The 144,179-nt window shown below is 46.5% G+C and overlaps 1 long non-coding RNA gene across 1 annotated transcript; it reads left to right on the forward strand.

The window, feature by feature from the left end:
- The first annotated feature begins 1,488 nt into the window (after positions 1-1,488).
- On the forward strand, positions 1,489-85,034 carry LOC144755672 (uncharacterized). Its single transcript, XR_013594948.1, has 2 exons — positions 1,489-2,288; positions 83,978-85,034. It is a non-coding gene; the product is annotated as an uncharacterized LOC144755672 (long non-coding RNA).
- Positions 85,035-144,179: the final 59,145 nt, after the last annotated feature.

Here is a 144,179-nt window from a genome sequence, read left to right on the forward strand (position 1 = left end):
GAGGAGGGCCTGTATTTCTTCCTCTGCAAGGTAGCAGGGCTGCCTGTAAGGGCGCAGGTGTCTCAGGGGTAGCGGGAATCGGTGGAGAAGGGGCTTGGAGTAGGATGTGGGGGGTAGAGCTCTGTGAGAGCCTGATCTTTGAGAGAGTGAGCTCGGAGAGGAGCAGGAGTTTTTTGAGGTCCGTGAAGGACTTGTGAAGGACTTGTGGATGCTCAAGGTTAATTCAGTGGCTCTCGGTGGAGAGTGTCCAAATCCCTAAAAGAGGGGTAGTCTTGCGGGCAGGGGGTCGGCGGTGAGGGGACGGACTTGGTGGAGAGTGCAGTGGGCTTAATAGTGTGGTGAAGACGACCAGAGTCATGAGTTCCAATATCCCAGCGGAAGGGAGGATTTAAGGTAGAGGGTTTAGGGAGGCTACTGATGGCTTGTGTAGGTGGGCACGTAGACAGGCTAGGATGTCTAGAGGATTGGACCAAGTGCGTGGTGTCAGAATCCGTAGGAGAGGGATGGGCATGTGGAATGGAGGTAGGGGGTAAGGGCTCTGTCAGTCTGTGTTGGGAGCCCTGTCGTGGGTGGCTGGAGAGAGGGCAAGTTCCCTTGGAGGTTTTGGAGGGGGAAGGCGCATGGGGAGCGAGGATGAAGGGGGTATTGTACATGTTTTTTAAGGAGAGGGAAGAGGTCTGCAAATTTGTTGAGGTCTTTTGGTGGAGCTTGGATCAGGATGAAACCGTTTTTGTATAGGGTAATGGTGAGGTCAGCACGCAGGTTTGCGGAAGGTGGGATCGTGAGCTTGCTGCCTTGTGGAAAGTTCCTGGAATTATGTACGTTGAGGAGGTTCGAGAGTGCATTGCGCCAGACGGACGTTGTCCTGGAGTAGAAGGTAAGGTAATTGATGATTGGGCCCTTGTCCGCGGTGGATCGATGGTCAGAGACTAGGGTCTCTGGGTGCCTTTTCAGGATGGAGTGTTTAAAAGATTTAGCGGTGGTTTTTTTGAGGTTGGGAGGGTAGATAACAGTGTAGGAGCTGTCGCCTGTGGAGGTCAGACCAGGCCCAGCCATGTTGGGAGAGAGGTAGGTCGAAGTCCCCAATAGGTCTGTCCTATGCACAAGGATTGTCTAGTGTGCAATAATGCCAAGAAGTGTTGGCCCCTCTAAAGGGTGCAAAATGTAGTAAAGGTCCACAGAGACAGGCAACAACAAAAAAAATTGTTTTTTCCTTTTCTTCCTTCTCCCCTCTCTCCCTTTCCCTTCTTTCCTTCCTTCTCCTCCTCCCTTCTGTTCTTCTCTCTCCTTCCCTCTCTTTCCTTCCTCTTTCTTCTCTTCCAAGATGGCATCTACTAAGGATCCTAGAGTCCTCTTTCTTAGGCCCAGGTACACTTTGAGCAGTCCTCTTTTTCTTTCCCTGAGATATGAGAGGACAGAGAGATTGTTCAGTCCTCTTTCTATTCCACTGTGTGCTAGGAGCAGTCTGCTTTCCCTTATTATGAGGAGGGTCATGCAGAGACAATTACAGGCTCCCCGGAGAGTGTGGAGTTAATAATACAGCATTGAGGGACTCTTAATTAAGATGGCTGACCCGGACTGGCTCAGGGCCACCATGTTGGGGCCAGGCACCACGCTACTGATGGTAGAGGGAAAATGTTGAGTTGAAAGCTATTCTTCAGCCGCAAGGAGACCGGAAAGAGAACACACAACGGTGGTCGGGACGCCAGCCGGCATCTGCGGGAAGAGGACCGCAGCGTGTTGAAGTGTCCCCAGCGCAGAAATCATTAAGTGGCAGCACGCACCTCGGAAACGAGTCAGAGATGCCTCGAGGTGTGCGACACAGAGTCTGGGCCCCAGGGGGATCTGGGCGCTAGCAAGCATCAAGGGGGTGAGGTCATCTCCTGCAATGGTGGGCTCGACCGGGTCGGGGGAGTACAGTAATGGTCGGCTCCACGGTCACAGCGTCACTCAGATCGGCGCTGCACCACCACGCATTCACGGTTCACCAGCCTACCAGGACAACGTAGGGCGAGGCGGGATCGGCTGCAGCACAGCCGGGTGGTCAGCGTGATAATCTGCAGAGGCACTCACTTGGTATGACCCGTGACCGCAGCGCCACTCTAGCGCAGCTCCAGCTCTCCCAGGCCCTGCTGCAGCGAGCACGAACGACCAGCCCCAGCAGGGTGTCTCACAGTCTCAACGTCCATAGGAGACTCCTTCTGACCCAGTGAGAGCAACAGTTGTCCCCCGAAAAGCGGATGCAGCGCCGTCCAACGTCGGGCCCCGATGTCAGTAAGAACCCAAAGGTAAGGCACGAGTAGTAGCACGGCCGTGGGGCTATGGGGGGGCTATGGGGGGTTGATGCAGGTGGGATGGCCGGGTTAGCTAGGGATATACACTCAAATTGGTGATCCCAAACCCTAGGAGCTCCGGCACTGAGCTCATCCACCATCATCTATCATCCCCAAGTCATTCTCCCAATCACATCTTACTTGTAGAAACGTGTCAAGCGTGTTAATGAAAAGTGGTCTGTATACTTGAAAATCTTCTTTGTGAGTATGTCGTGTATAGTTGGCTTGGCTTTGAGGGCCTAAACTCTGCAATATCTTCCATTTCATTTAAATACAGCTTGAGTGCTTCTAAGCTGGAGATAACGAAATAATTGTGAACTTAATTATCCAAATTCCTAATGTAGCTCAGTAATGTTTTCAGGGATATTGGATAATATGTTCCCCAGTGTTGATAGCCCCAATGTGTTCTATCCTGTCAGTCCCTCTAATGAGGTTACCTCTGAAATAATGATCCTACCCCTACTGGGTATTTCTAAATTGTAAGAGCTGTCTTTGTGGCCAGGGGAATATCTTGAAGTTCCCTGCCCAGTATAACAAGCATTTGCAATGCAATAGGTCACGTATTTGCGCGATTTTAAGCTATTGGCATTGTAAATGACAATGCCTTTTATTTATGTTTTAAAAACGAAAACAAAAATAAAAGGCATTGTCAATAGCTCAAACTCGTGTAAATGCAAGACCTATTGCATTGCAATTGCTTGTTGAAGTAAGGTGGCTTTAGCTGAGTTATCTGCGGAGTGGATTTTATAAATTAATTATTTTCTCATGGCAGTACGTTTGAGTTTATGGAAATGTTTTAAAGCAGCTTTATATTCAGATTACCCTTCCTAGAACTGATGATTACCTTGGAAGGCGAGCAGCTGAAAAACAGGACATTTAACAAACCGACGATTCGAAACAGCCTTTTATTGTTCGGAAGCCAACATCCCCCCTCTCTCCGATACAACCTGCCATATAGCCATGTCAGGGAGAGTCCAGATGGGGGCCCAGCGCCACCTGGCCAGGTTCTTGGCCCGCGCATGAAGAAGAGACAGGATCAAAAATTAGCTAGCATTCACAACAAGAATTTTCAATTCTATTAAGGACACGAAGGCGAGGATTATGCTTCTCTTTCTTTTATTTGCTACTCACAGCAGCCAATGAAAACGAATTGTATGCAAATAAAACTAAATTTCCCATGATGATTGTCCATACATCACTTTTTTTTTTTTTTAAGTAAGGGTTGACCCAACGGTACTGGGACCTGGGTAATCAATGTTATATATAAAGGGGTCCCAGTTGAAACAGTATTAGAGATACACAATTCACATGAAATAGGTATTTTTTTAAAAAGAAACTTTCCGAACAAATTACTCTGAGAGATGTTATTTAATACACATCCTCAATTGCAGATCAGTTGTCAAAGCATTCAACAAAAAACAGTAATGGACTTATTCTTATTGCCCAAGAAAGGAGGGGCGTGGGAAAGGAAGGACAGGTGAGGGAAGGGACTGTGATCAGGATAGTGCAGAAATTAGATAAGTTTCAAAGTAAATTATAAGTGGTCTCATATACATTTAGAGTTTAGTACCACACTGACATATATACATTGCCATTCAGATATTTCATACATTTATTATTCCTATCCCAATTACAAACTAACACAGCCAAAAATGATCTGTTGTTGATGGGTAGGGACGAAAAAAGGCGTGACGACGTTTCGACCCCAAAGGTGTAGGCTGATTCCTGCCCTACTGCGGGGTCTTCATCAGGACAAGTGGGGGTGGGAAGCCAGGGTAGTGAGGAAGGGCACCTATGAGTCAAAACAAACTATTCAGTATGGGGAATATCACATGCTACTCCTTAAAAAGGCTGTAACAGTCACACCATATTACCTAAAACACCACACCGGATCGCGTGGCACCGTCTATAGTATATGATGGGCCAGGAGGCTCCAGTTATGAGAGAGAGAGCGTGAACCTAAAAAGAATTAGGCTTGAGTTAGAAATGTGGGCAATCACAAAGTACGTCCCACATCACAATAAATTCACTTTCTTCAGAGTGTGCTTAAATTAAAAAGCATCAAGTAATACCCAGCCGGGTTAAAAAGAGGGAAATCATCATACAAAAAAGGATGTACCAACCAAAGCACATCGGGATAAACCTACTTCGTAATGCCAAATTAATAAACTACACTACTGTGAAATCTCTGATATTCATAGTCAAAACTCCAGATGAGTGCGGGGTATCGGCTTAAGTAAGATATACCCCGTGATTTATTTTAAAAATAATGTCAGCAAACACAGCGATTCCAAATGCACAAGTTTATAATTACCTAAAGTTCACTGGCTCAAGCAGAACTTCAAAAGGGGAAATTTTCAAACAATCCTTTCCGTGGTGTATTTCAAATGCATTTTACGGCCTGAATAGGATGGAATGAGGCATTCATTAAAATAATGGCCTATACACTAAGATGCAATCTTAGTTATGCCGTATTGATAGTATCAGCCTATCTCACCGTAAAACGTGGCGGTGACATTTAATGTCAATACCGGACTTTAATCACGGGAAATGCGGCAGCCGATTCCGGGCTTCAATCACGGGAAAAGCGGCTTGAATACTCGTGCGGGCTTCTCAAAACGAGTAAAAATCAGTGCACACCATCATGATTATTTAAAGGTAGCGTGCGCGTGTATGTGCAGCAGCTAAATAACTGCTATTCTGTTAGCCAATGGTGATCCCTTAGTCATTTAGAAAAGAGACTACTCCATTGTAGTTCAGGGCCGGCTCAAGTTAAACCCACTATAGCGTTGGAAGAAATTAAAACGCAAATCATATAATTTGCTCAATAAGTATTCAGGAGGATTCTAAATTGTGTTCCACCTGTATTTGAAATTATTAAAGCTATTTTGACCACATTCATCAAATGAGGTCGATACTTTATAGTTAATAAGGCTCACAAAAAGGTTTTTTTTTTAAATTTGTTGGTTGATATATGAATTCTACTATGGAACAGAAACCGGTCATGGGTAAACGATATGGAGATCTGATCGGGAGGCCGTCATATTGGAAGGTTGGATTGTTTCGACAATATACAATGAAGAATCTAATTTACTACATATGGCAAAGAGTTGAATTATAATCATAGGTACTAGACATAAGCTCACAATGTTGCGGCCCATCATGGTAAGAATTCATTACATGATATTGGCGAAATATTTTATCACAGTAAAATTAAATCGCTGCAAAATTGAGTCACTAGGGGGAATGGTGTGGCTCCTTAGTTACAGAAGATTACATAGAGGATGGAGTAGTACAATTCAATTTTACCAATCTTAAAAGTACCAAAGCTTCATTAGATGAAGTTACAGCAATTAGATTAATTCACTAGGGCTGAGTGTATGCTCATCTTTGTTGAAAACACATATATGCAGAAATCGCATTCATTGTTCACAAGCTTGCAAATACTAGAACATTTTGTATACATTGTCGTTCTGTTCATCTGTAACGAACCTGTAAGGAAAAAATACACTCAGGAGAAAACACAATTCCTATAAACAGTTAATGTAGACATGCTAACTGAGCATAGCTAGTGTCCTGTTCATTTAACCCATGTCGTATAGTGTCCAAACAGTTCATCCATTTACTTTCCCTTAGGTCAAGGATAGCACCAATGTTACCACCCCTGGGTCCCAGGGAAACTTTTTCGAGGACCACCCATTGTATCTCTTCTACAGTGTGGCCGGCCCTTCTGTAGTGGTCTACCAGTGGCGCCCCAATGACCTCACATCTAATCCTACTTTGATGCTGGAGGATGCGTGCTTTGACTTTTTGCTGAGTTTGTCCTATGTAGGCTAGGCCACATGGACACAGGATGCAGTAGATGACACTGTTCGTGTTACAATTTGTAAATGTCTTTAGATCTATATTATGATGTTTATAATTGAACTGTTTTGTTTGTACGCACATGGGGCAAGCTTTACAGTTTCCACATCTGTAATTGCCAGTCATAATCGGTAAATTCCACATCGTTTGTAAGGATGGAGGTTCAGGAGTTTCCAGGAAAGAACACACCACATGATCCTTTACGCTTCTTGATTTTTTAAAAGAGTGCATAGGTAACTGCGATTGTCCAATCTCCTCGGACACTAATGGCCAATACTTGTGTACAATTTTTCGTATGTTGTTACTTTGTGTACAGTATGTGGTTACACAAATCATCCTCTCCTTACTGTCATCTTGTTTAGGCTGTGGGGTAAGAAGTTCATCCTGCGGACTATACCATGCCCGTTTCTGGGCTCTCCTAACAAGTCTCAGCGGATATCCCCTTTCTATCAACCTGGAACTGAGATCATCAGATTCTGAGAAATAGTCGTCTTTCTTGGAGTGGAGCAGTTACGCCGTATTCGAAGGAATTGTCCCACCGGTAATACATCACATCCTGTATAGCCCAATAAGAGCCACTGTATCCTGTTTCTCCTCCTCTTTCTTTGCTCAAAACTCAACAGTCAAAACATTAATAATTTCAGTCTAAAACCAAGGAATATGAGTCTCAATAATCATCCTCCAACGTGGAAGAATCATATTCAAACTGGAAAGTTTACGTCTTCTAAACCTGAAGTACACCTGCTCCGTCTTCTTTTCCCGAACCTGAAAGGAATGAGACAGGGAAAACCCGTAACGTCTGCTTATAGAGAATATCAAGTACATGCGGGTGGGTAATTATTACCAATATTGTAATAAAACCGGGTGGGATAATCCTCGCCTCCGTGTCCTTAATAGAATTGAAAATTCTTGGCGCGAATGCTAGCTAATTTTTTATTCTATTACAGGACCGGAGGCTTCGGATTATGCTAGTTTAACGCTTATCCACACAACTACAGGCATATCTCCCACCGGAACATAATAAACTGTATAAATATAGACTGAGAAAATCAATCAGTAGAATTAGAAACGTCCTGAACAATGGAAATCATCAAACAATATTGAGAAGTATGGTCCCTCAAGTAGACTGCGTCTCAACATTTGGTTATGAATACCATATCCTGGCAAAATTGCCCTCAACCACCGGCTATAATAGCCTCAGACACATATGTAAAAAGTGTCTGTAATGTAATCAACAGTAATATGAAGAGTTATACGAAAACCTCAGATAGTAAAGCCGAGGATCACCCTTGCAAGCCTTAAGGTATGGAAAAACACACATAAATTGCATTATTTCGAAAACATCCTGTGACCAGACCCTGACCATATGTAGTCCTGACATTACTTATAGTGCAAACTTCCTGGAGTAGATACTGTACCTGTAAATCGAGGGCTTGTCCCGCCGAAGGAACACCTAGAGGTGGAAAGGCCCCGTAACACAGCCTGACAATAGTTGATTTCTGGTTGACATATTATTATTTAGCCACTTTTCAAATAGGAAAGCAAGAGAATTATTCTGGTCTGGGGTTTTATGCTACCAAAAAGAACCCGAAAAAAACGGCGCAAGTTCAACAACTTGCTCGATCCGAGAGTGAGTCGCAGAAACGGCCGAAATGGCCACTGGGAAGTGAACGCTACTGAAACCCAAGTACATTATCTGATAAACATGCACAAAATAGGAAAAATCAGTTCTCACAGAGCTGACGCATGGTGTACATACCAACAAATGCGACCTTCTAATGCCGAAACATATTGTGCATGAGTGGAAGGACCCAGGAATGTGAAATGAACGCCAGCAGCGTGTCCGAAAACCCGGAAATTACTGTTGATGCCAGAAAAATCCTAAATCGTAACCAAAAACAATGTTTGAAATATATCACCTGGGGAAAACTGTACTTACCGCATTGCCATGTTTCGAACCCTGACCCTGTGCTATCTAAAGGCACACAACTAACCTGCGAGTTGTAGCTCCCTGGTGTATTATAAAGGACAGCTGTACCAATTTACATGATCGCCGCTGCATGAGAAAAGCTGGAATAATGTAAAGGTAACGGAGGACTCCGAGCAGGACGCCGCCGTCTCAAGGAGTACTGGAAATACAAAATGGAGACCTCCATGCGAGAATTGCAAAGATCGCTTCCGCTTAATCGGAGCGAAATTTGCGTCCCCATTCTCCGAAAATATTATGGAACGGAGGAGAACATAATTCAGTCCCAGCAACTGTCGTGAGACAAGGCCTACATTCTATTCCCAATGGATCTGACCTCTAACTGGAACGTCTGTAACTGACAAATCAGTCCTGCCACTAAAAAGGTCTGTGAACAAGAACCTGAAAAGGCTTACAACTACTGACTGTCTTTCGGGTGAAGTTGCCACCCATTGCCATCTGGAGATACCCGAAGTACCAGTCCGTCACTGCCCTGTTTGTTATGGGATGTATTCTGCAATGACCTAAATCTGAGAATTCCGGCAGAATGCCATAGGTCCTGGACCAAGTCCACTAGGAAGGTGACCTTGTACTCTTATACTTGTTGATAGTCCTCGCAGCCAAGATATTGCGTATGATGAGCAATATGTGTCAAGAGGCCCGTGCGGTGTAAAGGACCCGAATGACTGAAAGGTCAATGCTAAACACACCACTACTTTGGCAATCGCCCGAATGGAATCCTCTGCATGGATAACATCGGAAAAGGCTCTTCGTAGCTCTTTAATTTGGAGCGTGCAATATATAACTGAGTTGCGTAGGAATGAGATAACCCTGGAAATCTTATCCAAGAGACACAAGTGTATCGAGATTATAACCGGAATAGTCCAGTTCATAATGTAGCCAAAGAGGGAATCTGACGTCGGGAAAGGTGCGAGGCAAGGCCTATGTCTCTGTTAAGATAAACCTATATATATCCCACTAAACACGAATGGTAAGATGCCTTGTTCCCTTGGGGAAGTAATCACCTATTTAGTCACTTGGTGAGCACTAGAGAGCTGAAGGGGCCTGGAAGAAAAATATATCATCAACCATCAGGCCCGTCATCGGAATGGCCGCGAATGAAGGGAAGGGAAGGTGGCGACAACTAGACGCCCTCCTGAACGCTATATGTTAGAAATTGTGGAATATGATGGGAAAGGAATTGATAAAACTAGTAGGAATCCCTAAACAGCCCGTCAAGGACCGACATCGTGAAAGACCCTCCTAATTCCAGAGGATGTGACCACAAGCCAAATATGTCTACATATTATAGATGCGACCAATAACAAAGCTGTCCCAAAGGGGATCTGTCGCAAAGGGCCAGCGTAGTCAGGATGTCAAGTTGTCCATCCTTATGAAAGGAGTTGCGACTCTCGGAAGAGCTTGCGCAGATGGCGTCATACCGACGCCTATCACTGTTTGTGGCCGACTATGACTAGGATTTTGTCTTTGCATCCTGTCAGGTCCGGGTAAACCCTTTCTATGACAACTAGAAAAGAAGGAGACTGGTGTTGACGTCGGGCAATTCTTCAACCGTAACCAGAAAAGCAGGCCGCAACGCCTCTAACTGTAAACTAATGTGCCCTTGTCTAAACCCTGTCAAACGTGTGCGGATGCCCTAATATCCGTCGTGTTGGTGAGGTAGGAAAAAAAATCATGCCCAAGGATTTGTGGCTTAAGAATGATGATGGGCGTCAATCAAGCCTCGCTACCCTGAGTTAGGGATTGTCATATCTGGGGCCCGGTTGACCTACTCAAGGACGTGGAGAACCCGAGTGTCAACAGAGTTATTTTAGGAAACTTGTGCGCTCCTCTCAACTAGGTGGCATCCTCCATATATATCCCAACCAATCATCCTCAAGGGATATCCGTATTCAATACTGTAGTGCAAAGCACAGAGTAATGGAGGAGTAGAGGGGGAGCCAACCCTGTGCACCCTAAAATTGAAGAAAAATTAATGTATCGGCTCCTCAGCAAAGCTGTAGTCAAATTATTCCAGCCCCACAGGCGTCCGAGTCACAGTGAAATATCAGGAGCGTTTGCGCACTCCAAGGGACAGCCTATTGTTACAGCCTGGAAGGCGTACCAGGAAATCTGCTCATGTAAAGCACGAGGCACTGTGAACCTCGAAGCAAACAGGGGACGTGTGCGACATGCGTAGACCAAAATCGCCCAAATGGAGCCCAATTGGGTTACGCACACCGGAGCGTTATGACTCCATAACCGCACTCTGCTACTAGGGAAAGCCTTTGGCAGAAAAAGCGCGAGACCGCGCAATGATCAGAACAACCCTCTGAAAGTGACAGGAATAATGTTAATTCAGAAACCATAATCATTGAAACACCTAACCTTTGAGGAAAAAATCTAGACACAAACCACTGTCCCACAGTGCCTCATTTCTTAACGCTGCAACAACAGCGCAGTATCGCAGCTCTTGAGCAAGCGTTTTGATTCTGTGTGCGGCCGTGCCAAGGCCTTCCCATGAAGATCAAGCGCAGGCACAATCAGGTATGTCGCAGGCATCATCAGCGCGACATCTCCACTCCTGTGGGAGCGATCTTAGCGTGGACTCTGGCGGGTTAAACCAATAGCACTACCACGCGCACACAAGCCAGTGCAGTATAAATACTGAAAACATTTGTCAGAGAAAATATCAAGCCTAAATTGTAATAAGAATTCGAATTTAAATATAAAATTTAAATATAATTTTGTAATGTGAGAAAAAAAAACACAACCTGGAGAACCTGGGGTCGAACCCTGAACCTCTGGGATAGGAGGCAAAAGCCTTGCCCCTAGGCCACACTGACTCTATGCAAACAAATAAGCGCGTAAACCTGAGGAGGCCTGTGGACCCTGTCAATGGAGCCTATTGAGGGCAGCGCAGCATTTTGAGGTCAGCGGGAGCACAATTAAGCCTGATCAGGCTACCCGCGTTGAAGATTCACCGCTGTACTCGCAGTCAAAGAATATAATAAATGGCGACGCGTGCCTGCTTAAGATCTAATTGAGCCATAAAAAAAGCAGCAGGGTACTCAACGGCAGCTGGGAGTGAAGCAAAGCGCGAACGGGTCGTCAGTGCAAATACTAAAGCTTTGCTCCGGGCAGGAGCGCATCAGCCATTGCACCGCTCCCATCGGGAACCTCTAAAGATGCCTGCAGGCCATCGGGGAAGGAAAAAACATGCCCAGTTGATTATGTACAATGCTTCAGCGGGAGCGCCCCACAGATCACGCCGCTCCCAGCGGGAGCCTCTCAAGCCGTCAGTAAGCGGATAACAATAGCGCCAGCGAGCGCTAAATCGAGAAATATATGGCAATTTAAAAAGGAAGACATAATGGCCCCCAGTACCAACGCACATACTTAAACACAATTATTCAACATAGCGCAATATAAGCGCAAACATAATCGCAACATCGTCAAAGATAATTCATCAGTCAAATAAGACATAAATCATAAAATAATGTTCTGAGCACTTAACTTTCTGCATGAGCAGCAAAGAAAGAGGAGGAGAAACAGGATACAGTGGCTCTTATTGGGCTATACAGGATGTGATGTATGGACAAGCATCATGGGAAATGTAGTTTTATTTGCGTACAATACTTTTTCATTGGCTGCTGTGAGTAGCAAATAAAAGAACGAGAAGCATAATCCGAAGCCTCTGGTCCTGTAATAGAATCCAGTCACGACGGGGTTAACATACACATAACGCCCTCTCCCCTGCAGGACGACGCTTAAAGCGTCATCGGAGATGACCAATCACAGCCGCAGGAGGTGGAGAAAAACTGGGCAAACTGCTCCTAGTGTTTTATGATTCATTTAAAGACCACGTTGATGTGTTGGGAGCTGTACTCTTTTCAATTGGGCCTGTGTTTCTTTCTCTTTCCGGGGGCAAATAATTACGGCCCTATTCCCTAAAGTTGTTGTGGTGTCCAATAACCAATCTGGAGCAGGCAGGGGGAGTGCAGAATATTATACCCCAAGCAGGTCAAATAAGTGCTCAATAGAGTTTCCAATGTGTAGGGAGGACCAGCAGCACTATAGGCAGTTCATGATAATATTTTCCAATCCTGAATACCTACTTTCAAAGTCATGGCAACTCTGAAGAGCTGCAGAGGCAGATAGGGAAAATGCATTGCCATGGGTTAGCTGCGCCTGTAATGGTAGGCTCTAAGTAATTAGCCTTTTGCACATTAGTGTGAGGCGCCCAAATTTCCAGAATGAAAAAGGACTGCACAGAAGGCATCCCCTCGTCCTCGCTCCCCTTTCTTCCACTCTACAAAAATTAAAGCGTGAGCGGTAAGCCGCTCCGGTTAGGGTGGAGAAACGCTCCCTTGAGTGCACGTGAGTCTCTCACACGGGGAAAAATACTGATTACAGCAATACTGACAAGCATTGAAAATGCAATAGGTCTCGCCTTTGATTAAGTTAAGTCCATTTGCTTTGCTAATCGTATTGTATAGCAAAGCAAATGGCTTTATCTTAATAAAAGGAGAGACCTATTGCATTTTCAATGCACGTATTTCAATTGCATGTATTTTTGCAGAGAAAAGATACGCTATATGGTTTTACTAAAAGGATTAAAATATATTACTTTGCTTCTAGGCAATATCTGAATAGAAACATGTGTTTGGGTGGCTATGAAAACGTCCGTGAATCTCATGCATGTCAAGAGAAAAAGCCCTTTCAGGTACATGTGATCGAGCCAGTGTGATTGATGGATGGATGCATATTCAATAAAATAGTGAAAAAATAGTCCATTTTTTTTCTCGAAAATATTTGTTAAATTCATCTGATTCTGCCCTTAGTACGTAAACACAAAACCACTTGTTGCCACAACTTTCTTTCCTTAAGTATGCTCCTTCAAATGGTCCTATCATTATAACTTTGGTTAGAACATGTTGTAAAAACGAGAATGCACCTTTAAACAAACATTGGCGTGATCCGTTCCCATGTGCTACGGTTAAGATTGGCGCGAGCAGTTTCCACTGTGAACATTAATAGATGGGGGTCATGCTGCTTTTTAACTAGCATTTTGGATGATTGCACAGCAGAGTGGAGGGACCATAACAAGTGCAGAACCGCCACCAACTCGTTTGCATGTGTTAACCATTATGGTTTGCCCACATATATAGTTCAGGGACAACGCTACCCCGATACACGTTATTCACTCCCAGGATGGACACCTAACTCCATGTCATCGTGAAAGTCTGTGTTCAGTTCTGGAATTATGCATGACAAACAAGTGCATTCTGGGTGCTGTAGTTTTGGCCTTCTTCCGTTGCTCTAATTAGATACCAACACACTAGACAGCAAGCCTAGGGCACGGGTAGGATAGACTGCACACAACAGCAATGCAGAGAGTGACCCTGGCATGAGGGTCACAAGGCAGCAGACACCGGTGGTGGGGGGGACAGACCCTCCCTCTCCTCCTTATTTGTCCTATAAAAGGTGGGCACTGCTCATTCGGAGCTGTGCGTGTCCTGAGAGGCAGGTTGTGGGCAGTCACACTGACGCGTAGCTCCTGGCACAGGGATACAACGAGTGCTTCGGGAGGATACACACTGCCAGGCATCCGTAGGAGCTGTATGCGCCACCATCAGTCACTGTGGCAGGGAACGCACTTTGTGGCCCTGGGATACACTGTCACTGTGATGCGAGCACACCGGAAACGCGGGATGGGTACACTATCTATGACAACAGCGCATTACAGGGACACAATATATCTGTGACAGGGGCAATTAAAGGCCACAGGGATGCACTGTATTTGTGATGGGAAGACACAGCATGGAGGGACTGTGTGTAACACAAGGACGCAGCACGTGTCACAAGGACACTCTATGTCTGCGAGAGTCACAGACAGCGGGTAGCACATGGAGGCGCTGTGTGTAACACCATAGTGCCAATATCGGCAACATTCATCCGTTCTCATACAGCAACATACATAAATAAACCACATGACACCTTCTTAGTGGAGACATTTGCTTCAGGTTTATTTGCATAACAAATATGCCAACATGGTGGGTTATCTTACGGGCGATCCCAGGGCAGGCCAGCCCCTATGCTGCCTGCTCGCCTGATGAGCCAAATTGCACTGTGGCCATCGCCAGTCGGTGATTACCAATCATTGGGAGGGGCTACCCCTCCCATCAGTGGACTGCCAGTCCACTCCCTTGCTCACGCCCCCCAAAAGGTGGGCAGAGCGTTCCAGACAGCCCCCGATTGCTCAGACCCACAACCGCCCGTAGGGGCGCCATAGTTCTTCCAGGGGACACGCTAAGACATCCCTGGGTATGCTTGGCTTAGCAACCTTGTTGTGCTGCTGCAGTATAGTAGCCTTCTGTACCTTGCAGACTCTGGATCGCCCTGTAACTCCTCCTGCAACACAAAACAATAAGTTAGAATTTCCCCTTCCCCGTACCCCATTTTTGGCCGTCCGCTGGGTAAGCGTAGGGCGGGAAACAGCACGACGGGCAGCGGTCAAGAGTCTGCTCAGTGGGCAGGGGGAAGGTTTTGTACCCCTGTCCCCCTCCCATTGCTGGAAGTGACGCGGCCAGCAGACCCCTTTGGTCTCTCGCCCAGGGAGCCTGGGCAGCCAACTTCAGTGCCTTCCTGTGGCACTAAGGCGGCTGCCCTGTTGGAGGGTCCCCTAAGGGGCCCCCCGGGCAGCCTTGGCATATTACCAATATTGGCAACATTCATCCGTTCTCATACAGCAACATACATAAATAAACCACACAACACCTTCTTAGTGGAGACATTTGCTGCAGGTTTATTTGCATTACAAATATGCCAACATGGTGGGTTATCTTATGGGCGATCCCAGGGCAGGCCAGCCCTTATGCTGCCTGCCCGCCTGATGAGCCAAATTGCACCGTGGCCGTCGCCAATCGGTGATTACCAATCATTGGGAGGGGCTACCCCTCCCATCAGTGGACCGCCAGTCCACTCCCTTGCTCACGCCCCCCAAAAGGTGGGCGGAGCGTTCCAGGCAGCCCCCGGTTGTTCAGACCCACAACCGCCCGTAGGACTAATGGGGCACCTTAGTTCTTCCAGGGGACACGCTATGACATCCCTGGGTATCCTTGGCTTAGCACCCTTGTTGTGCTGCTGCAGTATAGTACCCTTCTGTACCTTGCAGACTCTGGATCACCCTGTAATTCCTCCACAGCTCTGGGGGTGGCCACCGTCACAACCAGGGCCCCCCACCAAGGTAGACATCTTTACCTACATCCTGCTTATTCCCGGGCCTCTCCCAGGATTAGCAAAAACAAGTCCAAGCCCATACTGGACCGGAGGCCAGCATGCCCCTCATGGACAGGTGCCCCCATCCTTTTTCAACTCCCTGTGGAATTTAGCCTGATAAAACCCAAAGCCCTTCTGTTTAGGGATGGATGCATAACTTACACCCAGGGGAATTCATTTCTGGCCGCAGGACCCTCCAACCCTGGAAAGTCAAATCATTGCCTCCCACCTGTCATACCCCAGTGGTGAGAGGGGTGACCGCCCCCCCTGGCTGGGCCACTGCTTCTACAGAAGCTGTTCTAGTGCCTGCACAATTACACCACCCCTCCCAGGGTGACTTACGGCCGGCTGTCCCCTTAAATGCCTTGGGATTCCCATCGCCCCACCTGTTAGCATATCCTGCTGAGTCTGCAACTCGGTGGGGGGACACAGTATCCGTGGTACCCGCCTCACCCAGCCCTTCCTGTATAAGCGCCCAGGATGGCCTCAAACAATTAGTTTGATGTTGGTTCCATATTAACATTGCCTGACTGAAAAGCAATACCTTTGACAAGCTAATCCTGACAGGGAGTGCCAATGTGGGTGGAGGTAGGAGTTATCAAGCACGCCTTACTTCCTTTCACCCAGTAACTGTGTATAGCACTTGTCAGAGTCTGCCCATCGCATTCAGCCAGTCACCATCCTAGGTGATGCCTTGTCCTCCCAAACTTCTGCTAGTAAACCAGGGAGCAGACAGGACCGGGTGAACCAGAGGGGAACTATATGTCTAAATACCTGCCCTTTTTATGAATACTGGGAATACCAAGTGTTCTTTAATACTTTGTAGCCCATTTGTGCTTAACACAGGGGTTTCCCCAATCTTATGACCCATAGCACACTCGTTGGATGACCAATTCCACGACCTGCATGGTTGCCAGTCAAGGCTAAAGGGCGGGAGAATTTACCTGGTATTGTCACTCAACACAATGGTACTCGTTTCAACGACCACAGAAGGTTGAACTGCTAAGTGGACTTACCAGGATCTGAACCTGTGACCAGCAGTCGAACCCAACCCCCTTTCAGTTCCGCCGCTCCTCCTGCCTGTGAACTTGTAACCCGGGGCGGCCTTCAGGCACCATAATCCATTATTGGACCTGCTTGAGCTAGAAACACACATCTAAAAAGACCTTCCAACCGGCTACCACCAACATTGCAGTCCAACTGTTCGCTGCCAACTACCAAGTTAACTTTGCTTAACAGAAGCAACTGGTAACCTTCCAACAATTTAACCTTAACAATGCCCGCAAAATGTGCTCTGGTAGTTGTCCGTATTAATGCTCCATCCCCTCCATATCAGCACTAACATGGCAACCCGCATCATCTTGGGAATGTCACGCTCACGCCCCAGCTGACAAAGTGCCTATTCGCGTGTAGCCCATGGCCTTACGTTTATCACCAACGGTATACCAGTGTTATGTAGAAACTTAGCTGCCTCTACAGCTCAGTGTGTGTTGCACGATCACAGGTATGTCTGCCTATTCAGTTTCTGGCTGCAAAGTTTGATGACCTTGCCAGCCCCAATCCTGGGGGAAATAAAAGGAAGCTTTACCGCTACCCATGACCCGCAGCCGGTGCTAATGATGGTGCAAATAGCACCGGTAAACTAGATGCTGTACTATCACATAAGAGGGCCATTGCAGCACTTATTAAAGTCCATGGCTAACGTACTCACAGTATGGCAGAGACAAGAGATGCTTAAATTTAAAACCCATTAAGATGATCGTTAGCTAAGCACAACATGGAGAGATCCTGAGAAATGAGGTAGGGACCACCACCATGCCCCGCAAGTGAATCAGTCCAGGCTTACTTTGCCCCTGTGCAGTAGTGTAGCCACAATTCACCGGCGTCTAACCTGTGCCGTCTTCCCCTGCTTCTACTGGGCACCTCTGCCTGATGTGAGGGACCTAGGTACATGGTCCCCCTGCATGGCAGCCTGCCAGTGAGATACTACCTCACAAACCCCATAATCACCGATACCTGCCTTTGCTAGAATCTTGTCAAGCCCAGATATACCAAGCAAAAATGGCTGTATTCGGTCAATTCACCCGACCATACCTCAAACCCACTGAGACAAGATGTGGCCAGTTAACCTGCCCCAAACTCTTCGGAAACAACAAATAAGCAGGATCTGACTACCCCTGTAACCCGCTGCTGGTGCTAATGCTGTATCAATAGCCTATTGAACGTAAATGTAATTCCATTACTACTGTTGTGGAAGAACCCACAACCATTGGCTCTCCCTGGTTCAATACCTTCCTGCTAATAATGGCTTCCTTGAAGAATGTTGAAAATTCTTATGTTCTGCAATGAAGGGACTGCAAGATCTAATGAGTTTCTTATAAGGTACAACCAAGTTCACCACCCACAAAATTACAACTTTATCGCCGTGTTGCATGGGTAAGGGAAACCTGTCAAAGTATCCAAACGCAACTAAGAATTGGAACCGTACCCTTAAACTAACCATCGCTGGCCCCGAACGAGGCAAACAATGCTAGGGCAACTCAGCAGCCTCCCTCCAACTTTCATGTTGGTTATATGCTCAAAAGACTGGCAGCTAATAGCTTGTTCCTCCGTGTGACCCCTGCTTGCCATCCTTGTAAGGGGGTGGCATAATGACCACTTAGCATGCACCCTTTTTCACATGCTCCCCCTCTCTCTGATTAATTGTAGGTCTGTGAGGAAGCACAAGTTTGAGATACACGATCAACTCATGGAAGGTACAATGTACAATATATATGATGTTGTGCAGGAGTAGAGGAATCTGAACCTAATAGTAACTGTGATGAAGACGTGTGCTAGTATTAAAAACTGTGACCTATAGATTATGCACGGTGCTTAGCAGCACAACTTGGCCCAGCTCCTCAACTTTACAAACTTAGGAAGCAAACCTTTGCTGGTTACTCCTAGCTCCTTGCCGTGAACGCCTTACCCACGGAGCTCCCTTACTACAGGAGCATTTGTCCAAACAGAACTAAGTGTGGGCCAGAATAGAGGAGGTATATGAGGGCTAATACAGGCCCCATGTAGATACTGCCAAAGGTATCCCCCCTTAGTACCTGTTTAACTACTAAATAAATACTGTATAAGGGAACAAAATATTACCCGTGCATCCAGCCATGTGCCTTCCACTGCGTGTGAAATCTTGTCGTTATTTTATAGGCAGTTGATCTGTTTGAGCTGCAACATCTATGACTTTATTTCATTTCACTACAACTCGTGCTGGAGATGACGGATTTAGCCGCATGTCCCAGGATATGGCCATAAAGCGTGGCATTGCATATTACCAGTGGCCTGGCTGTGAGGGGGCTGCATTATCACTGATGTTGGCCCATGTAGTGCGAAGTTCGGCCACCTCCTCCAATATAATTAACTGACACAAAGTACAGACCCTCATGTGTGCATGTGCAAAGCATGAGTCTATTGTCAGTCCGTGGCACCCCATGTGCACTTGCACACCGAATCCTCTTGTGTACTTGCAAACGGTTTCACTTCCTGAGTACTCGCACCTAGTGTGTAACTGCACCGTGTCACCTCATGTGTAACTGCCCCATGTCAACTCATGTGTAACGGCGCAGTGTCAGCTCATGTGTAACTGCACAAAGAGTCACCTCAAGTGTAACTGCAGTCTCTCCTCATGGTAGCTGCACCCCGCATCACCTATTGTGTAAATGCAGACATCATCATCGCATGTGTAACTTGCAAATAGCGTCACATCCTGTGTAATAGCAGTTACCTCCTGTGTAACTGCACCTCACGTGTCCTCATGTGTTGCTGCACACAGCACCTCATGTGTAGATGCATACTGGGCCACCTCATGTGTACCCGCACCCAGCGCCGCCTCATGTGTACCCGCACACAGCACCGCCTCATGTGTGAATACAGTCACCTCATGCATAAACGCACCCAGCGTCACCTCTTGTGTAAATGCAGTCACCTCATGTGTAAACGCATACTGCGTCCCCTCCTGAGTAATCCTGGGTGTGGCCATATTAGCAAACAAACTGAAGATGCCCGGGCTGCTAACCACACATGCGTGCCCCTGTTATGGTGAAGTGTCACCCCTAGTCATTGAAACGTCACATTATTATTATTATTTTTTTTTTCCAAAACCTTTATTTGTACAGAAAGGAGATACAAGGCTGGGCCTACAACCGATCTGGCCGGCCACATCATGATAAAGCAGTCAAAAATTTCCAAGATAGTAGTCACAGAATCAGAGAAAAATTGTACATTCAATATAGTCGCTAAAAGAGTGGGGGAAGTATGAGGATCTATACGGCCAGCAATCAGGAGTAAAATAGGTTAATTTTATAATATAACGATAGGGCGTATGGCAGGCTCAGCGAGAACAAAACAATATCCGGATACCCCGCAAAAATCATTAACAGCCAAAGGATAAAGGGCAGCAATGTAGAAATGGCAGTACTATACACATCGGTAGAAGGACAGACGTAGGAAACACAAATCAATATGCAATCAATAATAACTTGGCGTACCCACCACCCAATAGCACGTGGATACAGTACAGGGGGGCCGGAATAATAGTATCATTAAAACTAGCCCGCCATACTAACCTGGGGAGAAAAAAAAAAAAGGGAGGGGAGGGAGAGGGAAAAGGAAAAAAAGAAGGAAAGAAAACACAGATTAAAAGAAGAGGAAGCCGCGTCGGAACAAGCCCCCCATAGCAAAGAACACACATAGGAACAGGGGAATTGCAACGATGAGGGCACGGGAGTCGCATCGGAAGCAGCAGAACTTTTAAAAAAAGGAACAGTGACATCACATATCCCACCCAATCATACCACGGGAGGCAAAGGATAGACGCGGCGCCCCCATAAAGATATACAAAAGGGCCATAGAACTAAAGAAATAAAACAACAAAAAAGACCCAACCCACCCATCCCACCCAGCACCCCTGCAGAAGGCTACGGCCTACCCTCCAAACAGCGTGCCTGTCGCCCTAAACCAGAACCCGAAATATAGAGGAGATAAGAGAGAAAAGAAGCAGAAGACAAAAAAAGATACGGAAACAAAATAAGAAATAGGAGGGAGGAGCATGAGATCAGAAATAAATACGGTCGGCTACAGCCCTCCACCCAACCATACACTACAGTAGATGTGTACCAGAATGATATAGACTCGAGCACAATAAAACTTTCAGAGAGGTTTCTCATAACACTATAAATATGGACAACTCCGCCATGAATTCGTATACCAATAATCTTTCGGGGGCCATGCATCTCACCCCAATCCCTTCTTCACCGCATTTACCACCCACCAAATAACAGCCTGAAGCGTGCAATACGATGCGAAGCAAGCACACAAATGAAAAGGAATATGATACAGATGCTGGTCAGAAAGGTCAATGAAAAAGCAAGTGAATAAAAATTCAAATAAGCAATCCAAATATATCAGCAACAGCAACAGGGGCAATAAAAAACAGGAGTGCAGTCTCGTCGTTCGAAAAGGCGGGAGTATACTGGCAAAATAGAAACAAGACCTCATCAAGGTAAAAACAAGCAGCAGTCCGCCATCTTTCTCAGGCACCCGGGGATGACCGGGCCCTCGCACAGTGTCTAAGTCTCCAGTTTCCGAACACCGAACAGGAGGTTCTTAAGCCGCCGATGTACAAATCCGTTGGTGGATAGCAGCACCATAGTTCGGAGCCATCGAGGGGGGTGAGGCGATGGTATCACCGAGGCAAGAGGGGACCTTGAAGGAGCGTTCACCCAAAATGGCGGTGGAACGGGACAAGTCCTCAGGAGCACCGGGGGCCAAGGTCGCGCGTAAAGATCTCAAGGCAGCAAGAACGTCGCCGATCGTAGGCTCACGGCCACATGGCCATATTTCCGCGCAATCTAGCAACCGGAGATCGCCATCAGGAGGAAATCCACAGCTCCAAACTGTGGCAGCCATTTTGTAAATTCAACCCCTTCTTCACTCTCCGCCACTCCCGGAGCAGTCCACAGATGTAGGCCTTTACAGATGTCTGGGGGGGTCCCGGCAATGACCACCGCGGTGCAGAAAAGAGAGCCCCACCAAGCGGAGAGTCGCCTATGTTCGAGCCGGCGCTCCTCAGAAGTAGAGCTCGAGCGCGAGGGTCCAGGGTCGGTGGACGGAGCGGCGGCGGGGAAACCCCTTTACACGGTTAGTCCATGGAGCACCGCGCCCCGCATCAGCCTCACGGCCGTCAAGGCAGGCCCGGTTCAGGATCACCGGGGATTTCTCACAGTGGCTCTCTCTCGTGGTGCAGTCTCTCGGCCGGGGCCAACAGTCACCACAACGCCAGGCCGGATCCAATAGGCGAAGCCCCGGTCTCAGCTTCACAAAGGCCCCGGTTTCCGCAAGAGGGCACAACTCCGGATCCACCGCAAGCCGGAGCCTCCAGGTCAGACGGTGAGTAGGAGCGAAGTGTTACGTTTCTCTTTTTTCTAAAATGTATCGTCTCTGGGCAGGATATGTAGCAGGATATGTGAGTCAGGCCAGAGGGCTGACGGAGCCGAGCTACAAGGCGACCATTTCGCTCGCGAGCTTGGCTCCTCCCCATTGAAACGTCACATTATTACTCTGAAAATTGGAGCATGTCACATATAGCGTACTGCCTTGGCAGCTGTGTTGAATTAATTTAGCTAACATGCAGTACACTTATTGTCCTGCTCATGTTGTAAAGCCCTCCGATTCCTTCGAGCCAAGTCGGCACTATGTAAGACTGCAAGTAAATTACACAATTCGGATGGACTCCGGCGCAGGAACGAGCACGGTGCACAACACTCATTCAAGGGTAACCACTCAGGCAGCAGTTGCCCAGCTACCACTGGCGCTAGCAGCGCACCTGCGCATTCCAGGTTCTGCTGGCCCGTTTGTGCGCAGGCAGGCCTGATCAGCCACACCGACGAGAACCACGGCAACCCTTGAATGCGCATGGGTTGGAGGCATCAACAACACTTAGGTTGGTCGTCCGTGGCATCCGACAACCTAACCCGATCCCACCAGTCTGCGGGCCCTGGCCAGAATAACCCTGGAGGCAGGATACATACACAAACATACTCTACTACTGTAACATTGTGACTGGACATTCACGCTCTTCTTATGAGGTTGAAAAACACAATTACGTCTGCAGCCCGCTGCCACATGGACGTGTGTTGCGTGCATAATCGGGAAACCAAGGAGAGAATCTGGAGTCCAACTATATCACGAGGAGGGAAGTGAAAATTAGCTGCAACTTCCTTGCTGAAGAACTGAATTGAGAGGCATGTGCCGGATGTAACAGAATGCGGCAGTGCCTCCCGGTGGCCAAAACACCGCTATCCTCATTCCTACAAGTCGGAACTATAACTGATTGTTAGCTGCATAAGATAAGAAGCCGCAACTATGGGTTGTGTATAATATTGCGCACGCTTTGCGCCAACCGCAAACAAGTTGACGTACAATTTGTCCTTCCTTACACTTTCCTGGGCAAAAAGCATGCTCGTCATCTGACACACTTGGTCAGGCACCCCGAGCCGTTGACTCTCTTCCTACCACCCGGACACTTCTAATCCCGGTGCGGGAGGGAAGTCCTCTGGTGATTACTTGTACACAAAGATGACCGCATGGCCGGGACGTTCAAGACTGTAGCGCTAGGCCAGAAAATCCATTGTTCTCAAACAATAGTCCCGCCTACTGTGCTAATCTTTCCCAAAGCAGGGGGGGGGAGATGACTTTAATTATATTGTACTGATTATGGCTTCTGTTAACCCCGGATTCCTATGCAGCCAATTCCTGTCCTTTAAAGAGCAGCATAGTGTATTCTGTATTGTCAAACCGCATTGCCAGGCACTTGGCACGGTAGATAAGTAATTTGCCCCTCAGCAAAGAGGGATTGACACACTACGAGCACACGTAAATCTCACAAAGCAAACCCCCAACTGTGCCCCCTCACCCTGCAACTGCAGCTGCAGCTGATAATTGGCCCCATAGCTGGAGACTTCATGCAACATAGCGAGCAAGGAAACATCGCGGATCAATTAGTGGGGGAACTAGCTGCCTCTGCTTTTTTTTATGTACATAATGGCGAGGCTTGACCCTAAAGTATGGAGCGCTTACATGAGCCCCGTTATACATTGCACCTTTAGGCACGGAAGAGATTTGCCCAGAATCACCGGTTGTGGCGCGACCCCCGAGGCTCGAACCCTGGTTCCCGCACCAAGGTCTGCATTGCGGACTTGACCTGACAGTATGGAGCGCATGCATGAGCCCCGTTTGCTACATTACACATTCAGGCACGGGAGCGAAGTGATTTGCCCAGAATCATCGGGTGTGAACGCGAGCCCCGCCCCCAGCACCAGAGCAGCGGGAACTCCACCCAAGAGTTTGGGAGGGAGGGCGAGGGGTGAGGGAGAAAAGTAGACCAAAGTATTTGAGTGTGAAAAAGGCGCTTTATTAGGAAACAGGTGCACATTACAATATGTAAAACCTGGCAAAGCCTGACAAAACTAGACCTCACTAAATAAATAAATAACTCCAAACCCCGCCCCCACCCCCTCCCCTAAAGTTCTTTGGCCCCTCCCCCACCCGACAATACAGCATTAAAACATTACAATAACATTATAAACATAACATCATCAATAAAGCATTAAATCATCCATTAAATCATTACGTCATCACTTAACACATTACGTCATCAACAATCCCCATCACATAATGAAAACCAGGCCCTCTATAACCAAAGCCTGTCTGACCCTTCACCCCTGTCAAGACCCCCCAAAACCTGACGGTCAAGCAATGACCAACTTCCCCTTAACCTGTCAATCAGTGAATCATACCAATACTCACCAAAACTTTACAATAAACAGCACCGAAACAGCAAAAAACCCGCACTGCACCTGTTCCTAGCGACAAATACAAACCAAACACCCCCTGCACACCTGTTAACAAGAAAACAGCCTCTGGACACGAAAGAAGAAACTATAAAAATAAGAAAAAATGTCAAAAACCCTACAAAAATTAAGGAGGAAAGAACATTTTCACCAGAAGTCAATAAAAAAGTTTTATGAAAAAGTTTTATGAAAGGGAGGGAGGGCGGGACAAAAAACGCTAACTGTCCTCCTAGCCACCAGGTCACCAAACCTAAAATGGTGGCAAGGAGGAGGGGACATCTGGGTTTATAATTGGGCTGGTAAAAACCTACTAGACCAGCCCAATTCTAGAAGGTTCTACCTATTGCTTAACCCCTCGCAGCCCTCCCAAAATGCCCGGGGGAGGAGACCTCCCTTCGGTCAGCTCCCTCCCCCAAGCCCCCCTTGGGAGGGAGGGCGAGGGGTGAGGGAGAAAAGTAGACCAAAGTATTTGAGTGTGAAAAAGGCCGCTTTATTAGGAAACAGGTGCACATTACAATATGTAAAACCTGGCAAAGCCTGACAAAACTAGACCTCACTAAATAAATAAATAACTCCAAACCCCGCCCCCACCCCCTCCCCTAAAGTTCTTTGGCCCCTCCCCCACCCGACAATACAGCATTAAAACATTACAATAACATTATAAACATAACATCATCAATAACGCATTAAATCATCCATTAAATCATTACGTCATCACTTAACACATTACGTCATCAACAATCCCCATCACATAATGAAAACCAGGCCCTCTATAACCAAAGCCTGTCTGACCCTTTACCCCTGTCAAGACCCCCCAAAACCTGACGGTCAAGCAATGACCAACTTCCCCTTAACCTGTCAATCAGTGAATCATACCAATACTCACCAAAACTTTACAATAAACAGCACCGAAACAGCAAAAACCCCGCCACCCAGAAAGGTAGGGGGGGGGGGGGGAGGAAAACTACACCACCCCCCTTTCTGCCCCCCCCAACTAGGAAAATAGAAGCAGAACTAACAAAATTCAACGCTGCATCGACAGTGACCGTGCCAAAACCTCACGCAGCTCCAACAAATATAGGTCCATCCCTATTCTGGAAAGATGAACCCCATCGTCCCTGAAAAACCCCACTGTCTCAAAGCGTATCTCTCTATGAGAAATCCTGCTGAAACCAAGCAACCTGCAACATCTAGACACCTCGGAATTCACCTTTTTCCTGGCTCTGTCTACAGCTCTGGGGTTTACTGCTCCCCTCCATCTCTATCTCCTAGCAGCTGGCCCAGTTGCCTGGGACCTGTACCCACCCCCAAGCAGGAGATCAAGAGCCTGGGGGTGTGGCTCGAGCAGGACCTTTCCTTTAAAACACACGCTAAAAAGATCTCAGGCGTGTGTTTTGGCCTGCTCCGATCAGCCCGGAAGATTCTACCTCTCCTTCCAGCGGCCTCTAGGAAGTTACTCATTCAGGGGCTTATCATCTCGCGGCTTGTCTTTAGTAATGTCCTGTTTCTGGGCGCTCCAGAATCCACCCTAAATAAACTGCAGCAAGTGCAGAACGCGGCCGCCAGGCTCCTGACGGATCTTCCTAGGCGTCAGTCGGCTCGCCCTGCCCTGAGGGCGCTACATTGGCTCCCCGTCAGAGAGAGGGTGAAATTCAAGGCACTCTGCGTAGCCCACAAAATTCTACAGGGGAAAGGTCCACCTATCCTTGGGGATATGGTCCAATCCTATAAGGCCTCCCGCTCCCTCCGTTCTGACCATCAACATTTGCTGCAGGTTATGAGGGTGAGGAAGGCAAGAACCGGTGGCAGAAGATTTTCTATAAACGTGGCCACCCTGTGGAACTCCCTCCCTCTGTACTTGCGCTCGGAAGCGAGCTTTTTACGGTTTCGTAAACTTTTAAAAACTTTTCTGTTTCCTGCCTAATCCTTGTGCTTAGTGTGGTGATGTCCTGTTCTGGATGAGCGCGGGGATGCCTAATGGTAACCAGGCGCTATATTAAAACTCGGTAATAATAATAATAATAATACGCGGAATTAGTTCAGTCCAGAAAACATGGCAACCAGCCCAAAACTCTTTAAGTAGATTCAAATCTTTTTTGATAGCCCGCAACAATACAACGCCCTTCGTGGTACAGAGATCGTTCTCTCCCAAATGAATCACCAGAATGTCAGGACAGAGCCCACCCACCATACTGTTGTTGAGACATGGGATTAACTCTTTCCAAAGCATACCACCTTTCCCCTTACAAACAATGTTAAACATGTGAGCATTAAAACCCAAAAGCTCTCCGAAGTAACTCTGCGCCGCCTGGACTCGGGCCCATTTCACGAAGGAATGCCCAACTATCCAGACCGTCACCACTGGAGAACGGGGCCCAGCGACAGATCCTATAAAAGAAAACATAGTTAAAGCTTATGGAAAGGAAGATGACGCATGCGCCTCCTCCGCCTGGCTTCTCACATAACGCTGAAAACAGTTAGAAGACCAACGCCCCAACCTCATGATATCCCTTTGCGTCCATCCTCTATTAAAGGCTTCAGTTGCAGCACCAATCCGAAAAGAATGTGTACCATATAAATTCCCATCCAGACCCAAGTGTTGTAACGCCTTGCGCAAAACCATGCGCAATTGGTATGCTGTAACAGGAGTGTTATTAATATGCTGGAAAACAAGAGCCCCATCACCACCCCCTGATAAAGAACGCCAGCGCCGGGCTAACAGTAAAGGGCAAGTGATTGCAGGAGAGCGCGCTTCTAACCACACTCCTTTCCCCAAATGCTTCTGATCAGTTTTGGAACTAGCTAGCCAAACATGTACCCCCTCATCAGAACAAAAAACATCACGCCAACAAATTCCAGGCTTACATTTGGAGCCCAACAACTCCGATACCCTGAAAGCTCCAAAAAACATAAATGCCATTAACATCGAGAACAAGCAAGACTCAAAGTCATCTGAACAAACCGAAGGCAAAATAGCTAACAACCGAGCCAGCATCTGCCAAGATAACGGGGCCCTTAATCTACTAGAATGACCTTGTTCTCTAGCCCAGCCCTCGAGCATTCTCCTGCCAATCTCACCCGCAGAAGGAGAATAACCCCAAACCAACTTACCCATGAAAGCTATTCCTGCCAGTTTTCCAGCAATAGTTACTCTAGTCAGACCTTTATCCATGAGATCTAAAATGAATTTCACCACGTCTTCAGAACGACGCCAAACCTCCTCACGCCTGCAAGCGCCAGACTCCAGAAACTCCCTCCACGCTAGAGAATATGCTGAACGCGTAGACACAGATAAAGAACCTACCACCAATTGTAAGACCCGACGTTGCCTACGTGCCACAGATGAATCGGCATTGGGGTTGGTGATCTGTCCGCCTCCCTGGCCAGTCCACGGAATCTCCCCCACTGTGAACGAGACAAAGCATCCGCAATGTCATTGTCCACACCAGGAATGTGCAAAGCACGAAAGTGAATGTCGTGTTTCAAACAGCCCAGCACAAAGACTCTCATGAGCTTCAAAACCTGTTCATCCCTGGCGGACTGTCGATTAACAATCTCCACCACAGCCATGTTGTCCACACGAAAAAGCACCTTCTTGTGTGCCAAGACTTCCCCCCACAGGGTCAAAGCCACCAGTAAAGGAAAAAGCTCTAAAAAGGTTATGCTGCGACCACCATTCAACCACTCATCCGGCCATCGTTCTGCACACCATCTCCCATTCCAATACAAGCCAAATCCCTCACTGCCTGCTGCATCAGAAAACATTTGCACATCCCACTGGAAGTCAACCTCTCAAACCAAAGGTACCCCATTAAAAGAAGAGAGAAAAAATGTCCACATTCTCAAATCCTCTTTGACACCAGCAGACAAGCGAACACGGTGGTGAGGCAAATGCTGGCCTGCAAGGGCCCTACCCAATCTGCAACAAAAAGTTCTCCCTGCTCTCACCACCCTGCACGCAAAATTGAGGTGACCTAGCAACACCTGAATATCTCTCACCATCACTTTCCGTTTTGACAACATGTTTTCGAGCAACTCCAGCATCTTTACTTTCTTGTCCTCTGGCAAGCGAGCCCGCATTTCCACAGAATCAATTTCAATTCCCAAAAAGGACAAAACAGTAGCAGGACCCACAGTCTTCTCGGGAGCTAAAGGAACTCCCAGATCCTCCATAAGCCCTTGAAAGGTGTCCAGAGCAGACTGGCACTCCGTGGAGCCCGGGGACCCGACAAAGAAAAAGTCATCTAGGTAGTGCGTTACCAATGAGTGACCAGACTGATGAGTAAAGTACCATTGTAGAAAAGTGCTGAAACACTCAAAAAGAGCACAGGAGATGGAGCAACCCATCGGCAACGCCTTATCCACATACCATTTTCCTGAAAACTGTATGCCCAGCAGACACCAGTCATCTGGATGGACAGGGAGCAGCCGGAAGGCAGACTTAATGTCACACTTAGACATCTCCGCAGCTGCGCCCGCGGTCACAACAAGTGACATGGCCACGTCAACTGAGGAATAAGAAACCGAAGTAGAATCAGGGTCAATAAAATCGTTCACATACGACCCTTCCGGCCATGACAAGTGCTGAATCAGCCTGAATTGTCCCGGATCTTTTTTAGGGACTACGCCAACCGGTGATATTATCAAATTATGGATCGGCCAATCATGAAAAGGGCCAACCATCCTTCCTTCATGTACTTCTTTGTTCAATTTGTCTTGCACCACTGCGCCATGCTCAGACGCTGATTTCAAATTAGCAGACCATCTCCTTTGCCTGGCACCCATGTAACCCAAACGAAATCCAAATTCAAAACCTTCCAGCAATTTACATTTCATAGCTTCATCATCATAATCCTGAAGTGCAAGGCGCAACTTTTCAAACTTAACCGGTGTATGAGCCCTTGGGCCCAACACCCTGATTACCTCTAGATCCCCTACCCCCTGAAAACTGCTGTGACGTCCCTGAACCACCTGCACCTGACTGTTTTCCCTGTTGACCTCCTGCTGTCTTGTTATCCCAACATCTAGACAAGGGGTGCCGCTTACCACAACCTGAGCATTCATGTCTGAACTTACAATACTCTCTACTACAGGACCCTTTGTTAAACTCCCAGCACGTGCCAACTCCAGATTGTGTGTTTGAGCTACTTCCCACCCCTCCCCTGGTGGGCTTGCCCTGAAAGGGCCGGTAAATTAAGGGGAGACCACTAGCTGTAAAAATCGTCTTACCCCCGATACAGAACCCATAGTGTGCTGCCATAAATCAGTGTCCAGCTCTCCCCACTTGGCCTCCGGATCCCAAGCCATCCTGGCTCTAAACTCCTCATCATATTGGGACCAAGCAAACCTCCCCCCAGTAAGCTGCGCTTTACGTACAACATCCATGTATTTAAAAAGAGATACGCTGCGCTCTGGGAATTTTTCGCAATACACACTCGCATATATAAGGAATGCTGCCGTCCAATTCTCAATGGTTAACGGAACTCTAGGTCTTTTTGCAAGCTCAAATTCTTCTTCTTTGGACCCTTCTTTGGACCGGACTTCTCGGTGTAGCAACTTAAGAAGTTCAACATATTCACCCTTCCAAATTCTTTCCTTTGTACTCAACATTAAATGGGCACCCAAAGGCTTCGTGACTCCCATATAAGGTAATTTTTTAATTTTCAATTCCTTGCTAGCCAATGGCTCTTGTACACAACTTGAAGCCTCAGTGCTAGTACTACTCTCCACTTTACCTGTAATGTCCAGAACATCGTCAGTGCCCACAGCAGTGTCTTTAACATAACGTCCCTTCAGCAACCTCCCTTCACCAACTCCAACAGCCCCGTCTCCACCTGTGCCCACAGACACCATAGTTGGTTTGGCCTGTGTAGCTAACTGCTCACCTGGTAATAAAGAGACCACTCTCGCAGGCTCAGCCCGTGGTGCCGATGCCAATGTATCCCGTCTTGGAGGCGCCCTGACTGACGGGCCGTATTCTCGTCTCTCCTTTACTTGTCCTTGCACCGCTTGAGCCTGAAAAACACTACTAGATACATGAGAGGGTACCCCCCCTCCACGTCCCGTAACTCTCCTTCTTCGGGACTATCTTCGTCATAATCCAGAACCACTGAATCAAGTTCAGCAGGAAACACCACACTACGGGTCTTACCTAACCCGGCATCAGCAATATTACATTTTAATTGTTGTGAAGAACTTCCACGAGGGGGAGCAGACTGTACACGCCCGTACCTCCCCTTGCGCTGACTCTGTGGCTCCATAGCCGACGGTAAGGTGGACCACCTAGACCTGCTATTCGTTGGGGCCAGCGGGGTCACGCCGGACCCTCGTGTGCTGACCGCGTCGGGTTCCCTCGTTGGAACAGAGAGGGCCGCGCTAGGCATTCTCCTCACTTCACCTCGGCGTAATTGGACTGGACCACGCCCTGCCAAGTCTGGACCGCCGCACCTATCCCTGTCCTGAATAGAAAAAGTTTGGACTGGTGTGCTAGGGTCCCTGAATACTACACCTAAACCAGATTCTGACCCCCGCAAATTCGAACCAACATGTATCACTTGAAATCTGTCTAAAGAACGTCCTCGAACACCAACTCTCAAAGGCACCTCCCTGACCGGAGAGTCACCTATCACCTCTTCATCCTCACTGCAATCCAAATTATCAACCGCCACCGCTGAAGAAGAAGCCTGAACAAGAGCCCTTGCACGCCAATCGTGACCTTCACCGTCCTTTTGCAAACTCCGCTGCGCTAGACCTGCAGCACCAAAATGTTCCCACCCAGGAGAACCCAACATAAAATAAGGGCCCCTTGCATCCCCTGTCTAACGTGGGACCACATCCCCAGACCCTTGTACAGGCCCACCACTCACTTGCCTGAAACCCCCCTCATGCCCCGACATCATGCCAGGGAAACCCACACCCCCTACACTCCTCACACCAGGTGGGCAAACCCCTACAAGATTATCCACAACAGCCCTTCCAGGCCCCGCCAACCCTGCACCAGGTGCATGTCCTGCTACATTGATACCACAAGAAAAGGAATCACGGCCCACCTGTGAAACACTCCTACCCTCCCTCTGAAAACGGTCAACCTCCTCCAGCAAACCAGAAGACCCAAAACCCCCTGACCGTGAAGCCTCCTGCCCTAAAGCAAAACCAGAAAGAGAACCCCCTTCACCCATATGGGCCCACTCTCCCTCTCCCCTGGAACCCCCCTACAGACAAAGCAGCACCCACCACAGAACCAGGAGTGGAAAACAATAAAGGGCTGCCCACATTACCCTCCACATCCACCATAGCAGTACCAGAATCATGGTAAGAAAATACCTGACCACCATGAGGCTCCAAGCCCCCAGAGCCCTCCACCACACCTGATACAAACCTACCTGAACCCCTCCTCTCCACAGCATGTGTTTCTGGCACTAAATGTTTAGAGGGGGATAACAAAACTCGAGAGCCTGCCTCAGGCGCAAACTGAGACTCAGCTACCACCAGCTCAGAATCATGTCGAATGGGCTCAACCTGCTTCAGGCATGCCCCCTGTAAGGCGAATTGAACAGAGCCCCTGCGAGCTCCTCATGCAGCGAGCACCTCCACAGGCTGTAACCGCCGCTCGAGCAGCGGGTCCGATGCGGAGCTCTTCCTGCTCCCTCCCCGACCTCCTCTCCCCCGCCTTCCCGCCGAAGCAGAACCCGAAGCCAACGCTTCATTACGAGCCGCACCGCCCGCCCGCCCAGCCCGGGGGAAAAGCAGAGCGCCTCCTGACTCACGTGCCTGTCCCGCTGTAGCGCGGGACATGACCGGAGCTCCCCCCGCCCCCACCGCAACTCTCACCTCATACTCAGGAGCCGAACGCGTCGCCCCCCCGCCCGCACCTGAAGCGCCGGACGCTGCCGGAGCCTCACCCTCTCCAACCGCCAGACGCGCATGCCCAGAAGGGGCCGGTTTCCTCGTACGGGACCGGCCCCTCTCGCTTACCTGGCTCGGACGTCTCCTCTTCGGCGACGAGCACGCCGACACAGCAGCGGACACGCCAGCAGAGGCCTGGCGCTGAGGGCGTGCCGGCCCCCCTCCCACCAGCAAATCCATGCGACCTGCCTCAGATAAAAGGCGCATGGCTTCGAGTACACGATAATCCTCCATTAGAATAGGATGAAGTACAATAAATCTGACAAAGCTACCTTACAAACTACCAATAAACCAGACAAAAAACGCTAACTGTCCTCCTAGCCACCAGGTCACCAAACCTAAAATGGTGGCTAGGAGGAGGGGACATCTGGGTTTATAATTGGGCTGGTAAAAACCTACTAGACCAGCCCAATTCTAGAAGGTTCTACCTATTGCTTAACCCCTCGCAGCCCTCCCAAAATGCCCGGGGGAGGAGACCTCTCTTCGGTCAGCTCCCTCCCCCAAGCCCCCCATGGAGCGCTATTGTGACACAGGGATTACATTACACATACGGGCACGGTTGCACATACAGGCACGTGAGAGATAAGTAAAATTGTAGGTAGCTTGTGTCCCTTCAAGCATACAAGGATTTGCGCAAATTATTTCTATTAACCCGGGGATCGAACCCTGCTTGCCTATGTAAGTTCAAGGGCCTCAACGTGCGGGTAGGATCCCCGCATGTGAACGCGACCCCGAGGCTCGCACCCTTGTTCCAGCACCAAGGTCGGCAAGGCAAACTCAATTCTCAAACACTCAACCTTCTGCCAGAGGAAAAAGGGTGAGTCCCTCCCCCGCAAGCCCTGCTAGCCCGTTCACTGCCGCAGGTTGCTGTCCCGATCCCTCCGAAAAGGCAACTACAAGAGCCACTCCGGAGCGGCAGCCACTAGCCTAGGGGAAGGGGGGACAGTGTCACAGTGACGCAAAACGCATTCCTGCCACCCCGATCGGTGCGAGAGAAAAATAGTAAAGAGGGGGTGGGGGATTGCTAGGTGGAGCCCCTGCGCATCTCGTGGGTCCCCCCACGTCTGGCTCCAAAACACCCCCTCTCCCCCCAGAACAATCTTCCCACCATCTCCTGCGTGAACTTGTACAGCCGCAATGCCCGCAGGTAGACGGAATACCGTGACGGCTGGCCCAGGTCCCCTCCTAAAGAGCAGAATGGTGGTAAGAGGCGATCGCCACCCGTGGGGTGCGGGATGGGGGGGGGTGCGAGCACGCTGTAGAACAGTGGTTCCCAAACTTGTGACTCCTGAGGACCCCCATTGAGTCACTACTGGAAGCCGGGGACCCCCAAGCAATTTGTAGGAGTTAAATTTCAAATATTAAAGCAGTAATTAAAAAAAAACACATGTGCACACAAACTAAATACTCAAAGTACTAAGGATTTTGGTGCCAGATGTACGACCATTTCATTTAGCGCCTCGCAATTGGCGACACATTGCGAGTCGCTTAATGAAATGTACAACAGTGTGTTCAACACTATTTGGGATTCCCAATGGGGTCGCAAATGGCAAGGCTCATTAATTTTAATGAGCCTCTCGCAATTTGCCAGCCCATTGGGAATGCCAGCCCTCCCAGGCATGGTGGCCTGGTAGGCTCAGCAGACCACCATGCCTGGGACTGCTTTTAAATAAAGCAGTTTTCTTTTTAAAAATGCAGCCCGTTTTCCATGCATTTAAAAAAAATAGAAAATGAAACGTTTTCGTTTCATTTTTTAAGGGCAGGCAGGAAGGGCAGGCAGTGGTCCCTGGAACCACTGCCTGCTCCTAAAAAATAATTTTGCATGCATTTGCAAAGGGGAAGGGGTCCCCTCTCCCATTTGCGAACGCATTACCATCTACTTGAAGTAGGTGGTAATTGAGAGTGTTTTGCGACCGCAATTGCAGTCGCAAAAAATTTGTACATGGTTTTGAGACTCGCTATTTTGAAGGGAAAGCCCCTTCCAAATAGCAAGTTGCAAAACATATTTAGCGAGTCACAACAAAAATTGCGACTCGCGAAATAGTCTATGTACATGGCCCAATAGATTTTTGCATGCTCAAACGGATTCGCGAACCCGTTTGCGCTTATAAAAACGTGTCGTACATCTGGCCCTTAGTATTTTATTTTGAAGGAATAGCCCCTCTGTCACATGTATTTCATTTTTTTTATAGCATCTCTCATACCATTGTAGGATGTCAGAGCACTTTACATCACACATATATAGAGACAATGAATCATACATGTAAATCAGTGTATAGAAAATGTTACATAAGGTAAAGGGGACCAAATTGTGTAGTATTCACATGTCAATCATACTGGTAGGCATTTTTAAATAGTGCTTCGTCTGTAAAAGCACAAACTCAGGATTCAGAACATAACACATTGGCTAGCACTGACTTTACAATTAAAAATATATTTCCACCCAAATAAATCTTTTTAGCAGCATCAGGATAATGAATGACTGGGAAAAAACCTAAGTTACTAACTGGTACCATGCAGTTTGCAAGCAGCTCTTTGATGACAGTTTATAGGTCCCTCTGCTAGATTATGATTGTCACTTATGAAGTGCACAGTAACAAAAGAATCTCTCTGAAAAAAAGCAGCAACCACGGACCTATGCACATAAAATACTGCTTTTTAAAATGCAAGTTACACGTTCTTTGCAGTAGGCACAATAACACTCTGTGCTGCATAGGTTAAGTCAAAGCTGCCACTGAACAAAACTCTCATCCCTCTCCAGCAGGTACATTAATCACTGGAATTATCTTGATACTTTCATTGTTGCTTGAAAGCTGCTAATTATACAAGAAAAGTTTCTTTGGTTTTAAAACTGGTTCCTACGGACCCCCTGGGAATGTGTCACGGACCCCTGGGGTCCACGGACCCCAGTTTGGGAAACACTGCTGTAGAACGTCGCTGCTACACCCCCCACCACCCGGCGCCTCCCGAGTATCAATGTCCACCCAACGAGGCCATGAGGAGATGCCGTGAGTATAGGACCCACCGCGAAAGGGGCATCCCCCGCAAGGAGGCTGGAGGAAACGTTAGACCCTTGGGGTACCCTTGGGCCTGTAGGCCTCAGCCTCGTGGAAGCTGCCTCGGGGTCTACGACCCTTCCCACCCCAAGAACCCGGCCACACCACGCCGAGGGAGCCCAGAAAGGGCCTCTCCAGGGCATGACCCGCACGGGGAAAGACCTCCTTTTTTGGGAGGAGGCGGACCGGGCGGGGCACAGGGGAGGATGCAGACACTGTGTGTCACACAACAACACAGACGGCATAAAAAAGGTGTATTATATCTGGGACAGGAGCAGATTACTGCCTGTAACCTGCAAACACTCTATGTCACTATATAACATACGCCCACAGCGGGCATTATAAGGGTACACTACCTAGGTGACTATAGCACACAGAAGGCACTGTATGTAACACAACAGAGCGTGGCAGGCATACAACATGTAAGGCACGCAGTGGTACAGTAGCTATGACAGAAACACGCAGTATGCGTCACAGAAGTCAAATATTGATGTATACACACACGGGGAGGTGACTAACATACTACAGGCAATGTGCGAAACACATGTACACACAGCATCCACAACAGGGATACAGAATAAAACACATATGAGATTATTTATAACAGAAGGACGTGCACTGGATGACGTAGTATACAGTATCTACGGCCGGAAGACACAGGTACAATACTTCTGCACACATATAGATACACTGCGATAGATATGCACAGAGACAACTGTGTACACTTATTATCACAGGAACATGTGGTGCGTGTCACTGGCATGTACCATGCCCTTGGGATAACTGAAACTGGTATTTAGCGCAGTCCGCCTCTTGCCTCCAATGAGACAGAGGGGCAGCAGAGAGCCATCTGCTTGTCCTGTCTTGGAAGCGGAAGAGCGCGAGCTGTCCCTTATTACTCACTGTGCCAGGAATGTGCTGTGGGAGGGAAGGCGCTACTTCCCTGAGCACCGGTTTATTTTGGTGAGACAAACCCTGCTCCGGTGCATGCCTGGGACTGTAGTTGTGCCCTTGCCTTCCTGCTGGAGTCTGAAGGCAGATGAACTACAAGACCCATTAAAGATGCGGCAAGGGCCCACCTTACATATCTATCAATCCACCATTGGCAGGAGCGTGTCGTTCTTAGGCACAATCTTTTTGTTACTTTCTCACTCTCATTAAAGCTTTAAAAGATTGAGCGCATGCCTATCAACCTACCAGCATCTGAAGACTAGTGTTGTATGGCATTTTAGATTCCGAATGAATTTTCCCGATTCATGCTCTTATATAGGTACAATTCGCATTACCCTTATATAGGCATAGAAATCAAGCCCTTATTTAGGTATAGCCCATGGTACCCAAATACAGGCATGGCTACTTCCATCTGTTCACTCACGAAGAGATGGCTGGGTGACAGTTGCGCAGGGCTGTAATTAGTAGGGTAAATCACAGTCTCCAAGCTCAAAGGATAATGTGATGGCCATCTACCATCAACCAAATAGTGTGGAAAACTCCACTACTATAAACAACAAAACTCAGATATATCCTGAGCTAATTCCCACAAGAGTCAATGTCCACAGTAAATCAAAGTCGACGCAGTCTTCTTATGTCCTTCATTTATTTTTCTTATTCACTGCTGTTCTTCACACACGAACCTAGCCAACACGTGTTTCGTCTTTTGTGGTAACAACCACAGAATTCGTCAGGGCTAGAATGTTACAATACACACAATCAATATATCGAAACATAAACTATAAATAAATCAAACTTAAACAAATAAAGATACCAAATCCAAATACAGGAATCTAAGTGCAATTATGAAAGCAAAAACATACCACCAATGAGTTGTCTAAACCACCAAGTGTAAGACAGATAAGGTTAGGCAGATATAAAACTGAGTCATTTTATCTATGTGTAAAGAATAGAAAAACACCACCAGAAAATATCCTAATGTCCAGTTAGGAAGAGCAAACTACTGTGAGTAGAAAAGGAAAAAAGTAGATATCACAAACCACCATACCTTATTAAATAATGGTGGTGGTAAGAGATAACAAACACCGCATGCACGCCAAACATGCAGAGCGAAGGAGAAAGGTTGTCTTTCCTGCAACACTCACTTAATTCTTTCAAAGGAGTGTAGTAAGCCAGTAAGCAAACTTAAAAGTATTAAAAAGGAACCATCCCAGTCATCACGTATCTATGGAATAAAACCACTTATGATACATAAGTGGTTTAATGGGTCTTGTAGTTCATTGTAGTTATGATACATAAGTGGTTTTGTTCCATAGATACGTGATGACTGGGATGGTTCCTTTTTAAAACTTTAACGTTTGCTTACTGGCTTAACTACACTCCATTGAAAGAATTAGGTGAGTGTTGCAGGAATGACGACCTTTCTCCTTCGCTCTGCATGTTTGGAGTGCATGCGGTGTTTGTTATCTCTTTATTTAATAAGGTATGGTGGTTTGTGATATCTACTTTTTTCCTTTTCTACTCATGGTAGTTTGCTCTTCTTGACTGGACATTAGGATACTTTCTGGTGGTGTTTTTCTATTCTTTACACATAGCTAAAATGACTCACTTTTATATCTGCCTAACCTTATCTGTCTTACACTTGGTGGTTTAGACAACTCATTGGTGGTTTGTTTTTGCTTTCATAATTGCACTTAGATTCCTGTATTTGGATTTGGTATATTTATTTGTTTAAGTTTGATTTATTTATAGTTTATGTTTCGATATATTGATTGTGTGTATTGTAACATTCTAGCCCTGACGAAGTCTGTGGTTGCTACCACGAAAGACGAAACACGTGTTGGCTAGGTTCGTGTGTGAAGAACAGCAGTGAATAAGAAAAATAAATGAAGGACATAAGAAGACTGTGTCGACTTTGATTTACTGTGGACATTGACTCTTGTGAGATTTAGCTCAGGATATATCCGAGTTTTGTTACTTCCATCTGTTCATCAACGTCACAATAATTTCTTGGAAAACAAGACTCTTAAGCTGAAGGGACTTCCCCTAGCCTGGATATTGATTTCGCCTAGAAACTCATTATTATGCATTAACAACTATTCCTTAGGGGTTCATCCATGACGTTCATATGCCCGACTTTACGTCAAAGCTGGCATTCCTAAACACCTTCAAGGTATAAGTATACCTTCACTTGCTATGGCAAAGCACGGTGTGGTTTGGTGCAGTTCGACTACCTACTTGCCCGACGCAGCTCGCTACAGCAAGTGCCGAAGTAAGTCGACTCTCCAGCTGACGCACTGACGAGAAGCTGTCCTCCTCTGCTGAGAATCCAGCTCCAGTGTTTCTGACTCCCCTTGCGGAGTGTTGGGAAATCAAGTCCGAGACAGAGATACCAACCTCCTTCATTCTAAGGTATGGAGCTGATTAGAACCTAGAGAAACCTTTGGCAGTTCTGGGCAAAAACTAAAACTATGTTAAAGACCATACTTACTTCTTCCCTCGTACTAGACCTAGGTTAGGTACATTGGCTAGGCATATTTTAGAAGCACCAGTTAAGTATTTTAGCCTGTGTTATTTATGTATGTATTTTTATATGTCATAGCACTAGACAATGCTATTACAGTATTATTTTATAATACTATTCTCGCTGTACGCATTATACTTTGGATTCTGTCTAACGATTGTAGCAGTTCACCTCTCTTGCATGAGAAAGAAGACTGTTCAATAAACCCCTTTTATTGAAACGCCCGTCTCTCTATTTTCTCTGCAACTCTGTAGAAACAAAGCATGCACAACTGACTGAGTAAAGTAGTTATCTATTGTTTCCACGACTCTGAAGATATTTGTTCCAGTCCTAAGGAAACAAAGATGTCATGTTTATGAGGTTGTCAGAAACGAATCCCTTCTTGTGTATTCAAGAAAGTTTCTAGTGACCTCTGAGCTAGCTGGCACTCACAATTAAGTTTAGTATATTCGATAGAGACATACTGACCTTAGTCCTATGTCACATCTATAGGATATATTATTCCAATGCACAGAGCCTATTGGGAATATAGGAACTACACTACATGGCGCCCAACGTTTGATAAGGCACTAATTTAACGCTAGATTCTAAAGTAACTCAGTTGTGCTTTTCTCAGAGACCCTTTTTCCCATAAATACTCCAATAGACATCTGGAGTGGGTAAAAGGATAATATCCACCAGAGCTAAGTAGGATGAAAATCCTATGTATTAGTTTTTGGTTTGTTCAACGTTGAAGGATACAGTGTTCCAAAATATTGTGCACCTTATCTTTGTTTCCTTGAAACTTGTTCTGCAAACTTTCAGTCAACAAAATGCCGGATAACGACAACAACACAGAGAAGGGTGGAGCTGGGGCTGATCCAGCAGCTTTTAACATAACAGGTTTTAATGAAACCGACGAGGATGCTATATGCATTCCTATGACTTTAAGGAGAGCCATCACTATAAAACGTATAAAAAATGGCCTAACATCGAGAGGTGGTAGGATAGTTTTTGTGATAGAGGCACATGAATATCACTAGACAGAGGTATTCTATTCATGGATAATCTTCCCTGAAGCAAATCCAGTAACACAAATGTTTCACTTCTATAAAGAAGATGAACCACTAGAGGAATATATTCCTTTTGAGAATATAGAAATTCCACTCACATACCAGGAGCATGAGTTCTGCCGTAAAGGCGCCATAAAACATTTAAATCACATTACCAGGCTCGGTCCACTAGGTAGACCAGGAGCAACATGGCCAGTCTTGGCCAGCTATGACAGATGTAGAATTACGGACTCAACTCAAAGAGTTGATACAAATCTATAGACAATTGGTTCAATATGTCATGCGGACTCTCACAGTCCAACCTGCAAAAATGATTCCACAACATACCCCTCACCAGGGGAATACACTAACAATTACACCTCAGACTTTACACTCAGTCATTGGTAAGTTAAATGCAAAAAGGGAACAAATTCCATTCTGGATAGCTAAATAAATTACTCAAATCGAAGCAGTATTTCCTAATACTCATGAGAAACACAGAATTTTAACAATCTGTTTACCAATGGGGATCGCACCACATCTGGAGGACTGTAACACTTGGGGTACAGTCTTCGCTGCTATCTACACTAAAACACATGGTGTTCCATCCATGGCGGTAATACCAGACGTCCTGTAACAGATTCAAAACAAATACGGGGCAGAGCCTGCTTTAAATTTAGGTATGAAACTACTGAAAGATTTCAAACAGGTCTCAGAAATAATATAAGCTAATATTAAAGGTGAAGCTGAATCAATGGCGATCTGCCAAAAATTAAGGGAATTTGATGTACCTGAGCAACCACAAGAACTAGCCAGAATAATTGAAAAATAATATGAAGAATTAGGCAGAGACAGTCTGGGTGGGAAACCAGTAAAACCCCAACTGTCTGAAAGTCCTGATAAGGTCTTTATTAAAAACACTCCTAGTTACTTCTAAAATGAAGTGGGAAAACACTAAACAAACTTCTAAAGAGAAGCGCTCTCAATCCAGAGGTAGGTCTCCTCAAAAGGAGCCCTCTGAAAGGAGGTATAACCTTAGTAATAGGGATAATTTGAGAAAACCTGATAGATATCAAGATACTGATGCACGTTCCTCTTGTACCTTTCAGACTTTGTCACAGAAATCCGAAAGAAGAGGACGGCTAGAAAACAAAGAAGAACGCGTGAAGTCCAAAGACAATCAACACGTTCAGAAAAAGAAGAAATCTCAATTCACCAAAAGAAGGTAGCATGTCTAAAAATCAGACATGCCGAGGATCTTGAGGACACAACTCAAGAACGGAGAATGGGCTCAGACAATGTTGGACAGCTCAGCAGAAGTCACCATAGCTTGCAAGAACTTGAAGGATCATCTGGAGACAGCGGACTTGAATTAATTCATTCAAGTTGAAACTGCAGATACCAGGGTTAGTTCTCCACATAAGTTATATGAAATAACACTCCGGATGGAGGGAGACATACAAAGAAAGATAAGAGCTCTCTTCTGGGAGCGACTTTCTAGGGTTATGACATTCTTCAAGCTGAACAAGACTGACCACCACAATTTGTCAGGGAGTGCCCACATGGCGAAGACATCATTATGCCAGCCTTCTCTAATCACATTCTGTTGGACTTGACCCTCTCTGCAGGGTCATTCCTGAACTTTTTGCCTTCCTCCAATATTCTCTCTGACCTGTTTTTGTTGGTATAATGACTCTGGGCACTTTACCACTGCTGACCAGTGCTAAAGTGCATATGCTCTCCCTATGTAAAGTGTACCTATAATTGATTTCCATGATTGGTTCATTGGATTTACTGTCAGTCCCCAGTAAAGTGCACCAGGAGTGCCAGGGCTTGTAAATACCACTACTGCTAGTGGGCCTGCAGCGCTGGTTGCGCCACCCACAGAAGCAGCCTTTTAAAATGTGTCTAAGGTCTGCCATTGCAGAACCTGCGTGCAGTCTGGCACTGTCATGCTGGCTGGGCAAGTGCACACACTTGCCAGCCCTAAAACCTTCCCTTTATTTCATGTGAGTCAACCCCTATGGTAGGCCCAAGGGCAGGGTGCATTGTAAGCATAAGGTATGACAAGCCCTGATGTGTGTGGAATGTCCTAATAGTGAATTACAGCCATTTTTGTTTTTCACTAATGTAAGGCTACCTGCTCTCATAGGCCAGAATGGGCTGCTGGAATTATTACACTCTATAATCCCAGCAGGCTCAGAGAACATGGTAGAAGGTCAAGTTTAGTATGCCTGAACTCAGAATAATAAAATACTTCTTTTAGTAAAGTTTATTTTAATATCCTGTGTTTGCAAATGCTACTTTTAGAAAGTTAGCATTTGCTTGCCTAACCATTTCAGCCCGCCTCTCCTAGAATGTGTATCTGCTGTCTGGGTTTTGTGAGTGACAGGGCTGGGGATGACAGGTGGTGAATGGAGGGATTACACCAGAGTGGGTGGTGGGAGAGCCCCTTGTCTATGAATAGGGCTGTGCTCTGCCACCACAATGCTGGCTCCACCTCCTGGGAAGCGACTGATGACTTTGCCCTGCATCTGGCCCAGGAGGAGGGAGGACTGTCAACAGAGTGCTCCTGACTGAACTTGTCATCACAATGCCGCCTCCACCTCCTGCGGAGTGTCTGCTGTCCTTGCCCCACACACTGAAAGAAGAAGCCTGGGGCTGCACAACAAAGTGCTCCAGAGCTGAATGGGACTATGCAAAGGCCCCCCTGGCCTGAGAAGACAAAAGAAACTGGGTATAAGAAGAGGAGCTCTGCTCCTAACAAACTAGATCCTGCTTGTGAACCAAGATGACCCCTCTGCCTGAGGAGAAGGAACCAAGGAAGCTGAAGGAGAGAGACTGTCCCTATCCTGGGGGACTGGCCTGCAGTGGGAACCTTGCTGCCAAAGGAGAGGAAGAAATCCTGAAAAACATTGCTTTTATTTGCTACAAAAACTTGTGCTTCACAGCTCATCTCCAAGGGCCTGGAAGAGAGCTGGCCCCCTGATCTGAGTCCCAGGAACATTTGACTCTGCCCGCCTGCTGAAGCTGAGAAGAAATTGCTGAGCTCTTGCCGCCACAAGTGTGTCCTGTGTCACTGGACTGCTGCAAAGCCGTCCTGTGCCTGCCCGCCCCGTGTGACCCGCTCTGCTGTTGAGCCGTCCTCACACCGTGTCGCTGGGCTGCTCACACCCGCTTCGCCCTCCTCTTAAGGACACCCCGCACTGCCTGCCTCATCCACACTGGGGGGAGAACCCTTGCCGAGAGGCGGATCCCCGGAGACTCCTGGTACGCCGAAGCTCACCATCTCCCTGACATCGCGCGCCGCGAGTAAAAAGCCTTTCCCCGCTTTGTGACCGGCACCCCTTGATCGTTCGTGTCGTACGCCAGAGGCGAACACAACCGCACCAGCCTTTGTTGCCCCCTACGAGACGTACTGCCTTGTCCATTAGGCCGTACGCCTCGCACCCGCCTGCCAAGTACGCCTCGCACTCCGTGTCCGCAAAGTGCCCCAAGGACGCCGAGTACGCTGGAGGCGTACTAAAGAACTGCATCGCCCTCTGTGATCCTGCTGTCACAATTTAGGCGCTCATATGTGTAGACTACATCTCCCAGAATGCCTGCTCTGTAGTCTGTTGTTTGTGTCCTTCGCTCTTACTTCCCCTCTCTTTCCTATATCCATTCTCTGAAGGCAGCGCTCGGTGCTTGTCACCTGATTGCCTACCTGACGCTGGGATAACGTAGAACGAGGATTCTGGAGCCCTTTGATTTCAGTGAAGCGGGAGAACGCTGTGAGTTACTGTCAGTGATCGCGGACTTGACCCCTAGTGACCTGACGAGCCGCGCTGTTTATCCAGCGAGGGAGAGCTCTGGGGAGCATTCGTGAGCACAGTTAAAGCGCCCCTTCTGAAACAACGTCGCGCTGGGGAGTTGCTCTGGCAGTAGTGAGAAACTAAGACAGCCAGTCTTTGGTAGTGGAACTTTGATTATGACTGAATCCACATGAAACTCTAGAGCTGTTGAGAGGCTCGGATTAAGCACTGTACCTTTCGTTTGGAATTCAAGACGTATTGTTTCCAGACATGTCCTCGAGGCTTTTGGACTTATAAACAGGCGGAAGAGACGTCGTGTTTTGAGCTAAGTAGCTTCATCTTACTCTGATAAGACTTACACCGAGTTTCAAGGACTCTTGGAGAGAGCTTGTGTTTCTTTTGACTTTTACTTAATTTTTTTGCCTTTTTTCTCTGAGATCTTTTCTATGGGAGATTGTGGCAGCATATTGCAGTAAATTAGTTTCACATCCATTTACTTAAGTAACTGCATACATCATACCGGAGTGTATTTATGTGTGTTCTTTGTGTTCTTATGCAGGAACTCGAATGCAGACCTAACGAATGGTACCTCTCCTGTCGCTGGGCATTGTAGATGGTTTCTGGCTGCCAGTCCTTTATGTTTTATTTCTCCACTTTTCCCCTTCCCTGGGTGAGGTCCTCATAGGAGAGTTGTATATATATATGAACTCACTTTGGGTGCCACTCCTAGGGAGGAGTGAAATCAGCTACTATATCGCTCCTGCTGTATCTGATTATTAAGGTTAGTCAATCTGCAATTAATTGTGACACCTGCGAGCCGTACCGGCGTGTGGTTATCGGCCGGGTACGACTTGCACTACGTCTAGAAGTGGGTTGAGGTTCGTATCGTACGCCTGAAGCGTATTATTTTGCCCCGCATCTTGTCCCCGAGGCCGCGCCGCACCAGGAGAGCCGCACTGTACTTGAGTACAGGCCGCCCCGTGCCACTGCCGCCTATGGGGAACCTACTTACACTCGAAGACGACTGCCACGAGCCGGACCGCCACTGCAGATCCCGCGTCCCGAGGACGTCTCGCACCCCGCGTGGACAAGCGTACCCTCAGGTACTGTGTACGCACCGAACTGAACAGTCCGGTTGGCATTGATCCAAGGGCCAGAACTGTACGGTACCCCCTCGGGTCGCCCTAAACCACGAACTGCATTTGGGGGAAGTTAAAGTATTTCAGAAGAAAGCCTAATTTTGCATTGATTGAAACGTCGTAAGAAAGCCTCATTTTGCATTGATTGAAACGTCGTAAGAAAGCCTAATTTTGCATTGATTGAAACGTCATAAGAAAGCCTCATTTTGCATTGATTGAAACGTCATAAGAAAGCCTCACTTTGCATTGATTGAAACATCATAAGAAAGCCTCATTTTGCATTGATTGAAACGTTCTTCATGGTGTAAAGACACTTACAACAAGAAAGCCTATATCCTTAATCTAAAGAAAGTATTGTGTGCATCCAAATCGAATGTTATTTATGGTCTTGTGATAATCCTGCAACTCTACTATTTTTATATAAAGTACCAGTATTTTTATACAAGCTACAGCCTGGTGTCCATTAGTGGTGGGTGTGACGGAGTCCCGGCGTCCCCCCCCCCAGGATTCTTTCCCCCTGAGCCTTTACCTCATCCCGGGGACGTCCACACGAACTCTTGCCGTCCAAACATAACATTGACCCACAGTCCCCCGCCTCTCTCTCCATTACAGGAGCCAATCACGGACCTGCAATCACCGGAAGCACTACGCCTTGACCCCGGAAGTCCCGCCTTGGAGGAAGCGTCGGAACCGGTGAAAAGCAACCCGAACAGTGGAGGCGGGGTCGGAGAATCGTGGCAGGATACTCAGGCTGGATCTGGAGACGGAGGAGAGGAGCCAACCGAAGCAGACGAGTGGTCGGAGGAGTGGTGGAACCCTTAAGGAGGAAGCTGAAGAGCGGCCGTGGCTCACCTGGAGAGCTACGGCAGACCGCGTCTCTCCACCAACAACGAAGACCAAGTACCCGGCAAGGACCATCCGAAGGGAGCCACACCCCCACAGACGCCGGATCCGAACATCAGGAGTCCGCTGTATTCAACTCTTGCGTGACTGTTGTACTGCGAATAAAAACCCTAACTATAGCACACTATCTCCGGCCTCCTTGCCTGATTTACCGGCCCGCGGACACCCCACGACCACATCTGGTGTCAGAAGTGGGATCTGCCGGTAGCATGGAGGCCGTCATGAAGAGAATGGCCGAATCCCAGGAGCAGCTGGGGAAGCTCATGGAACAATTTTTGAAAACTGCTGAAGACGACAGGGGCCAACTCCATGACGTCCTGAAAGGACAAGGAACAGTGCAGGAACAGGCATTGGGGAAATTGACTGACGTCCTGGGACAACCCCGACCCATGACCTCTCTCCCTTCCGTGGTGTTACAGAAATATGTCCCCGGCGAAGACCCCGATTATTTCTTTACCAATTTCGAGAGGTTATCCCAAGCTGCGAACTGGCCTGTGGAACGATGGGGCCAGTACTTGGGTCCCCTGCTTACAGGAGACCTGCAGGCCGCTTACCAGCAGGCCAACATCCAAGGCAACACCCCGTATCCGGACATAAAGAAGTGCATCCTTGAACGTCTGGGAGTAGACGATGATACGTATAGGATGAAGCTCAGGCAGACCAAAGAAGGGCCCCAAGAAAACCCTCGGGCTCTTTCCTTCCGGATCAGGGATCTTGTCAACCGGTGGCTCAAACCGGAGGCTTCCACAAAAGAGGACATCATAGAAAAGATCTGTCTCGAACAGTTCCTAAACTCCCTTCATCCCGCCACGCAGAGATAGGTACGACAACATACCCGGCTCACCCTGGAGACGGCAGTAGAAATCGCTTGTGCGTATGGACGAGCTCAAGACCTGCAACGTGGTAAGGACGAAGCCTCCCACAGGTCCCACCCCTCCAACACCAACCGATTCCCCAGGCCTCCTCAACCCCGAAGACAAGAACCGGCTCCTCTCTTGCCCTCCCCGATCCTATACCGTCCCCCCAACCCTGGACCCCAATGCTATCATTGTGGGAACTACGGACACATAGCCCGCATGTGTCCCCAAAAGGAGGTCCCGATGGAAATTGGACTGGTACGGAACTACGTCTGCCACACGCCCGGGGCTGCTCCCCCTCCGTTTCATTGTCCCGTGGACATAGATGGACAAGAGGTTCTGGCCCTCACAGACACCGGGTGCCGACAAAGCGTCCTCCGTCCACAGGACTTGGTTCTCCACCAGAAGACCCCAACAGGAGCAGTGGCCATCCAGTGCGTGCACGTCGACACGAAACGTTACCCCACCACGCGGGTTCGGGTGCAGCATCCCGGCGATCCAGGAACCGACCTCACGGTTGGCCTCATACCAGCGTTACCGGAACAGGCCATCCTGGGGAGCGACTACCCCGGTCTCCCGACGCTGCTCCAGGATACAACGGACTCCCTGGCCCAGTGGTGGAAGGAGGCCCCCTACCCCCAGACCCCGACCGGAACCCCTACGGAACCGAAACCCCACAAAAGCAAGAGACAGAAAAGACAGGAGAAGATGTCATACGCCTCTGCGTATCCGGTTGAGGTGGAGGAACACCCCTGGCAGACGGACCAGGAGTTCCGCGAGGCTCAACAGGAGGATCCGCTCCTACAGGAAGCCTGGGGAAGGGCCCTAGAAAACGAAGACCCTACACAAATAGGTCCATACTTCTTTAAGAAAAGGGGTTTGCTGTACAGAAAGGGTGGTCCACAACAACCTCCACAATTGTTGATTCCTAGCGCCTTCCGGGACAAAGTCCTTTTCCTGGCCCACAGTCACCTGTTAGGAGGACATTTCGGGGATGAAAAGACTAGCCAAACGGTCCTTGACCGTTTCTACTGGCCTGGAATTTATCAGCACATAAAAACCTATTGCCGTGAATGTGCTATTTGTCAAAAGAACAGTCGGTACAGACCCCCTAGGGTACCCCTGTGTCCCTTGCCCCTCATCGACATACCGTTCAGCCGGGTGGGAATGGACATTATAGGGCCCCAATTGCCCTCCCGAAGCGGTTGCCGATATGCTCTTGTCATCGTGGACTATGCCACGCGCTTCCCTGAAGCCTTTCCGCTACGCCAGCCCACAGCCCAGAACATCGCCAAGGCGCTTATCACTCTATTTTCCCGTGTAGGCTTCCCCCGTGAGATCCTCACGGATCAGGGCACGCCCTTCGTTTCTGCCCTGATGAAGCAAGTCTGCTCAAGGCTAGGGATCAAACAAATCAGGACCTCAGCCTACCACCCCCAAACAGATGGTTTGGTTGAACGCTACAATGCCACCTTAAAGCAGACCCTAAAGAAGATGTTGGGACTGGAGGCTAAGCGGTGGGAGGAGCTCCTCCCGCTGGCCCTTTTTGCCATCCGGTGTAAACCCCAGAGCAGTACTGGTTACTCCCCATACGAGTTGCTGTATGGAAGACCCCCTCGTACCCTGCTGGAGATGGCACAGGAAGCCTGGGAGGCTGACCCGGACCGCACACGCCCTTTACCTGAGTACGTCAACAACTTAAAGACCCATCTAGCGCAGATCCGAGACATAGTCAAACAAAACATGGAAAAAGCCCAAGACCACCAGAAAAGGCAATACGATAAGGGCGCCAAGAATAGGGCGTTTTCCGTAGGAGACCTGGTCCTCCTAATGATGCCCTCTTCCGACCATAAACTCCTGGGTCAGTGGCAAGGACCCTACGTCGTCCTGCGGCAGGTGACCCCGGTCACTTATGAGATCGAGCTCGACCCCACTAAAGGCACGGCCCAGATCTATCATGTGAACCATCTGAAGAAATGGGAGGGACCCCGTCCTGTCCTGTTGGGACACAGTCTCCCGGTTCCCTTTCCCTTTGATCCCTGTCTAGACCCTGCCCTGACCCCGGGACAAATCCATGCACTCCACAAAGCCCTGTCCCCCGTGAAGACGGTTTTCTCATCATACCCCGGAAGAACCACCGTCACCGAACACGCAATAGACACTGAACCAGGGAAAGTGGTGCGGTTGCGTCCTTACCGTGTCCCTGAAGCACGAAGGGCAGTCATAAGAAGAGAAACCGAGGACATGTTAAAGATGGGGATCATCGAACCATCGATCAGTGAGTGGAACTCCCCGATAGTTCTGGTGCCGAAACCTGACCGGTCTGTCAGGTTCTGTATAGACTTCCGCGAAGTGAACAAAGTGTCCAGATTTGACACATACCCCTTGCCGAGAGTCGATGAAATGGTCGAACGGATAGGGAAGGCCAAATTCATCTCCACCCTCGACCTCTGCAAGGGTTATTGGCAGATTCCCCTCCGAGACCAAGATAAGAAAAAGACTGCCTTCTCCACCCCGGAGGGGCTGTTTCAATTCATTGTCATGCCCTTTGGACTCCACGGGGCCCCCGCCACCTTCCAGCGTGCGATGAACCAGGTCCTGCGGCCACACACAGAGTATGCAGGAGCCTACCTCGATGACATCGTCATCTACAGCGACAGCTGGGAACAACACCTGGTCCACTTACATGACGTTGTCTCTTCCTTGGGCTCCTTTGGCTTTTCCATTAACCCCGCCAAAACCACCCTGGCTGCCCAAACCGTCCAGTACCTGGGGTTCCTGTTGGGCGAAGGTATGATCAGACCCCAGAAATCCAAAACCGAAGCCATAGAGACCCTTCCCTTTCCGAGAACGAAAAAGGATCTCCGTGCATTTCTCGGGCTCCTGGGTTATTACAGGAGGTTCGTGCCCAACTTTTCTCAGAGAGCTGCACCTCTTACGGATCTTCTCAAAAAGGCTACCCACACCGAGCACGCCCTGAAGCACCCCAACCCCCTCATATGGCAGGCGTTCACTGACCTGAAGGGAGCCCTAACCTCCAGTCCTGTCCTGGTGAGCCCTGACTATACCCGGCCCTTCATTCTCCAGACAGACGCCTCCGACCAGGGATTAGGGGCTGTCCTGTCACAAAAAGACGAGCAAGGAAATGAGAAACCCATTCTATATCTTAGCCGAAAACTGTTCCCCAGGGAACTTAACTATGCGGTAGTTGAGAAAGAGGCCCTTGCCATCAAGTGGGCTATCGAAACCTTGAGATACTACCTGGAGGGTCGTGACTTCACCATTTATACGGACCATGCCCCCTTGGAGTGGATGGCCCGGAACAAAGGTCACAACGACCGGGTCCTCCGCTGGTTCCTTTCTCTCCAGCCCTTTCACTTCCGTACCCAACATCGAAAAGGGTCCGAACAAGGCAACGCTGATTTTCTGTCCCGGTACCCCCTCTCGCCCTCTCCTGCCCGTACAAGAAGGACAGCTAGGGGAAGGGGATGTGACGGAGTCCCGGCGTCCCCCCCCCCCAGGATTCTTTCCCCCTGAGCCTTTACCTCATCCCGGGGACGTCCACACAAACTCTTGCCGTCCAAACCCTCGGGTCCGCACCCGGGCCGGAACAATAACATTGACCCACAGTCCCCCGCCTCTCTCTCCATTACAGGAGCCAATCACGGACCTGCAATCACCGGAAGCACTACGCCTTGACCCCGGAAGTCCCGCCTTGGAGGAAGCGTCGGAACCGGTGAAAAGCAACCCGAACAGTGGAGGCGGGGTCGGAGAATCGTGGCAGGATACTCAGGCTGGATCTGGAGACGGAGGAGAGGAGCCAACCGAAGCAGACGAGTGGTCGGAGGAGTGGTGGAACCCTTAAGGAGGAAGCTGAAGAGCGGCCGTGGTCACCTGGAGAGCTACGGCAGACCGCGTCTCTCCACCAACAACCAAGACCAAGTACCCGGCAAGGACCATCCGAAGGGAGCCACACCCCCACAGACGCCGGATCCGAACATCAGGAGTCTGCTGTATTCAACTCTTGCGTGACTGTTGTACTGCGAATAAAAACCCTAACTATAGCACACTATCTCCGGCCTCCTTGCCTGATTTACCGGCCCGCGGATACCCCACGACCACAGTGGGTCATTATTTTTACTGTGTATTATCATAAATGCTTAACTGACTTTGCGCCCTGAGGATTAGCATTGACTGCTCGCGCCACACAACCTAAAGGGTGAGCAGGGGTTATTCTTAAGGGGTAGTTCCCTTGCCCTGACTAGAGGAGAGGGTCCCTGTTTGTCACAAGTGTATACCTGTGCCAACCAGAGACCCCCAAATCTAACACATTCCAATTCATTTAAAATATACTTATGCCAGGAAATGGGCAGTTGCCCAGGGTCCAGCATTATACAAAATTCATATAGTATGGGATGAGGACTCGCCTCACCATAAAATCCAACTAAAAAATCAACCAACTGCACAAAGGCAGTACCCAGTTAAGCAAGAAGCTAAAAAACAGGGAGATCTTAGATCAACTTGAATACCAAGGGGTGATTGAAACATGCACCTCCTCAATGAACAATCCTTTGTTTCCTGTCTCCAAACCAGACAATACATATCGTCTAGTATTGGATTACAGACATCTAAATTCTTGTTGTAAAACATTTGCAGTGCAGAATTTACACAGTACAGCATTAATGAATAACATTATGCATCAAAAATATAAAACCACATTAGATATTTCGAATGATTTTTTTCTGTCAAAACATGGCACCAGAAAGTAGGTATTTAACAGGTTTCTCAATTATGGGGACACATCGTCATTTCTGCCGTCTCCCACAGGGATTCAAGAACAGTCCTGGGTTATTCTCAGCAAGAGTAACAGAGTTACTACAAACTTATGATGATTAAGCATTATCATATGTAGATGACATCTATCTGACAGATGATGACTTGGATAGGCACTTGAACAGAGTGAACACCATTTTACTTGGATTAGCCTCTGAGGGTTACAAATTCAATAAAAAAAAATATAGAATTGCCCATTTAAACGTCCTATTCTTAGGTTATGAATTATAAAGTCAAGGCAAAAGCCTGGCAGCCAACTTTCTAGAGAAATGTGCGCTGTTCCAACCTCCAAAAACGCTGAAAAACTTACAGTCGATTCTAGGATTCTTAAATTTCTGAAGAACTTACATTCTGAACTACGCAGAAAGGGTTAAACCTCTCTACGAATTAATCAAACCTGATTTTAAAACAGTAAATTGGACACAAAAACACACAGACATTTTGCGTACAAACAGACATGTTAGCAACTAACCATTTGCAAACACGCATAAATGTACGCAACTTAGTGATCCGAATCATTCCAGGACAATGCGGATTCACGTACTTAACTTTTTTATTTCAAATCTTTTTTATTGAAGAATGCATAGAATACAAAAATAAACGAGAAGGAGACAGAGAATAATGCAAAGATGTACATAGTGGATACATACATGAAAATAATCTAACCTAAGTTACATATCACGGGGAAAATAAAATATAACAAATCATGGTCAGCAAAACACACATTCGATGTACAATGAACAGATTATCCATATATTAAATGTTACTCCTGAGGTACAAATGTAATATAGGATGAGAAAAGGGAGGAGAGGGACGAGAAAAGCGGGAAGATAGGATAAGGTAAAAGACTGTGAAGAAGAAAGGAAGCAGAAGGGAAAGGAAAACTAAATAGCAGCAACATAACTTATTACAATAAACTTGGCTCAAAGTAGAGGGATACCGGGCCAAGACAAACTTCCATTAATGGACAAAGACGAGGCGTGATTCAGGGGATATATCCCAAACCGAATTTAAGGCAGATCGTAGCATGTCTCCCTTGAGTCAAGTGAACTCCAGAGTTTGGCATGAGGTTTTCGCCAAGGTGATGATTGGAGGGCGTCATTATACGCACCTCTCAAGGAAGTCAGCCAATCCTGCCACATTTTGAAAGAGACATCGGAAGCACTTTTCCATTTACTCAAAATGACTTTACACGCAAGTGTGAGCATGAGATCCAGTAGGTGTCTATCGTGTTCATTTGGTATTCTCAGATCGATTGCCCCCAGTAAGACATTGCGAACTCTCTGGGCGGCCGGTAGTGGAATATTCGTTGAATATAGTTAAAAATCTTATCCCAGAACGTTTGGAGTATCGGCTAATGAAAGAGCATGTGGGACAGGTTGCCAACATGGGATTTGCAACTCCAGCAAAGAGGGCTATCAAGGAGTTCAAGCTTGAAAAGTTTGTCCGGGGTCCAATACGATCTATTGATCATCATAAATTTGGTCTGAGAGAGTATCGGGGATATTTTGCTGGAAAAAGGAGAGAGGTGAATCCTGTCCCAATCGAATGCAATATTAGAGGAGTTAGTTTCATTCTCCCAGTCTAGTTCGCACTTCCTATGGGGCAAATAAATTTATAGACTTTCCAGACCATATGGCCTAGAGACATGAGTTGAAGTAGTTTACTGCAGAGTGTAGGTGCGTGTGGCAAGATGGCTCTGGCAGAGACAAGGGCTTTGAGACATAGGAACCTATAAAAATCAAGTGGCTGGAGATCAAACTGTGTCTGTAAGGAGGCAAAAGCTAGAGGTGAAGACCCGTCGTAAATATCCTTCAATAAGTTCAGCCCTTTCTTAGACCACTCTTCCCAAAAGGGATACGTGCCTTCATCCTTAAAGGCCGGATTAAACCAAAACGAGGTTAAGTTGGATTTGGAGAATTTGGTTTTAACTTCGCAATGTCTCTCTAGGTTAAGAATAGCCCATTTAGTGTTAAGAAAGATATACTTGGAGTGAGGAAACACCGTGACATCCATTTACATAATGGCGGAGAACGGTAAGTTGTTGATGATAGACTTCTCGACTTGGACCCATATAGGAGTGTAGTCCTGATGTGCTTGAAACCAGTTCGCCCCTTGCTTACATAGGTAAACCGTCTGGTAACATCTAAAATTTGGTAGACCAATCCCCCCTTTGTCTTTTGGAAGTTGGAGTTTCCGCAAGGAGATTCTAGGTTTCTTTCCTTGCCACAAAAAGATATTAAAAAGCTTATATGTCCTGGTGAGGAAATCATCGGAGAGTAGCATAGGTAGCATACTTATCAAGTAATTGACAAGGGGCGTGATCATCATTTTCAGAGTTTCCACTCTGCCCCACCAAGACAGAAATTTTGGGGACCAGCCATCCAAGAGGGAAGATATCTTTTTATGGAGGGATAGTTCATTGGTTTTGAGAGAGCTAATTAAGTCTTTCTCAAACTCGGAGGCGCTAGGGGGCGCACAGCGGAATGGCTGCCTAGCCTCGCAGCTCCGCCGAGCGGATCACTCCACTGACCACTTATCATGGTTGAACGGATCAAAAATCGATAACAAACATATCGCCTTACAGGGGAAATACTAGTGCACAATTGGAACCGAAAGCGGAGGCTCCTGAGGCGGTGATGTCCTAGCTACAGCCTGGACTCAACGCGGAATACGCGACCTAGCATGGCGGACGGCTCACTGCCCGCATAGATAAGGAGCGGAAGACTCTCAGCGTACAACGGACAGGTACCTACAAGCGCCGCTCATGCCCAACAAGACGACAACTCACCGGCGCACCGGAGTATGCACCTGTCCACCCTGCGGCGCATCGTGGCTGATGAGGCAGCTCCAACAGATCGGACGTCTCTTATGACAAGATGGCGGCTGGCCGGACTCCCGACGAGTGAGCGCCCGACCGACTTCAGCTTTGAGAGGCTTCAACCATCTAAACGGCGGTGAGCAACCAGAAACAACCTAGCGCGCACGACCCCAGCATACTCGCCTGTCTAGAGTGGAAGGTACAGAACTACCGCTCGCTTACATGTCGCGCTGGCGGCCGCAAAATGGCGATGTCCCTGAACGTCTAAGAGGACCATATCGTGCACATTATGCCTCATGCTTATAAAGGCTACCTGACGCTACACTCGTGGCAGATATAAGGCGATGCACAAAACCCTTTCATGTCAAACGCTGCACCTCCGGCGCGTAATGTATTTTGCCTAATTAGGATACACAACAATGCATATATGTTAAGGCTGTGAAGGCGCGAAAACTAAACTGCCTCCCGTCACTCGCCATAACCGTTAAGACACGAAACATACATAGCCTTGTGCACGCAGCAGAAAGGTCTGGTCGGAGTATCACCCGAATCAAGGTACAAAGCGCAGCAACTGTAATGTCGTCTGAGGTTCTGTGAAAAACTAGACATACATATATTGGGGACTGAACGGGTCCTTTACAGATCAGCGCAGGACTCCCTGTAGCGCACACTGCCACATATTGCCGGACCCTAGGTGACCAACGGCAGACCTGACCGGAACTCACCCTGCACGGTACATACACTTTACCAGGACAGGCTTAACACGCATGAAAGGTAGTGTTTTCACTACGGGGTGCCGAAGGCAGTTCCCCTTTTATCTCTGGTGCGTCTCCTGCTGTGGTGTGAATTGTGCCGCGGCCCCACAACGTGCGTTGAAGCAGTCACCATGGGGAAACCAGACAACAGGCAGCCTAAACTAAACTTCGAAACTCGAAAAACACCGAGGGGTCAAAATAGTGCGACGGACGACGATCAGGACGTGGATCCCCAAGAAGGTAGCGCAATGGAATCCATCCTAAAAGCAATACAAACAAATTTGCAAGACATTAATGGCAAACTAGACCACTTAACAGGCAGAGTCGACAGCATGGCTGCGAAACTCGACAAGCAAGGAGAGAGACTGGAAACGGCGGAGAAGAGGATTTCGGAGGTAGAAGACGAATCACGCTCTACGACTGCCAAATGTTCCGGCATGGAGAAGGTCCTCTACGTCATAAAGGCCAAATCGGAAGAGTTGGAAGCCAGATCGAGAAGGAACAATATACGAATAGCGGGTCTGCCGGAATCAACCAACACTGGCCGCATGGAGCAATATGTGGAACAATTATGCAAAGACCTGTTCGGCGCTGATAACCTATCCTCCATTTTCATTGTCGAGCGGGCACACAGATCTTTGGCCCCACAGCCTAAACCGGGGGCAGCGCCCAGACCAATAATAGCAAGAGTCCTCAACTACAGAGACAGGGACACTATACTAAGGCTGGCGCGAGAAAAAGGCGACATCCAACACCAAGGTAACAAGTTAGCGTTTTTCCCGGACTTCACATATGCAGTACAGCAAGCACGCAAGGAATTCAACGATGTCAAAGCCAAATTACGGGACCTGCAAATTCCGTACGCCATGTTATACCCTGCTTGGCTGAAAATCACATGGGACGACAAACAGATTTTTTTTTCGACACCCAAAAATGCGATTGACTTCATAAAGACCACGGTGACCAAAGGTAAAAAGTCGCATCGCAGAGAAAGGCAAACAGACTCAGACTGACGGTAAGACGCTTCACTATACTTAATTACAAATGCTCTGGCTCCAGTCACATATCGTCAGCCGGGGGTAAGAACCACCAGACTATATACATGCCCAGCACATATGGCCTTTGAGACACTTGACAGTGCCATTCCAGGAGGGTAACTTAAAGTCTGAGCTAGAGACATATTAGATGCATATGGTGCATGGGTGACTGACTGTGTTGTTGCTCAATTGCCTCTAATAGCTGGATCGATATGGACTATTGGAACATGTAGGCCACTGGCTCATCTTGCATATGTCAGATCTCACTTCGAGTGGCATTATGCCTTACTACAAATCACCCCTAGTTTCAAATGCTACTACACTTGACTCAAACGGTTATATTGCATGGCGGGGTGGATTGATGCTGTACGTATTCACTGTTACCTAGCTGTGATCTGTTCTCAAAATGTTTGATCTGCTCCCATCCTATTCTTAGGATGGCATACTGCGCTCTTGGCGGACCTCTACTAGGGCGGTCCCCGACAAGTTATGTTACTATCCAAATTATTTGGGGAACAATGGCTTCGGCAGGATTGGGTTGCTGGAGTGGGTGGGATGTGGGATAGTTGTGGGTTGTTAATTTCAGTAAGACTGGGACGATTGAGACGCACTGCTGTACGCTGGCCAAGGAGAACTACTCAGAGGTCGTAAATGTATGTTGTCCTTTTAGGATTGAATGTGCTTAGAGTAAATACATCAGATACCCCTGGTTTTCCTATTAGGAATGTTATGTAGGTAAAATGAATAGAGACAGTTTGAAGTTCTTAACATGGAATATACGGGGACTAACAAACCCTAAAAAAGTTCGTCAGGTTTTCGCCTTTCTTGACAAACATCACATTGACATAGCGTTATTGCAAGAAACTCATTTAGACCCTACTATACGCAGAACTATTGGTACACGCTGGGCGGAATCAAGCACATCAGCACCATACTCATCATACTCTAGGGGGGTGATAACGTTGGTTAAGAAAGGCACAGATTTCAGGATTGCTCAAACGATTATAGACAAAACTGGTAGATATGTAATCTTATCGGGGACATTGAGAGGGCAATTGATTACAATAGTGAATATCTATGGCCCGAATACTGATTCCCCAGACTTCTTTCAAGAGATTTGGGATCACGTACTAACATTCAGTGATACTACAATTATCTGGGGGGGAGATTTTAATGTAACTTTATGTACCACAGAAGATTGATCGATTGCATCTACAGAACCCCACAGGAAGGCCAGGGAAAAATTGCGGGACATACTGAAAGACAGAACACTCAGAGACATATGGAGGGTTAAGCATCCAACTATACCAGGTGCAACCCACGTTAACATGGCGCATGATAGTTGGTCCAGGATTGACTATTGGTTGGGAACCAACGAAGCGGTATCATGGACCACACACATTCACACACTCCCTCGCACACTCTCTGACCACAATCTGGTTGCCCTGTCTCTCCGTATCCCTCATCACACACCCCCTCCCTTCAGTTGGCGCTTCAATACACGCGCATTATTAGACCCTATATATGTGACTACTGTGGCAGATGCAATTAAAGAGTACTTTCAGTTAAATGTTGGTACAGTGGAAGACCCATGTGTGATATGGGAAGCCTTTAAGGTGACAATCCGGGGGGTGTGCATCAGCACTGCCGCGGGGATCCTTAAGGATATCAGAACACAGATCACTAAGCTGGAGAATAAACTGTTAGCCCTTGAGCGTGAATACGAATGTACAGGACGACCGGGGATACAAGGCGAGATTAAACAAACACTGATAGAACACCAACAATTTGCAGACGACGAATTGAAATTTGTCGCAAAACGTCCACAAGCTCGACAGTTTGGAGAGGGTGGTCGTCCCGGAAGGGTATTAGCGCAGAAAATTTGTAGGGGAAGGGGGGATCAAACAGTTATTCAAATTTATGATGATAAAGGTACCTCACACACATGCACTGAAGATATTCTAAATAGCTTCGTTCAGGCATACTCAAGCCTTTATACTTCTCAGAAACCAGCCCCTCCACAGGAAACGTTACAATATTTACAAGACATAGCCATTGGTTGGCTATCTGATCATCAACGGGAATACCTAGCGCAACCCATCACTGTCGAAGAGGTGACCGCAATAATATTGGCCCTACCCAATGGCAAGGCGCCAGGACCTGACGGGTTCACCTGTGAGTTTTATAAAAAAATTGTAGATTTGATCGCCCCCCATTTGGTCAAAATGTATGGCGCAGCTTTTGACCAAGCAACGTTGCCCCGTCCCTTCGTGAGGCGGTGATAATAACTCTCCTAAAACCGGGTAAACAACCGGAATTCTGTGATTCCTACCGCCCTTTGTCCCTTTTGAATGTGGACTCGAAGATACTGGCTAAACTACTGGCAGACAGATTACAACCTCTGATGACTAATTTAGTCCTACCGGACCAGGCAGGGTTTATCCCTACCAGAGACACTTCCCACAACACGCGAACACTGTTTGCGTTGTCCCATTATCTTACACCCCAAACTAAAGCGGTAGCGGTGATGCTTGACGCGGCTAAAGCCTTCGACTCAATAGAATGGTCGTATATCCACACGATATTGCAGAGAATGGGCTTTCCCGTTCGCTTCATAACCTGGGTAAAATTGCTCTACACGAACCCAAAGGCAAGAGTGAGAGTGAATGGCTACATTTCAGACTCCTTTAGTATTTCGAGGGGGACGAGACAGGGATGCCCACTATCTCCATTGATATTTGCCCTAGTACTAGAACCCCTTGCTTGCATAATTAGGCAAACGCATAATCATTCGGCATTGCACTTCCCCAGTAGACCATTGCATATTTCATTATATGCTGATGACATGCTCTTGTATGTGCGAGATCCCGAGCTAAACCTCAGCCCATTATTAAGGGAATATGTAAAATTTGGCCGCCACTCGGGGTTATTAATTCATTGGGAAAAATCGCGAATCATTCCACTTACTGACTCCACTACCCCCTTTGCCCCTGATTTCCCCCTTGACTGGCAAACTGGCCCTACAAGATACTTGGGAATTTGGTATAGTCGTGACCCCGAAGAAGTGGTGAGGACGAATTATGGTAGAGTGCTCACTGATCTTGAGGAAAAGGTATCAAGATGGATACAACTTCCGCTATCCCTAGCGGATAGGATAGCGATAGTCAAAATGAATATCCTGCCTAAGCTCCTCTATCTATTTAATAATATACCGATTACGCCACCCAATACGGTCTTCAAAAATATAACGTCCCTGGTGTTAAAACTGATCTGGGCAGGCAAGCAGGCACGCATTGCACTCCGCACATTGACATTACCCTACGACAAGGGCGGTTTCGGTGTACCTGATTTTAAACTCTACTATTTGTGCGCACAAGCCAAATACGCAGCTCACTGGTACCACCCCACCCCGTATCTGACACACGTAACAGTGGAAGAAGGAGATGCACTACCGGTACCACTCACTTCGATAGTGACACATGAGCGACCGCCTTTACACGCCAGGGACATAAATACAATAGACGCCACAAATCGTGCGTGGAAAACACTAGGGCAAATGGCGCACAAATTACCGCTATATGCTCCAGCACTGCCACTACAACATCACCCTGCGCTATCAGTGACGGCAGAGAAGGTAGGCATGAATATACTGCAGATGGTGGGTTTTGCTAAATTGGGGGATCTTTATCATGACGGCACCTTCAACAGACTGGAAGATTTGACTTATATAAGAAACCCCACACTGCTGTTTCGCTTCACATATTATAGACTGCAGAGGGCAATTCAGGAACTATATAAGTCCTACCCAGAGGAACCACCTACGATGCAGACACTGCAACTGATAATCGAGTCCTCTAACACTTCACATTTGGTTTCCAGAATGTATAGAACGGCTCAAAGCGAAATCCCACACACTTCAGATAAAGCCTGGCAAAGGTGGAGCGCCTCCCTGCCAGAACCACTAACGGACAAAGAATGGTCTACAACCTGCACGCTCCTTAGACTATTAACCCCAAATGGTAACCTCCGAATCATGCATCTGAAATATTTACACCAAACATACTACACACCGATGAGACTCCATAAATTAGGGCTACGTGGATATGCTGAGGCTGATTTTGTACACCTAGCATGGCATTGCCCCAAAATACAGACTTATTGGAGGGCGGTTACTGACCTGCTTAGCAAAATGGTGGGGATTGAAATAGGATGTATAGCGAAAGTATGCTTACTAGGCCTAATATCCAATGTGAAAGCGGGAAAACGTAAGTTTAGTGCTGTGGCGCTTTTACTAGCAAAGAGACAGATCTCAAGATGTTGGGAGGGAACTACTGTACCAACCCTCAAGGCCTGGATTAAGGACATGACATATTGCAAAGATACTCTGCTAACGTATGAAGAAGAACTACCCAACAGGGCACGGCCCAGAAATTACTGGTGCTATCTGACGGATTATTTACTCACACTTGAGACGGAAGGGGAGGCGGTTCAACAGGTTGTGGGAAATTAGGAGTCGGAACAGGCCGCTCTAAGCACAAACTGATTGAATAGACCTCACTATTACGAGATTAATGTAAAGTACTGTGGAGGTGGCGACAGAGTGCTGTATTGTCCTGATATGTCCTACAGTTACTGTTATGTTTTCTTTAATTTACTTGTCTACACAAGCAATGTGAAAATGTGAAGTTGACCGTAAACGACATGAATATAGGAGTCTGTTTCGCATGTTACATGACCATGTCGCTCTTGCAGAACTCGCCGCCGGACCCCAGGGTTGTCGGCTAAAGGGCCGTGGAGAGAATAATTCTGTTGACTTTATAACTGCGGCCGGCCCCAGGGTTGTAGGCCACTGGCTGTGTACATGTGCAACACTAGACAAATAAAGCTTTTGTTGAACTTCAAAAAAAAAAAAAAGTCTTTCTCAAACTCTATACCTAGGTATTTAAAACTCTTCAGTTGCCCGAACCGAACCCCCCAAGACGCTCTTGTCTCCTATATTATTAAGTAGTTTAACCTCTGTCTTATCCTTATTAAGCTTATAGCCTGATACTCCTGCAAAGTCTGCAATAGAGGACATCAGAGCCGGGATTGCCAGGTTTGCGTTCTCCGAAACCACCAAACCGTCATCAGCATAAGCCGAAATTTTGACTGTGAGATTTTCAAAACAGATACCTTTGATTAAATCATTATTCCGGAGAGAATAAAGGAAGGGTTCAATTGCTAAGAGAAAAAGGGAGGGAGAAAGGTGACAGCCCTGTCTCGTGCCTTGTTTCAGGTCGAATGAAGACGACAGACAACCGCCTGCTCTTGCTCTCGCCATCGGGTTAGAGTATAAGGCCATCACCATACGAATGTAATCGGGCCCCAGGTTGAATTTCTGTAAAATGGCTTCCAAGTAAGACCAGTCGACCTTGTCAAAGGCCTTCTCGGCATCCAAGGTCACAGCCACCGTTGGGGAGGTAGTTAACTTCGCTCTTTCTAATATGTGTGCAAGTGTTCATGTGTTATCGCTGGATAATCTATTTTTGAGGAAACCTACCTTTGACGGATGAACAAGTTGGGGCAAAACCTTATGAATCCTCTTGGCCAGAATCATGGCGTAAATCTTACAGTCGAGGTTGATCAAGGATATCGGTCTGTAGTTCTTCGGGGACGTCAGATCTTTCCCGTCTTTAGGGAGAACCGCAATGATAGCTTCTGCAGGGGTGCCTTGGACTTGGCCACTTATGGTGAAGTGGTCGTATAAGTCCTTGAGAGGCTCCTTCAGGGCAGAGGAAAAGCTCTTATAAAACGTAGCGCTGAACCCGTCAGGGCCCGGTGCTTTTCCGGTTTTGAGAGATTTAATTGCCTGGTCGGTGTCATCAGAGGATATGGGACGGTTGAGATCGATCTGGCCTTCCGCCGAAAGAGAAGGGAGCTTACAGTTGTCTAAATACTTCCCTAGTTTGGAACGATCGATCTCTATGTTTTTACTGTATAAGTCGCTATAGAACTCCTTAAAGATGTCGGCAATTTTGGTAGGGTCCGAGTGCGGAGTCCCTAGTTTATCAACAGTGCTCTTGATAGCCGTTTGTTGTAGCTTGAATTTCAAGTAAGAAGCAAGGCTCTTACCTGCCTTATTAGTATGACAAAGCCTAAAGTTCTTGTTGTGCTGAAGCCACACACCTGCCCTTTCACTGACTATTTTGTTATATTCGTATTTCTTGTTCATCAAGTCATTTAGGACCAAGGGGTCTTTAAAAGCTATATGCCGCTTTTCTAGTGCTGAGATCTCCTCTTCTAAGCGCTGTAGGGTGGAATTAGCGTCCTTATTCATAGCTGCACGAATTTTGATTAATACCCCTCTGACTGTTGTTTTAAGTGTTTCCCATCTTGTGAGATCCGTGGTGTCCCCCTTTTTGTTATGAATAAGATATTCAGTTATGGCCGATTCTATAGCCAATATATTTGCCTCTTTTTTCAAGACCGCGTTGTTGAATCTCCATAGAGTCGACCTCTTAACTACATTGTGCAGTGCCAGAGTCATCGTGATGCATGAGTGATCAGAAATTACAAGCGTTTCAATGGAAGTGTCCTCAATGTCGGCAGTGGAGTGACCAGAAGCGAGTAAGTAATCTATGCGTGAATATGAGTCATGAGGTGGAGAGTAAAAGGTATAGTCTCTACCTGTCGGGTTCAACAATCTCCATGAGTCAATTAAATTAAAGCGGGAGCAAAGATTGATGAGTGCTTTGTGTGAGTTGTTTGGTCGGAAGGAGCAGCAGGAGTCCCTATCTAAAGTAGGATCCATAGGAAGATTAATGTGTTGCAGAATCTGGTATCGTGTCGATATGGGCACAGAGTTCCTTCCAAAACACTGGATCGTCCTTATTGAGGGCATAGACGTTGGTCACATAAAACTCTTTATTGTCCTTTGACAATTTCGTGGAGACCCATCTACCTTTTGTGTCGGCAGTACTGTGTAAAACATCAATATTGGCTCTCTTCGCAATTAAGGTGAGAACCCCGTTCTTTTTTCCCAAGGCATCGGATCCAATTGCCTCACTATACCATTTATTTTTCATAGAGTTAAATTGTGGTGAGTCGATTTTAGTTTCCTGTAATAATACGATGTCACCCTTTTGTTTGTGTGGGTAGTCTAAAATTTTTTTTTTTTGATTGGGTGATTGATACTCTTTACGTTGAGTGACACTATTTTGATGGATTGTCTATTTAAGGCCATGAGGAGTGAGGAGGTATAATGTGTAATACGCCACGCTATTCGTAACGCAAATTGTACGGAGCATTATACACCTCTCAAAGATGAAGCAAAAGGGCCAAAAAATGGGCAGACAATGAAAGATGAACACAGGGTGAGCACTGTCACGGGCACTGAAATATAGAATGTTGCTGCATGAATACAAAGGTAAACGGAGAGACAAAAGCAAAAACAGAAACAAAGCAATAAATAGCAATAGAACCAAGAACTCCCCCAACCCACCCACAACCCCTCCCCACCCTCCCCACCCCAAAAGTATACTAATGACATGGCGACCAGGGAGAAGCAGCCACACCAGGTCCCCTCTCCCGTGGCAGTTATATGATATCCCTGCTTACTTCTGGCGGGAAGTAAAGCGTGTAACATGAACAGGCAATAGGAACAACAGGAACATGTCTTAGATACATCACTCCAAGTGATTAAGCGTAACTAGAAAAACGGTCATATTTGTTTAAAAAAGGAACACAATAAAGCAGACGGATCAACATTCCCGACTCCCCAACCCCACAAGCGCGGTATGAGACAATATGTACTGGCTGTTTAGGTTAACCGTAAGAACATTGAGTTTGGCTTATGAAAGAAACTGACAGTTCTGAAACTAGATTTGCAACATTTCAACATAAGATCAGACTACATCCAGAGCAGATGAAATATACTAAAAGCATAACATGCTGCCGTGCGGATCAGTTTGACGAGCAATGTTCGGCCACTTTACAAACCCCTCATAGATTCTAAACCACCCCCTTGTTGAATAGCCACATGAAACACAAATGGATAACATGTCAGGCATCCAAGTCTCTAATTTGCATGCAGTGGAGTGTGACATCACAGCAATGTAGACATTTAATAAGGAAAAAAGAGCGTCCTACCACACCGCCAGCCAGTCCTGTAACATGAGACAATGGAGATGAGTAGACACCGTGAGCTATGATCAAGACAGCTATCATTAATCCATCGTGGAACAAGACATAGGATTAGACTATCCCTAAGCGCTGAACAATAGTCCAAAGGAGTGTTTGCAGGTGGGTCACTCTAGGCGCAACATGGGCCACACGAATTAGGTGCCATCCCCAGGAACATTCGATGAAGCAGTGTCCATAGATGATTCATCTGGACCGTCCAAAAATTTCTTCAGATGTGATGGATCAGTGAATATTTGCGGCACCCCTTGAATCGTCACTCGGAAACGTGCAGGGCCTACAAAGCCATATTGTTAATCAAGCGTGCGAAGTCGTGGACGGAGAGCCAGAACGTTTTTTCTCAAGTTGACAGTTTCTTTGCAAGAATCCTGAGAGATGTATACTTTGTTGGTCTTCCATAAGATGTGATTATGCTTGCGCATGAACGACAACATTTGCTCCACGTGCTGATACCTGAGAGGTTTACAGACAATCGGTCTAGGGCCCCTTTGTCCAGGCGTGATACGGGCCGGAACTCTGTGAGCTCGGTCGAACTCCAGCAGGAGAGGTTGGGGACCTGCGGGAACCAGGATTCCAGAAAAGGTATGCACGATCCATCTTTATCCTCTACCCCTTCCGGAATACCAAAAATACGCAAGTTCCCTCTGTGATTTCTATCTTCCAATTCAGAGAGGCGTCGTGACACTTCTGAGTCTTCAAATTGGCTGATCCTGCATTCGGTTTCTGAGAGCCTGACATTTGTATCTTTAATGTCTTATCGCACCGCAGCAATCTCTTCTCTAGTAGACTTTGTGATTTCATGAACTTCAGCAAGTTTGAGTAGTATAGTGTACAGCGTCGCATTAATATCACGCGTGCCCTTGGTTGGTGAAACTGGATTCGGCGGTTCAGCCTTCAGCCGTTTCAGATTCTGGGCCTCCTTTTCTCCCATGGTTAGAAGTTGAGATCAGCCTTGGCACTTTGTGACCAATCGTTAGGTAGAGCAGCGATAGCACAGTGGTATGCCTTGGATTAGCGCAGTTGGCTGGTTGGTTGGACTCCGTTGGTTGGACTCCGTTATCTAGAAGCCTGCACAGGCTGCATGAACTGTGGATTGTCCGAAAATTCTAATTAAGTAGAAGGTCCGAGAATGAGACCAAACTTGTTGTAAGTGACTGAATGAATTATGGGTTGAATAAGACTCGATTTAGTGAAGCAAGAGTGACACTGATGTCCACAGCAGGCGCTTGATTTTGCCTGTCCAAACAACAGAACGACTAAAAGACAGCTTCAAATCTAGCAGCAATTGATTTCAATGGGCACGTCTCAAGCGTCGGCCATTTTAGAGTCAGGCAAAGTCGAAAATGGAGTATGACCTTCTACATTACATTGTGGACTCCAGATAGTCGAGCCCACCATGGGCATCAAGAGATAATGCAACACTAATGGTGGCACCAACCAGAGGCATACACAATGTTAATCAGGAGTGATTGGATGTAGCGCCTGTAGACACTCTTTAGCGCTGGTCCTATAACATGGCAGGCATCCACGAGGCAGAGTGGAGTAGAAGCCTTCTGAAAGTAGCGATTAGGCATCTGTGGAGGTGGAGAGTCATCTGCTTATTACTGCACAAGGCCTATTAGACCACCCGGGGCAACAAAGGTATTCGCCTCGTGGGAGACGGGCCGGCAAAGGATCGGGCGGCCGCCATGTTGTCTGCCGCTGTGCGCCGTACCTTATAGAGAAAGAAGGTTGTTCAGGTCAGGTTGCGGCACAGGTCGGGACTGCAATCACCGGTAGACTATGCAGTATCATTCAAGCGGACTGGTGTGAGGAGCATCGGGAGCCGGGCGTTCTCGGAAGGTGAGGGCAGATGATCGGTGCATCAACGGGCCAGGCAGAGAACCGCGAAGGCTCTCATGCGGCCGAGGTATCCGATCTCCAGATCGGCGGTTAGGCAGACTCCCCAAATTCCAGAGTAGCACCGCTAGCTCCCTGACGGATTACGCCGCCTCACTTCACCATCAGAGAGAGTCAGTGACGGCAGGAAAGCACAGCTATTATCATATGGAGATTCGGCGCCACGGGAGGAGAAAAGGGTTCAGGCTGCCATCTTCTCCGGCGTCCAAACCACGTCTCACATACTTAACGACGGTGAAAAAGTACCAATAGCTTTCAAATCACACTTGTACACACAAGCAGAAATGAACCAGTCCCTGTCCTAGCAATCCACGGATCAAGAACAGTATTACTGCCGCATCTTGCTGGTAAAAAGGAGAACAGGTTTGTGTTCATCGACCTGGTCAAACCACATCATGTGGCCGATACTAAGCAGTAGGCTAAGTGGACTCCGACCAAGTAGCAGACGCCCTAATCTGGCTACTATCCAAGAGGTTCAAACTGAGAGACTCATCACATTTGAAGAATCTGCAGTGCGAAATGAAGGACTAAGCAACAAAGCTATGGAACTTGTACCTCTTGAAACCCAAATAACAGTTCGTCAAGGAACACCTGTCTAAAATGAAATAACAAGTAATCAAGTGGTTCCAGCGATTTCGACAACTCCAGATGCAATCTCCACCATTGACAGAAATGCCTCTGGCTATTTAATTAACTTTGATACGTTTTCTGAGGATCCCGGCGCACCTGAAACGACGGCAGTAAAAAGAACTTTCAAAGAACAAGCAACAGACCTTTTTCATCACCTGGAAAAGACTTATCTGGTTTCACCATGGATTCAACTGTGGATTGTGTTGGGTGTACTTTTCTTCTAATTTGGTAGACTCTGGTAATAACTTTGGGAATGCTGATAAATGGAAGATATGTAAAAATGGACACAGCAAGTAAGAATATCAACTTACTCCTCAAACCACACAAATCATCACATTGTGAACAAAGAGACTTGTCCTCAGTGAACATCACAGCCGTTCTATACCTGGTGGTATAGCTTGGGACAGATCTGAATATGTCATTTTTGGCCATCTTAGCTGTTGAAGATTCCACACGTATTCAAGATTTCATTAAGTGACTTTGTTTCATCTAGTACCTTTTCTGATTATTAGGACTTCGAGACTGTTGATAATATGATGTCATACTTAGAAATGACTGCAGTATTCACAAATCATGAATATTTAGAAGGTTCATCAGACTATGAACAAATGTATTGTTATAACCATTCCGGTCACCATTTCTTGCACAAATCAACAATGCCTAGAAATGTATGAATGTATAACCAATGGGAACATTGTCTACACCACCAAAGGGTAGATCAAAAACGTTTGCAAGAAAATTCCAGTACTTTTCATGGTTCAATGTATCCAATGCTGAATCATTTTACTTTAGAAATGTAAACAAAACAGGCATGAAAAGTATGTTGACAAATACCAAACAGATTTGTTCTGCAGCTTTTTATGCCCAACTGTCCAAACTAGGTTTCGACGTTTGGAAAGACAACATAGAAACGAAAACTGTCTGGGGCACAAAAGATTGGCAGTTACATGGGATATAAGCTATGTTTAGAGCCTGTATCATCCCTGAGAAAATTATGTTTTTTAATGACACTGTCCAACAAACGTCTTGCCTTGGGTTAGCCAAGAGCAAAGGCATGAACAATCCGTCCATACCTACACCTACACCTGATAGCAGTAACACTTCAGAGGGGGAGGTCGACGTACATACTATTTTGCATTACAACAGAACAGATCCAGATTGGAAAAAATGGTTGATCTGGCCCACAGACACAAACAACAGTCAAGATAGATTCCTGAACAAAACACAGAGTTTCACATTCACTAGGTCAGACCCAAGATATGTTCAAAGACAGCATCCAGGAATAGTAAGAACATAGAGTGTAGGGAAACTGTGCCTTGAATGGTTACACTCAAGGATGTAAAACAACACTTATCTTTACTTAAAGATGGCGCTGATCTTAGGGAATTTTTGTTAGGACCAAGAACACCGCGTCATAAACGTTTTATATAGGCTGCTTATAATGAAGCATGGAAGATTACGCAAGCAGAGACAGCAGAAAGAATACGAGTAATTGATTGTATTAATTTAGAGAAAACTCTCTCTGTGGGTGACAATGGGTTAACAACTCTGTCATCAAGGATATATTCATTAGACAGCATAGTGTCTTCTGCCATAGACATCATGGAACAGGACTTGGTCATGTTGCAATATGGTCAGTCGCAATTACGTTCTATCATGCTATTAGGCTGGACGTTGCAAAATATACATTCAGGCTATGTGCCTTGTGTCCTTGGCGTTTAATCAATTCTACGTCACTGTTTTCATAATTCACTCTCACTGATAAACAGATCAAATTGGCACAAAGGGGAGCAGACTATATGGTGCTGAGCATTGAAAAACTGGAAAGATTGCCATTTACAGTCGCTGAAAAGCCAACTACTGAATGGATTATACATGGAACAATCATTCTGCCTGTTACAATTTTCCATTTTCAATATTGCCTAAAACATATACCGGCAGACACATATGAAAGGTTGGGTAAAGAATACATCAAGACATCCTGGGAATTACCGTACACACACAGATGTTGGAGTGGGGGAAGAGAAGTGTTTCTTAGTGGTAAAAATTGGGAAAACGCACTAAGCGGTTCTCTCCTTTGTCAGGGTAATAATTTACATGGGACCTGCGATGGTTCCTCTACCAACTTATCCGGCCACATGCAAGGTTCACCAGCTGTGGTGATTGATCCAATTTTTGGACAACTTTCTAATGGAAGTTACCTCATGTTGAACGATCACAGCTGCTGTGGCATGTTGCCAGGTAAACCATATCAAGTAACTGTGTCAGCCAGGGTCACTTGCTGTATGCAAGTATTGTTTCCTAAAACCAAGACAGACAGGGAGTCAACGTTTTGGCCTTCACTGAACATCTCTTCTATATGAATTGATACTTTTTTATTTTTTTTGTAAAACAGTTTTTATTGCAGAGTATAATGCAAGTTATACAACATACGTGCCGGATTAATAGCGGTATCTCAAGTATTTCGCTACGTCTAGATCCTACGTACACAGCCTTATAACCCACATCCCGGAGGTCGGGTGGCGTATAAACATGCAGCACGCAGCTTTAGTCTCTTGGTACAGATGGACTCAGTGCTCCACCGCTCTCCGCTTTTTACTTTTTCTAAACCTTCTGTTCCCGATCGTCTTGTATGGGTGTGTGATCCCTTTTCAATATCTGTATTAGTTTATATTCTCCCTCCCCCCTGCCCCCCTGGTGTCTGTGCCTGTATGCAATGGTCATAAATTTAGTTTAGTTGGTAGTTCCAGGATTATGAAGTCAATTATTAAGTGTGTGTGTCTGGTGGCAGTGTAGGGATTAGAACCGCCTCCCCCGGGGTCCCTGGGTGTACTACGCCCTCTTCTTCGCTATTCTCCACTGCACTGTCCCGAAGAGCCTGGACTAGAATCTCCCACGCTAGCGCCGCTTCTTGAGCTTTCTCATCCGCTTTACGCCTGGCCAGCTGGTATCTAAGCGTACTCTCTGCTGCAGCCCATTTCAAAAATTTGTTTATCCATTTTTGATGTGTCGTTGCTGTCTTAGACTTCCAACCCTTGGTGAGCTCCCTCTTTGCAATAATTAGACCCATGTCTATAAATTTACTCGACAGTTTAGTTTTGCGCGTGTGTGGAAACCAATGTAAAAGGACGACCGCGCTGACATATTGCAGGACTCTATCTGTTACCTCGTTCAGGGTGTCCCCCACCCCTGCCCAGTATTCTTGTAGCTGTGGACAGTCCCTGAGCATGTGTATGAAGTCGGCACCTAGTAGTGCACATCTGGGGCACGCTGCATCCTCTGCGCCAAAGTATTGTGCTATTTTATTAGGAGTGAGGTAGGCCCTATGAAGAATGTAAAGATGTATTAATTGGAAGCGGGCGTTTCTGGTGCTTTTCCTAGCTCTCTGAACCAAGTGGGACCATGTTGCGTCTGGGATTTCCCTTTGTAGATCAGTCTCCCACTGTGTTTTGAGGCGTGTTAGTGGTGGCATGTGTTCCGTACTCATTCTGGAGTAGAGACACGTAACCGCCTTGAATGTCCCTGCTGTCATCATCGTGTATTGGCATGCCAGTGACGTTGCAGGTTCAATCAGTCCTTCCCCCCAATGTGCCTGAATAGATCCCACTACCGCTGCGTGCAGTAAATAATCTCCTCGTGGGAGATCGTATTGCTCTTGCAGTATCTGGTACGGCGTCAGCACCCCATCGGTATATAGGTCTCCCACCATCTGTAGACCTGCCTCTTCCCACATCCGGAGGTTCGACCAATCTCCTCCATGCGGGAGCGCCGTTATCATGCCTATTGGGATCTCTGGCGCATACGGGTGACAAGGACCGGCCCGCTTTTGCATGCGGTTCCAGCATAGTCGCAGCGTCCTTTCTTCTTGGGTCAATCCTCTGATTATTAATTTCTGCTGTAGGGTTATATACGCCAACACATGGCGGGGGGTACCCATATCTCTCTCTTGGTCAGGCCCTCGGTACACTCTCGCCACCTCCTGCGTGAAGAATTGCAGTTGTGCAGCCAGGTAATAGAGCTCGAAGTCTGGGATCGCTAGTCCACCCCGATCCTTCGGGCGCATTAGGATTGCCAATGCTATTCGCCGCCTGCCAGCACCCCATAGGAAGGACACTATGCTAGACTTCAGACGCTTGAACATTTCCCCTGGTATCCATACTGGGAGGGTCCTAAAAAAGTACAATAATCGTGGCAGGGCTATCATTTTAAGGAGGGATACTCGGCCCGTCAGGGACAAGGGGAGGGTAGCCCAGAAGGTCATGTTGCCTTTCAACGCTCGAAGACATCGACCAATATTCCCATCTAATACGTCGGCGGGTTCGTGGTAGATGTAAACCCCGAGATAGTGCAGACAATCAGGTTCCCATCGCATGGTGAGGGCAGTCGGTGGACACGTCTCTGCTTTCCTAAGCGGAAAGAGGCAAGTTTTTGCCCAGTTCACTTTCAAGCCAGAGATTTCTCCGAATCTCATTAGTAGTTTCTCCGCACCCTTAACCGCCTTTTCGGCATCATCTAAGAATAGCAAAAGATCATCTGCGTACAGCGATATAAAGTGGTGGATCCCCCCAGCTTCTAGTCCATTGTAAGAATCACCTCTTCTAGCCAGCGTCGCAAGTGGCTCCATCGCCAGAGCAAATAATAGGGGAGAAAGTGCACATCCCTGTCTAGTGCCCCTGTTCACCTCATAGTGATCCGATATTAAAGCTCCCACTCGCACCCTAGCGCCTGCCGAGGCATAAAGCACTTTGGTCCATTGTACATAACCCTCTCCTAGACCAAAACATTGCATCACTTTATAGAGGTAGTCCCATTCCAGGCTATCGAAAGCCTTTTCTATGTCGACCGATAGCACCATAGGGGCTCTGGCGGCCGGCAGAGGGTCCGCTATTAGTCTAAGCAGCCTGCGAATGTTGTGGGACGTGTTTCTGGTAGGGATGAAGCCCGATTGGTCTCTATAAATCAGACCCTGCATATGGGCCATCAGTCTTGTGGCTAGGATTGTGCTTAAGATTTTATAGTCCGTCGTCAGCATTGACAATGGGCGATACGAAGCTGGATCCGAGCTATCTCTGCGCGGTTTTAGCAAGGGGATCATAATCGCCTCGCGCATCGATCGGGGTAACTCGCCCTTCTCTTTGGCTTCATTATATATTATTTGTAGCTTTGGGGCTAATACAGCCATATACTTCCCGTAGAACTCAATAGGCAGCCCATCCATCCCTGGTGTTTTATTACGCGCCATTTTCTTTATGGCCCCCCTAATTTCCGCAAGGTCGATCGGACCCCCGATGGATTTAGCATGTTCCGGTTCCAGCCGAGGCAGCTGAATCTCTGTTAACAAGGCTGTTATCGCCTCGGGTCGAGCCTCCAAATCCCTCCTGTATAAGCTGTCGTAATATCCTCTGAAGCACCTCACTATGTCTAGTTGGGTGTTGTACACTTCCCCCCCCAATCCTTTCAGGGACAGTATCGGGGTAGCGCCCCTAATGGGGTTGGCCAGCCATGCCAGGAGTGCTCCTGTCTTATCCCCTTCAGCAAGAGCTTTAGTCAAATAAGATTTGTAATCAAAGCTACGTAGGCGCTCCACCTCAACTGCCACCGCCTCCCGCGCTGCACATACCCTATCCTGTAATTCGGGGTGGTTGGGTCGCGATTTCTCGGCGTTCCGCAATGTCCGTTCAGCTTTGTCTAAGTCCTCTATCAAAGTCCGCCGTGCACCCGCAAATTTCCCTAAACAGTGTCCCCTTACCACTACCTTGAATGCATCCCATTCAGCGGCTCTTGTGGAAGTAGTCCCTTCGTTCTCTGTGAAGTATTGAGTTATTCTGTTTTCTAAATCTGCGCTGAACGGTGGGTCATCCAATGTGTCTGGCCGGAGCCTCCATGTCGGGATCGGCGTAGTCCCGTTCATCCAAGCTAGTGTGAGTAGCAGGGGGTTATGATCTGATATCGTGCGTGTTAGATATTCTGTATGGGCAACCATCGGTAATACTTGCTGGAAGCATAGGAATGCGTCTATACGGACGTGGAGGTCGTGTATGCAGGAGTAGAAGGAATAGTCCCTCTCTCCAGGGTGTTGTATGCGCCATACATCAGTCAGGTCCCATTGTGCCTGCCAATTCGACTGTTGTTTCGCTAATCTATTTACTGGGGAAGCCTGTAGCGGTGGGTGTGATCTATCTAAGGTGGTGTCTTCAATAGAGTTGAAGTCCCCTCCCATCAACACCGGACCAGCGAAATAGGTAGCTAACTGCCTGGATAGTTTAGTGAAGTACACCGCTTGCTCAGCGTTCGGTGCATAAACGCCGCAGAGTGTGATATCACGGCCCCTGAGTAATCCCTCAACAGCTACAAATCGCCCCTCTGGGTCTACGGTGTGCCTAGTGACCTGGAAGGGGACCCCAGCCCGAATCCAAATTAGCACTCCCCTGGCAAACGCTGAGTATGTGGTATAGAACAGGTGACCCCTCCATCTCCTCTGTAGTGCAGCCCCTTCTTTTTTAGTTAGATGAGTCTCCTGCAGAAAGGCTATATGAATCCCTCTGCGGACTAGGTAAGAATGAATCTTGTGCCTCTTTGTCATTGAGTTCAGACCCCGCACATTCCATGACACACATTTCAACGATCCCACACTATCCATTATCCCGATGTTGTCGGTTATGAGCCCTGAACAACAGTGGCCAGACACCAGGAATGACACCTTTCCCACCCGTCCCCAACAGTTCCATCCCCCCCTCCCTCCGCACACTGTCTTCTCTCAGCTCAGTCCCTCCCCCCCTTCTCCAACCCCTGTCCTGAGTTACCCCAACTTCTCCAGACATCCTCCCCCCTAGAACAGGACCTAACCACGAAAGAGTTACCCCCATCCAAACAATTGAGCAACGTGCTCTCAAAACTTCCTACTCCGCAGTCTGTACCGCGGTGGCCTTATGGGCCTCTGGGTGCGTGAACTAGCTTCCGCTACAGTATTCACCTCCCTATTCCCCCGCCCCTCAATGTTCATCCAGACTCACGTTAATTCAGTCTTACGTCTGCCTGCGCAAGTGTTCGGGCACGCCATACCAGCCAGATTGTCGCTGTCAGACCCCCCATGGTTTTTGTTTCAGCTGCCAAATATTTCTTCTGCTGTTTGTGGCGTTACTGTAGGGCCCCTTGTGCTGTCCACCTCCGATAGTTCTGTTTCCGATCCCGTTCTCCTTCCCTCTGAGATCGATTCCCTCTCCAGCTGCGACGTCTCCATGCCTGAGACCTCCTTCACCGCCTGCAGTGCCGCATGCCGCTCCGCATCTGTTTCCGATATCGTCGTTTTTTTCCGGTGTTGTCCACGGTTCCGAAGCCGCTTGGATCGTCGCACCGAGCTCTGTTGGAATGCTTCCTCAGCTCCGAAGCGGGCCCCATCCGTTCCAGCCTTGTAAGAGTCCCACCAGGACCATGCACCCGCCGAAGATGTAAAGAACAGAGCCTTCCCATCTATTGCAATTCGGAGCCTTGCCGGGAATAAAAGCGAATATTGCAGACCCTCTGTACGTAGTTCTTTTTTAATGGACAGGAACGAGGCACGTAGTTTTTGAGTTTCGAAGGTGTAGTCCGGGAATAACGTGACTTTACTATTATCGACCTGAAATGGTCCCGTGTCCCTCGCTCGTTGCAGGAGCCAGTCCCTGTCCCTGTAGTGGAGCAATTTGATCACCACCGGTCGTGGGGGTAGCCCCGGTTTCGGGGGCCTGGCAGGTACACGATGTGCTCGCTCCAATGTAAAGAAGGGGGACAGTCCCTCCGGCGCTACCACTGTTCTCAGCCAATTGTCTAAGTAACCCATCATGTCTGTCCCCTCCTTTTTCTCCGGAAGGCCCACTAGGCGTACATTGTTCCTTCGGCTGCGGTTTTCCGCATCCTCTGCCCTTCTCTCCAGTGTCTGGATGCGGTCCAGGGCGTCCGTGAGTTTTCCTTCCAAAGCTTTTTGTTCCGGTACAATGTCTTTTAGGGTGAGCTCCGCTGCTTTGACCCTATCGGCGAGTTTCCCATGGTCGGCTCTCAGGAGCCCCAGGCCCGTCGAAACTTGAGCAATGTCTTGCTGCAGAGCGTCCTTCGTGGCTGCAATAGCGGCTAGGATTTTGTCTTGCATCATTTGCAACTCTGATTGGGGCTGTTGTATGTCGTCTGAGGCTTCCGTGGTCGGCCCCCCATCACCTTTCGGCCCTTTTGGTTTCCCCATGCTACCACCGTGTTAACAGTCGGATTAGCCTGGGCAGGTTGTGATATATAGTCCACTCAGCAGGTGGTCAGGCCGTAGCTTCCAGTAGGAGCAGTCTCCGTTCCGGTAGTCGCGTCTTGCGAACCGCGTGGTCGGGGTCCACTCGCCGGTAGTGGTATTCGTGCCCCAGGGGTCTTGCTGCTGCGATCGTGTGTTCCCCCCTCAATAGCACAGGAGGGGTGCCCGGGATCGCTCACCTCCCCGATGAAGCCCCGCTTTGGTCCGCTCGCCGCTGTCGTCGGGGCTCGGCTCCCCAGCTGCTCCCCGGAGTGGTTCTCCTGGATGCTGTCTCTCGCCTTGGGTAGCTGCGCCGAAAGCCCCCGTCCTGGGCCTCCAATCCTTCACTCACGCTCGCCGGTGGGAGCGGACCCCCGCGATGGGGGGTCGGGTCGTCGCTCCGGGATGAGAGTAGATAGTCCTTGATTCTACTCACTGCTTAGCCCGCCTTCCGGACCGGCCCAGGGTCGCCAACCAGTTGCCTCATCTCCCCTGGTCAGGGGCCTCACTGCCCTGGGCCGAGAGCTAGGCCTCTGAGGGTGTCGAGGCTCACGCTCGCCAGCGCACCTCCCATCCGGAGCCCTGCTCCGTCGGTTAATGCCGAGCCGAATGCCTCTCCGGGTGGACGCAGGGCTCCGCCTCCCACTTCAGGAGCCCCCAGGAGCAATATACCGGAGCGTGTCTGCGGTGCGGCCGGGCCCAGTGCCGGGACACAGGGCTCCTCCCTCCGTTTTGTAGTGCCCGTTTGAGGCTGGTCGGGTCCTCCACCAGCCCTCACGGTCCGAGGTAGAAGGTGCCCTGGGCAGGTGCCGTGTATCGGCCTCCGCTGTTGTTCTCTCCCCTTCCGGATCCTCAGCCGCCGTCCGTCGCCACCGTCCCCGTGCCACTGCAGGTCCTCGGCAAAGATCCGCCTATTCCGGGGGTTCGTCGGTCCTTTCGCTGCACGCGTGGGGCGCCGCTCACTGTTCACCCCTAAGCGCCGATGCGCCAACGTCTGGGGGGCTGTAGGCCCACAAGCCGGGGTGTAGATTTTCGGGCTCCACGGGGCCGGAGTCGCCACTGGACGCCCCAGCTACGCACACGACCCTTCACGGTCCGCCGCCGTCGGTGCGCTTCTCGGGGGTAGCCCCCAACTCACTGTTCTGTTGGCTACGTGGAGTGGCGCCCCGGGCCTCCGCCGGCGGTAGTCCGCAGTTGTCCACCACCTTACGCCGCCATCTTGCGCTCCGTCTTCCCGGTCTCTGCACAGCTCGCAGCGCTGGTTGAGGTCGTTTTGCGCGCCAGCCACTCACCGGCGCAGGCACCGATGGGAGACGCGGAATCGACCCGAGTTCTACGGGGATTCCACGTTTTTAATACCGGATAAAATGCGGATAATTGGGCTGAGGGCCGGGAGCCTCTCTAGGCTGCGTCCGCTCGCATCGGCTGCTACTCTATATGAATTGATACTTTAATCAGAACGAAAGCCATTCTTTTCCAATAACAGTGCCACTGACCTCGGCCAAAGAGACCTATGATCTGCAAGTTGCAAGGACTTCTGCCGAGATACATGCCCTCTTAACTACAAACTGCCCAGTACATTTCTTAGAACTGTTAAGTCGTATCTTAACCATGTCTGATACGAGCGGTATTGTACATGTTTTTAAGACCATTTTTTCGGACTGTTAGCACCTTTTGAAGCAGTCCTAGGAATATTTCAAAACTTCGTGCACTCAGTGTTTGGAAGACTGCCTCTCATTTTGGCACTCGCTGCAGGGATACTATTTTTGCTCCTACTTCTGTGATATGGCAAGCCAATTCACCAGCGACACCCAGTTCTCCATGGAGACAACTCTACTGGTGATGAAGTATTGCAGTGGAGTCACTAGGGTTGGTGTCACCCGGTGCGTGTAACTCATGGTGTCACCCCCTCACGACTTACCGCATGGGGTAAGTGGGCATGTGGACACTTGAAAGGCGCAGCATGAATGCTCTATTTTCTAACTGGTAACCCCATAAAGCCGATTTTACCTCCAACAGACCAGAAACCCAAAAGAGAAATGGCACAGCCAGTGTGTACCCAGAGAAGCAGGGCCCCAACCGAGGGAATGACCAAAATAACAAATCACAAGTCAGCAGAAACACAAATCCACAGCCAAAAGCACAGGGACATAAAAGCTGCCACTGCTAGGATGGACAATAAGGCAGCAGGATGAAGACCGGCCAGCAAAGCAGGCATATTTCAGCCAAAGCAGTTCACTTCATAGTATACGTATGAAGTGAACTAACTGTGAAGTGAACCACCTACAAGTGAAGTGATGAGTTCAAGGAAAGGCCTGGCCTGCTCCCTGCCTTGAGCAATGAATCATGCAGCCGGCCGTGTGCAACTGCAAGCACAATGCACCGCCCGGGTCAGGACTAGCCTGGGAGGCTGGAAGGGCGTGGCCAGACAGGGTCTTCCGGTCTTCTATTTATTTATGCGTTTTTATATAGCGCAGACTTTACCCAAAGGCGTCAGAGCGCAATAGGAACAGTAATGAAATGTGAGGAGAAAATTACAAGTGAACAAATTACAAAAGCAAATGTTAAGTTACAAGAGGCAAAAGTGACAATTGTGAGCAAACAAAATACATGAGGTTGCAAACTGTGCATTACAGGAGGAAAAAAGTGACATGTGTGCAGGTTACAAGTGCTTAAAAGATAAACTATGACTGAAGGCAGGTTTTGAATTTTCCAATCCCTGAATGTAACAGCTTCTCATCCACTGTCTGAATGTCAGATGCATTATCTAGACGAGTAATTAAACTAATAACAGTGTATATAAGCAATTACTAATGCGTCTTTATTACTAAAGGAACACTTTTGTGAAAATTTTGAATAATGAAATACTGAGCAAAAAGCACTGTTTCTAAACTTATACCTTGCAGTTAGCATGCAATTCCTTAAAGATGGTTCATAATTCATTAAGCAGGTATAAGTATATTACTAAGTCTGCAATGAAAGCAGTAACTCGCTGAGCTTCCTACGTAAAATACAAATCTGTTACCTACATGGTGCATGCTTCACTTTGCAGCTGGGACATCACATTAAATCTTTATACTTTGTATGAGTCAGGCCGGCCTGTAACTAGACAGCACACAGATCTCGCGACGCCAGCAAGTGTATTCACCACCAAAGTTATCTTAATCTTACAGCTACATTGCTTTGGAATTTGTTGGGTAAACAAACATCTCTGCACCAGGTGTCTACAGTGATAGGGGCATATTTACAATAAGTGGCGCATCCCTGCATATCAGCAGGGATGCGCCACTTATTGTGCGCCATGCCTACGCTAACATGGTTGCGCTGCATTTACAATGCGGCGCACCATGGTGCAAAAATGGCACAGATGTGTGACGCATCTGTGCCGTAAAAGTGTCGCATTGCTGGAGATGTGTCGCAAGCACGACGCAGCTCCAGCAATGCTCGGGGGCCCTATTCTTCCAATGCTGCGTCAATCCTTACGCCTGCTTCAAGCAGGCGCAGGGTTTTGATGCAGCATGGGCCCCAAAATGACTGAGTGAAATCTTGTAGATTTCACTAAGCCACTTTCAGGAGGCGTTCCTGCGCCGGAACGCGCCAGAACGCCCCCCGCTGCGCAGGAACGCCTCCTTCTGGCGCAGAGCTTTACAACGCGACGCATCTCCCAGATGCGTCACGTTGTAAATACCCCGCACCATGGCGCATCTTTTGCACCGCCGCTGCGTCACAAAAGTGACGCAACGGCGGCGCAAGGGGCTTGTAAATATGCCCCTAAATGTCTAATCCCAATAAACTATTTTAAAGTGAAGTCTGATCGAGAGAAAACAAAGCACAATTAGAAGAGGTATAATACTGCAATATATGGTAGACACTCAAGCACAAGAACAAACGTTACGTAGGCAATGGTGGCACACTTGTGCAAGTATCTAAAGCAAACAAAATGTAGGAGGTAGCGTAGCAAACAGTATGTTACAACAAGAGAAGTGACGTGTGCATGTTACTAAGGAGTACCAAACGCAGGTAGAAGGATAATACTGAAATGGACACTGAAACACAAGAACAAACGTCACGTTCGTAGGCAATGGTTGCACTTGTGCAATGATGTGCAAGTATCAAACCAAACAAAATGCCATTACCGCGCAGACTAGTCCCAGGCCTATCGTGCTGCTGACTGCCCAATGTCGAAGAAGGAAGAAAGCTAAGCCTGGTGCACCCGCCCGAAGAGGGCCGTGTTTTCGTTTGTTGTGCCAGTAAAAAAAAGCATTTACTTGTACTGAATCTGATCAGTTCATTTGCGTGCCACTGCGCTGCCACATTTATTTTTACTTACTTAGTTCATGCAGTAATAGTATTCACTGCATATTAATAAATAAATGTAAATTATATATTATTTCTCTCTCACGTCTCACCGTCCAAATTTGAAGGGGAGAGAGACCACGACGGCGAAGAATAGTGGTGCAGAAGTCTCTGATGTCGTCGCGTATCAATTCTTTATTCTCTGCACCACCGCGTACGCACTCTTGTATCCACTCCGACCTCCCTGACGGGTGCGTGACTACGCAGTGACACGTCAGAGCAGGTGCGCACAGCGCGCGGGGGCTGTCCCAGGGCCGCCATTGGTAGAGCTAAGATTGACGGCCCTGGGACCAAACTGCTGGGTTTGCAGCGCCGATCCGCATCGCACCACCAGTGACGATCATCACAATCCATATATCTGGTGCGGTGCGTGCGTGCGTGGCGGCGTGCGCTTCAAGTTGCACTAAAGCAGCACTAGTGGCCAGGCAGGCAGGCAGCTAAGTAACTAGATTGGTGTCACCCCAGATGGGGTGACACCCGGTGCGGTCCGCACCCCCCGCACCCCTAGTGACGCCACTGAAGTATCGTGAGCGCATTGTCCAAATTTTAGGACTACCTCATCTACGAGAATTAAATACCACATGGTTTCTGTCATTCAGACCAATCTGGCAAGATTGCATCTTACCTGTTGTACGCTGCCTGCTATGTGGAGAAGAATGCGTGTTAGACTCATGTCTCATACTCCCATCAGTCATGCCAACGGATGTTGATACTTTGCTTGAACCAGTAACGGCTCATGCACTGTGTTGTCCCCAGCGGCTACCAATTCCGATGACGGCATTCATTGAGATCTCACAGACCCAAAATGCTGACTGTGAGGTACGAGAGGAAACAGGCGCACAGGTATCATCCACTACGAACATTGCTAATGCAACCAATTCTGATGTCGATGCTTCACATCTATGTGCGATTAGTCTTCTAAACAAAGTAATCCAACTGTCACCTACAATGGTAGATGACTTTTTTACAGACTTTTGCCAAACACTAACAATGACTTTTGATTTGGCACACAGTGTTCTGAGAGACGTTGAATTCGACCTTTATTTTTTAAAACAAAGTTCTAACTTTGGGACTCTTTTTTCTATGATTTAAAAAAAAAAATTCTCTCCAAATTTGTATTTTCCTTTTTTGACACAAGTAATCTGCTTAAAGTAGAACAATTCATAGAGAACAAGAATTCTTTTAAAAACTTCAGAGACAATATTTGACCTTGTCCACATACACAAACAATTTGATGTAATCAGACATGAAATGGTTTTGGCTCTTTTTTCTTCTGAATTCATGAGCCATTTCAGAAATGTATATTTTCTTGATTCATTCAGATAGCATTTGCATTCATCTATATGCTTAGAATGAACTATTCCTTTAAATGCATACAGCACAAATACTCTTTTGTGTACAACCAGTACCACTGCATTTTTATGTGTTTTGTGTGGGTTTTAACACATCATGTTTAAATATGTTTAATGTGTTTAGAACTTAGTAATGATGTACATAAGAAAGTGGAGTGGGTGTTGTATGGCGTTTTAGATTCCGAATGAATTTTCCCGATTCATGCCCTTATATGGATACAATTCGCAATACCCTTATATAGGCATTGAAATCAAGCCCTTATTTAGGCATAGCCCATGCCACCCAAATACAGACATGGCTACTTCCATCCGTTCATCATCGTCACAACGATTTCTTGGAAAACCAGACTCTTAACCAGAAGGGACTTCCCCTTGCCTGGATATTGATTTTGCAAAAAAACAAATTATTATGCATGAACAACTATTCCTTAGGGGTTCATCCATGCCGTTCATATGCCTGACTTTACGTCAAAGCTGGCATTCTTAAACCCCTTCAAGGTATAAATATACCTTCACTAGCTATGGCAAAGCACGTTGTGGTTCGGTGCAGTTCGACTACCTACTTGCCCGACGCAGCTCGCTACAGCAAGTGCCGAAGGAAGCCGACTCTCCAGCTGACGCACTGACAAGAAGCTGTGTTCCTTTGCCGAGAATCCAGCTCCAGTGTTTCTGACTCCCCTTGCGGGGTGTTGGGAAATCAAGTCCGAGACAGAGATACCAACCTCCTTCATTCTAAGGTATGGAGCTGATTAGTACCTAGAGAAACCTTTGGCAGTTCTTGGCAAAAACTAAAACTATGCTAAAGACAATACTTACTTCTTCCTTCGTACTAGCCCTAGGTTAGGTACATTGGGGTAGGCGTATTTTAGAAGCAACAGTTGAGTATTTTAGCACATGTTATTTATCTATGTAATTTTAAATGTCATAGCACTAGACAATGCTATTACAGTTTTATTTTATAATACTATTCTCGCTGTACGCATTATACTTTGCATTCTGTCTAACGATTGTAGCAGTTCACCTGTCTTGCATGAAAAAGAAGACTGTTCAATAAACCCCTTTTATTGAAACACCCGTCTATCTATTTTCTCTGCAACTCTGTAGAAACGAAGCATGCACGATTGACTGAGTAAAATAGTTATCTATTGTTTCCATGACTCTGAAGATATTTGTTATAGTTCTAGGGAAACAAAGTTATCATATTTATGCGGTAGTCTGAAACTAATCCCTTCTTGTGTATTCGAGAAAGTTTCTAGTGACCTCTGAGCTAGCTGGCACTTACAATTAAGTTTAGTATATTCGATACTGACCTCAGTCCTATGTCACATCTATTATTCCAATGCGCAGAGCCTATTGGGAATATAGGAACTACACTACACCAGCTTCCTTTAAAAAATGTTCACTTTTCAAACAAGCGCAGTACCACAAAGTCAGCTGCGTGTTTATTTTCACATTGCGCTTTCACTTTAAGTGAAAGTGCGATGTGAAAGTAAACACGTGGCTGACTTTTGCAAAGCCGAATGAGAAGAAACGGCTTACATATCTATAAATCCAACATCGCCAGGAGCGTGTCATTCTCTGGCACAATCTTTTTGTTACTCACTCACTCTCATTAAAGCTTTAAAAAATGGAGTGCATACTTATCAACCTACCAGCATCTGAAGACTAGCTTTCTTTTAAAAAACGTTCACTTTTCAAACAAGCGCTGGACCGCAAAGTCGGCTCCGTGTTTATTTTCACATCGGGCTTTCACTTTAAGTGAAAGCGCGTTGTGAAAGTAAACACACAGCTGACTTTTCCAAAGCCGAATGAGAAGAAAAAAGTGCACACCGACTAATGAAGGAGTGTGTGTACTGCCACTGGTAAAATATCCAATCCCGGTAGGTGGGGCCAAAAGGAGAGAAGCCGTCAAAAAAGAGGGACGAAGGAGCCTCCTTTTCAAACGTGAGCCTGCCTTTTGCATGGAGAATGGCGGCTGCCAATGAAGAAGATGGGCAGAGCTTCAACTCCGCCTCAGAGAGCTTTGGAATCTATATTGATTCCAAGAAGCCCTTGTAGGACGAGAGCAGCACATGCCCTGCTCATGTCAGGCCGAGACCTAAAAAGGATAGTGCAGGGACAGAGCCTGCCTGAATGAATGCAATCGTCAGATGCTCCATAATATGCCTGTGAGTCACACTAGTGAAAAAGGCAACAAAAAAAAACTGTATCATGGAAATGAAGCGTGGCAGGGAAGTCCATCTGTATAAATAAACAATAAGCTCTTCATAGAACAATTACAAATATCACGATTTACAGTATCCAATGAATTTTCAAATAGCATAAACACAGTAGGCACCAAAGTACAGACAGTACCCCATGAATTGTAAAATAGCCTAAACATAATCTACACAAAAGTACAAATATGGGCAAATGTACATAGTTGATTGCGAAACAGCAAAGAAAGAGGGCATTATATAGGAACATGAGGATTATATAGGACTTTGCACTCTATGGTTGGGGCATGTGACTATGGTGGTTATGGGAAATGTAGTGTTTTAAAAGCTTACATTTGATTGGCTTCTGAAATTAAAGAGTAAAGAAAGAGAAGCATAATTGGAGCTTCAGGTCCTGACAGAATTGTTAGCCAAGTTGACTCTGTTGCTGTGCCTGATTTTCTACCGGCCAGTTACGGATGTTAAAGCTGTGGATTTAAAAGATACAGTTTTTCTCACCTGAAGGTGAGATTTTTCACATTCCTAAATGTACTTAGTGTATTTAAAAAAGGATTTCATATCCATCCTTTCCGGAGAATAAGAAATTGTGTGTGGTCCATTGTCTGAGAGTATATAAAGATGAGACAAGACTGTTGTATCTTGATGGTAGGGGTAAAGTGTTGATATCCTTGTAGAATCTTTTAGGCCAGTGACTTCAGCCACCTTAGCCACTTGGGTTACATGGTTGATAGAAGAAGCAGGTACAGCTGTTTCTCAATCTAGTGCTCATTGAACATGAGGCGCAATGGCTTTGAAGTCTTCCACTTTGATTTTGTGTTCAGAGGGCATTACGAGGGAGCCCCAATGGTCATCAGAATCAACTTTTAAGACTTTCTTTTATAAACCAATTGCTGATGTGGCAGTTGGACAGCTTTAAACAAAGGATTATCAAATACTTCAGTTCTGATATAGAATGAAAAAATTTGCTAGCTCACGCACCAAGAATTATCAGTTCTGTTAAGGACATGGAGGTGAGGATTATCCTACTCAGAATATTTTCATATGTGCATGCTACTTGAAATGTAATAAGGTCTGTCCATGGTATGATATTTGATGATAATGAGTTAAACTATTGGACATTATTATGTTTTTTCCTCATTCCCTCCTAGGGTCAGAAAATAAACAGGAGTGAAATGGAGGATATGTTCCAGGACTGATGTAGAATCTGTTATGCTAACCGAATTAAGCTGAGACCGACATGAATGGGAACTAAAACATGTTGGATTGGTTTGGTTCAGGGATTAACCAGTTGGTTTGAACTTCATGACGTGGTCATCAAATTGGAAGTTTGGTTTGCAGAGTGAAATAAAAGATGGATGCAAAGAAAGAGGCTGAAAAATGGTGTCAGCCATATTTGTTGGTAGCATTGCCTTGTGATCAGTGGAGACTGTTGGGACTCAATCTCATGTTTCTGGGTAATGTACTTTTTTGTTTAGAGTTTGTTGATTGGCTGCTGCAGTAAAGGAATGAGTAAAGTTTAATCCTCACCTCCATGTCCTTATGTAGACTGGAGGCAGAGGAGGTCCCTGAAGAAGATGATACGATACCGTGGGCTGGTCTATGGAACACAGACTTACCTGCATGATCTTCTCTCCCTCTACAGTCGCACTTACCAGGTTCTTCCACCTGTCCGGAAGAGTTAGCAGTCCGGGAACCGGATGGAGACGGTCACGTGACAACCAAAGAAACAATCAATGAGCCAGCCGGCCTTCATAAGGCCGGGCCGCAGTAAACCCAAGTTGAACCGGAGGAGAAAGAAAAGGAACCAAGCAAAGATGAGGATTCCAAGGCTTTGGCAGTTCTAATATCGCTGGCTGCGGAGGACGGAATACTTCCATCCCCCATCTACAGGAGAGTCCTGGTGCCTCTGCCGGTCAGACCGGAAACTGGAGAACCTGTATATCAAACAACGAGTCGTCCGCCACGTTTCAGGAGAAATGTGGCTGAATCATACCTTGCGGAATGCCTGGGATAGGGCTAAAGAAGAGGCAGAAAATCCTAAGCTTTCATTTCCCCAGTTTATAAAAAAGGAGACCTTCTTTATAGAATTGAAAAACTGGGGGCCAAAACCCAACTCTTCGTGTCCAAAGAGTTCAGGGAGCAAATCCTTTTTTTGCTCAATTTATTAGCAGGCCATACCAGGCGAGAATAAAAATGCACAAATGGTCCAACGATATTTTTATTGGCCTGTTATTCATGGCGAAATAAATAAATACTGTCAGGGATGTGAAATCTGTCAACGAAAAAATCCATATCGATCACCAGCCATCCCTCTCCAACCTCTACCCATGATAGAACAACCCTTCAAACATATAGGAATGGATCTGATTGGACCCCTTCCAAAAAGTGAACAGGGTCATACTTATTGCCTAGTCGTTGTTGATTATGCTACGCGACACCATGAAGCGATACCACTTAAATCAGCCAAAACCAGAAATATTTCACGAGTTCTTATTGAAATATTTTTCCTAGTTGCTTTTCCTAAGAAAATTCTCACTGATCAGGGCACCCCCTTTGTTTCTAAACTGATGCAGGAATTATGTAATCTCCAGAGAGTTAAACATCTCAGAACCTCGGTCTACCATGCCCAGACAGATGGGTTGGTAGAACGATATGATAGAACTCTTAAACTTACTCTAAAGAAAATGCTCATGGGGGAAGGTAGGGTGTGGGATCTGCTCCTTCCCTTGGCTCTCTTTGTCATTCGTGGCCAAGTACAAAGTAGCTTTGGGTGCTCCTCATTTAAACATCCCTATGGAAGACAGCACGGAACTTTGTTAGAGATCACTCTAGAAGCCTGTAAAAAGAAAGAAAGATTCTAAGCTAATAAAACTATTAGACTATGTACAGAAACTTAAATCACGCTATTATAATTAAGATAGTCCTTGTAGTCAGATGTAGTGTAGATATATTCATTAGGTTTATTGTCAAGAAAGTCACATCAGTAAATCACAGGAAGATGGTAAGTCCATATGACGCCCCACCAGGAGCAGCCTCTGTCCTGCTCAGCCTGCCACCAACTGACACTCCACAGCTCCCCAAGCACCCAACATTCCATGATGACCACATCATACCTCCAACATTCCAGTCATCTTCAGGCACATCCATACACACACTGGCTGAGCAGTAGATAGAGGAACCATAGAGAAGGGAAATGCAGCAATAGATTATAACACACGCCTTGGTAAATTATGCAAATTAGCCTACACTCAGCTAGAGAAAAGCCAGAAAAAACTAAAACAATATTATGATAAGGGGAAAAAGTGGAGGGAATATCAGATAGATTATTGGGTCTTTAATATCTCCAAGAAGAAAATGACAGCCAAGTAGAAGGGTCCTTACCAAATTATTAAAAAAATAGGAGATACATCCTACAAAATAACAAGCATTGAAAATGCAATAGGTCTCGCAATAGAAAAGTTTGCCCTTTTGGTGTTTCAAATGTACATTTTTTTTTCAAATTATAAAAGTATTAAATTTGTTTTTTGTAAAGTGAATAGTTATAAAACTACCAAATGTAAAATGTATAGCATTAGTAAAGTTACATGTTTAGTGTTGTCCTTGTTTACATGTATTAATGTGCAAACTTACAATTTTGTGTAAAATGTTATAATTAAAGGTTAGTGACCCAATGATGTTTTTAATTTCTAATGCTACAACTTTTTACATGCAAAAAAGGACAAAACTAACCATGTAACTTTACTAAAGCTATACATTTTACATTTTGTTGAAATATAACTATTCATTTTCCAAAAAAGAAAATCAATACTTTTATAATTTGACTAAATTAGAAATATTTATAAAAATATTACATTTGCAACACCAAAAGGTCAAAATGTTCAATTGTGAGACCTATTGCATTTTGAATAGCAAAATGCAATAAGTTTCGCATTAGAAATGTTGGACCTATTGGTGTTGTAAATGTTATAAATTATTTTTTATTTTATGTTTTTATAATTGCAACTGTCTTAATTTTGTTATAGTAAATGCAAATATTTGTAGAATTTTCAAATGTGACACCTATAGCATTATAAATGCTACATGTTTATTTGTTCAGTGACGTAAATGTATTTATATGAAAAAACATAATGATTTTTTTTTTATAAGCAAATAATAATTACATAATTTTTTTGTACTGTATATTGTTACTACCTTAAAAAAAATGTGTGAGAAGATTATGTGTAGCGTAATTAATTTTTTTTAAAAATGGTGTGTTGCAGTTCGAATAATTTTTTTTTTTGTGTGGTGCTGAGTGATGTTGTTTTTGTGCTGAGTGTTGCCGGTGTTGCGCTAAGTAATGCTGGTGTGTTGCTGAGTGATGCATGGCTGTTGCAGAGTGTTGCTGTCGTGTTGTCCAGTGTGGTGTTTATTGATGCAGGTGTTTTACTGTGTGGTGCTGTGGTGGAACTTAGTGTTACTGTTGTTGTGTTGACTTATGTTGTGTTGATGCTGAGTGATGTTTTTTTTTGTGCTGAGTTTTTATGTGGTGGTGCTGAGTGTTGCTTTTTTGTTGCCGATTTGAGCATGTGTTTTGCTGTGATGGTGTGTATTACTGCTGTAGTGTTGATGAGTTTTAGTAGTGTATTGTATGTTGTGGCGTTATGTTTAGTGTGTGATATATTTTTTATGTGATGTTGTGTGAGTGTGTTGCATGTTCTTTTTGTATTTGAATGTGTGAGCGTATGTGTTATATGTAAGTATTAGTAATGTGTGTTAATGTATTGTGTTTTAACGTTGTGTATAAAGTTTTTTGTTTTTTAAATGGCGGATGCTATGTTTTCCTTTTTACGTTTGTTCCGTTGTGTGTTTCGCGTTCTAGTCTTTTGTGAACTTTTAGTGTATTTTAACTATGACGTAATTTCTAGCCAATCGCAGCACTACGTTTTGTGACGTAACGTTGCGTTTGACGTGCGTCAACCGGGACTTTCCCAGATGTTCGTCAACCTTCGCGTGTGAAAGCCGTGTTGTTCTTCCGGTCTTGTTCCAGCGTCGTTTGACAGGTAAATTGAAATTGTAATACTATATACTTTATTATGTGAATGTATTATACTTTTCTTTGATATTTGCGTTCATGTTTATCACTGACTACTAATTTGCTACTTTTGTGTATCGCGACTTCTTTGTATTTAGCGTATGTACTTAATATTTAGTTCTCTATTTATGGAAAATTTAAATTTGTGGATGTGCAATGTTTTAATGTATTGTTTTGTAATTTATAGCAATGTATTTATTTAATGTGACTGTTATAGTGTACATTGTAGACATTTCTTGCTTTAGCTCTAGTAGAATGGTGATTAGATATTCTAATTACCCTTCTTTATCACCTGTTATGTTTTTTTTTATGTATTAAGGTATTGGCACTTTTATATCGTTCTGTAGCTTTGATTAACTTTTTGCTTCATTATTTTATTTATTGTATGTACAGTATTGGTGTTCGATTTTCAATGACATGAGTGTTTGACTTCGGTTGTATTTGTAATTGATTTATGTTTGTTAAGTGGAGTATTTTATTTGGCGTATGTACAGTATTGGACTTATATTTAGAATTCCATGACTTGTTTATTAGGTAGTAAGTTCGTATTTATTCGCTGTTATTTTTTGCTTGTTATTTGTTCCTTCTTTCCATAAAATCATTGAGTTGTTTATTAGGTAGTAATTTCTGTCCCATTTGGAGTAAATTTTGGCTTGTTCTTTTGTCCTTCTTTAGTTTTTTGTTTTCTTGTTGTTAATCTAATTGCACGGAGATATTTATATTTTTAGCTTTTAATGTTATTTGTAAAGTTCAGTACTTATTGCAATGTAATTTTTTCTCGAAAATATCTTTTTCTTGCTGACTGATTGTGTAGTGTAGCTGAGTGTTGCTGTGTGTGTGTTGAGTGATAATCTGTTGGTGTGTAGTGATAATGTTGTGTTGCATAGTAATGGTGTAGTCGTAATTTGTGTTGCTGAGTGATGTTGTGGTGGTGCTAAGTTGTGCAGTGTTGTATGAGTGATGTTTGAATGGTGCATAGTAATGCTGGTGTGGGGCTAAGTGATGCTGTGGTGTTGCTGAGTGGTGCTGTGTTGGTGTGCAGTGGTGGTCAGTGATTGTGATGTGGTGTTCAGTGATGCTGGTGTGGACATGAGTGATGCTGGTGTATTGTTTACTGATGATGGTGTTGCGATGAGTGATGCTGTTGTGCGTTCGACTGATGCTCGTGTGTATTGTTTAGTGTTTATGTTGTTGAGCTGACTTATGCTGTGTAGTTGTGCTTTGGTGGTGCTGAGGTGTGCAGTGTTGTTGCTTTTGTGCGCTGCGTGATGCTCTGGTGTTGGTCATTGTGTGGCGCAGTGTCCATAATGCATTTAATGAGCCATAGCTGTGTGGGTGCATTGAATGGATATGAGAACTTATGACGAGTAGTGGTGGAGGGGCCCATAAGGGATTTGGGTAGCAAGCACACTGTGTGAAGTGCTAACTGAGAAGCCCTGTAGGAGTTTGAAGAGAGAGGCCTATTACAAGCCAGAATGAGGATGTTGAAAGTGCATTGACTTTGTACATTCGTGACATATGTATTTTTGGGACAGCACGGTCTGCAATGTATCCCTGAGTTATATGGCTGTGCAGGCGCATGCTACTTCCTGGTGCTGGTGTACCTAAAGGTGGGACGAGGGGTGGGTGCTATGTATCCTGTACGTATTTAGAGGAGTGTGCATGTGTGTGTGCTTGCATCCCTTAACTGTTGCACGTTATTTTAGAACTGTTTTTCGATTTCAGCCAAAACTCGTAACATAAAGTAAATTACCACTGTTGCACGTTATTTTGGAACTGTTTTTCGATTTCAGCCAAAACTCGTAACATTTTTTTAAAAAAAAGAACAGTGCTGCGGATGTGGCCCTTATTGTGTGTGTGCCTACTTTTAAAGCATGCTGTGTGTGTACGTGTTGGAAGTATGCAGTAACGTCTGTTTGTGTGTGCCTTGTTAAAGCATGTACTAACAGCTGCTGTTGTGTGTGCCTGGTGGCTACATGTGCCCCAAACTGCATGTGTTATGTCTGTCTGTTGTAAAAGTGTGCACACATGTCTGTTGCTGTATGTTCCTGGTGCAAAATAATGCACTGTGGACTAATGATATTTGGTGGTGGAAGTATTCCCTTAACGCCATAATTGTGTGTATGCCGAATGGAAAAGACATCTTTCCTTTGTAAAAAATGATAAGATAAGTAATTGTATGCACTGTCTGTTGGTGCTGTGTGTCTACGTGTTGGAAGCATGCAGTGACGGGTGTCGGTGTGTGTGACTGTTGTAACAATGTACTAAACGGTACATAATCGGTGGAGCTGTGTCGGTGGAGCTGGGTGGTGGGTGCATCTAGTGAGCTGTGTGGTGGGTGCATCTGTTGAGCTGTGTGTTGGGTGCCTCGGTGGAGTTGTGTGGTGGGTGCATCGGTGGAGCTGTGTGGTATGTGCCTTGGTGGGGCTGTGTGGTGGGTGCCTTTGTGGAGCTCTGTGGTGGCTGCCTTGGTGGTGAGGACATCTGTGGAGCTTTGTGGTGGGTGCATTGGTGGAGCTGTATCGGTGGAGCTGTGTGGTGGTTGCCTCAGTGGAGCTGTGTGGTGGGTGCATTGGTGGAGCTGTGTGGTGGGGGCATCTGTGGAGCTCTGTGGTGGGTGCTTCGGTGGATCTGTGTCGGTGGAGCTGTGTGGTAGTTGAATCAGTGGAGCTCTGTGTTAGTTGCATTGGTGGAGCTGTGTTGGTGGAGCTGGGTGGTGGGTGCATCTGTTGAGCTGTGTGGTGGGTGCATCGGTGGAGCTGTGTGGTATGTGCCTTGGTGGAGCTGTGTGGTGGGTGCCTTTGTGGAGCTGTGTGGTGGGTGCCTTGGTGGAGCTGTGTGGTGGGGGCATCTGTGGAGCTCTGTGGTGGGTGCATCGGTGGAGCTGTATCGGTGGAGCTGTGTGGTGGGGGCATCTGTCTAGCTGTGTGGTGGGTGCTTCGGTGGAGTGTGTGGTAGGGGCATCTGTGGAGCTCTGTGGTGGGTGCATCGGTGGATCTTTGTCGGTGGAGCTGTGTGGTGGTTGCATCAGTGGAGCTCTGTGTTAGTTGCATCGGTGGAGCTGTGTCGGTGGAGCTGGGTGGTGGGTGCATCTGTTGAGCTGTGTGGTGTGTGCATCTGTTGAGCTGTGTGGTGGGTGCCTCGGTGGAGCTGTGTGGTGGGTGCATCGGTGGAGCTGTGTGGTATGTGCCTTGGTGGAGCTGTGTGGTGGGTGCATCGGTGGAGCTGTGTGGTGGGGGCATCTGTGGAGCTCTGTGGTGGGTGCATCGGTGGAGCTGTGTCGGTGTAGCAGTGTGGTGGTTGGCTTGGTGGGGCTGTGTGGTGGGTGCCTTTGTGGAGCTGTGTGGTGGGTGCCTTGGTGGAGCTAGTCTGTGGCATGTGTGTGTTTATGTAAATGAAATTGTACAGTGGGGCGCACGTTACAGACGGGATGGGGGGGGGGGTGAGATGAGTCAGCTAGATGGGAGAGAGGCTGTGTGTTTGTAATTTCCGTAAAAGAAAAGTTGCCCTATGACCTAAAACACATTTTTTAACATTTTGCATGCAGTTTTTGTTGCAAAACATAAATTATGTTAAGCAAACGTTATTTGAATGACGCCGACAAAGTAATTAGCTTTTATGTGCAAGCCTGTAGATTTAATTTAAAGTAATAGCATCCCTCGCACCATGGCATTTTTAAATGCCTTTTATGTACATTTCAACTTTTGTGCGCTTGGATAAATGTGCATTGTGCAGAAAGTGAAGACCCAATAGGAGAGAGGATATGGGATGCGTGATAGCGTGCTAGAGAGAAAGGTGCTGTAATCAATGCGAGTGACCAGAAAAAAGCGTGCAATAACTGAAGAGCCAATGGGAGAGGGGCTGGGAACTGCGTGATAGCGTGCTGGAGAGAAAAAACAGCGTGCAATAACTGAAGAGCCAATGGGAGAGAGGCTGGGAACTGCGTGATAGCGTGCTGGAGAGGAAAAACAGCGTGCAATAACTGAAGAGCCAATGGGAGAGAGGCGAGGACATGGGTGTTAAAGTGCGCGTGAGGGGAGAGTGAAAGCCGTGGGCAGTGAATAAATTAGGGGAGGAGAAATGCCTGAGGCGCTGCGCACGCTAGGGATGGCCGTGGGAGGGAGGCTTGTCGCTTTGATGTGCACGCGCTTTTTATGTCAATGCGCTTGCGCATTGAGCTTGCTTTTCACGGGCACTGCATGGAATCGCCATGGAATCGCAGGATGGTTAAACTCTGCCCCTATAGTCTCGCTTCGCTCAATGCGCATGCGCATTGACAGGCGAGACCTAAAAATGATATAGGAGAGAGCCACTGTACCACATCAATATGTTACAAAAATGGTTTGTCTGCCCCCTAAAATAATGTTTATTGGATTAAAGGAAGCAGGGGACACTACCTTAAAGGAGTTGGTTATTAACAACCACTTAGATGAGGGTCAAAAGGGGTCCATACAGAACCTCTTACATTCCTACTCTTCTCTTTTTTCTGACAACCCTGGTCGTACTAACCTAGCTGACCATGCTATAGTCACAGAAAAGGGAGTCAAGGTATGTCAAAAACCCTATAGGTTACCAGCAGCTAGGCAAAAAGCAGTTAGTGAAGAAATCAATAAAATGTTGTAAATGGGAGTTATCTAACCATCTAAGAGTAACTGGTCCTCCCCTATAGTAGATCTATCAGATTTTTTATACATTATAGGGCGGTCAACAGAGTATCAAACTGTGATGCTTATCCTCTTCCAAGAGTTGACGAACTCATCGAGAAGTTAGGAGAAGCTAAATATATTACCACCTTAGATTTAACAAAAGGGTATTGGCAGGTTCCCTTAAAAAAGAAGATCGAGAGAAAATTGCCTTTTCCACACCCGATGGGTTCTTTGAATTTACCGTTCTACCCTTTGGCCTTCACGGGCCCCTGACACTTTTCAGAGGCTGATGAATTAAATTCTCAAAAAAACACAAAAATTACTCATCAGCATATTTGGATGATATAGTTATCTTTAGCCCTGATTCGGACACACACCTACAACATTTACAGGTAATATTATGTGAATTACAGAGAACCCAGTTACACATAAATGCAAGAAAATCTAAAATAGGATTTTACAAAGTCAAATACTTAGGTTACTTACTAGGGAATGGGATATTCAGAAAAGCAACCCTCCTCACTGACCTTTTAAAAAAACACACCTAAAAGTAGTCTCCAGAACCCATCTCTGATAGCTATTAATGAACGTAAAAGGGTCATTATGTCCAGTCCTACCCTCTCTTCTCCTGACTTTTCTAAACCCTTTATTCTCCAGACAGATGCCTCTGAATCAGGCAATGGGACTGTCCTCTCTCAAAACACTGCTGAAGAGCTGTTCATTAGCCGTAAATTATTCCCTCGCAAACAAATGTATGCTGTCATAGAAAAAGAAAGCCTTGCTATTAAATGGGCTGTTGACAAACTCATATATTATCTGGAGGGATGCCCCTTTGTGTTATATACAGACCATGCACCCCTTACATGGATGAGCACGACCATGAGTAACAACCCCAGGGTCCTCCAGTGGTTCCTTTCTCTTCAACCATTTCAAATTGAGGTCCGTCATCGGAGTGGTAAAGACCACATCAATGTAGATTTCCTGTCAAGAATGCCTCTTTTCCCTGAACTGAAAAATTTATTTGAGGGAGGGGATATGTAGACTGGAGTTAGAGCATGACCCTGAAGAAGTTGCTTGTGGGAGGGCGGGTTTGATAAACAGATGAGGAGGCCTTATTAAGTGGTGTGAAGGAGGATTTTTATTTTAAATAGTAGAAGTGACAGAAGTTATATGAGGTTTTTCTTCCTGTTCCTCGTCCGAAGTGTTCTTGGAAGAATGAGAAATTTCCTAGTTTACACAAAGGAAAGTTTCAATTCTATTAAGGACGCGGAGGCGAGGATTTTGCTTGTCCTTTCTACATTTTATTGGACAGCACGTTAAAAGAATAAAGAAAAAACTTCAAACATGAACTACCCTAACCAACATGGCAGCGGTAGTCATGGTAGCACAGTAACCAATCACAGTCTAAGCAACAGCATAAAGGAATCCCACGTCGGGAGTCCTTCCTCTTTCGTTGTTGCCGCTGGAAAGAAGTCCTCTACCCTCTAGTCCGTTTTCTGATCGGAGCCTAGGGAAGAGAAATAATGATAATATCTCGTCCAGAACAATGTTGACAAGAATCTAGCACATTGTAAAGGAGGTAGGGAAAGATAAATGCAGTAAAACAAGATATATCAAGTAAAACATATCGACCAATGCATACATCAACATATAGGATAAAAAATTACTCCCTTCATATGAAGAAACAATACTGGAATCCATAAGTAAGGGAGGGAAAAGGCTAGACAAAGCCAGGGTGGGAAAATCCTCGCCTCCGCGTCCTTAATAGAATTGAAACTTTCCTTTGTGTAAACTAGGAAATTTCTCATTCTATGTCAGGAGGCGGAGGCGAGGATTTTGCTTGTTTAAAGCTTACTCACCACCAAAGAAGTCGCCTCATGGATTGGCTTAAAATAAAACTTTTTAAAAGTTGAATCTGAAGACCAATCCGCTGCATTCATAATATCTTCCAATCTGCCCCCAACTTGGACAGCTTTGGAAGCCATAGCGCCTCTAGTGGAATGAGCGCCGAAATTTGTAATGTTAATACCAGCCTCAGACATAATCCACCTGACCCATCTGGCAATGGTGGTAGAAGAAACCGCTTTGAAAGGTTTCTTTATCGCAATTAGCAATTGTCTTTCGCCCGGAGGGCGGACTTCTAAAGTCACATCCTCATATGTTTTGAGGCAACGAACAACACACAGTTTAGGTGAATTCGGAAAAGCTGGGTAAGATACTGACCTTGTATTGCACTTAGTTCTTCTGGAGACGGTAAAAGTAACTCCTTCAGGGGTAAAGACTCTGGCAGAAACATCAAGGGCGCGAACATCGGAAGCCCTTTTGCAAGAAATGAGACAGAGGAGAATAGCCAATTTAGCCGAAAGCACCTTGCGTGAAAGGTACTCGTTATCCTGCCAGGATAGAAGGAATCGTAAAACCACATTCACATCCCAAAGACCAGAATAACGAGGTTCCGGGGGACGAGACAGGCGAATACCCTTGAGGAGTTTGCAAACCCAAGGATGCTCTCCCACAGGAGAACCATCCACAAGGGCATGACCCGCAGAAATTGCTGATCTGAAAGAATTGATAGTACAGTAAGCAAGTTTGTCGTGAAAAAGCTTAGCAAGGAAGTTAATTCCTTCTGTCACAGATGAGCCCATGGGATCCAGGTGTTTTGCCACACACCAACGAACCATCTGTTCCAGGCAGATCGGTATCGTTTAGTGGTACTAGGGGCCCAGGCTCGCTGAATGAGGAGTTCAGCGTCTGTCGAAAGTGAGTCGTTAGACCAACGTCCCCTGAAATCCTCCAGGCCATGAGACGTAGATGGCCTTGGAGAACCAGAGGGTGTGGATGACCCAATGGATCCGTCAGAATGAGGTCGAATATCGGCAGCCGAAGAGGTCTGTCCCAAGATAATTCTAGAAGAGACGGGAACCAACATTGAGCTTTCCATATCGGAGTGATCAAGATTAGAGAGGCTCGTTGTCTGCGGACCTGGGCTGCTACCCTCTGAATGAACAGGAATGGGGGAAAAGCATAAGCTGGAAACTGGGACCAATCCTGCAGGAAGGCATCTACTGCTTCTGCACCCGGGTCCGGCTTCCAGCTGTAAAACCGGGGAAGTTGGGCGTTTCACCTGGACGCAAACAAGTCCATCTGTGGAAGACCCCAAAAATCCGAGATCATTTGAAAGACAGAATGATCCAGTTTCCAATCGCTGGCATCCCGAAAATTCCTGGATTGCCAGTCTGCTACAGAATTCATCTCGCCGGGAAGATATTCCGCCATGACAGAAATCTGGCGTAAAAGACAATAGTTCCAGAAATCTTTCGCGAGATCCCCTAGGACTTTGGAGTGGGTGCCGCCCAGGCGATTGATGTACCTGACCGCAGTCGTGTTGTCCATCCGAAGAAGGACACAACAAGAGACTCTGGTCGTTGTGAACGAGCGTATGGCGAACGAACCCGCAAGGAGTTCCAAGCAATTGATGTGGAGATGAAGTTCCTCCTCCGTCCATCTGCCTCCCACCGAAAGGGAGCCACAACGGGCTCCCCATCCCTGGCGTCTGATTCGATCACAAGATCCGGACGGGAGCCGAAAATCGCCTTCCCGTTCCATGCATCCATGTGATCCAACCACCATAGGAGTTACGATCGGGCTTCCATGGACAAAGAAATGAGTTCCGAGTACGTGAGACCTTTGCGGAGATGAAACGCTTTTAGTCTCTGTAGTGAAGCGGGCCTGGAAAAATGGCCTGGATCGATGAGGACTGTAAACCTACTATCCTGGCCAATAGACGGAGAGAAATCCGGTCTCGACGAAGGACCTTACGAATCTCCTTCTTGATCTTGGTGATTTTTTGAGAAGGGAGATGTAACTTCGCATCCGTCGTTCTTATCAGGAAACCCAGGAAAGTCATTTCCTGCTGAGGGACTAAATCTGATTTCTGGGCGTTGATGACAAACCCCAGAGATTGAAGCATAGATATGGTCACTTGAAGGTGGTGGAGGAGAAGATCCTTGGATTGATTCATTAATAGAATATCGTCCAAGTAAATTATTAGACGAAATCCCATGGTGCGAAGATGTTCCACCACGGGTCGCAGGAGTTTGGTAAAGCACCATGGTGCTGAGGAAAGACCAAAGGGGAGAGTACGAAATTCGTAGATCTGATCCCTCCAGAGAAACTGGAGGAATCGGCAATGAGGAGGGTATATCGGAACCGAAAGATAGGCATCCTTCAGATCCAAACGTACCAACCAATCGTTCTGAAGAAGAAGGTCTCTCAAAAGATGGATGCCCTCCATCTTGAAATGTCTGTAAATTAGCCATTCGTTGAAGGAACGAAGATTGATGACTTGTCTGAACCCTTTGTCTTTTTTCTCGACCAGAAAGATGTTGCTGAGAAAGCCGTTTGGGTGAAGAGAAGAAGGAATTATGGCGCCTTTTAGCAGCATAGCTTGAACCTCTAAATCTATGAGCTCCTGATCTGCGAGAGAAAAAACCAATGGACGAGGTCGCGAGAGTTGAACGGGGGAACCGTAGAACTCTATGCGAAATCCCTGAACAGTTTCTAGAACCCAAGGATCTGACGTGAGAGCCGACCAGGCCTGAATAAACATAGCAATCCTTCCCCCCAGACGTACCGGAGAAATGATGGAGAGGCTTACCGTTAAATCCTTTGGAGATGAATTGATTGCCACCACGTCCTCTGCCTTGGCCTCTGCCTCCACGGGAAGGATAGAAGGAACCTTAACGTCCATCGTTCCATCCATTGTTCCTTCTGGGCTGACCTCTATTGGGGCCTTGCTGGAACTGGCGGCCGAAGAGTGAACCCTGCCTCTGCCGGCCCGCCAAAAACCTTCTTAGGAAACATCTTTTTCATTGAAGCTTGCGCCTTATCCAAGGCAGAGAAGGTGGCCGCAAACTTCCCAAGTTCTTTCACAAAAGGGTCACCGAACAAGGTACCTTGCGCTATAGAACCTGCCTCAGAAGAGGATAACTCGCCAAGTTTGGGATCAATTTTTAATAAGAGAGATCGACGACGCTCTGCAGAGAGAGCACAGTTGGCATTGCCAAGGAGACAAACAGCCCTCTGTGCCCAACCCGCTACGTCATCAACTGGGAGAGGCATACCCGATTCCTTTGAACGTTGGGCAAGCTCAATGATCTTCGTAAGGGGACCGACCACGTCCAACAACTTGTCCTGACAAGCCTTCCAGGACCTATCAATCCCTTTTTTAGGATCTTTAACATATTTAGCGAAAAATGTACATAATTTCGGGTCAATCTCAGGAGTGGCCGCCACTCTATTAGGAAGAGACGGGCGAGGACACTCGGAGCGCAAGCGCAATCTCACGTCCTGAGAGAGTGGTTGCCGAAGCCTAGCGGCTACGTAGTCAGCCGTAGATTTCTCGGGAATCCACTCTGAATAACGGGGTCTGTAAATAGAATTAGGGTCAAACATGTCTGGGGAAACTAGGTCACCTTCACCGCACTCTAAGACATTAGATTTAGGGCGCCAAGATCTACTAATGTCAGACATATCTTCAGAAGATTCATCTTCATCATCATCAGCGTAGTCATCCTCGTCATCTACTCCCTCTAGGGGAAACCCTTCTTCCGGGTCAAGGTCCTGAGTGGAAGTACCACCAATATCCCCGGGTGAGTCGTCCCCCCGGAAGGGTGCGCTTCTTAGCGTGCGCGCACTCTTATGAAAGACTTCTGCAAGTCTTCTAAAGCCTTCTAGGTGCCCCGCGTCAAGCTTCTTGGCCGTGCGTGAAGGTACAGAGAGTTCTCCACTGGGCCCAGCCCCACTGTCTCCCAAAATGCCTGAACTAGTTTTAAAAACATGGGCAGACAGTTTATTGACCCTATCCTGTAGAGGTGCCAGCGCCTGGGCAATAGCCGAAGACAGGAGTCTGTCCACATCTACAGGAGGGCGCAATAAGGGCTGTGGAGGCTGTTCAGAATCCACAGCTACACCATCTTGTTCCTGACGAGACTGCATTTGCGCAGAAGACAGAGCACCCATACAACGAAAAACACCCCAAGCTAAATATGAGGGGGTTTTCCCCAACACAGGTACTCAAGGCCACACAAATAAGGGTTAAAACGACCTGATAAAAATTTTTGGGTGACTGAAAAAGGCCAAAATATATATAATAAAAATCAGCCACAAAATCAAATCCTGCCGCTAAACAGCAGCGTCAGTGTGGGGAACGAGGCAATAATATGTAGAGCGAAGCGCTAAGCCTCTGCGCGTGTTCGCCACAAGCGCGGTGAAAGCGCTGTGGAGAAGGCCGGTCCGCGTCTGAGGTGACGACGCTGAGACCGTGCACGCGCTAAACAGAGACGCTCGGGCAAGAAGCCTACCGCGCCTAGAGAAACAGTCAAACGGCACTTGCGGAGCAAGAAAACAATCGCAATAAAAGAAATACAGCGAACAAAGACTGTCACAATATATGCTAAAACTGCCACGCCACAAGAATAAGCTGAGGTAAAACGGGACTTATCTTGACGCGGCAGCAATGGAGAACGAGGAAGGACTACCGACGTGGGATTCCTTTATGCTGTTGCTTAGACTGTGATTGGTTACTGTGCTACCATGACTACCGCTGCCATGTTGGTTAGGGTAGTTCATGTTTGAGGTTTTTTCTTTATTCTTTTAACGTGCTGTCCAATAAAATGGAGAAAGGACAAGCAAAATCCTCGCCTCCGCCTCCTGACATAGAATCTGAGCTTGACAGGGATCCCACGGAGGGTTGTTCTTGTTCCTCTTGCTTGGTGGAAGGGTGGTCTCCCTGAAGGCTCATAGGAGGCGAAGTAGAAGAAGAGGCCGTGAGATAAGGGATTGGTTCAATAAAAGTTTGTAAACCGTCACCACACCTTTCTGTGTAGGTAGAGTTCTTGGTATCTTGGTGGCGGGATAGTGAGGGGGGGCTTTATTCAGTGTCTAAGGTATCCTGCTGGCAGGATAGTGAGGGGGGGGGAATTTATTCAGTGCCTAAGGATTTTGGGAAATAGTGCTTTGTACAGGTCCTAAAGTTGTGGTTATCCAGACAAAAGAACATACACGTTTACCCCGAGGGAAAGGTAACATCAGAATGCTGCCAGGCTGTTCCTACTGAATTTCCCCTGTATAGGCGGCACACTCTCCCTTTAACCGCACCCTGCCCCGGTTCCACCACCCGCTTCCCACAACCCATCTTCCCCCGAGCCGCTATCACTCACCGGCTCCGCCGCAACTCTCCAGAATTGCGGCCGCTCCCCAGCATCCTCCGGACACCACCATTCTTCGCACCAGCTCTCGTCCGGTTCTCCGAGTTCAGCTTCAGGTCCCTCGTCTTCTCTCTCGGGTCCCACGTCTTCTCTCTCGGGTCCCGCGTATTCTCTCTCGGGTCCCGCGTCTTCTCTTTCAGGTCCCGCGTCTTCGGGGTTCCACGCCCAGGGTCCTTCTTCACTCGACTTGCTTCCTGTCTCCAGTTCCCCACCGGTCTCTGACACCTGCCCTTGCGGTACGTCTCCTTTCATTGGTCCCAGGGAAGTGTTTCCGGTTACCTCATTGGTTGCTTCCGGGTCATGGTCGACGCAGGCGTTTTGCTGTAAATGAGAGGAGCATGGTTGTGGTAGTTTATTACAGTCCCGGTTTCGCGGTACAGCCTGATGTGGCAACTCTCCCCAGGGCGACGTCCCGGTAAGTCCGTCCTGAGTAACCCGCATTTCCTCACAATGATATAATACCGTGGGCTTTTCTATGGAACACAGACTCACCCACACAATCTTTTCTCCCTCTACAGTTGCGCTTGCCAGGTTCTTCCACCTGTCTGAAGAGTTAGCAATACATGAGCCCGATGGAGACAGCCATGTGACAACCAAAGAACCAATCACGGAACCAGATGGCCTTCATAAGGCCGGTCCACGGGAAACTCAGGTTGAACCGGAGGAGAAAGAAGAGGAACCAAACTAAATCCTGGAAGAACCTTCCAGTACTCCTCTACCGGAGAGACTGGACCCGAAACCGACTTGGTTTCTGTCATGGAGTTGGCAGAGAGGAGGATTCCGAGGCTTTGGCGGTTCTAATATCGCTGGTGGCGGAGGACGGAATACTTCCATCCCCTATCTACAGCAGAGTCCTGGTGCCCCTGCCGGTTGGACCGGAAACTGGAGAACCTGCATATCCAACAACGAGACGCCCGCCACGTTTCAGGAGAAATGTGGCTGAATCAGGTACGGGGCCAATTCTTGGGAAAACGGGAGGGAGGGAAGTAAAACTCTTCATAATGTAACCCTCCCTTCTGTTATATCTTTGTCTGCCTGACTCTATGGTTCACTATATTAGATAAACGGTCATTGAGCACTCTATCATTCTTTACTTGTGAATTATCTTGCTGTAAGGCCTACAGACTGGGAAGTGCACCTTCCTTTAATTCTATTATAACCACAGTGGCTACACCTTTTCTTTGGTGGTGAGCCTATCCAGTTAATATATATAAAGGATAAAGTGTAGTGCCTTACCCAACATTATTTTCTTTCCTTGAGGGCGTCCGGACACTCTGGCTCCAAGAGAGGTTGGGGAAATCCTGAAAGAGAAACAAAGAGGATGCAACAACCACTGCCAGCTCTCGATGCCAAGCAACTCCTAAGGCCCGTTCTCCTACTAGCACTGCCACCGCACCTTCACCCACCTCTGGACCCAAACAGCTACCTCCAATGCTTCGGACGCCAGCACACATAAACCCCATAGCTGCATCCTCCTCAACGTATGCTCCCTGCGCAGATACTCAGCAGAAGTTTGGGATCTCAATACTCACTCGCACAATGTCGCTTTCCTCACAGAGACCTGGACCAATACCATCTCCACTCCCGACATCACAACTGCCATCTCGGACAGATACAAGATCCTGAGGAGAGACCGCCCAACCGCCCCGGAGGAGGCCTCACCATCATGCACAAAAGCTCCCTCCGGCTGACAACCACCATGAAACACATCCACTTCCAGATCCAGCTCAACCCCCGAATGACACTCCATGGAACACCCGCCTACAGACCACCTAAACCCGCTCCCCATTCACCAACACCATTGCAGACTACATTGCTTCCCATGCCCGCGCCTCCATGGGCTACATACTGCTCAGAGACCTGAACTTCCACCTACACAACCTCAGTGACCCCAACACCACCACCCTCCTAGAGAATCTTGCTTAACATTGTACTGAAGCAACTCATCTCCACCCCCACCTACACAGCAGGACACACTCTCGACCCCATCTTCACCAGATGAAACAACTTTTGCTTCAGTCACACCATGGAAACTCTCTGGACGGACCACCACTGTGTCCACTTCTCCTTCTCAAAACCCCCCCGCACACAAGCCCACTCCATGCCTCCCACACAGAAACTGGAACAAGATCATAGAAGAACACCTCACCTCCGCCCTCAGCCGCACTCCTCCCCTACCATGACTGACGCCAATACTGCAGAGTCAGGTCACAACCCCAATTGCATACTGCAGGACACCCTTTTCGGCTCAAAAATCCACCAATGTTACGGAGGGGAAGAGAAAGGTAACCAAAGTGTCAAACCTTTCATCACACCCTCTCCTATGCAGACCGACGGGGAGCCCGCCCTCAGGGGAAGCCTATCAGGAGACCCGGAAAATGAGAATGTCGTGAGAGGAAAGAGGGAGCTACAGGAGAAGATCCAGAGGTTGGAGAAGGTGGAAGAAAGTGTGAATTCAGGGAATGAGATCAGGAACGGCGCCGCCGTGGAAGACAATCCAGAGGATTGGAACGAAGATTGGTGGACGCCCCCAGAAGACGCCTGTGTGCCGTTGCGGCTTCGGGGGTATGTGAACAGAACGTGGAAAGGGGAGGGCACCAGGGACCATGGCATAAAGGGGCGGAATCCCAGTTGGGGGTAGGGCCCTGAGAAGGAGGGTGGGAGAAACAGGGCAAACAGAGAACATTCGCAGAGAGATGAGAAAAGTGACACCGGTTCTTGTTGATTTGTTTTGGATATACATGTTGTGCGCAAAAGGAAAATAGAAGGAGTCAGCCACGCATGATTTATTCTTTTAAATAGGGCTGCCAGAAACCTCAAAGGAAGAAAATAAACAAACGGCCACCATTTCTGCATGACTATTCCGTCCTTGAGGGGAGCCTATTTAGACCAATTTGATTTCCTTTTTTTCTCTTTAGTTACATCCTTTCTTTTTTCTACAAGGGTAGCTCGATAGGAAACAAACTGCAAAAGCTCACCCTTGCACTTAAGTTATCCTATGTTTTCATTCTTCAATCCCAACACATACTCAGAGCAATAAACTAACAAGATAATTCTTTACATGCTTTCCACCGGGTGTGGTGAAGGTTGCTACACAAGAAGGGAAAGCAAGTCCAAATTTCTTTTCTCTTTGGGCCTCCTGGGGAGCCATCCATTGGTTGAAGACCGTACTGCAGAAAAGAAGAGAAGAGTTCATCGGTGTGTATCACTTACAACGCAACTTTTACGTCGTAATGCTGTTACAACGCAGCTATTACAACGCAGGATCCATTACATCGGATGCCATTACAACGCATGGCATTACATAGCAGATGGTATTACAACGCATACCATTACATCGTAAGTATTGGTAAGTATATACATTTTTTTTATTTTATTTAATATTATATAATTGATTTAATTAATATTAATTATAAATAAAAATAAATAAAAATATTTATTTATGTTTTTAAATATTATAAATTAAATTTATTAATTTAAGTAATTTTTTAAATAAGTATGAGTATAGGAGTATATGTTTTGGGGTACTGAGGTATATGTTTTGGGGTGTTTGGGTGTTTTTAGGTTTTAGGGCAGGGTTTGGGTTTTGGGGTACAGGGGTGTTTTTAGGTTTTAGGGCAGGGTTTGGGTTTTGGGGTACAGGGGTGTTTTTAGGTTTTAGGGCAAGGTTTGGGTTTTGGGGTACAGGGGTGTTTTTAGGTTTTAGGGCAAGGTTTGGGTTTTGGGGTACAGGGGTGTTTTTAGGTTTTAGGGTTTGGGTTTTGGGGTACAGGGGTGTTTTTAGGTTTTAGGGCAGGGTTTGGGTTTTGGGGTACAGGGGTGTTTTTAGGTTTTAGGGCAGGGTTTGGGTTTTGGGGTACAGGGGTGTTTTTAGGTTTTAGGGCAGGGTTTGGGTTTTGGGGTACAGGGGTGTTTTTAGGTTTTAGGGCAGGGTTTGGGTTTTGGGGTACAGGGGTGTTTTTAGGTTTTAGGGCAAGGTTTGGGTTTTGGGGTACAGGGGTGTTTTTAGGTTTTAGGGCAGGGTTTGGGTTTTGGGGTACAGGGGTTTGTGTTTTGGGTTAATTAAATTATATTTACCATTTTTAAATTAATTAAAATATATTTAATAAATTAAATTAATTTTATTTCATTAATTACATTTTTAAATTAAATAAATTAAATTAAATAAATTATTTCAATTAATTTAATTTAATATCAATTATAAAAATATGTACATTAAGTTAATTTTATTATTTTAATTAAATTAAATTATTCCCATTTTTTATTAAAATTACATTTATTAAATAGATATTATTTTATTAAATTAAATTAATGGCTTTTTTAAAATGTATTTTATTTAAATTAATTAAATTAAATTAAATTAATTAAATTAACTTAATAACATTTTTTAAAAAAGGTATACTTACCTATACTTACGATGTAATGCCATGCGTTGTAATACCATCTGCTATGTAATGCCATGCGTTGTAATGGCATCCGATGTAATGGATCCTGCGTTGTAATAGCTCCGTTGTAACGGAATGCGATGTAAAAATCCGCGTTGTACTGACACCAATCCCAGTTCATCACCACATCGAAGGAGACTGCATACTTACCGATTCATATTTCTGTTCAGACTTACAATCACTGAATAAACAAGCCAAAATTGAGAACTGTATCCAGCCTCCTAGCTTCTGCTTCCACCACTCCCTTCAACATGCAGCCAACGACCTTCACCAAAGGATCAACAACTGCACCAACACTGTTGCCCCCCTCCAGAACTCCGACAGATGACACAACATGAAAGCCACCTGGTTCATCCCGGACCTGTGAGAATCAAGGCACACATGCTGATGACTGAAGAAACCATGGAGAAACAGCAAAACCCATGAAGCACGCACCGCCTACAGGGCTGCCACTACGGCACAACACCAACTTATCACATCAACAAAAAGAAACTTCATTCATGACAAAATGCTCTCCAATGACCCACAACTCCAAGGAACTCTTCACCATCTTACAAGAATTCACCAGACCCCACGGTGAAACCACCGATGACCCTCCTTCCTAAGATGCCTTCAACAAACTCAGTTCCTTCTTCCACCACAAGATCAGAGTTTTAGTAAAAAATGTGCTTTCAAAAACAGAATAAATGTGAAAGATAATGCTATTTCATGCAAGCTCAAAGCCAGAGGGGTGCAAATCTTGATATCTAATTTAGAGAAAGAGTTGGAGAATTTATGTGCCAATTGTAAAACTGAGCCTGTTGATTCCTCTTGGTGGCCGTCTCCCCTTTTTGTGGCATGCCAACACAATGACAAATTGAGGGTCTGTGTTGACTGCTCAGCCGCTACAGGGAATTGAGGATTGACGGACACCTGTTGCCTAAATAAATTAATTGTTTACAGTTTTAGGTGGTGCTGAGTGGTTCGCGAAGTTAGATTTGGCCTCAGCGTATCATCAAAGTGAGTTTGAGGAAGAATCAAGATACTTTATGCCGTTTGTTTCCCTCCTTTTGGAATATACCAATATTGCTGGATGCCCTTCAGTTTAACCTCAGAAGCATCTGTATTTTAGAGATTTATGGAGAAATTAGTGAAGGGCATTATGTTCCAAGATGATATGCTGATATTCTCTTCCACCCCACAACAGCATTAAGCCTTTTTTGAACAACTGCTAGAAATTTCAAAAGAGAAGAGGGTTGTGCTATGCGGAGAGAAGTGTGAATTTTTCGAATGTGGCATTTAATGTTTGGGGCATGTAGTGTACCAAAATGGTATTAAGCCTCGATTGGGTTGGTTCAGGCAATTCAACAAGCTGATAGACCAAGGATAGACCTGGTTTAAAGTCCTTCCTTAGTCTATGTGAAGTTTACACATGTTCCTTACCACATTATTATACTCCCATGTCCTTCCTTATTAACATGTCGAGCAAAGATAGACCTTTTGTGTGAGATTCTAATTGTATCAAAGCATTCCGTTTGGTGAAAGCAGAGTTAACCAGTTCCAAAGCAGTCAAACTGTTTAATTCACAGATACTATGTTGGGTCACAGTAGATGCAAGTAATGTGGGTCCAGGTGCAGTGCTTACTGAAAAAGAAGGGGGTGCGAAACATGCTGTTTCATACCCTTCACATAATCTCAGGGAAAATGAAAAGTTGTCTTCATACATTGAGTAAGAACTCGTAAGATGTTTTTGGGTAGCTAAAAAATTCCGCTCTTATTTGTGGAGTAGAAATGTTACTTTAATAACAGATCATAAACCTTTAGTTTACATTATGAGAGGGGAGTGTGTCAAGAATAATACCTCTCGGATTGCTTGATGGTCATCTCAGCTCCTGTAATGTCAGTCTGATATTTGTCATATCTCAGGTGGTAAAAATGGTAATTCCGGAATATCTGTCCAGTTTTCCTGTCCCAGGAAAGAAGGATTGTCACAGTGATGAAGAATTAAACAAGCATTTGCAATGCAATAGGTCTCGCATTAGGAAAGTTTGAGCTATTGGTATTGTAAATGACAAATTTTTAATGTATGTGTCGGTTTTGAAAATAGCGAAATTAATAGCCTTGTCATTTACAATTCCAATAGTTTTAACTTTCGCAAACGTGACACCTATAGCATTTGTAATGCAATACGTGTTGTATTTACATGACTTAGATGTATTAATATTACAAATAACAATGACTTTTATTTTTTTTAATAATGAATACTTAAATAAAAGTTACTGTAATTTATAATGGCAATAGCTTAAACTTTTGTAAATAACTTTTGGCAAGATTATATTCAGTGTATTTTATTGTGATGAAAATCCAAGAACAGAAGTGAAATATTAACATATTTTTGTGACATTTGTAATAAAGCTTGAAACATTGAGAGAACATATTAGAACCAGTTAATCACAGGATGTTCAGCGTCATTGCCGATACTCGACCCCAGTTCCCCAGATTTGAGGTCGACTGCCCTAGCCGTTAGGCCAACTCCTCTTGACTCTAACCTAGGTTTTTGGCTCCTAAACCTAATAACCATCCCATTACGCATCTAGCGAACACTGATGACTTAGGGCCATATGTAGGTAAATGGCATTTACCGAATTGTAAATACCGAATTTTACCGATTCGGTATTTACAATTCGGTAAATGCCATGTAGGTAATTATTCTGTAACAATTACCGAATCGGTAAGAATCGGTAATTACCGATTCAGTAATTACAGAATCGGTATTTGCCATTGATTCCTATGGGCCTTGAAGCCCATAGGATTCAATAGCAAATACCCATTCGGTAATTACCGAATCGGTAAAATTACCGATTTAACAAGGGGGACAGGGTGTCACTTTGACACCCTGTTGCACCCCTGTTTCTGGCTTGTATGCCATGTGACACACAGACATGCCCTTAGGGCATGTCTGTGTGCCACATGGCACAGGTGTACATGCACAGATGTGCATGTACACAGGAATTCTTTATTTACCATGCCATCATATTTCATGGTAAATAACGAATTCCTAAGGGCCTGTGGCACTGTTTCCAGTGCTACCTACATCCCATATTACCGATTCTGTACATTTACCGAATCGGTAATTTACAGATTAGGTAAATTTACCGATTCTGTAAATATACAGAATCGGTAATATTTTGGCCACCTACATCTGAAAATCAAAATACCGGTCGGTAACGGCCGAAATCGGCCGTTACCGACCGGTATTTGGCCACCTACATATGGCCCTATGTTATCTTTTCTCTTACTCCTGTTGGCTTACAACACCACCTCTCAAGAATATATGCTTTTAATAAAGCAAATGGGTTAGCAATCAATCTAACAAAAAAACTAAATGATGATCTTTGGCAAAAGCATTGAACACCTGAAATGAAAATTAGGTGACAACCACATAGATGGACCAAGTGAGAACCTCGGATTGTCTAGGTGTTATGATTGACGAAAAGCTATCATGGAAAGACCACATCCTTAGGAAGAAACAAAAAGGTCAGTAGTCATAGCCAAATCAATTAAAAGATTTGCGTACTAATATGGTGGGACAGCAGGCGCACCTTTTATTATAGCTTCCAACACTAAATTAATCCCAGCACTTTTATACGCATCTTCAGCTTTAAATCGTAGAAAAATCGTAGAAAAAAAATAACTAACCGATTAAAACAAAATCTACATCCCAAGCATCAAAACCCTCCTAAACTTCGGTCAGCAACATCACACTGCAATCATATAGGTCCTGTTATTAACTATGGTTGTGTGTGTAAGAAAGTCATGACAGGAACCTAATAATGGTTCAACTAAAACAAAAACATATAGGAATATGTATTTAAATATAAGCAGAATCAGTCATCTGATAGTGGTGCACAATCTTCCGCCTAGGGACTTGCTGTCCACTGGGAGCATCCCCATAGGGAAGAAAAAATTAATAAGGAAGGCACTAAAGGAGAATAACCAAATTACTGATCTGTGTGCCCTACTACAATATAAATATTTGGAGTTGACATTCCACACCTATCTGGGTCGAAAGAATAGGTTGCTTTGTCACTAAAACCGCAAATAAAAAAGAAATAACTAATATTCCGGCTACTCCCATATTTATAGTTCGAAGTATCAAGGGACTCTCGAGGATTTCATAATTTTGATTGTAGGCAGGGTGAAACACTTTTGTATTTATTCTGCCTCTGTTCGAAATTATTACATTTACGTGACACCTTTCAAAAAGCTCATAACAGATCTACAAAAAAAGCTATCAAAATCTATTTCCTTCACCTACTCCGAGGGGCACCCAAAAAATCCTCTGGCAGTAGAGGGCTACAACTAAGAAGAGACATGAAGTTTAATCGTGGGGCTTAAAGGAGGACATGAAGCACGGTACGCTGGGGGTGGATACGTGAGGGAACGAAGTAGAATGCATGAAAGCCCTGCTCAAAGCAAGGACTAGCCACGACATTAAGGGAGAACTGAGCTGTAATAAAGGGACTAAGACAGGGTGTTTCCAAATGGCTAAAGTTGACATGAAGCGGAGAAGTGCCCATGGGAGAAGAAGAGCAGTTTAAGAGCAGACACAGTGAGGGTATGAGTATAGAAGAAGAGAGCTTAGGGCGACAGTACGTGGAATGCAGATGAAACAAGTCGGGTGGCACAACAGGGGCAGAAAAAAAAAAACGCCGCCGCGAAATGAAAGTAAAAAACGTGGCCGCGAAATGAAAGCCTTTGATGCAGCAAGGGGCAGAGCGGATCCCTTTGTAGAGATGCTGGAGGCACCAAGCTGGGGGAACAGATGGCTGGCTTTGATGTGCACGCGCGTTTTATGTCAATGCGCTTGCGCATTGAGCATGCTTTTCACGGGCACTGCATAAAATCGCCAGTTTGGTTAAGCTCTGGATAAGCCCCTATATTCTCGCAAGCTCAATGCGCAAGCGCATTGACAGGCGAGACCTAAAAATGGTATCATTTCTGCATTGGATGTCAAAGATACCAGTGCCATTTCTGAGAAAGTGTGTCAAGATCACGTGAGTTAAGATCCTATTCTCCTAGAAGTCATTCTTTTAGTGTCTGAGGGGTGGCCTAAGGAAAAGTCTCAGAGTTTAGGATTACAGACATTTGCTGAAGTAGCTGATGAACTTTCTGTTGAGGTTGGTTTGTTGTTACAAGCTGAAAAGTTTGTGCCACCAATTAGTCAACCATATCCCATACTGCTCATGAATAATAAATAGGGTGCACTTTTACTAAACATAGATTTGCACACCATTTGGTTGCCAAGGATGGACAATGAAGTGGCGGTAGTTGTTTAAAGATCTGTGGTGTGTGCATGTGCTGTAAAGAAGTTGGTTATGCACAAATCACCTTTGCAGTCCATTGAGGTAAAGGAGGGTCCATGGGTCAAACTAGGCAGAGAATTGGTTGGACCCTTTCAGCAACATAGCCGGAAATGTAGGTACTTAGCTGTTTTAGTAGATTAGTACAATAAATTGCCTGAAATCAACTTTCTTTCTGAAACCACTACATATCAGACGATGCAATGCAGTTTGTGAGTAAACAGATGGAAACAATTATTAAAAACAGGATGTTAAATATTTGAAAATTTTGCTGCACCACTCCAAACAAATGGTTTATCTGAAAGAATGAATAGTCATGGGTGAGCGCATTCAATGGGCAGTGGGCAATAAACTGGATGTAGAAAGTGCAGTCATGAACCTGCTATGGTTGTATTGAACCACACCTCTTTTTATCACACGGATCACTCCTTTTCCGGTTTCTAAATGTGTGGATGGCCATGTGGATTGGCAAGGTCCACGACTCAGCAGAAGTTGAGCGCAGGTACGTGGAACTGTTGCTGAAGCACAAGCCAAGCAGAAATTGTTTTTGGAAAGAACAATTTGGTAAACTCTGCTGTATTCAAATCGGAGACACTATCTGTTAGACATGGCCCTTTTTGCAGGGTCATCCCTGAACTTTTTGCCTTCCTCCTGTATTTTAGCTCACCTTTTTTGTTGGTTTTATGACTCTGGGCACTTTACCACTGCTGATCAGTGCTAAAGTCCATATGCTCTCCCTATTGTAAATTGATTAGTGACTCCATGATTGGCTTATTTGATTTACTGTCAGACCCTAGTACAGTGCACTGCGGGTGCCCATGGCGGGTAAATCAAATGCGGCTGGTGGGCTTGCAGCACTGGTTGTGCCACCCACAGAAGCAGTCTGTAAAAGTGTGTCTCAGGTCTGCCATTGCAGAGCCTGTGTGCAGTCTGGTACTGGCATGCTGACTGGGCAAGTACACCCACTTGCCAGTCCCTAAACCTTCCCTTTTCTGCATATTAGTCACCTCCATGGTAGGCACAAGGGCAGGGTGCATTGTAGATAAAAGGTTGGACATGCCCTGATGTGTGTGGCATGTCCTAATGGTGAATTACAGCCATTTTCGTTCTTCACTATTGCAAGGCTGCCTGTTCCCCATAGGCCATAATTGGCAGTTTGATTATTACATCTTGTAATCCTAACTGACTGAGGGAACTAGGTAGAAGTTCAAGTTTAGTATGCCTGAACTCAGAATGATAAAATGCATCTTTTAATGAAGTTGGTTTTAACATTCTGTGTTTGAAAATACCACTTTTAGAAAGTAGGTATTTTCTTGCCTAACCATCCAAGCCTGCCTCTGCTAGGTTATGTATTTCGAGTCAGCACAGGGCTGAATAGAGAGATCTGCATGTAGATGGGTGAGAGGAGTTGCACCTGGGACCTGAATGGGGCTGTGCCTTCCCTCCACAATGCTGTCTCCACCTCCTGTGGTGCGTCTGATGTCCCTGGCCTACACTGCGAAAGGAAAGAAAGAGTCTTGTCAACAAAGTGCTCCAGGACTGACCAGAACTGGTTTGGACTAGGCAAATGCCTCTCTGCCTTCAGAGAACAAAGGGGAAATGAGTATAAAAGAGGGGACCCAAACCCCAGAACTTTAGATCACTTTTGGGAAACAAGAAGAAACATTTGCTGAGGAGAGGAAGTAGAGGAACTGAGGAAGAGACTGTCCCAGAGCCCAGTGCTGTCTGGGGGATTGGCCTGCAGTGCTTGCCTGACTGCCAAAGAAAGAAGAAAGGACTTTGTGCTACTTTACTTCAACTTGTGAAGGATCTCCAAGAGCTTGAGATAGGGTTTGCCTCCTGCTGCAGTCTCAGGGACAACAGACTTCACCCACCAGCTCCCCAAGAGTTCTTTGGAAGTGCATGCTGTTGTGTTGGGCCTTCTGAGGGACTGCGTGTCGCAAGGAGCTGGTAGCGCGACTCACGAAGGAGAAGCCTATCGCCGCCGCAGTGGCTATCGTCGCATCACTGAAGAAGGGTGTCGCTGCGGCCGCTGATGCTTCGCAAAGCAGAAGCACCTCGCATCGCCATAGAAGGGGATCGACGTCGCATCAGACGCCGCTGCATCATCGGAGAAGCATGTCCATTTGATTGTGTTATTTATCAGGGGGAATGCCATGTTATATGCTGCGCTTCAGTCGTCATGAAGTATGCTTCATTCCAAATGGAATCTCCTTCATGTGTGAAATGTTTTTCATGACAACAGAATGTTATACTTCAAAAGTGTGAGCAGTTTGTGCAGAGGCTGGTAGGCCACCCTGTTTTTCAATTTCTGGGAGAAAGGGGGATAAGTATGATACCTGGCCATGGCACAAGACCCAGCTCTTTTATGTCAACATTTTCATTTGACAATCAATCATTTTCAATAGTTGAGATTCATAATAAACTAGTCAAATCTCTAATCACGAACAAAAACGTGTTTCCTCCACGATTCCAGCAAATTGAAACTCGACCCATGGGAGATGCTTTTTCCCTGCTAAACGCTCTCCCTTTTAAACATGGCAAAATTGTCCTAATCCTAATTGATACATTTGTTTTACTTGTAAGTCCATGGAATATGGTACTGCATGTACCCAGGACCTGTACATTTCATCCTACCAGTGGGCTGGAGCACTCATTGTGCCACCCCCTAAAGTAGCCCTTTTAAACCATGTCTCAGGCCTGCTACTGCAGTGCAGTTTCAACCTGCCATTTCGCTTGTGGTTATTGCCTGAGTGGGGCCTCCACACCTCAACCAATAACCCAATTTCTTACACGGTAGGATAATAAATTCTATTTCTCACTTATTTTGTTACCCAGAGTCATCCATTAGGATTTCAAGCTCTATTTCACTTGTATTCACCAGGGGGAATCAACTAGAACTACTAAGTCTCTCATACACTAGGTTATATAATCTCAAGGAGTTATCCATCTCCGTATAGAAGTCAATAAATGCAGCAAATGTTTTCATTAGAGAAATCAGTGGAATTGCGTAGGCATGGAAGTATTTGAGTGCCAAGTGTAGATGAGGTATATGGTATTAATGAATGCTTTTCATATTAAAGTCATTAACCAGTTACCTCAACTGCAAACAGAATGGCAGAAAGTTATTGCATAACACTGAAATGTAAATCTCTTTTGCAGACAAAATATATGACCTCGGTGGCCTGGTCTTGCCAGCGATGCAGTGAGACGTATCTCCAGGGAGCTCCGGAGGTCCGCTACCATCATATGCAATTAAAGCGGAGCTGGGGTGCTGTAACTGCTGTCCTGGGGGTGGACGTTGACCGCCGTGACCTGGGACGCCTGTAGAAGGGCTGCATTTTGTCCGGCAGCGGCCTGCAGAACAGAAGACGGAGGCTCGTGGAGTGACCCGCCATCTTGTGAGATCTCTGGCGGAGCCCGCCCTGTATTCTGTCGACTCCTCAGGGTCCCTGTGAGTCGGGGACGGCTGGCGACGCTGTGACTTCTGGTCGACTGGTGGCGGCTGAAGGGGTCGGACTGGCGACATCTCTACAGATCGCACCGGTGGAGCCAGCACTGGAGCTAGTAGAGGCGGTAGATGACTGAGCAGCCTGGCGGGGCCTGCCCTACGGCACTCGCCTGGAAGCTGTGGCTGCCACCCCTGGAGAGGATATTGATCGTGGTGACCAGGGGGGCCAGTTGCGGGGCTGCACACTATCCGGCAGCGGTCTGAGGCGTGGAGTGCGATGGGGGATTGGTGGCCTGACAGAGCTGACCGCCATCTTGTGAGGTCTTTGGAGGAGCCCTCCCTGCAGCCTGGTGACTCCCCGGGACCCCTGCACATAGGGGACCGAGCAGAGAGGCGGCGACGGGCGTAGCAGCGCCATTGCCCTTGACCGACTGGTGGTGGCTGAGGCAGACAGGCCGGCGATGCTTTGAAGGTCGCGTCCGCAGGGCCTGCATCGGGGCTGGCGGAGGGAACTTCTAAGCAGCCTGGCAGAACCTATCCTGCGGCACATGCCTGGAGGCTATTAGCGGTGCCGATCCTGATGGGGCTGAATGCTGACACCACCTCCCACGGCTATCAGAGTCTGTAACAGGTACAGCGTGGCTGAGACTGGGGGAAACAGGTGAGCGGCACGGCAAGACGTGCGCTTCCCCACCATTTTGAGACTCTCCCACCGGGCGGCCTTGAGGCACTGGACCCTGCGTGTTGCTGCACCTGGGAGCCTGTACCCTACGCGACGTATCTACCCCTGTGACACTGCCTGGGGGGCGGGGTGCAGAGGGACACACCAGAAAGCGGCTAGGAGGAGCCCTCCCTGCAGCCTGGTGACTCCCCGGGACCCCTGCACATAGGGGACCGAGCAGAGAGGCGGCGACGGGTGTAGCAGCGCCATTGCCCTTGACCGACTGGTGGTGGCTGAGGCAGACAGGCCGGCGATGCTTTGAAGGTCGCGTCGGCAGGGCCTGCATCGGGGCTGGCGGAGGGAACTTCTAAGCAGCCTGGCAGAACCTATCCTGTGGCACATGCCTGGAGGCTATTAGCGGTGCCGATCCTGATGGGGCTGAATGCTGACACCACCTCCCACGGCTATCAGAGTCTGTAACAGGTACAGCGTGGCTGAGACTGGGGGAAACAGGTGAGCGGCACGGCAAGACGTGCGCTTCCCCACCATTTTGAGACTCTCCCACCGGGCGGCCTTGAGGCACTGGACCCTGCGTGTTGCTGCACCTGGGAGCCTGTACCCTACGCGACGTATCTACCCCTGTGACACTGCCTGGGGGGCGGGGTGCAGAGGGACACACCAGAAAGCGGCTACAGCCGGGTGATTGCGGGGGGCACGCCTGGCTCAGAGTGGACGTCCTGCCATTTTGTGACTGTTGAGCGGGGCGGCCTGGAGGTATTGGGCGGCCCGCCCCAATACTAAAGAGACCTGGAATCCACATTGTGCTGGTTGGAGAGGTGGAGGGGGAGACCCGGACAGTTGAGTTACAGCAAGTGAGAGGTCGGGGGCACGGCTGAGAGGCACAGTGTAGCGTGACAAACTTGGCCCCGGGTGTCATCAGAGAGGGGCGGCTTGGACGCACTGGGTCACCCGCCCTTGGGTCTGGAAAATTCGTGATTTACCCTGGGCCGGCGCAAGGAGACAACGTGCTGGTGGTCAAGAGTTGTACGAGGTGGTCTACAGTGGAGGTGGGGGTGCTGTCCCCCTGCAGGATGACAGTGCTGACCTCACCATGCCCGTGAACCGACCGGTGCCAGAGGCGGTGCGCTGGTCACAGAGAGGGGCGATAGATATCTCCCAGCTGGTCAGAGTGTGTTGCTAGCCCTGAAGGGCTTCAAGTCTGCTTGCCACAGGAGGGGTGCACGGTGTGTGTGGACTACCCTGGAATAGCAGGGACCCTAGAAGCAGGCTTTCGAACTCCCTGGCCCGGTGTTGAGGGTTTTTCAGCACCTGAAGTGACCTGTCAGCAGGTACTGTTGTAGAAAGGGCAGAGAGGCAGTGGGCCTAAGCACGATATAACCTACGTCTTGGTGGATTAGGGTCAGGGTGGAGGGCCCTACGCATTGAACCCCCCTGCAGCAGTTTCGGACATTACAAGATAGGAAATATAGCGTCTCTGTTTGGGAGGTAGACCTCTCAGTATACATCACAGCGACCACACACGGATCACGCTACCCGGTTGCCAACGGGATGCTTAGGGACTGGCGATGACGCATTCCAGAGGGGGCAAGGCCGATCCGGCTGCGGCCCCCAGAGACAACTCCGTGGTGGCAATGTGGGGCAAGGCGGGAACATCGGCTCCCACTGAGGTGGCACCGCAGACCGCGTGGGACTAGACGCCGGTAACCCAGGCATTTATGACCTCCTTTATGTCAGTACTCAAGATGGAAATTGGCTCCCTGCGCACATGTGTGCAAGAACTTAGAAAAGAGGTTACCGAACTGGGAGACCGAGTGGATGGGCAGGAAAAGACAGTTGATGCCCGCAAGGAGGACCAGGAGCAACTGTGGCAACGTCTGGCTGCACTAGAGGAGCAACACATAGAGCTGCAAGTAAAGCAGGAGGATTTTGAGAACCGGAGCCACCGGAATAACCTCCGCATCTTGGGGGTGCCTCTTGGCGCAGAGGGGAAGGACATCATAACCTATGTGGCGCAACTCCTCCACGAGGTCTGGGGGCATGAGGACACTTCTCCGCCGGCTTTGGATCAAGCCCACCGGGTGTCCATGCCCGCGGAGAGGCCGGGTCTCCTCCCGGAGATCTTAACCAGGGTCCACTTTTTTACGGAGAAAGAAGCTATCCTCAGGGCGGCACATGCTAAGCCAGATCTCAGCTACGATGGGCACAAGATCCAGATCTTCCAAGACTTGGCACCCAACACCCTGCAATGACACCGTGCTTTTAAGCCTGTGACCGAGAAGCTGCGGAGCATGAACATCTCATACCAGTGGGGGCATCCATTTGCCCTCATCTTCCAATGGGAATCCAAGCGCAGAGTGTTACAGTCCTATATGGAGGCAGCACAGTTGCTCTGACTGCCGTCATCACCACCGGCCAGCCCTTCCCGCCCCCGGCACCAGGAGCGGGGACCTGCCAAACCATCTTGGCCTACTGTTCCCCGTCGTCGGCGGTCACCGGGTGGCGCCTGCTGCCGAGTATCCTGCGGGACCCGGCAGACGTGGAAAGCATACAGGTGTCCATTGACTCTTACTTCGCCAGCAATGATATCCCTGAGATGCCCTTCCCCGTGGTTTGGGATGCTTTTAAGGCCACGATTCGAGGTCACATCACCTCGCTCTCGATTGCGCAGACGCGCCAGACCCGGCTTTTGGAGGACAACCTCTCTGCAGACATCAAGGCAGCAGAAAAACAATATCAGGCTTGTACCTCGCTTGCATCTCGATGGCGGCTCGCGAACCTCCGGGGGCAACTGCGCATTTTACGCACTAATAAACCGGAAAGATCCCTTCTAGCCTTGAAGCAGCGGTACTATGAAGGGGGAGAAGAGGTGGGCAAGCAATTGGTGAGGCGTCTGAGGGCACGGGCAGCGAAAGCTCACATAGCTAATATTAAACTCCCAGACGGCTCTCGAGTCACCTCAGAGCGGGCCAAATCTGAGGCCTTTAGGGCTTAGTATGCTGCACTATACGCGGCAGAACCACTGTCCCCAGATCTTATTGAGGATGCCTTAAACCAGTGTGCTTGGAACCTGTTACATCCCCACCACGCCCAGGCTCTGGAGGGGCCTCTAACTGCGGAGGAGATGGAGGCGGTGCTAAAGGATCTCCCTCTTGGAAGGGCTCCGAGTCCGGACGGCCTACCGTTGGCCTTCTACCACATGTTTCAGACACAGCTCATACCCCACCTCTTGCGATTGTACAATTCTTTCTCGGACACTGTCGGGCCGTCACACTCCATGGGTATGGCGGAAATAGTGCTCATACCCAAACCCAGGAAGGATTTCGCGCTATGCGCCTCCTACCGCCCCATAGCGCTCCTGAACACTGACCTTAAAATTTACACCATCATTCTTGCCAAACGTCTGGACCCCACATGCCTGGTTTGGTAGAGCCGGACCAAGTTGGCTTCATCCGCAACCGTCAAGGGGCGGACAATGTATGTAGGCTCGCACACTTGGTATGGAAGGCATGCTCCTGGAATATACCGGCTTGCCTTCTATCGCTCGACGTGGAGAAGACGTTTGATCCGGTAGATTGGGCTTTCCTTCGGGTGGTACTGCGGAGAAACGGGCTAGGCCAGAATATGATCTATGGGATCATGGCACCATATATGTCCCCGCAGGCCAGGGTCAGGGTTAATGGACAGTTCACTGAGCCTTTCCGCATTCAAAGGGGTACCCGACAGGGGTGTCCTCTGTCGCCTCTGCTCTTTGCCCTTGTGGTGGAACCCCTAGCGGAGATGATCAGACAGAGGACAGACATCCATGGCATCTCCATGGGGGGTCGGCAGAACAAGGTGGCGCTATTCGCAGACAACCTCATCCTCACACTCTCACGACCGCATATATCTCTCCCGGCTCTACACTCACTCTTACAGACTTTTGAACGGGCCTCAGGACTCAAAATCAATTATGGCAAATCCTGGGCCTTGAACCTCACAATTCCTAAGGAGGATATACCGACCTTGGAGCGACTCACGCCGTATCAGTGGGATGCCGACCATATCCAATACCTAGGTCTTAAGCTAACTCCCTCCTTATACACATGGACCCAAATTAACTGGCGGGAATGTAGAAGGGCAGTGCTGGAGAACTTACGAAGGTGGAAACCTCTGACGATGTCATGGCTGGGCAGGCTCAATGCCATCAAAATGTCGGTCCTCCCTAAAATATTATACTTATTCCAATGCCTACCCACCCCGATCCCACATCATCAGATACAGGGCCTACAGCGCGATCTTACCACGTTCATATGGGGTGGGCGCAAACCGAGATTTTCACAAAAGATCCTTATGCCGCCGCGTGATAGAGGAGGGTTAGCCTGTCCCAACATTTTAGACTATTACTGGGCCTCTCATCTCCGCTTTGCGTCGGAGTGGACAACCACTGAAAGTGAAAAGGTCTGGCTCCATATGGACAGGATGGTCACTGGGCGCACCATCTGGGACCTCACGTGGCTCCACCGTACAGCGCGCTCTAGAAGCGCCTACATGGCGGTACCCACTAAAACGGTATTAGACATCTGGGATAAAGTGGTGGTGCGCAGGGGTCTTACAGCCTTTCCCTCTCCCGACACGCCCATAGCGGGCAACCCCTTATTCCCCCTGGCATACCGCTCCCAGGCTTTTGATAGATGGGTACAGGGGGGATGCCGAGTGATCTGTAACCTCTACGAGGGGGGAGTACTCAAAACTTTTGCGCAGTGTAGAGAAGAATTTAACCTCCCACTGGGAACTGAGTTACAGTATGCACAGTTACGACATTGGGTCGCCTCGGTGGAGATGCAGGAGTCAGCTACCCGTCCATTCATCCCCTTTGAGTGGCTGGTCCGCTCCTTTGACGAGTCGAAGGGCCTCATTTCCTCCACATATCAGATTTTACAACACCCCCCCTTGATGCCTACCCACCCATACCGGTACAAAAGGGGGTGGTAAGGGACGGAGCATCTGAACCAATCAAACACTCACACCCAGTCAAAAGATCTGGGTTTAATCCATCACCGTTCTTTAGCCCACTCTGCCACCCCAGTTCAGACATGGCTATATGCAAATCAGTCTGACCCTGTGCCTCATGGGAACAGTCCAGCCCGAACTGCCAAACCATGCCTTCCCTGGACCGGAAACAAGCTTCCGAGGACCGGTTTCTGGCATAGTATGCTCAGACGTGAGTCCCTTGCTCACTTTGCCACTGGATTCAAGCAAGCCGGGCTGAAGACGGCTGTAATGCCAGAAACCGGTCCTCGGAAGCTTGTTTCCGGTCCAGGGAAGGCATGGCTTGGCAGTTCGGGCTGGACTGTTCCCATGAGGCACAGGGTCAGACTGATTTGCATATAGCCATGTCTGAACTGGGGTGGCAGAGTGGGCTAAAGAACGGTGATGGATTAAACCCAGATCTTTTGACTGGGTGTGAGTGTTTAATTGGTTCAGATGCTCCGTCCATCACCACCCCCTTTTGTCACCACCCCCTTTTGTACCTACCCACCCATACCAGCGCAAATGGTAGCTGACGTCTTACACAGAAATCTCACCTGCACAGTGGGGTCGTTTATGGGGTGACATACCCAGGGTCTTTCGCAGTATCCCACAAAGGGAAAACGCATATAAAATCATGACACAATGGTATTACACACCGGATCGTTTGCACAAAATGTTCCCTGCCTCCTCCCCCAAGTGCTAGAGGTGTTCAACTGCATCTGGTGATTTCATACACATCTGGTGGGCCTGCCCGCTCCTGACCTTGTTCTGGAAAGAAGTCCTTAGTCATATCAAACGGGTACTTGGTTTCCCCCTGACTACCAACACAATCCTGCTGGGCATCAAACCGACCACTTCAAAGGCTGTCACCCGGAGCAACTGGACTATAGCATTGCATATACTTGGAGCAGCCAAGCAACTTATAGCGCAATATTGGAAGAAGACGGAGGCGCCCCCTATCGCCGCTTGGTACGTGCGCCTACGGCATGTCATAACCATGGAGCTCCTTACAGCACGACTACAAGCACGTGATACTCGCTTCACAGCAGTTTGGCAACCCCTAATTAATTATCTTTGTAAGCTAGAACATGCATGTTATCTTCCTGCCAAGCTTAGAGCGCTGCGCCTTTTCGAAGATGCTATCCTCCAACCTGATCCCGACAAGCTGCTCCCGCAACCGTCTCAACCCAGCGCGTGACCTCCTCGTATAGATCATAGATCCCCCACTGGCTTAGATTATTGGCCCCGTCTTCCTTCCTCCCCCCTCCCGCCCACTCACACGATCTTTTCCTCTACTACTTTCTCAACGCTGTCACTCACGCTTTATCTGTCTTCCTTCTTTCTGCTCCTCTCGCTTCCTTCTCTTCTGGGCCTAGTGCCCCTGTTATAGTATTGATGTTTTTTAAAGGGCCTGTGAAGCATCACAATAAATCAGTATTGCCTTTTACTGTTTGCCACACGGCCTGCCCAACATGGGTTGTAGGCGACATGCTGTGGTTAAATTACCGCACTATTGCTCCTTTTTAATTACATATTACGCGGCCGGCCCTTAATAGGGTTGTGGGCACAACGCTGTGTGTATCTGGCCCGGTGTCCTGTTCTTTTCTAGTAAAATAAAACAGATTTGAAAGAAAAAAATATATATATGACCTCAAAGGTGCCTATTAAAACAAGCATTAGCATAGCCAATTGGTCTCGCCTTTGGGACCTTATATGTGTTGAGACAGAGCTATTGACTTTCCTAATGCCTTTAAGCTATGTTGAAAATTTACAATAAAGTGTTATAAGCATATTTGTTATATTATATAAAACCAAGAATACATTATGTACAACTGAACAATCCTATTAAAAAAGAATCAACATAAAAAATGCCTTCTAGTCTTTTTACCCTTGCAATGCTGGCAACTTCTTCCTGTCTGTACTAATGCTTGTTTGTTATAGTTTTATCTTGTTAATGGTGGGAACTAAACAACGGGAGGGTGGAATTTGGGAAAGGTGAAAGTGGAGAGAGAAGACTGAAAGGGATGAGGGATGAGAGGGGCTAAGAAGACATGAAGACGTGAGGATTAAACATATTATAAGGTAGAGTCTGTACAATACAGAGAAAAGGGGTGAGTGTGAGGGAAAGTAACATGAAGATAAAGGCGAGGAGACAAGGAGGAAGGGGTGGATGATAAAGGTGAAAAGAAGAGAAAGCAGAAAGTGAAAGACGTGAATTGAGAGAAGTAGAGGAAGGGGCGAAGTTATGGGAAGAGGAAGAACAGAATACTGAGCACAAGATAGTCTTAAAGAGGAAGGGCTTCGGAAGAGAAAGAGGAGAGATGGTTAGAGAGCAAAAGAGAAAAGAACAGCGAGGAATTATGAAATGGTGAATAATATACAGAGATTATTAAAAGGGCATAGACGTAACACAACCACAAAGTCAGCGGCAAAGCGAGAGAGAAAGTGGTGTTAGGGCAGGGTAGAACGCAAACAACAAAGGGGCACGAAGGAGGGTGTTGACATGAAGGTGAAGAGAAACGGGGGATTCACGTTTAGGCGCTTGGCTCGACCTAAAAATGTATCCGAGTGGCTCGCAGTGAGTTCGCCGGAGTCAGACAGCACCTGCCAGGGGCGAGAGAGGATGGCAAAGCGGGTAGGGTGTTTGAAAACAGATTTTTGCTTGTAACTTTCGATATTGTTTATTTATACCCTGGTTCTGGTTGAAATGTAGATTGGGAATCCCGGCTGGAAACCTTCCGAAGATAGCCATCAACTCGTGCAACCCGTCCATTCACCATCCATCCACCCATTCATTCATTTATACACCTCACTAGTTTTAGCATACACAGAGCTACATAACACCTCTTACCCCGTGACAACACCAATGCATTTAAAAAGTACAGAGGCGAACAATTACGTACAATAACTATTGACACGTTCAGTTGGAAGACAGTAGTAAGCCCATCTCCATTGCGATTCGATATATAAATAAACCGGGTAAGAGTGGGGTGACCTGTTGCCCGAATATTCCTCACATTCACGTGCAGTATTCTAAACCAATTTAACGCTGCCACATCTAATTAATTGTTTTTGATATACAGGGAGGAGCGGGCACAGAAGGGTTTAAGGTAACAACACATGCGTGCGGGAAGTTAGTTTAGCTCCCGGGGAACTTTGTTAGAATTTTCCAGCAGCGAAAAGTTGCAATTTAATATTCCGCGTGTATCGCAAACAGGATAAAAGTATCCGTAAAATAAACACCTTAAAGTATATTAATTGTGTTTACCACAGGTGGTCAGATGGAGCACGTGACTGACATTGTTTACCAACAGCTCTTACCCACGGGTGATAGATATATGTTGCGAGGTTGGTCTTTATTTATGGCTTCATGTACGTTTCACTTTTTGCTTGTATCATATATACATTTATGCTATTACTAGGGATGTCTGGCATGAAGTGACCCATGAGCTAAATGGATCCAGGCCCATGTTACCCAGCCAGCAAACGATTCGCAGACCAGGTTATTTGTCAAAAACGATTCATCTGAAAGTCCAGACTTGCTGCAGAGACGATGTAGGGCCTCCAGTCCCCAAACTCGTTGTGATTGCTGTTCAAGTTAGATATAGTGCATGACAAGCACAGCACAGTGGGCGGAAGAAGGAATGGGGTAGGAAACTGTAGTCTTTCTTCTGGTCCTGGATTGGCATGCCTCCCTTTCCTCTGTCTCACGTCTGGTCCAGCGCTGTGCTCTAGGGCACGATTTTTTCTTATGGGAATGTACATGAATGTACATCAGAACTAAATATCGCACATTCAATATTCTAAGTTTTACATGCTTACTCCTACTCTAGGAAATGGCATTGTTCGCTTTAATATCAGTTATAGGGCGAGTTGGCATCCATGCGACTCACTAACCTCTACTTCTTCTCGGTTTTCTTTTTTCAGAGTTTTGGGCTAGTCAGTGGTGTAACGAAAACTTGAGGAGCCCCCCCCCCCCTGCAAAGTACACGGAGGGCCCCCCTTGCTCTGGACCTAGTCAGGAGCTCTCAGGCCAGGGCCGGACTGGGAACCCACAACAGCCCAAGCATATTTTGTCAGACCAGTCCCTCTGTGCTCTATGGTACGTAGCGAGCCAGCTTGACTCTTGCAAGTGGGCTTGTATGGTAGGGGGGTGGTTCTCCCCTAATAATGTTTTTTTAAATGGCAAAAGTGGTGCATTATACAACATATTCTTCATTGTATATTCAAATGTATTCACTTTTAAAACATAGTAAATGATGACCTTACAGTGCACCGGGTGATACCAAGTCATACCCACATTCTTACAGAGAACTTAGAAAATAGACCAGAGAAGCACAACTAAATCTGTATGACTTTCTTTTGGACGTTTTCATCAAGGGTCACTGCATTATCTGTAATGTTTGGCACCCGAGGTCAGAGCATGGGTGGCAGACAGAAGCCACATGGTAGTCCGGCTCCTTTTGGTCTCGAGGATCCCACCATGAAGAGCTGAGCCAGAGCAATCATCTGCATGAGGTTCCGATCTAGCTGCTGTGCCGGAGCTGGTCAAGGCCCTTCACCCAACTGGAAGCAGGATATCCGGAGAGAGGAAACAGGCCAGGCTGAGCCTACCTCCCATCAAGCCTCATTTGGAAAGCAGCCTGCACAATTGGAGGCTGCCAGACACTAAAAACATCCCAATAGAAGCAACGCTTTCCCACCACCTCTCCCTAAGAAGAGAAACACATTACCCCCAAAGAGGAAGAATGCAAAGAGGTCTTGGTCAACTCCCTGCTCAGGTGGAATATGGCTCAGAGGAGCTGGCACTGCCCATGAAGACGGAGGCGATGCAGCTAAAAAAACTGCTGGATGGTGCCCTTCACCCACGCAAGGGAGCTGGCTGTATAAGCCTTCTTTTGCTCACGCCCTTCCCTCGTGTGTCTTAGTGCACTTAAGTAGACCTATATCTGCCGTAAAAAAGAGAGACCTAACCCAGTGCTTGTATGTCACTGTTACTAATCTGTTAGGCAACCACTATATCTCAACAGATTCCTACAGACTCTGTAGTCTAATACCAACGATTACCAATCACAATGTTAGGGATATCACAATATGTTACACAAATGCATGTACGAGAAGTAGTTTACTATAAAAGAATATTTTTTATTCACATAAAACCATGTAAGTACCTCCCCAGGGGTTACAATCTAAAAGAATATATAATATACTTGTGTCCCTGATAGGAGACAATCATTAAAAACAGTTGACGCAGCGTTTCGGTGTACAGTAGATAGTATCTACCTTCATCAGGACAAAAACATTTCTTTATTGTAAATCTACATATAAAAAATGGAAAAACAATGCATTTAGAAACCTAGTAAATATTGTGAACCCTAACATTTCATAAACAATCATATGGTAAATAATTTATACTATTCCTATGATCTAAGTAAAACATCCTAATAGCTGTTGAGACTCGCATAACTGAACATAAATCAGCCATAAGAACAAAAAAACTGACAGCCCCACTAGTGGAACATTGGATCACCCACAACCATACTATAGAGGATCTTAAGTGGTGTGGAATAGAAGTAATGCAGCATAATATCAGAGGATGCAATAACCTTGTGAAGAGAAAAAAGCGAGAACAGTTCTACATGTCTTATTTTAACATGTTTAGAACTGGGCTAAACAACAAGGAGGAATGGGAAAGACTAATCCAGTAATATATGGTGGGTAACAAATAAAGAATATGATCCACATAGATTAGTCTCCCATGTTGGAACATGCAGTAATCTATTACGATCCCAGATAAAGGCAATAGTGGGTGTAAATAGTGGCTAGTTAAAGCTATGACCCTTGGGGTGTCACTAGCCAAGCTAACGAAAAATCTCTCTTGCCACTTTTGGAAGTCCTGAGAGCAAAAATTGGCCCTACCCTATCATACGGCATAGAGATATTTAGGGGCAAACTGAACACTGTCTTAAATCAACACACGACTAAAATCTATAAAAAGGTCCTCCATCTGCCAAATTCCGCATCTGCAGCCCAGATAAGATTAGAGCTGGGCTTATTAAATTATGAGGCCTCTAACATCGGCGCATACTTAAACCTCTGTCATAAACTGAGACAAGCGGATTTAGGCACACTAGAATCCCTAGTCTGGCTAGAAATCACCCAGAAAAATCCAGGAGGTGTGTTTGGTCGCCTTTTTAAGGACTCTATTCATCAAATGTCGGCGAGTGACTTATGGGCCCTTAACCCTAGCCAGACAGCATTCAAAACCGGTATTAAACAGATTAGTAACAGTGACATACAATCACTGAAGTGCAATTAGGCGTTTTACAAACAGGGTCAGGTCTCTCTTTTTTACATTTGTACACCCCCTCCCTGTATATATTATAGGGGTACCTTCCTTCTCTTTACTGTGGACCTACATCTGCCTGCAGCATTATTTAAATCAGCAATGGTATTCTGTATCACAGCCCAGTAACAAAACACAATATAAAAACATAACAACGTGACACATAGAAAAACTTGGCACACCATACTAGTTAACAACATAACATTTCATGCAATTTCATTATACCATAAGCCAACATACATGACAAAGCAGCTCTTATAAGGTGGTCCAATTCTTACAATGTTGCTCTCATAGTTTTATGTTTAATATAACCTTTCATTTAAAACAGCAGGATCACAGATGTTTAACATTTTCAAAATCATCTTTAGAGTTGCCCTTTCATCACACAACCTACTACACTCTGTCTCATGTTAAAAACAACAATGGTGCAACCTCAAACAGGGCTGGTCTGAGGCATGCACTCAACTATGGAGTCCTGCCCTTTATAGGGTCATCCAAGAAATCAAGCATCCGAAATCCCTGCCAAGCTAACTAACACATAAGTCAGCCTCACCCATGCAACCCAGGGCATTACAGTCCGGATTTTGAAAAAACAGCTTTTCTGAAAAGTTGTCACATGTTTTTTTTATCTAATAAGATGTCAATAAAATTCATCTTACTAATATGCTTCTTACTATTATGACCACATTATCAATACTTTCAGCCACTGGACAACTAGATCATAAATATGCCCACCCATACGTCCTGTCAATGGCATGGGCAGCACAGGCAATGTGGTGTCAAGGACACACACATGCTGGAGAAGTATCTCTTTCTAATAAATATCACAGTCCATGGTGGCTTGCGTATTTGAACTGACATAGTACTAACTTGGTAGCAAACCATAGCATCCTTAGTCAGTTGTTCTCAAAATAGCTCCTTTGTGTATTTTTTTAATCCTTTGCAGATTAGCAATGACAAACACCACTTCAAGACTGTGTTATGACGTAAAGGCAGACATTGCGCTGTAGAAAATACAGGGGCATACAAGGTAGGTCCAGGAGAGCCAGGGCCTTGCCAAATATTTAGGATTTCCAAATAGAAGACATCCACATAAAATTATTCTAAATTGCATTAGTTTACATTGAGCATGGATAGTTGAATATCTTGCATGGATCCGGTTCTCCTGGACCTATGTTGGACACCCCTGAGAGACTCAACGTTTGCATTTCTTTAAGTGAAGGCACAGAAAGAAAAAGTAGCAAGAGTAGCTTTGTATTTCAAGTGGCTGCTGAATTTTAACTAGTGTAGATTTTAGAGCTGACAGTTCTAAGAGCAAATTGGCTACAGTGCCAAATTACCAACCATGGACAGACGCACAGATAACCCAGGCTAAATCGATGCTTGGCATTTGAAAAACCGGTCTACACCAGGGGAGTGCAGCCCAAGCTGATAAAAAAGTAATTAGCGGAGGTGGCAGCCTACCCAAAAGTTAGTGGAAAGTGCTGGAGGTGCTTTTCTGCCTGCAGATACACTCTTTTTGTGTAATTTAAGTATATTTGTTCATTTCAGAGTCAAAGAGGGTAGCGGAGATCTATCTTGAACAACGTTCAGAAAGGTTTTTCATTTTTTTATTTAATCAAAACAATGTCCACACTTTTCTTAAAAAAAGAATTGTTCCAGTACTGATATGACGACCTTGAGTTTTCTCAAGTTGAAAGGAGATGGTCTCCTGCACTGTGAACAATGGTTTAAATTGCTTTTGTTTGGGTTTTTTATTTGAAGTGTGTGCATTACTAGGCAGTCTGACGAAGCCAGATAACAATTAGCAAAGGTGCCGATGGTGTGTGATGTGGACAGGCAGGAGAGCAGAGTTGGAGAGACTCGTCCTGGACAGGTAGACTGGCTCACAGGAGTCGGCTCCTTAACACTGAACAGTTACCACTGGCGTGGCAATTGGCTATAGTGCGGCTGCGTCTCGGATTAAGGCTCATGGTCTCACACTGTACAGAAGAGCGGCACAAGTGCGGACACAGCGGCCTCTACCCCAGGTTCATCCCCCACCTTAGCTATAGAAAATAAAGTTACATGATCCAGCCAGTACAAGATCAGTGAAAGGATGTAGCAGACAGGCTGTCTCAGGGCAAGGGCCCGCTGCACGTGCACAGTGCCAGAGGGGGCCCCTTGGAGCTTGGGGCCTCCCGCGTTGAAGGGGCTGTGGGGGCTATTCTTATGCCCCTGCCATTAAGCACAGTGACATTTAACTGGCACACTCATTTATTCCGCAACGCTTCAAACACCAATCAGATGAGCCAAGGAACTAATACAAGGGAATAGAGTGGAGGGGGCAAACAAAAAAAGAACAATCAAGGTAACATAATGAAAGATGTATTGCAGTGCATGAGTTAGAATCATAGTTAGACCAAACACATTGATAAAGAGGAGGCAGCTGTAAGAGAGGAGGAGACTGCCAGGAGAGAGTGACCGTCATTGACGAGAAACGATACAGGAGGAGAGAAGCAGCCAGAAAATAAGAGCGGTCAAACAGCAAGAGACAGCAGGCTATAATGGATGTATAAGAGGAAAGAGAGACTGAAAGAGGATGGAGGGTGATACAGTCAAAGAAAGAGAAAGAAAAGGAGATCGAGAAGGACAGTCATAACAAAAAGTGGGTATAGACAGTTAGTGAGTAATGGAGGAGCACTTTTAAATAATGTGTACAAGAGAGAGTAGGTGAAAGAGAAAGGGATAAAGAGAGAGAAAGAATACTTAGAAAGTCAGGACAGTTGGCAAAGAGATAAAGGAATGAGTGAGAGAATCAGGTCAGAGAGCTAGGGGCAGAAAGGAGGGACATTTATGGGAAAGAGAAGAAAACAAGAAAGAAAAAAACCAGAGAAAGAAACAAAAGAGCTAGAAAGAGAATGGGGATATGGAGGGTCAAGGGTGACCACCTCTGAGCAGATGCTGTCTAGAGAGTAAGATTTCCTGAAATGAGGGTCATTCACAGTGCATGAAGGGGACTATATGGACGAATGAGGCACAGAAGAACAGTACATCATAGTAGAAGCTAGAGAGAGGGGAAGAAAGAAAGCAGGATGAAAACTACACGTTAGGAGATAGCGGAGATCAAGTAACCCACATAATAAAAAGTGAGGCAACCAACAGGGAAAAAGAGGGATGTCGTGTTGGGCGTAGAAATTTGCAAGGTGATGGGACAACACTAGGAATAAGTAGATTGAATGCAGCGTGACTATGGTATTTTAAAGGTTTGCTTTATTCTGAGTAGCAGAGCTACAAGAGCTTTTACACAAGTTTCAGTGCATTCCTACAACTTGAAAAGCATACACTTTAAGGAAGTGCAGTGCACTCATGTTAGTGCAGTTTGAAAAATAGAAAAACTGTCCCATCTTTCTCACCCAGCTTTCCATAATTATGGAGGAAAAACATACATGTAAAAGGAGTAATGTCCACTATTCAGATGATCATTGGGCTAGAGCTGCAGGCCAGGGATCTGAGCTATAGGGCCACCCTGCTACAATAACTAGGCACTGACAGTCTGAGCCGACAGCGCCACTGCCAGTCACCGGATCTGAACCTGACTTGGCTTTCATCTCCATCCCAGAGCAACATGTGCAATCCACATCTGTGGTAAATGTAATTCTGCTTGAGGTTGGAAATCCTAATGCAGGTGCATTTACTTGGTCAGATCTCACTTTGGGGGGGGGGGGGGGCAGAACCTACCTCTGAAAAACAAGACTAAGCAATGCAAGGAGTCACTCGTACCCAGATTCCACCTGCTGTCAGGCATTGTTGAAATAGTTGCCTTTGTTCAGTACTTGCAGGGGCCCCAGTGGGGGCTTCTGGGGTTGTGGTAAGTCTGGTGTGACCAGGTGGTAAGGCATAATGAATGCTATGGTGTCGGCCCAATACCCCCAGGGCCTGCCAGTTACTCCATGCCTCCCTTTATAACATCAAGGTAGAAAGAAAGGGGCTGTTGGTGGACTCACCTGTTTGGAGGACACCGGCTAGTCCAGCGCTGACCTCACTACTTCTTTAAACCCCAGGAATCACAGCCCTTCAGCAGCTGAAGGATGCCTAAATGGTCGGGGAGAAGGATGCTGCAGAATGCATGAGAGACCCTTTTGATCTTTGCTGCTTGCCACTTCTGTAGTCTGACTGATAATGGACTCTTACTGAGGGTGCAGGCTGGATGTGGGAGGGTCCACAGACAATCACTGAATCCTGCTTTAGTCATCCTTCCAGGCCTTCTGCAAGAGCCCATCACCCACTCCTGCAATGAAAAAACCCTGGCCTGGCTTCCTGTAGAATCAGTGGCTTTCTAAAATGTAGCAATAAAGTGTTACTTACATTTATTCAGGGCAGTGTTAACTTATTGCACTGTCTCTGCACAAAGAACAGACGAAGTTGCTGTCTGCTGAATATCAGGGCAAGCAAGGTGCAAGGCTGAGGGTTCCAGGGGCCTCCTGCATGGGGGGAGGGGAATTAAACCCCTTTGCGTGCACACACATTCACACACAGAGTTCTATCACCTGTCTCTCCCTCTCAGCATTGCTTCTTCCTTTGAATTTCCTTCTGACCTTCTCCTTCGCTGCTCTGACCACTATTTCTTTCTCCACCCCAGCGCTCAGATTGACTGATAAATCCTGGGGTGCCTATTATTCCAGGCCTCTGTACATCAGAAAGAAACAAAAGCTATTATTTGCAACTGTTTCTTTTTTGTGTGGAGACCTTTCAGAACACTGCTACCTTCCCAAAGAAAGGCTGAAGCTAAACAGAACTGATGCGCACTGCTCAGGCCTGTGCTTCAGCACTCTCTTCAGTGTGGGGCTGAGGGGGCTCCTTCAAGTGCAGGGAAGCCTGAAGCTGCACACTTTCTCCGGCCCAAGTCAGCTCTGCTGCCTCAGAGGAGCAGTACCCTGCGAATGCTCTCTCTGGGGCGCCCCACCCCATCCTTTTCCCAGGCCAGGCTCGTGGCTCTGACTGAAGAGAAACAATGTTACTTGCTACTTTGTTTCTCTTCAGTCAGCGCAAGGAGCTCAGAGCACACTGCAGCTGCTTTCTAGAGCAAGAGACACGGAGCTCTCTACAGAAGAGCTGAGGGGGCCCCCTTCATGTACTGAAGACTGGGTCCCCTGCACTGTGGGGGCTGCGGGGTGTTTGTTACGCCCCGGGGGCTAGTACAATATCTGCTGTCCCATGAGCAATATGTACTGTGCTGGCACCCGTCAGGGATGCCCTCTTTCCCCCTTGCTGTTTGCCTTGGCCGTCGAGCCCCTTGCGGCGCGGGCCCGGCTGGGCCAGGCGTATCAGGGCCTGGACGTCTATGGCCAAGTACACCACATCGCACTATACGCAGATGATCTGCTGATGTTCCTGGCGGACTCGACGGACTCCCTGCGTGGAGCTAAGACTCTCCTGCAATCGCTGAGTAAAATCTCAGGCCTCCGAGTGAACTGGGCGAAGTCCCACCTATTCCCGGCCCGCCCACGGGGAGCATGCCCGCACACTACGGAGGGCGTGACTTGGGAAGAGAGGAGCCTGCGGTACCTTGGCACCTCGATCTTTCATGACAGAGCCGATATCCTTGAGGGGAATATCGGTACGGCGATCAGGCACACTAAAGGGAACTTCGACTTTTGGGGCACGCTCCCATTATCGCTCATGGGGAGGGTGGCGCTACTCAAGATGGTGACCATGCCGCGGCTGCTTTACTTCTTATAAATCCTGTTGCCATGCTTCGGATCTGGTCTTGTTGGAGGGGTTGAGAGCTCGGATAGGTGACACTCTGGCACGCCTGGGGGGGTGAGGGGACTGGGCGGGGGCGGGGGGTGGGCAGGGGGGGTCCTGGACGAGGGTGGCGGGGTAGTTGGGGGTGAGGGTGTTGCGGGGGAGGGAGGGGGGTTTGTTCGAGGAGGGTGTAAAATGACTCTTGATTCAACTGGACTTGGGACATGGGAGAGGGAGTGTTAGGACCAAAAAGCAGCTCTGCCATTTCCCACCCACCTGGTGGCTATAGACATACACAGAACGCTCCAGCGCGGTTTCTTTTTGCCCGTGACTTTGCCGCTCGACCTCCGGGGTGTGAGCTGAATGGCTGTGTGATACAGGGGTGAGGGAGCGGCGCTTCAACTGTGAACCAAGAGGAATGGATTAAACATACTGTATGCCTTTCTGATTTTGCTGCAATAAAAAGAAATTTACAAAAAAAAACCAACAAATAGATACTAGCAGAATGTTGGCATCAAAACGCGTTGTCCAGGAGTTGGTGGCGTCCTGATGACCAAAGAACATCCTTAGGCTAGAATGGATCACAGATTGGTATTGCCAAGGAAATAGATCCACACCCAATATGGCCTGGGAACATGTGGAGAGGCCCTGGGTGTGGGTGTGTGATAATGGAGATGGGGGCATGTATGGGGGCATGTAAGGCCCGCTGCAAGAGGCGGCACATGTTTTAAGACAGGTGGATTCCCCAAAACATTGTGAAACCCTGGAACCTCAATTTCTTGAGGGGAATTCTTGAAGGGAAACGTGAGGGTTTTGGAATTCCAGGCCTGGCTCCGCAGTGAACTGGAGGGCAGCTGAGACAAATTAATCATGACAGATGATGAAAGCATAGGTATAGTGCTTCCTGGAGTGTCAGTTACTCTGTAAATCAACCCATTCCCAACAGTAACTCAGTATAAATACATATTGGTAGCTGTAGATTCAAAAGATATGTTGTGCATTTTTGATGTGGGTTTGGTGCATACATTTCACTAAGATCAAGGCCCAGTTTTCACTTCCAAATGATAATCAGTAGAGGGACAACTCCAGGTCTCCCACCTATTGAAACTAAGAGTGGCTGAATGTATTTCTACCTGATAACTCTAAGGGCCAGATATACAAACAATTTTAGCATGCGCAAACGGGTTAGCGACCCGTTTGCACATGCTAAAATTGTTATGGCCATGTACCAACACTATGTTGTGAGTCGCAAATGAATTGCGACATGCAAAGAAGTGTTTAGAGACTCGCTATTTGGATGGGGCGTTCCCTTCCAAATAGCGAGTCTCAAACCCATGTACTAATGTTTTGCGACTGCAATTGCGGTTGCAAAACACTTGCAATTATCATCTACTTCAAGTGGGTGGAAATGCCCTTCCCCTTTGCAAATGCATGCAAAATTATTTAAGGGTAGGCAGTGGTCCCTGGACCACTGCCTGCCCTTAAAAAATGAAACTAAAACATTAAAAAAAATGAAATTAAAACATTTAAATTTTTTAAAAAATGCATCCCGTTTTCCTTTAAGGAAAACAGGCTGCATTTGAAAAAAAACTGCTTTATTTAAAAGCAGTCCCTGAAATGGTGGTCTGCTGAGCCCAAAAGGCCATCATCCAAGGGAGGGCCTGTCATTCCCAATGGGCTCACAAATTGCGAGAGGCTCATTAACATTAAGAAGCCTCGCAATATACAACCCCATTGGGAATAGCAAACTGTGTTAAACACACTGTTGTACATTTGATTTTGCGCCTCGCAATTTGCAACTCGCAATTTGTCGCAAATTGAGAGGCGCAAAATCAAATGGTCATACATCTGGCCCTAATTGATTTTATGTATGAAACTAAACTCCCAGGGGGTGGTGATCCTCGTGATCGATCATGCCATGATCTGTTGCAGGATTTTGAGAACATATGTCTGAAGTGCAAGTTTCTCCCCATTCTTGGAGGATTTTGCTGCTGTCTGGTTGGTTAGCAAGACTTTGTGGAAGAAAAGAATCTTGAGAAAGAGGTTTTTGGGCCCGCCTTCTTAGAAGAAGAGGTACAATAACTGGGATCTTGCTGCTGTTTATTGGTTCAAAGAAGATAAGGCAACTTTTGGTCAATTTAATAAAATCATGTGGCCCATTCGCCACAGTTATCCAATAAGAACTTTGGTTGTGGAGGAAGGGAGGAGAATGTGGATCTATCTGATGTCGTTTAGTCTGCATCAGATGCACCCAACACCAGTTGTGAACATGAAGGTAATCAACTGTGAACCAAACAAACACCAAAGTAAGACTTTGAACTATTAGAATGTGAGATTTCTTTCACAGGCCAATGAGACAAATGACGCATACACCATCATTTTCTATTCACATGGGTTGAAATAGCAATGAGCCAAAACTGGTAGGCTCCATAGAAATAGAAGTGTCTCCCTGGAGTTATTTTTCGTCACTCCTAATGGGTATCGCATTGACCGTGTCGATCACATTGGTGGTAATTCTTTTTAAAGTGGTGCGTGGACATTATTTGCCAGACTTCATTGAGCCTGGACCCGTAGATGTACAGTTACATGAGCAAACGTTACGAACATTGTGTCGCTATGAGTGAGGCTGCTTTCAACCTCATAGCTGTTGCTTCAAGACGGTGCCTACTCCGCGCTGGGATAGTTCACCTGAACTTACAGCTAAACTCTTCTACTGTAAAGCAATAACTCGGTTGAGCTCATATTCCTATTGTTATAGCCAAAACTATTAAAATCTGATGTGTACATTTTAGGAACAAAATGAACAAGTTACTTACCTTCGGTAATGATATATCTGTAAGAAACATAGGTTAGTTTTCGATTCCTTACTTTAGAATTACCCCCAGGCGTCAGACTGGATCCGGAAAGTTTTTCATCAGTCGTACCCCTGCGCGTTGAAAGGTGGCGTTCGTCGTTGGCATCGAGGTCGCTGGGATGATGTCGCGGTAGCTACTTAGACGCTGCTGACATCAGGGTTTTTTTTTCCGTGCCAACCAGCGCAGATCCGGAGAGAGCGGTAACTCCAGTCACTTTTGACTGACTTTTTGCTGACTTTTGTCGACACCATTTTCGAGTCTTCGACTCCTGGTGCACATCAAGGATACCTGGATTCAAAGCTTGCGGTTCCTGTAGCCGACTAATGTCGATAACGGATCTGCACCGCACGTGCCTCTTCTGCCTGGAGCGTGACCATGACCCCAAGTCGCGCTCCGACTCCTGGACCATGAATCTGAAGTCTTTGAGGGAGCGGTCTCGAAAGCTTCTCGAGGCCCGGCAGTCGGCTTCGCGCCGTTCGAGGTCCCGGTCCCGTGGGAGGTTGAGGGTCGTGGAGTCATCATCATCACTCTTCTTCCAAGTCTTCGTACTCGGGTCAGGTAAGTTGAAGCACAAGAAGAAGTCGAAGAAGCATTGTCGCTCTTCGACTTCTCCCCTTCCAAATGATAAATATTTTACCTGTATGCTTTACCATAAAGGCTTTGTGTTGCCAAATGATACAATACAATAGACGAGCTGCTTTGCCTCGCTATGGATCACACAATGCCTGATAGCTAGGCATTCATGATAAAGCCATTCAGCCCGAAACGGTCACCATTTTGTCTGGACAGCAAAGTGTTATCCTAGGCAAGAGTAAGATAAACACAAGCTCAGAACAAGCAATGTCCCTAGACCTTGCAACACCCACAGAACCTAGAACCAGGCCTGTGATAGCCAAACTCAGGTCTTCTCTTTCAATCACAGTCACAGAGACCTGGGCCCCACGTGGGCCCCACTTGTCATTGCATCACCTTCGCAACCCTTGACTATAACTGTAGTTATTTCTTAGCCCATACTAGGAGAGATTCCATGGTGATATCTCCAATTTTGCAGTATTCAAGAATCAATGTAACTTACACATTATCTGCTGCCCTGCTGCATTCTTTGAATGATTTTTCTATGGCTTTACTCTCCTATTTGGTAGGGAATACTGCCAGATTATCCATTCCTATGCTGGAGACGAATGATCCTTTATTATATAATTTCACAGCCTTTAAATAAGCCATGAAAAAGGTATTCTTCAAGCATACATACAAGCAAGCTCTAGATAAGGAGTTTATCAGCTAGAAGCAGGGTAAACAGAACCTGTTGACATATTTGACACATATCAAATGGTTAAATGGTGAGTCTAATTTTCCAGAGAGGAAGAAGACATCTTTGTTTTATTGAGGGTTGTGTGATCAAGTCAAAGACAGTCTAGTAAAGGTAGTCAGTCTACCAACAAGTGGGAAATCTAGCTGATTTTGATCATAAATCTGCCCATGGATTAGGACAGTAAAAAGGAGAATGATGTATAACAGAAACCAAAGTCATAGTTGCTTGTGGTGAGAAAAAAAGACATCAGTCTATCAGCTGCGGTCCGTGCAGGTAAGCGCGGTGGGTCGGCGGTGTCGGGTGGGGGGGATTTTGAGAGACGATAGCAAGGGATAATTAAATATATAATTGATTTTCCCTCGTCATCGTCGGTCGAAATCCCCCCCACCTGGCCCCGTCGCCCCACCGCTCTTACCTGTACAGATGGGTAGGAAAACAAGTTTATTTAGACAATTGCCCATAAAACGTTCTAAAAAAAAGCTCAATTGACAATTAAAACATTTTAAAAGCCCCCCCGTTAACTACCCGACCCCCCATACCCACTACATTTCATCATTAAAATTCTGTTTAACAGATCGTAAGAACCGAGCAATTCCAACTGCCACACCTAAATAGCCCATTTCTGACAATAACTCCACAGCTTTTCTCCTATGGAGAGCATCATATGTAAAAACAGAGGTCTTAAAAGCTTAATTCGATTTGCAAGATAAAACACGCAGCCCATAAGAATATGCGTAACAGGTCATTTAACTTTCAAGGGGCAGGGGCAAAGACCACTATTATTCTGCACTCTGAACCTGTGTGGGCGGGACGAATAGATTGGGTTACATCCCACCCTAACCCTTAATATTTCATTTCTCAATCCTGGGTCTGGTAACTGCGATAAATAAGAAAAAACATTATCTTGGCCCAGTGTGAAAATCGAGAAGCTGATTTATGGTTTCTTCTTTAGATATAGTAGGTCAATCGATTCAGACACCGTAGCAACACATTCTCTCAATGTACGTTTGCCTGGAAAGGGGAGCCAAGATTTAATTGTACCACTATTTGAATGGAGGTTCCTAAGTGAATTATTCTGGTTCTTATGGCCTTTGGCCACATCCTTTCACTACTTCGGATCTCTTTCCAGCACAATTTGGAGATTATAGGAACTCCATCATCCTCCAACAATGTGTTAAAGTATCTTAGAGCCTGAGTAGAAGCCGCCATGTTCCAAGAGACCACATTGCACTCTCCTTCTGACCGCAACCATGGTATCTTGGGGGAGTGATAGGAGTCTTTTAAGCACTACCCCTTCTAATCTATCCCATTCATAGATTGAATCAAGGGAAAAAATCTCTCTCCATACAAGCCTAACGAAGGTATCTTCCCTTCATAAGACCTTAATAATGGAATATGAGATAGCCCCCTAAATCTACTCTTGAATCTTGACAGACAGCTAGCCTGCAATAGGGCCTTCTGCTTAGTGCCATCCCAATGCGTACCCCAATTCAAATTCCTCCTAAAGGTTAAGCCCAAATATTTATATTGATCAACTTGCTCCACCTCCCGCGTATCTAAATGCCAGGTAAAACTCTTTACCTTTTTTCCAAAGATCAAGATCTTAGTCTTTTCCAAATTAATACAGAGCTGGTTCTGCTTGCTATAAGTTGTCAGGGTGTTTAGTTTCCTGTGCAGACCAATTTGGGTATAATCCAGTAATACTAGATCGACGGCATAAAGCAGACAAACAATATGCTGGTTCCCAATTTTTTGGGGAAAAGACTTAGATTGGGTAATAAAGGTGTGAAGGTTGGCCAAAAATAGAGGTTCTAAGACACACCCCTGACTCAGGCCGTTGTCAATAGAAATTCTTTGTGATAATCGACCCGATCTGTCTAACTCCACCTGAGCCCAATTACCAGAATGCAAGGATTGAATTGCCCCAAGAAGGTTTGGTGGGATGTCCCAAATGGCAAGTTTTCCCCACAGGATATCTGTCCACAGAATCAAGGGCTGTCCGGAAGTCTACAAAACAACAGCACAGCCTTTGATTTTCCTCCAGGGCCTTTCGGCCCATAGAGCAAAACAGTGGTCTATAGTGGAGTGACCCTCACGAAAGCCCCCCTGTTCTTATGGGATTCTCTTGCGGCCAGATTCATCAAGCCGAAAACGGCTCGCAAAGGGCCAGATTCTGAGAATTGGGCCCTTTGTGAGCGCTATTTTTGCATTTGGGAGATTGCATTTGTAGAAATTGCATATTTGCGAATAATTGCATTTAAGGAATCTCAATTAGAGATTCCTTAAATGTAATTCATGAACCATTACAAAATTGCGATTTCGCAATCTGGGGCCGCTATTTACCGCAAAGTCTGACTTCGTGGTAAATAGCGAAAACTTAGAAAAATGCACTTTTGTGCATTTTTCTAAGTTGTATGTTACACACACACATGTCCTTTGGACATGTGTGTGCGCAACACCAGTGTACATGAGCATTTCAGGGGTGCTACAGGGTGTCCTTTGGACACCCTGGCACCCTTGAAATCGCTTCCTTATTTGCGATTCGCTAATTGCTAATCGCAAATAAGGAATGACTCCCCATTCATTCCTATGGGCCTTTAGGCCTTTAGGCCCATAGGAATGAATGGGAAAGCCATTGCGATTAGCAATTAGCGAATCGCAAATAAGGAGGGAGTAGAAATCACTATAATTATTGCAATTTCTACATAAATCCCGTTTTGCAAGTCTTTAATCGCGATTCCTTAATAATCGCTATTAAAGACTCGCAAAACGGGACTTTGATGAATCTGGGGGTTAGTTTCAATGGCCCAATCCTCAAGTTTAGCTAAAATAATCTTGGAAAAATCTTTAGTGAAATATCCAGGAGGCTAATAAGCATATAGTGAGTAGGGTCTGTACCACTCCCTTATTTTTTAAATAGGTTTACCTATGGGCCTTTTCCATGAAAAAGGGTAAAGGTCAGACATCGCAATCCAAAAAAACAAGAAAGAGTAAACCGTGGCCCACCAGATACTATTTGTTTTAATTATTACTGCTGGGATGTTATCGGGGCAAGCAGCTCGGGAGAGTTTTACTCTCTCGATAACAGCCTTTACTTCCTTTACTGAAAACCACGTAACTTGAGGATTTTGCCCAAAAATGTTCCCAGGTCCATCGGAACCAGAGGGTCCCCTGTATAATTATGTCAAATAGGTAGCCCACTGAGCTTCTGGAATCATAAAAAACAAGTGTGCCCCTATTTTGGCCATTAAACTCATTGACCTATGCCCAAAATGTTTGCTGATCCTTAAAAAGGATAATTTCCTGCATCCCATTCCACTTACTATGGTAGAAGGTGGCTTTTTTTGTCTGCACAAGAGATTTTTATTGACGTTTAAGTTTAACCAACTCCTGGGATGGATAAGGGGTCAAGATTACGCCTAACACTCTTAGCTCTCTGTCTCACCAATCGCTTCAGCTTTTGACAGTCGGAATCAAACCACCCCCCAAATTCCTGTGGACGTGATTTTGCCCAGACGCTTTTTTCACATATATTTACTGAAATACAACCTAAAACTCGTTGTACAATATTATTGTACCACACAACAACATCATTAACATAGATAGGGTGAATATCAATCTTCTCCTCTAGTTGAAGGGTGGCTAGCTGCTGGGGATGTATGGAATCTAAACGTGTTACAAGCCTACGCGGATAGGACATCTCTAAAGGGAGGACCCTCTCAGGGGACACTGGCTCACACAGGTCAAGAACTGCTGTGGTTGGCCAGTGGTCACTACCCTCATATTTTGCCACCTTAAAACTCTTAAAAAGGTCAAAATGCCAAAGAGACGGGAATACATAATCAATAGGACCCAAAGACTATCCATGCCGAAAAGTTACTGCTGCTGCGCAATCATTTTTAAATCGTCCGTTTAAATAGATCAGACAATGGCTTGCCAGCCTTTGACTCATCACTTTAGCCTCCTTTTTAATGATACCGGGGGAAACTGCGCTGAGGGAGTATTATAGGAATCCAATGCTTCCTCCAGCTGCTGGTCTAGCTGTACAGGGAAGAGATCAGCATTAACATTTCCGGCTAATATTATCACTGCTTCCAGATATTTTGCTACCAGATGCTGGAAAGGTGATTCAAATAATTCCAACAAGCATTTCATTTGCAGATGGTCTTGTTTATGGATTTAGACATTCATGAGTAAAAAGTGTCTAACCCACACCCATTTCAACCACTGAAAACTGCAAACCACTTGAAATATTTATGACCTCTAATGGTCTCTTAATCACCTTGGTCGATATTAGCGTTAATACACCAGCAGATGCTCCCTCCTTACCCCGGATCTGACCTTTACTATCCAGTGCCATAAAACCCTCTACTGAAGACATCTTTGTTTTATTGAGGGTGGTATGATCAAATCAAAGACAGTCTAGCAAAGGTAGTCAATCTACCAACCAGTGGGAAATCTAGCTGATTTGGTCATAAATCGGCCCATGGATTAAGACAGTATAAAGGAGAATGAAGTATAACAGAAACCAAAGCCATAGTTGCTTGTGGTGATGAAAAAAGACATCAGTCTATCAGCCGTAGATTTTGTCAGACGATGACAAGGGATAATTAAATAAATGATTAATTTTCACTCGTCATCGTCTGTCGAAACACCCCCCACCCAGTCCACCGCCCCATCGCTCTTACCAGTACCGGTTGTGGCTGCAGTCTATATCACTGTACCTATGCAGATTCAGAGGACATGAGGGATGCTGTCCAGTGAGGAAAAGGACAAGAGAATAAAGAAAATAGTGTTACTGTACTGATAGAAAATGTCCAGTTAAACCTCAGGCCATCAAGACTCAGTTTCAGTTTCATACGTCTTTATTTCGGTAAAATTCACCATAAAAGACATCACAAAAATACAATTAAAACGTTAAAAAAAAGAAAACACAATACATAAATTACATAATACGAGATCACATCATAGACCGTGTTTTGGATGGAAACTGTCTGATTGTATTTAACCAAAGGATTTATTTAAAAAACTCTAATTAAATTGTATCAAAAAGACGTACATACAATAACCCTAGAATAAAGATATATATATATATATGTATATAAAAATGAGGGAGAAACCTCGCTCATAGGATATTCAAAGACTAGCGCTGTGGATACGTAGCTCTAATGACCCAAGACCAGCCTAAAAATTTAGCTACTGCTATGGCCACTGGGAGTGATGTTACCGTCCCTAACAACCATAAGGCCTCATTGCCCCCTCTAGTGTTTAGCTTTCTACAAATTAGTTTCAGCCATTTTTTCCATGGGGCGGCATATGCAGGACAGACAAAAAAGAAGTGTCCCACAGATTCCTCCTGATCTTTACACCATGGACACAAGTTCCCAGACCCGCCCTTCCATTTATGTGTGAACGATCTCAGTGGTAGCGTTCCTATTCTAAATTGATGAAAAAGTTTTCTGTCGCTACTCATTGTTATAGCGTCCCAATAATTTTCCAGTACTGGGTTCACCTTGTGGCTCAAGAACCTGCCAGACAGGGTTGACGAGCTATGTTCCATGATCAACTTATTTCTATAGGCAGCCCAGAACTGGTCCTTGAGATCCCTTTTTGAAGGGAACACATTGTTCCCGGGGTCAGACCATAGTTGGATAAGGCCCAAATCTGTCAAGATGGATTTAACTGCTTTAAACCAGGGAAGATTGCCACAGCCCACTATATGTCTAATATCATCTATTCCCGCAGCAAAAGTAGCCAATTCTGGAGTTACCCATATTCTCCTCCAGAGTAGTATAATCCTCAGTTTTGCCAATTCTTCTATGGGATTGCAACCCAAGTCCAACAGTAATGGTAACATAGGGGTCGATTGTGGAAGACCCACCAAGTTTCGTAAAAACTTATTTTGGATTTTCTCGAGTTGGGACAGATCAACATAGCCCCAAAGGTCAGCTCCATATGCAATGGCCGATCTTATCTTTACATTATAAATTTTAAGTGCTGGGCTAATTCTCTTAGTAAGGGAAGATCTCTGCTCCTTAATAAGTGTCCCACTCAACTGGGAAAATTTTAATGACAGTACATCTAGCTGGGCTGTCCATCTTAACCTATAATCGAGTACCACCCCCAGGTAAGTCATCTCATTCACCTGTTCCAGATTTATGCCATTAAGTCTTACTTGGCTTAATCTTGGTCTATTTTTAGTGAGTACCATAAACTTGGTTTTACTTGTGTTAACCTGCAGGTCGTTAGCATCACAGAATTCTTCAAATTTGCTAAGTGCCAATTGAAGCCCCTTTTGTGTTTTTGAAAGTATGAGCGTGTCGTCCGCAAAGATGAGAAGGGGAAACTTCATACCGCCCAAACTAGGGGCGTCAGTGGGTGTGTCTGAAAAATGTTCAACAACTCTATTGATGAATAAAAGAAAAAGGGTTGGAGCAAGGACACATCCTTGGCGGACTCCTCGTGTCACCGGAAACTTTTTGGTGACTTGGCCCTGCATACCCCATCGGACCTGGGCATAATTTTTCTCATGAAGTCTTATGATTATGTTCAACAGGTCCTTCGGCAGTCCCATCAGTGTCAGAGCTTTCCACAATTTGGATCTTGGAACCAAATCGAAAGCGGACTTTAGGTCCACGAAGGCCGCATAGATCACTCCTCCATTTAAAACCACCACCTTCCAATATATAAGAATGAATCTTAAGACCTGGCCTATTGTGCTTACACTGGGCCTGAAGCCAGCCTGCATGGGAGACAGTATTGACAGATCATCCATCCATGCTGAGATCTTAAACAGCACCATCCGTGAGATGATCTTTTGGATGGCGTCTATTAAGCTAATCGGACGATAGTTTACTGGCAGTGAGCGATCCCCTTTTTTAAAGATTGGAAGGATTTCCGCCCCCTGCCATGAGTCTGGTATCGGGGCTCCATCTGCCACAGCATTAGCAACTTTCAATATATAAGGGACCCAAGTCGCTTGGTCAAATTTGAAAAGATCTGAGGGAATGCAATCTATACCGGGAGCTTTCCCCCCTTTAGTCAGGCTTAAGGCCAGCTCTACATCTATACGGTCAAAGAGGGGGGCTAATCCCGGAGTTCTAGGGAAGGCCAAACGCACACTTACACCAGAGGCTACTAGGGAACCAAGGTTACTAAACTGTGCCCCGAAGTGTGCTACCCAATCTTCTGCCGCTACATGGTTGGAAGGGAGTTGAGACTCGTAAGAATTCCCCCATTTGAGAACCTGCCAGAACCTCGATTGATTGGAAGATAAACTGGCCTCATACAGATCTTGTCAGTGTTTATCATCCCATGCTATTTTGGCCTCCTTCAGGCACTTTCTATATTCTTGCCTACCCTTCCGTATTGCTGCACTGTCACGTGACTTAAGTGCTGCGATTAGGCCAGTGTGGGCCTGGCGACACAAACTATTATACCACTTACACCCACCCCGTGGTGGTTTTTTTTTTTTTACCAGTTTTCTTAGAAGTAAAAAAGAGGGATTTCAAAGAGTTAAAAAGATTATCATGTAGCCCACAAATATCAACAGGATCAGTTGTATTCTCCATAGCAAGCGTTGACTCCACAACTTTCCCTGAAATTATCTCTAGGATGGCGGGCTCCTCCACAACCCTACACCACTGCACCCTTCTCCTATCATTCTCCAAGAACACATCTGCCTTGGCACAATCATCCGAGGCTCCCTTCAGGTGATTACTATCCAGATCTAGGCTGAGCACCAGTGGGTTATGATCACTCTCTGGACGATCCACCACTATCATATCAACCAGAGAGGTCCAGCACTCAGCCCTAATAAGGATATAATCAATCCTACTCGACCTAAGGCCATTATCAAAAGTATGCTTCCCATTTTTATCTGAAGGGGTGCGCCCGTTCACGGCTCTCAAACCCCATTCTAGGCAGAATCCCATCCAGTGGAAAGCTGCTTCTGTCCCTTTCTTGATAGGTGCTAATTCTAGGGTTGGAACCTTCCAAAGTTTATCCTCTTCTACCAGGAAGTCCATCTCACTTCCCAGGTGGGGCTCAAAAGTGCAGTTTAAATCACCTGCCAGGATGAAGAAAGATTCCCTTCCAACTTGATTAAGAATAAGCTCTAAATCATTAAACATGCCAGTTGGACTACGTCCACCCGGAATTCCCCGTACATAAACATTTATAATAAGTATTTCCTGAGAGCCAGGTCTTGAAAGCTTGATCACAAGGATGTCTGGATTTGTGATAGTCACCTCTACGGTATGATAATCCAGTGACTGCCTTAACCAAACACATAGGCCCCCTGCCGGTCTGCCCGCTCCTGCCCTACGAGATGGTTTATAAAAATTAAGAAACCCAAAGTGGTGGATAGGGTCAATCGCCCAGGTCTCTTGAAAAATTAAAATATCCTGGTTATTCACCAGCTCCACCCACTCCTCAATATATATACCTTATTACGTAGGCCAGCTAGATTCCACGAAATAAGTTTCAGAGCTGCCGGATGGTTAGCCAAATCCACCCGTGCTGATACATTCACACTAGATGGTATAGGGTCTCCGTCCCTCTGAGCTAAAAGGACCTCTGTTGGTACATCGATCCTCCTAGGGGGGGAGCTGATGTTGTTGGTTGCACCATCTCCACAGACAGCCTTATCTACTTCCAAGCTTGTACCTTGATTCCCTCTATACATATCAAGCTCCTCAATTCCAACCTGGGATACCAGTACTTCCTGTACCTCAACCTTTTCTACTTCTAAGCTTGTGCCTTGAGTCCCACTATATAAATCAGACTTCACGTTCTCAGCCTGGGATGCCATTACTTTTTGTACCTCATCATAAGCTAATACTTCATCTAATGTAACAGAGACTCTCATACAATCTTGGGTGACCTCCATATCAAAAAGTGACAAGTCGAGTCATTCGTTTGAATCAAGCCCAGAGAGTGGTTCATATAGGTTAGACAGCGGAATATTCCAATACTCGTTGGGATTAACAGGATAGGAAAAATTATTAATTGGGGGAAGATATCTAAGAGGACGTTGACGTGAAAGAAAAGGGGAAAAAATATTTGAGTAGTTAGCAGGGGAAGAAAAGAAAGAAGAGTGTGGTACACGGTGGACTAAGTTTAAGGGATTAACTTTTCGGGAGGTTGGGAGGTGATTTGAAGGTATAAACAAAGCTTCAGGGTAAAAATAACTAC

This window comes from Lissotriton helveticus, chromosome 5_1 (assembly GCF_964261635.1).
Source record: "Lissotriton helveticus chromosome 5_1, aLisHel1.1, whole genome shotgun sequence".
Taxonomy (NCBI): Eukaryota; Metazoa; Chordata; class Amphibia; order Caudata; family Salamandridae; genus Lissotriton; species Lissotriton helveticus.